Source organism: Camellia sinensis, chromosome 4 (assembly GCF_055761805.1).
Source record: "Camellia sinensis isolate YWXY chromosome 4, ASM5576180v1, whole genome shotgun sequence".
NCBI lineage: Eukaryota > Viridiplantae > Streptophyta > Magnoliopsida > Ericales > Theaceae > Camellia > Camellia sinensis.
This window is the reverse complement of record NC_138964.1, coordinates 163,281,863-163,426,041: the sequence shown is the minus strand read 5'-3', so window position 1 is coordinate 163,426,041 and position 144,179 is coordinate 163,281,863. Positions and strand designations below refer to the sequence as shown.

Here is a 144,179-nt window from a genome sequence, read left to right as displayed (position 1 = left end):
TATATTTTAAAATTGCAAAGAAACACCTTTAGTCAATTTTTTTCTATAGCAAATAAGCTAAATAAAGTGCTACCAAACGGGGCCTTAGTCATAGACCTTTGTGCTATTTTTGTATTTGTATTATTTGATTACTGTGTTTATCTTCTGCACTTTTACTGTCTCCCTGGGTTTCTAAGAGGAATAAGATCACAGTGACTCATGTCAGTACTTCTCTCATGCAAAAGCTCCAATCTTTCTGAGCTTAGCAGCCCACAGAAATCAGTTTAATTTCATCAATAACCAATCAGGGATTACTAGGTCCAAAATAATGTGCGAACCCACGCAACACAACAAAGAAATTAGTTAACTACTTATGCCGAAGGTCTGTTCTTTTATTTTCTTTTAGTTAAGTCGTTTCTGTTAGTGTTGATACCCCATTATCAATGTATACTCTGATGTATCTTATGCTTATTGTCCTGTTCTTTTCTCAACCTGCATCTATTTACTGCCATATCAATGTTGGTGTTCTGTTTGTTTAACTCTGGACCACAATTTCTTGCACTGGACTAGAGCTTCCATTGCATGAGAAATTCATGTCCCTCTGTTCTTCCATACCAAATTTTAGTCATGGCATTGGTGCTTCAAATGTTGTTACAATTTCACATTTTGGTTGCTTCCACTGCTTTCACTGATATATATAAATTCAGTTTGCCTATTTTTATTGAACTTCGTTTATCTAAAAGGGCAAACTTCACTTTATCCCTTGTGGTTTGGGCCGGGTGTGGTTTACCCCCCTGACGGTTGGAAATAACCACATAACCCCTTTGTGGTTTCTGGACCAAAATGCATGCTAACTTCTATTAATAGAATATGTAAATAAGCCTTTGTCTTCTTCCTCTTCTGGATTTTGAATTGAACCTGCAAATATATATATACACACTGCATCCCAATCACCCTTACAGCCCACACCCCCTCTGATCATCTTCTACTTGAGACAATCCGTCCGCATGTCACTCCTCACGGCGTGATTGTTCTCTTGTTGTTTCTTTGCGTTGCCATCTCCGGCGTTGGCGAAACTTTGCCGGTTTTGAAGTTTGGCCCATCAGCACTAGAGCTTGCCCCCCTTCTCTGGCGTCTTCGTATCCACGATTCTTCGATGTTTATGCACCTGTGGCAGGCCTGACTTGCTGCCGCTGCCGTGTGCCTCCGCCATGCTTGCTTTCGTTCTTGCTGTTCATCCGCCTTTGTTACTGACGTTTATGCACCTGTGGCAGGCCTGACTTGCCGCCGCTGCCGTGTGCCTCCGCCATTCTTGCTTTCGTTCTTGCTGTTCATCCGCCTTTGTTACTGTCGGTTTGCTTTGCCGGAAAAGGTCTGATCTGATGAGGGTTGCTGCCTCTTCTTCCTTCCTATAGCACCCCCTACCACCTCCTTCCCGAGCAGTAGAAAACCCAATCTGTTCAATCCCATTGATAACAATCAAACTATGGAAACTAGGAAACAAAATTATGTTCAGATATGTTTATACATGGACAACCCAGAAACAATCTCATTGATGGTCCTATCTATTACGTATATGTTTATATATTTTTTTAATCCCCACCATTTGTTCGAGTGTGATATATAACATGTATATATGTATGGATACTGTAAATATATATGTATAATTAGAAATGAAATTAAACAAGTAACAATGTTAAATACATTAGATTATAAATTAGGGATATTTGAATTAATATGTAATTTAATTAGTTAAAATGAGATTATGTTAAAAAATTATGTGAAAATAAAAATACAGATTATATATATATATGCATTTACAGGTTTAGCCCAAGAATATATATATACTGATTGTATATATACGTTACTCTTGATGGAAAGTTTGTGTGGATCAGTGGTTTGGGATGGGGAGGTGGGTTTGGCAAGGTAAGAGGAAGAGGAAAGGGACGTTGGTATGGGGAAGGCAAGGGGGGGTGAATAGAGAGAGAAACGGTAGAGAAAAAATGAAGAAGAATGGTATTTTTTGTAAATTTGAAGATGAATGAGGGGTAATTTAGTCTTAAAAATTCACTTACTCTCCTTCTAGACGCGTGAGCCTCACATTCCGTTAATTTAGATAGAAAAGTTGATGGTGCGCTTTGGTCCAGAAATCACAGGAGGGTAAAGGGAAGTTTTCCCTATCTAAAATTTGCTGAGTTCTTACCCATCTTAATTGGTATGTCCTTCCAGTGGCGTTGATCGATTCAAGAGACAGTTTGCCCATCTCGAGGAGCATTATGGTAAAGGTGAAAGGAGTTCTCCTCTCCAAAGGCAGCATGCTTCATTGCCTAGGTAATGTGTCGAACATAAATGTGCAATTTTCTTACAAGTATTGTTAGTTGGCTGTTTGGTAGTTTACAAAATTGGTTCCACTGGTCCAAATATTTGTTGCCATTTGACTATAATCCAGCTCTCTCTCTCTCTGTCATATAAGTTTGTTTTTTTCAATGATTTTCCAGACAACCCATAAGATTTGTGTTTGCTGAACCCGATTTATGCAATTCTGATTACTATTAAGCTAGCCTGCATATTTGGCTTGAGGTGTAAGATTCTGCTTTCCTGTCTTCAGAGAACGTGTTTGTGTTCCCAAGGATGAAGCTACTTCCCAAAATAATGATTTTGAAGTGCGAACTACGGCATCTGTTGCTACCACTCTTAAGAGTCCTCCATCAGAAAATGCAAATACAGATGCTCAAAATGGACCAAGCAAGCCAAACTACAGCGCTCGTAGCCTATTAAAGAGTGCTAGTATCAGTGCTTCCAAGTGTATAGGTGCCAAAGGGAGAAAAGATTCAGAGGTATGCAGTTGCATCAAATGTTTGCTGTTGTTTGTTCATTTTGCAATCATCATTCATTGAAATTGATGTTTTGATGTTCACTGATAAAATACACTTCCTCACAAGGAAAATCAGAATGTTTGTAGAAATTGACCCCGTTACCATCTTTTTGTTTATAAAATTTTTATTTACTTATTAAAAGAAAATAAATGAAAATTGTAACGACACTAACAGAGTAATAGAAGAGAAAATTGGTGAATTCAGGATTAGCAGAGTAATAAAAGAGAAAATTCAGGATTAAGTTGTCTTTTTTGTAATTGCATGTAGCTGTGCAAGTGCAATTATCTTTTGTTTTTAGCAACTTTTGATATTTTGATCTACAATTTATTTTATTTTACCATTTTTTTTCCTTCAAATTATGTATCTATTTATTTTTCATTACAGGGAGAACAAATTGCTGAGCAAAACGAGGAGGTTGATGCCTCGTCGCAAAAAGTAGCAGCTCTCTGTGCCTGATTTCAAACTTCACTTTTATAACTTGAATAGGATCAGTTGGATCAATGTTGTGCACGACTCCAAGTTTTCCTGTTATGTTCATTCATCGAAGATTCATGATGACCCACCATCAAATTTCTTTTCTTTGTTTCAGGTAGAAGCCAACAGTAGGACCCTTATTGTTGTTACCATTTGTTTGTGTTATATTTATAACAATACTAGGAAGAAGAAATGCTCTCCAATTAGCCCTCTATTTATGGTTTGGAGATGCAAAATTATTGTATTTTTATTCAAAATGATGGTGATGACCAAATTGATATGGTGAGAAAGAATGGCCAAATCTATACCTTTTACCCACATATACAAGATTTTAAAGGTCTGGTAAAACCCATTTCATGTTTTGATTGATGTATGATGCTGATCTGGTTATCTTTGTGATGACATACACCCCTTTGCTTCCAAAAGAATTACTTTCATTTACTTTGCACTTCAGAATGCGTAACGGCGGTAATGAAATCATCTCTCTGATTTCTTGTTTGGTAACATTTTCATTTCTTCTTTTCATTTCTTTGGAAACCGGTTACAAAATTTGTGCAGTGTATTTTTTTGTTTAGGGAAAATTAGAATTTGGTTAAAATTTTTCCAAAATTTTTGGAATGGAAAGTGTGTACCAAATAAGTTTTTTTGTTTTTTTTAATATATTTTTTATTTTTTGCCCCACAAAACAATGTTTCTTGATAAATTAAAATTGGCAACCCAAATAATTTAAGAAACAAATTTAGTTTCCAAATGGAAATTTGATCTCTAATTTGTTAGAAATGAAGTAGAAGTTTATTAATATATATTTTTTTATCCTCTTCTTTCATTTTTCATTTATTTTCACAAATTCCTCTATAAATTGAAGTTCCAAATAAATGGACCTGTTTCGAATGTTCTATATAACAATTGTAAACAATATGAAAAATTAAGAATTACAAGGTTCAATATCCAAATATGAAAGCAAAAATTCAAGATTTGGTTCTTCCCAGTGGCCATAACCACCTCACTTCACTTTTCTCTAAATTCAATTGGAAACTCCAAATATAACTAAAGTGCAACTCAATTCATAACCGCAGCAACTGCAGAGGAATTTGAAGTAATAAATTGGTAATTATAAATGAAATACAGTTAACAGTACTATCAAAATTATTTTTTACACGAAAAATAAAATTCCAAGAATCAGCTTATAGCTTATAGGTAGAACTTGATTGTGCTTCCAAGTGCCAGGTCTCAAAAGGAGCATAGAATTGCTGCAACACCAAAAATGTACATCGTTATAGAATGAAAGACATAAACCCAAACATGTTAGGTGAGAAGTTGTCCCCAAAATGTGATATAATCAGACCCACCATCAATTGCTGGCAGACTGGCCTTTAGATCTTCCAAAATATTACAGAGTGCGAGACACTGAGACAGAGAATCCAAAAAATTTGAGAGATGGCACCACTATAAAACAGGCCACTGAACAAGCCGAGTCAATCCCAAAACATCAAATCAACAACTCTCTTAGGTGACAATCGAGAACAGAAATGGCTGTTAATTGATGAAGAGAAGATTGGAATAAACACCGTTGCTTCAACTGGATTTACAAAGGATTTCAAGACCTCTGCACCTCTTTCTAATCAACTGAATTTTTTTCCACCCTTCTCTTTTTTACAACAAATTCATGATTGAAGTTTCCCCGAGTCACATCCTGGAAGAGGAATCTTCATAAAATGGTTCCTAACCACAGCTTGGATAACTAGTCAAAGAGTAGTCTCACTTGAATGCATTTCATTAGATGATAGTTAAATTTTGATCATCTCATTTATCTATTTGCTCTCACCAGTAATCCCCACAAGAACACACTCCACCATTGAAGTGGTGAAAGCGGTTGGAATCTCTTAAGATTATCAGCCTTCCCACAATCTTAGATATGTGTTTGATTGCAGTGTGGCAGTCTGCACACACCCGCAAGTTTTTTATAACACGGATTGGTCGCCCAGCTGGTATATTCAAGATCCCAAAAGCAACAGCTAATTTTTCACTATGATATTTGAGCATATGCTCCTTTTCCTCCTCATCCACATCATGTAAAACAAATTTTGTAGAACAAACATAGCCATCCTGCTTCATCCGTAAATCCAACTCCTCTAAGTAGGCATATATTCTACCTTTGTCTGGGTGGGTCGAATCCCCAACAGAAAATGTATGAATCTTGTTTTGCACTTCAACCCAACTATACCCCGGCACTTTCCTTACACCTGTGTCCCTCATTTTCACTCTCATCTTACCAACGTCGCCCCATCTACCTGAAGCTGCATATAAATTTGAGAGAAGAACATACATACCAGCATTATCAGGCTCCATCCTGAAAATTATTTCTGCAGCCTTTTCTCCCAATTCAGTATTGCCATGAATCCTGCTTGCACCGAGGAGAGCACCCCATGTTGCAGCATCTGGTTCAAAAGGCATGCTATTCATTAGGTTTTGGGCGTCATCTAGGCGCCCAGCTCGACCAAGTAGATCTATCATGCATGTATAGTGCTTTGAGTTTGCAGTAATGCCATAATCCTGATACATTGAATAGAAATATTCTGTCCCTCTGTCCACTAAGCCGGTATGACTACATGCGGACAACACACCAACCTAAAATAAACACAAACATAATTGAAAGTGGAAAACTAAAAACCATTAGCTGAAGAGAAGATATGCACATATAAAGTAAAAATTAATAACAAAATAACAACTTATCAACCCTCAAATGGAAGAGAGAGAGAGAGTGTATTGTCCTATGTTATTATCACCCACTGAATCTACATCTGATGAAGTAATATAAAAAAATAAATCTTAGAGTAACTATACTTGGGAAATCTTATCAAATGGTTCCTCAGTTTATTGATCTATTTTGTCCACCGATGCTGCAACCTACCAAACCAAACCAAGCCTTGTGTTCCAATCAAGTGAGTTCGGTTACATGGGTCTTTTTTTGCCATTGTTCTCTACAAAGGGCTATATGCTCAGTTAAATTAATTAAATTCACATCTTTTGTCACTGCAGCATCGCAGCTTGATGGGATAAAGTAGGATCCTATGTTCTTATATAATGCCTAATATCATATAAAACGAAACCCACGAAAATAAATAGATAATTGCAAATTACCATTGTGACATCATCAGGTCTGATACCCACTTTCTTCATTGACTCAAAAACCATTAGAGCCTCTTTGCCAAATCCATGCCTTGCATAACCAGCAATCATTGTGTTCCATGAAACAACATCCTTCTCTGCAATATCCTCAAATACTTCGTATGCTTCATCTATGCTTCCACACTTGCAATACATTGCAAGAAGTGCATTCCCCACAAAGCACCCGCTCTCATAACCTGTCTTAACAAGCCGCCCATGCACTTGCATCCCGAACTCTAAAGCAGCAATATCAGCACATGTGCTCAAAACACAGGTAAAGGTTGACCTATTCAACTTTTCCCCATCTCTCTTCATCTCTACAAATAGGTGCAAAGCCTCTTCACTGAGACCAGTATGAGCATACCCTGCAATTATTGCTGCCCAAGAAATGCAATCACGTTGCGGCATTCTATCAAATAAATTCCTAGCGTGAGCCATTTCGCCATTTTGAGCATAGCCAGTAATCATTGTATTCCAAGAACTAACATTCCGACGAGGCATTGCCTCAAAAAGTTCTCTTGCCATATTCATTCTCTTGCACTGTGAATATCCTGCAATCATTGCATTCCATGAAACAGAATTCTTTTCTGGCATTTCATTGAAAAAATTTCTAGCTTCATCCAGCATACCATTTTGCACGTACCCAGAGACCATTGCAGTCCATGTAAACACATCCCGAATTGGAGACTCATCAAACAATCTCTGCGCTTCGGACAATTCGCCATTCTGGGCATAGCCAGAAATCATGGTGTTCCATGAAACTTCATCTCTAACGGGCATTCTATCAAAAACCCGCCTCCCATCGACTAACCTCTTCTTCCTCACATATCCACCCATCAAACAATTCCAAGAAACCACCTCCCAATCTGACTTCGATTCAAACAACCGATGAGCATCTTCTATTCGCCCATTCTGCACATATGCAGCTAGTATCCCATTCCACGAGATTGAATTCTTGTTGGGCATCTTGTCGAAAATCATCCTCGCCTCGTCAACATACCCATTCTGTGCATAACCCGACAACATAGCATTCCATGAAACAACATCCTTTTCGGGCATTTGATCAAATAACAACCGGGCAGCCCCAAGATTCCTATTCCGAACACAGCCGCTGATCATCACGTTCCAAGAAACCAAGTCCCTTACGGGCATTTTCTCAAACACCTCTCGAGCAAGATCAAACTGGCCATTTGATAAGTACCCAGATATCATCGCGTTCCAAGAAACAGAACTCCGGCGAGGCATGGTGTTGAAGACGCGGAGAGCGGATTCGCATTGGCCATTGCGCATGTGGTTGGTGATCGCGATGTTCCATTTCACTATGTCCGACTCTGTAATGGAAGATGATGAGGATGATGATGATTGATTGGGTGGTTGTTTGGAAGATAGTTTTGCTGAAGGAGATGGGTTGGAGGTTCTAGTTTCGGTAACGGTGGGTTGAGTTTGCCGGGAGGACAAGCAGGTGCTGTGGAACAGCCTGAGGCGCTGTGCAAGGCGCATGGCATAAATCACATCAGTCGGACAACATTTCTAACGGTTCAAACGAACAGTTGGGTTTTGGCGGGGAGGGTCTAAAGAAAGAGCAAGGATCCTCGTAAGCGATTTTTTTCTAAAGTTTATTAAAGTGTTACATTGTATGGTTGAGATTTAATGGCAAGTCATATCAATTTTTTTGATGTGACTTGCCAGTAAATTTCAACCACACAATGTAGCACTCTAGAAAATTTTAGGAAAATTTCACTCTAGAGGATCCTTGGTGCTAAAGAAATTCAATACATCGATACCACGTCCTCATTCAGTACGTCTGATGATAATCAATAACGTTTTTATTTAATATTATTAAAAAGTCATTAATTATTAATTTCAGTGATAGTTTAAAAATTTTGTTATAAAAAATGTTACTGGTTATAAATTTTAATAATAGTTTAAAAAAATGCCACAAAAAGTTACTAATTTTTAGGAGTGTAAATCTGGCCCAGCCTGGCCCATGTTGGGCCTCACGGGCTCCCGCTAAAATTCGAGCCAGATCGGGTCAAAAAAGTAGGCCCAGGCCCAACTCCAAGGGTATTCGGGTCTTGAGCAGGGCCGATCTGATGGGCATGGGCCTGGTCTCGAGCTTGGGCCGGGCTTGACCAATTTTTTTTTACTAAAATTTTATTATTTTTCACTAAAAAGCACTGGGTCTTGAGTGGGTCGGGCCTTTAAGCGGGCTGATGGGTTAGCCTAGGCCCAAGTTTAGGGACTCAGACGGGGCCCAAATCGGGCTGTGGGTGGGATTCGGACCGCAGGCTATTTTTACACTCCTACTAATTTTCAACTTTCAGATAGTTTGAAAATTTTGTCACAGAAAAACGTCACTAATTGTAAGTTTTAGAGATAATTTATAAAAATCATGATAAAAAAATTACAAATTGTCAATTTTTAGTGACGTGTAAAAAATTGTTATAAAAAATTATTTTGGCAACTATTTTACTACGACTTATTTTCAATAGGATTTGATGAGAATTAAGTTTAATAATTAGGACATATTGGTAATTATATATATATATACAAGTTTTTGTAAGAAGCAGAAATAAAATAAAAATGCATATAAATTGTGTGGGTGTTGATTTTTGACAACACAACCAAACAGGAAAACTCAGCAAGAAAACACCGGTAGAATAGATTAAGCATGAACAACCTGTTTACAGAAAGATAAGAATCCGGCAGTGGTTCGTTCACTCGGGGGCACTTCGACGATCAAGTTAGTAATTATCTCTCAAAGATAACCAATAGTGCTTAACTCACTAGACAGAGCATAAAAAGCATACTTTAGACCCACGAGTTTGTCTTACTTTTATAGCCAGCACTAACTTGATCCCTGTAAAAACCTAACTTTAATGAACTTTGGCTCAATGCTTATCGTGGATTCCCAATTAGATAGATATAAACTCCCTAAGAGCTTTATCTTTATCCAAACTGAGATCCTCCCCTGTTCTAGGACTCTTGTCCCTTATTTGCTTACCCCGGATTCCGGCATCTCTGTAGGTAACCTCGGCGTGGCCGAGATCACCTCGGCGTCAGGACCATGCTACGTGGCACCTCGGCTGACACTTCAGTGTCACCTTGGCCATATGCTGTCATTTACAAAATATGCCTCCGCAACTGCCCCCTAGGTTTTATTACCTCGGTAACCTGAGGTGATGGAACCTACACTGCTATTCATACATTATGTCGGCCAAAATTCATTCTTTCCTTCGATTGAGATAATTACTCATCGACTTTAAGTACCTAGTACTTAACTATCTATTTTTATCAAGGATCAAGAACCAAGAACCTAGAACCAAGTTCTTTAAGTATCTTATCAAGGATCAAGAACCAAGAACCTAGAACCAAGTTCTTTAAGTATCTTAACTGAGATCGTTCCTCTGGCTGATATTTCTGCTTCATTAAATCAAGATCTCCAAGAGTTTTATTTGCTCATGAGCTGTCACGCACAATTTTCCTAACAGTTTCCGCCATGCGTCCTTCTCTCATTAGTTTGTACCTGACACGCGCTATCAAGACACGTCGCTTCTACGCACGCCGCCTGGCAGACACATCGTCCAAGACATATTATTATGGTTTGCCGCCTTTTCGGGATTTTGACAAAACTTCTCTCTCTCTCCGTCTCTTCACTTTTGCAAAAAACAATCTCCCTTGTTTCGCAAATTTTCTTTCTCTAAAGCAAAAGAAAAACTCCCAAACCACCATTGCCGCTTCTCTGAACTTTCTGCAACTGCCCCGATCGTCTCCTCCGACACTCTTTTCATTGTTTCGCTCCAGCATTTTCTGTCATCTTACTCCAGCGGTCATTACTCCGGCCACGGTTCCTCGGTTTTATTTGGTAAGTTCTTAACTTTTGTCTTTTCAAATTTCAGCCTCTCATTCTTGATTTTGCTTTAAAGCTGCCATTTGTGCATATTATTTGTTGTTATTCTATCTCTATCTCCATGTTTTGACCTTCGTGAATCGCATCACAACTTGTTCCTGATTTCAAATGTGTGCATATTGCTTCTGGTCTTTGCATTTCACACACACTTTACTTAGTGTTCTGCAAATTGGTGACTTTCCTTATTCTTGAATCTTGGCCGCTTTCTTGATTTTTGAATTATGTTCTTTTTTCTGTTTTTCTTGTTGTATTTCCAGATTTTTGCCCTTACACCTTTGTTTTCGTGCTTAGCTTGTAGGTTTGGGATTTGCCTTGAAAGCAAACACTTAGAAGAAACTGAAACAAACTCCCCTTAGATCTGAGAAAACCATAGCTCCAGTGCAAATTTAGGCTTTAGCTGAGGTGTTCAAACCTATAACCATTACCCTATCAATCAAACCCTTTACCCCGAGATAATGGGTATGTTCAGATGAAGGGTTGACAACCCAGAAAAACTCGAATATTTTAAGAGAGAGTTTTCTACCCCGCCGACGTCCAGATTAGGTTAGCCGGGAAGGAGGACTCCATCATGCCAGATGGAGTGTTCAAACCTATAACCATTACCCTATCGATCAAACCCTTTACCCCGAGATAATGGGTATGTTCAGATGGAGGGTTGACAACCCAGAAAAACTCGAATATTTTAAGAGAGAGTTTTCTATCCCCGCCGACGTCTAGATTAGGTTAGCCGGGAAGGAGGACTCAATCATGCCAGATGGAGACTTCATGCCCTTCCCCGTTGTGGCCTTCATAGAATGCAGACTTTGGCTTCCCTTAGATATTCTCTTCAAGGAAATCCTTCATTACTATAAACTCAACCCGATACAGCTAGCCATCAGTTCCTACAAGGTTATTAATGGTATAATTGCCCTAGCTCGCCGAGAAAACGCTAGGATAACATTAGCCGACATTCAGTATTGTTACACCATGTGTGGCCTAAAGTCTCATCATCTCGGGCAACTTAGAGTTTGCTCCTGATGATGATCTTCATCTCTTCCCTCTACGCCGAACGGTGTTTAAAGAGGCTGATGGTAAGAACTGAGTCATTCTTTTAATCACATTTATGTTAGGACTTGTCAACTTATATATCTTCGTCTGAATACTTTTGCCTTTTTTGTTCTTTTTTGCAGCTCTTCTTCAGCTAGCGAAGGACTTCTGGCAAACTTTTTTCCCAGTAAGGACTTGAAAATGCTTCTTGGTCTGCCCATCAACAAGTGCAAAGCCCCTTTACTACTCAATTACATCCCAATGTACAAGTCAGCTTTGCCCGACATCGCTTGCAGATGTCTAACTCGCAGATGTTTAACTCCACCATCTGCCTCAACCGCTCCAGTCACTTCCTCACCAAGAATTGATCAGGCTCCCTCTTCTGATCTTGTTGAGCTGTCATCAATCTCTGCCCCCCAACTCATCCCGATATCACAATGCTAACGCCGACACCGACGTCGAGCTCTACCAAATGTCCCTGCTGGCAGAACCCAAAGCCGCATATGACGAGATTCTGAAGAATCAGCACTTGACCCAGCAAACCCACAAATTGCTCTACCAGTAATTCATTTTGGTACCAAAATTACCATTGTCGCAATCGCTGAAGAAATGGGCCATAGCAAAGTCGTTGTGGAGGATCTCTTGGCCGATCTTCCAGGAGTTGTTTCCGTTCAGTCTTCTCTATTAGAATCCCAGTCTAAGCAAAAACCAAAAAAGGTAAAAAGGGCTAAGTCAAAGGCCCCAGTTACCCAAGTTGATATTGATGATACAGTGTCAATCTCAAAATTGGCCGAGGTTGAAAAAGTGCCTCTAACGGCAAGAAGAGGCCTGCTAAGGACCAGCCAACCAACACCTCGCGATCGAAGAAGCCTGTGATAACCCTGTTCGGTATCATGCTAATGGGTCCTTATTATGAGTTTGATTATATGTTTAATATGATTTTGTGTGCCATTATGTAAAAATGAGAGATTTTGAATTTCTATCTGTTCACCGTAGGAATATCTGTTTGCTTATCTGCTTTGGGAATTAAATTGACGGCCTTATCGGCCACAAAACCCGAAATTGATTACGCCATTGTGATTAGCTTAATTTTTAGAGCTTGCGGTGAACTTTAATTAGAAATTGATTTGGATCAAATTAATCAGATTGAATTTGATGAATTAGTGCTCAATTACTTTATATTAAAATAATGTAACCAAGGGAGCTCTTCTTAAGACCATTACACTCTCATTTTGTTTCCTTTTGAGACCAACGTCTGCCATTATGCTCTAAAGAGAGGGAGGGGCCGAATTTTAGTGAGAGAAGAGGCTCAAGGTAGAGATTTGCTAAGGAAGTTGGTAATTTTGAAGCTACACTCAAGAATTAAGCATAAGCTTAGAAGATAAAGCTCCTGGGTGAGTAAATTCATGAGTTTGAACTTGTGATTTTGTGAATTAAAGATTAATTGGTGATCAAGAACAAGAGTTGTGCTATAATTGATGAATTTGAAGTTAATGTGCACATGCATGTATAGGATCACCATGATTTTTACATAACCAAGCATGTATTAAGTTGAATATGGAAATATGAGTGTTGAATCATACATGCAAGCATAGTTTTGTTGAGTTTCATGGTTATAAGCACCATTTGTACCATTTGAAATAGAAATGGAGTCAAGAATTGACATGCATGCATGATTGATGAGAATATGAAGCTTAAATGCATGAATTTAATGTATTGGAAGTAAGTTTGGTATAATTTGGGTTTGCATGTGATTGATTCATGGGAATTGAGCTTCAATATGTTGTAATATAATGTGTTTATATGTTTTTGGGACTGAAATCATGAGATGAGACCCTTGAACATCAAAATTGAACTCCAAGAACAGTTCTGGAATTTCCAGAAAGTTTGATGTCTGCTCGAGCAGGGAAACCGCCGCTCGAGTGTGAATTTCGTGCTCCTAGTATTTTCTACAGACCATGATATCCGCTCGAGCGGGGAGCTATGTAAGATGGACTTCCGCTCGAGCGTCCAAGTTCCACGCTCGAGTGTAAAAATAACATAACCAGTACTTTTGCAAACCTCATGGGTCCGCTCGAGCGGGGACCCTGCTTCTGAAAATTCTGTGTGATCGTTCTGTGTTTCGTTTTCCGTTCTCTTTCACTTGCAAGCACTCTTAGGCATGCATTAAGCATTGTAATTGAGTTAAAGAGATAAGAATGAAGCCTAAAGAGGAATATGTGAATTAAAGAACGGATTGAATCGTTTGTGACCCATATATGTTATATGATGTGTAGGGTCAAGCTCCAGGGCAAATCCACGAGCCGATCACTGTGAGTAATATCTTAACAAAGATATCTGAATTATGTTGTTGTCCAAATTGCTTACTTTTATGTAAGTCTTATAAGTTCATTGATTCGTTTGGTGGACAATGATTGTTAGAATAAATGAATGGGCCAAAGGCCGTTTTGATAAGAATAAATGTATAGGCCAGAGGCCGTTTTGATAAGAATAAATGCATGGGCCAGAGGCCGTTTTGATAAGAATGAATGAATGGGCCGAAGGCTGTTTTGACATTAATGAATGGGCCAAAGGTCGTTTTGACATGAATGAATGGGCCGAAGGCCGTTTTGACAAGAATAAATGATTGGGCCGAAGGCCGATTAACATGAATGATTGGGTCGAAGGCCGATTGATATGAATGATTGGGCCGGAGGCTGATTGATATGAATGATTGGGCCGGAGGCCGATTGACATAAATGGTTGGGCCAAAGGCCGTTTTGACACAAATGAAAATTTGACATGCATGAATGGGCCAAAGGCCAGTTTGACATGCATGAATGGGCCAGAGGCCAGATTGACATAAATGAAAGTTTGTATGCCTAAAGGCCAGTTTGAGATGGAAGTTTGAAAAGGCCAAAGGCCAGTTTGACACGAATAACAATTTGACACGAATAACCGTTTAACACTAATGAATTGGGCCCAAGGCCATATGATGTGTTTGGAATCGCAGTTACTTAACTTACATATGTCTGTGTATGTATGTATTAGTAGAAATATAAATTGGGCCCAAGGCCGTTTGATGTATATTGTTCCAATGTGTATTCTTTATTTGATATTATTCACTGGGCTTTCGCTCACGCTCATTCATGTGTTTGTAGGTGAGCCAAGAGAAGTCCAAACCCAGCCCCAGTGAAGTCTGTGTGGAACAACTAAGGTTTTGAAGAGTCAGCCCTTGCGTCTCACGCACGAGACACGTCTTCGCCCTTCTGCTATTCTATGTTATTTTGTCATGTTGGCGAGGACTTTGGTGTACGTCTGTATATAGCTTTGTTTTGGCTGACTTAGATTTGAATGATCCTGTCTGTATAATGTTACTATACTTTCTGTTGTGAGTTATTAACATATGTATGTATGGAATGTTATGATGTGCATATAAGCACGGCTCTATGGACAAAGTTTTAAATTTGTTTCCGTTTGGCCCCTTCACTCTGGTGAGTTTTGTTTTATTTGGTTTGAGGCCGTAGGTAATCTCGTGATTACTGGCCGGTTATGGCCTTAACCATAGAGGCGGGTTTGGGTCGTGACAAAGTTGAAGTCCCAGTCGGCCGCAAGCCCAAGTGCCTTTAAAATCGATGATCCTTGGGCTCCTGACATCACGATTGGGGACCAACCAGTCAAGGCTGGTGACAGTGCTATTGATAATATTGACGTCGGCGTCGCTCTTTCCACCGTCGTTCTTCTCCCAACTGATCTAAATCATATGGCTGAGATCTCGGGGTACGAAAAACTTTGCTTTGATAATGCAACACTCTGTCCTGTTAAGTTCTCAACACTTGAAACTCTTAGTTGTTTACTTCAAGTTTTGTTCTATACTTCAAAGGTCTACTAAATTGTTCATTCATTTTCTTCTCAAGTGATCTAGCACGCTGTAGACACCGCATTTTTGACCGCCCTTAAGAGTTGGACGTGACTAATGGTTTACATGGTGGAGAAAGGTGTGTAGAGGAAAGGTTCAGTTTCTTCGGTAAGGAGAGAGTCAATCTCAACTTCATACCCTTTTTTGGACCAAAACAATCTTGATCAAAATATTTTAGACCTTAAAATCCTCTCTTTCAAAACGTTTTTGAAATAAAATTTTTACGATGTTCCGAGGCTCGCATTTTGTCAAATGTTGCGCTTTTCAATAAACCGAGCAAGGACAAAGTAGAAATGAATGAAAGAGAGATGAAATCTTTGAAAAATATTTCAAAACACTTTGCTTAGGGGTTTGGAGTTGAAGAAAAGAGGAAAGGAGATAAGAAAACTAGTTTAAAAGAAAGTTCGGCATGAATCTGGTTGAACCGAATCTGCGCGGCTTCACCAAAAAAGGCATAACTTTTTGCACAAGATGAATTTTGATGCAAGGTTGGCGCCATTGGAAAGATAACTTCCAGGGCTTCAATTTGGACATAATAATGACCTAAAAAGGAGTTCATAAGGAGGATTTATAGCTATTTGAAGTTGGACCTGGAAAGCAGAATTTTTCTAAAGTAGCAGGCCGACCAGAAAAGGTGGCTGGCCGACCACCCTCTCCTGAAAAAGTGGTCGGCCGACCAGGAAAAGTAGCAGGCCAACCAGGAAAGGCGGCCGGCCGACCACTTATGCCCAGAAAGCTCAAAATTGATAGATATTTTCCCTCCAGCTGTCTTCCACACCCTCCAGCTGTCCTATAATCAGATATTTTCGAGCCAACTCTCCTTTTTGCTATATATGATGTTATATCTCCCATTTTTCAAAAAAGGAACTTCTTGGAGAAGCTTGGGAGCTTCTCACTCTAAAAAAAGTCTCTCTCTCTCTACAACTTCTAGACCTAAAACCTCTGCCTCTCTCTCATTCTCTTGCCCTTGTGTGCATAGCAAGAGCTATACTTGGAGATATACCTCTCCTTTGCCTAAGCACCCTTGATCAAACTCAACTACCATTGGGATGAGGTTCGTTGAGGATCATTTTGAGCTCCAAAATCTGGTTTTAGCTCAGAGTTTGGACCCCTTTTGCTGCTGGAGTTCTTGGCTACAAGGGTAACATACTCTTTCCCTCTTTTGGTCTTCATTTTGCTCCTTATTTTTGCCATACTTGAAAGCATTTCTGGACTTTGTCATAAATTGAAAAGTGTCATATTTTGAGCTCCTATTGAAGATTGTATAAGGACACTTTTCTGTTTGAGGCCTCCTATACCCTTGCATGCTTTACCCCTCTTTGTAGGCCTATTTTGCATCATATCTTAGTCCTACTTGTGAGCACTTTCAAGATTTTCTATAAACTTTAAAGTGACTTATTTTGAGCCCCTCTTCAACTTTGTTTAAGGGTACTTTACTGTTTGAAGTCATTTACTTCCTTGTTTGTTCAATCTCTCTTTTAGGACTATTTTTGCATCCTATTTTAGCCTTACTTGTGAGCATTTTCGAGATTTTCTATAAATTGGAAAAAGTCTTTTTTTGACATCCTATTCAAGTTTGGTTAAGGTCCCATTTCTTTTTGGGGTCATCTTCCCCCTATGCATGCTTCATCTCTTCATGATTAAGGCTATGCATTAGAGCACTTGCATTGGCCATGGTTTGGCCTCTTAGCCACTGAAATCCAGTGGATTTTTAGTGGCTTAGATGTATTTTTTAGGGCCAAAATTAGAGGGGGGTGACCCCCTCTCTCCTTGTCTTGTTTGGTGGTCTTTTGGGCCTTCCAAAGGGACCCTATTTTGCATGCATCAAAGTCTTGTTTCAGGCCTCATTCTATGAGTTTTGGGGTCTGCCTTGGCTCTGTCCAAGGCCCTTTTGGCCATATTTTATACCTACAATGTATGTGTAGAGCAATCCCATCCAAGGCTCTTCAAAGGAGCCTTTCTTTGTATGTTTCCTAAACTGATTTCAGGGCCTATTTGGTGAGTTTTAGGGCTGTCATAATCTATTTCCAGAGTTGGTTTTTCCATGCTAAGTGTCTCTCTTGTATGTGCTTAACAACCCCTTGCAAGGCCGTCCAAAGAAGCCCATCATTTTTGCATGCATTGGCTGCATTTCAGTGATTATTTGGGCATATTTTAAGATGTTTTATTCACTATTTTTGGCTGGTTTGATGAGTTCTCATTTGCTTCATATACATGCCATGTAAACCATGTTTGCTAGCCAATGTTGCATGCTATTTTAGTCCATCATGTTAGCATCTTTTGGCCATGCTCTAAACTAGAAATGTGCATGTTTTGAGACTGCCTTGGCTCTGTCTTTTGACTTCATGATCAAATAATGCTTGCTTTGTATACTTGTGGTTCAATACATGTACCTAGTTTTGAGTTTCGGGGCTTATTCCATGCATCAGGTGCCATATTTCCATGTTTTGGGACCATTTAGCATATGTTTTAGTGCTGGAAATTACATGTTCATAGGCCATCTTTCATCCCTTTCCATACTTTGGTAGAGTGGCATTTGATGTCTTAGGTTTGGTCCTCGGTATGCGTACATACATTTCGATCGTCTCATTTTCATCAAATGGCCACTGATGTGAGTGTGGCTGAGGTCCACTCATGTTGGTGTAAGTCCATCATGCATTGTGTATGCCATTTCAATCCATAACATTGCGTATGCTAGGTTGCATCTTAGAGTATTGTGTATGCCATGTTACATCACGCGCATTGTGTATGTCATTTTAGTACAGAGCATTGCGTATGCTAGGTTGCATGTTAGTTGCATTGTGCATGCCATTCCATTTGCATGGTGCTTGGAATAGGGTTTAGTTCAAGCACGGGAAGCGAGGGGCGTTTCGTACTCCAAGTGACGAAACGTGTCTCGATTCCCGGTCTCCGACGTTCTTGATTATCTATGATAGAATTATTGGCTTCATATGTTCATACCCGCATTCATGTCATATTAAAACGTGCAATTTTGTCTCTCGACCATCATGTATCGAGATGCGTGATTGGTGGCTCGAGAATCAAGGGCCACACTCCCTAGAGCTTGTGCAAGGACGGGGAGGAGTGGTCGCGCACACATATGTTGAAAATACATTGTTTTCTCTCTTTCTTGCCTTTGTTGCAGAAAAACCAGAGTCCAGGGGCAAAAAGTGGTCGGCCGACCAGGTTTTCTGGTAGGCCGACCACCTTTTTTGGTTTTCACCATGAGGGGTGGTTAGCAGGTGTTTCCCAAGCCAAGAGCTGGTCGGCAGCCTTCCCCAGGTGGAGTTTCAGCCTCCTGGAGCTTTGTGTAAGTTTCTGAAATCAGCTGCAAACAATGGCATGACAAGGCATCGCGATGGAATTTACCGACAAAGCGCATCGAGCATGCATGCATTCATTGTCATCCAAAACAGAGCCGGGGCAGTCCATTTGCATGCCAGTTTATAGCTTACTTAGCTAATTTGTTAGTTAGTTAGTGGATGTGTAATAATTAGCTATAATTCATTATTCATTTCGGACTGTATTATTTATTCGGACCCTCCGAGCGAGGGCACAACTGTAATAAGTGTGTGTGTGGGTGATGTATGTCTTCCAACCCCACGTCTTTCTCCCTTTTATTTACCTGCTTATGATGGTTAGATTAGGGCATGTTTCAATTAGCATACTTATGCTTGCATGTTTGCATCATTCATCTGTCTTGCATGCACCGGGCTCGGCGAATCATACTAACTGCATTTGTATTTCAATTCCAAGTTGAATACTTGTTAGTTGTAGCATTTCACATGCCATTCTTAGAATAGCTGAGCCTACTATAGTTGCATTTCGCATGTGTTGCATTAAGCATTTCTGTATATCGAGGATCATGCAGGATTTCTAACATAGTTTTTGTTTTGGCTTGGAGTACTCGGTAAGTTTTATGCTTTAGCATCCTTACATGCATGTGAGTGACTGCCATGATTGCATGCTTACCATGAGGCTATGTGCTTATGTGATATAACTGCCTGAATGCCTGTAGGTGAAGGTTGGGTTATTTGGATTGAAACAATTCATCAATTGTGAGTTTTAAGCCCACTAGATAGTGACAAATCACCTTGTTTTCTAAGCCCACCTGAGGGTGGCAAATTCACATTTTAGCCTACTTGCAAGTAGCAAACTGCTTTAAAAAATAAACATGAGATGTTTCATTCCGATTCAGGCGATCCAGTCTATACTTGTATGCTGTGCGCATCACATAGTAAATCTAGGCTAATAACCGGAATAAGAACGCATAATGTTCTCAAAACCAGATATCATGGTTAGTAGAGGCTGATCTTTGATCGGGCGAGCAGGGGTGCTCACGAAGTGACCTTCCCCAATCATACCCAAGTTCCCGAGCCGAGGTAACTTTGGTGATGACGGACACGTGGCCTTAGGCAACGAGTCAAGGTTTCCTAAATTTTTCAAAATAAAATATTTAGGTGGCGACTCTGTATCTAGCAAAGCAGTCCATGCTTGGTACTTCTTTCAAAATATCTATTTTCAAAAATGATTTGCCGGATTTGGACTCTTTGATGATTCATCGGTCTTGCATTGCACTCTGCGAGATTAGATACAGGACCGTGACTTCGAGTCCTGAACTGTAGTGAGCCCAATGAACAAAACGGGGGGGATTTCCTCCCGGGACGTTCGAGGACATTTACACACGCTCATTCCTTTACAGTGAAAGCCGAGGACATGAAGAAAGAATTGGTCCGCAAGACTAAAGAGGCTGCTAGCTTCCTCGCCTCCCTTAATAACACTAAGGCAAAAATGAAGATGTTGCTGGATCAAGCCAAGGTTGCCAGACAGACTCAAGATCAAGCCGAGGAGAATGCGGAGGCTGCCGAGGCCATGGTTGAGGTTCTCAAAGCCTAGGCCAAGGAGGCTGAAGCAAAAATCGCCAAAGCCAAATCAGAGCTTCAGGATGCCTTGGCCACGAAGGAGGCCGAAATCAAAGCCGCCGATGAGAAGGCTTTCTTGGAGGGGTAGGCTGCTGTTCGTGATGCATACAAGGCCCAAGTTACCCAAGCCTGTAACCGAGGCTTTCTTCTCGGCTGGTCAGCGGCCCTAGACAAACTGTCTGTCCCTGTGGACTCTCCTTTCCGTGATACTAATCAACTCAAGCTGCCGTTCCCTCAAACTCCCAAGGATTCAGAGGATAAGGCCGACGATGAGTAATTCGAGGCTAATGATGCTGACAATGAGGAAATTGCTACTGGGGTCAAGTCCTCAACTTTAAACGATCAAGTCATAGACTTGATTCATGATGAAGAGGAGGAGTTGGTTTCCAAGGCACCCTCCCCCAAACAAACAACTTCTGAGGCCAAGGTCCAAGCGGCCGAGAAGAGCTTGGACCAGACCTTGCTGGAAAATGATGTCGAGATAACGGTTGAGAAGGAAGAGGTTGAGCAATCAGAAACCAGTGCCCATGTCTCCAATACTTAGAATTTTCTTTTTCTTTTCATCTGAACTTTTTTTCTTTTAATTGTACTTTTTGTCTGAACAATTGTAAGTTTCAATTTGGCTGATGTGTCTTCTTTTGTATCCGAACAAGTAGTCTTTTTGCCAGGCTGAAGTGCCTTTTTGCCTGTGAACAAGTTCCATCTTCTGAATGCAAGTCTTTCTTCCAAGTGTTGAATATATGCCTTCCTTTCTTCTATGCGTGTTTACTGCTTCCATACTTAGAATATTTTTTCATTTCTTCAAAGTATACCTTAGCTGTATAATAACTCCGAGGTATAATACCTCGAATACAATCCTTGACTGTTTGCCTTAGCCAATAATTGGAATGCCTTGGATAGCATTTAAAAACATAAAAATATTTTTACAAGTGTTATTCAGTCAAGCACTGTTTGTTTACTTCCATATGCTGTCTTCTATTAAGACTTCACCCTTTCCGAGCTTTGATAACCCGGTTGATTACCTTGGGTAATACGTATCTTGAATACTCCATTCATAATTACCTCGGCCAACTCCAACTTGTAATTTTTTTTGAAACTTCAACAAGTGTTAAGCCCATTCTAAAAATTCCAACAAGTGCCAAGCTCTCAGGTTTATTTATCATTCCTACTCCCTGCCCCCTAATGTGAACCTAAGTTCCACTTAAGTTCACATTAAGCATGTGTCTATGGTCTTTTGTCGGAGTCAAATTCAAACAAAGATTTCCTGAGGTGTTTCAACCTTGGTTTCTCTGTTAATAAACTTAGTTCTCTTTTGAGTTTGACTTTGCCGATATGGCAAGTCCAGGTTAATTTCAACTTAGTTCAACGCCATTATATGCAAGTATAATTCAACTCTGCCATGTAATGAGTCTAAGTTATTCTTAATGTTTCATTCAGAAACATTGCCAACTTAGTTCAATTCTATTATATGCAAGTATAATTCAACTCTGACATATAATAAGTCTAAGTTATTCGTCATGTTTCACTCATAAACATCGCTAACTTAGTTTAACTCTATTATATGCAAGTATAATTCAACTCTGCCATATAATAAGTCTAAGTTATTCGTCATGTTTCACTTAGAAACATCGTCAACTTAGTTCAACTCTATTACATGCAAGTATAATTCAACTCTGCCAGATAATAAGTCTAAGTTATTCGTCATGTTTCACTTAGAAACATCGCCAACTTAGTTCAACTCTATTATATGCAAGTATAATTCAACTCTGTCATATAATAAGTCTAAGTTATTCGTCATGTTTCATTTAGAAACATCGCCATGAGGTCGGTTAGTCCTTTCACACAAATTTCAAATTCATCAAACTAAAATTTTGTTACTACCTCGGCTGATAAAATTATGACATAAACTTTGAAAAAACAAAAATCTAATGATAGAAAAACCTCAAGTTGCAAGTGTTCTAGGGTCTTGGCAACTTTTTGCCATCACTGTCCTCAAGCCGATATTCCCCATTGTCGGCGACTGAGATGATTCTATAAGGCCCCTCCCAATTTGGGCTTAACTTACCCTCCCTAGAATCCTTCTTGTTGTCGATCACTTTCCTCAGCACAAGGTCCCCCACTTTGAACTCTTTTAGGTTGACTTTCTTGTTGTAAGCATTTGCAAGTTGTTGCTGGTATGCCCCAAGCCGAATTGCTGCTTTCTTTTTCTTTTCCTCTAATAGATCTCAGGCTAGAAATGCCTCATTAGTACCATTTTCCACTCCATGGGTTCTGATCCCTGTAATGCCGACTTCTAGTGAGATAACCGCTTCAGTGTCACAAGCCATGGCAAACCGAGATTCCCCAATTGATCTTCTTGGCGTAGTCTGATATGTCCAGAGTACATTGGGCAACTCCTCCACTCATTTTTTCTTTGCTACTTTCAGTCTCTTTTTGATCCCATCCAAGATAGTCTTATTGGATGCTTCTGCCTGACCATTACTTTGAGGGAAACTTGGAGTAAAGTAGTAGTTCTTAATTTTGTACTTTGCACAGAAACTTTTGATTAGTTTACTGTCAAATTGTGTACCATTGTCTGCTATTATTGCTCTTGGGATCCCAAACTTGGTAATGATGTTCTTCCATATAAAGTTCTTTACATCAATAGCTTGAATCTTCGTAAGGGGTTCAACTTCTACCCACTTTGTGAAATAATCAGTTGCTACCAGCAGAAACTTTCTTTGCCCAGTTGCTTAAGGCAATTATCCAACAAGATCCATGCTTCACTGGGCAAATGGGCAAGAGCTGGACACTGGGTTCAAATCTGCTACTGGTTGATGTATCAAAGGTGCAAACTTCTGACACTTTTCGCACTTTTTGACGTAGGCTTCAGCATCCTTCTGCATGTAGGGCTACCAGTACCCCTAAGTAATGGCCCTATGAGCAAGTGATCCACTCTCAGCATGGCAGCCACATACCCCTTCATGTATTTCATACAAGAAGTCTTCAACCTGGGAGGGGTGCACACACCTCAAAAGGGGGCCAGTAAAAGACATTCTGTAGAGATGTCCTTCTACTGTTAAGCTAAACCTTGCCGACTTCAGTCTGATCTTGTGCGCCTCTTTGCAATTATTCGATAACTTGCCGTCCCTAAGGAATATCACTATTGCATCCATCCAACTTGGACTCATCTCCACACACATTGCTTCATACTCTATGATTAGTGATTCCACCCTTGGCCTGACAAATAATCAACCATTATTGTCCTTACCTCTCCTGATTTCATGGCACTAGCCAAGTTAGCCAAGGCGTCGGCATGGTTGTTGTCATCTCGACTGACCTACTGTAGTCGGCAATTCTGAAACAAGGCTAGCAGCCTAACAACTTCTTTTGACATAGGCTATCATTCTTTTATCTCGGGCTACATATTCGTCTGTTGCCTAGTTCACAATAAGTTAGGAGTCACAAAAGACTACCACTTCGTCAGCTTCCATTACTGCTGCTAACTTCAACCTTGCGATTAGTACCTCATATTCTGCTTCATTGTTTGAGGCCTTGAACCCCAAATGAATAGACTGTTCTAACATTTGCTCATCTGGTGATACCAACACCACTTCTGTCCCCGCTCCTTTGACGATTTGAACTTCCATCAACAAACAGGCAGAAGGAGTTGCCGATGTAAATATCACAGGGCTTGGGTTTTTCTTCTTTCTTTTGCTCTATTGTGGGATTTTTCATTCCTAGCTAGGTCTCTTCTTGTTCCACTGGACATCCTAAGCAGCGGCTCACCGGAGCTCGACGTGGGATGGCACCGAGTGTGAACTCGGCCACAAAGTTGGCTAGAACCTGGCCTTTGATTGCGTTCTGGATTTAAACTCTAAATCATATTGGCCCAACACTACTACCCATCTGGCTACCCTGCTTGTCAGATCTCCTTGTTGCAGCAGGGACTTCAAGGGGTGCTCAGTCAATTCCACAATCTTGTGGGCTTGGAAGTAATGATTCAGTTTTTTTAAAGCCATCACCAAGGCTAGTGTTAAATTTTCTAAGGATAAGTACTTGGCCTCTGCACTTGCTAAGGTTTTACTTACATAGTACACTGCCCTTTGATCTCCTTTCTCTTCTTTGATTATCACTGCACTTACTACATGCTCTAAAACGACCAAGTATAAAAATAACTCCTTTCTAGGTACTGGATTTGACAGAACTGGAGCTGTAGTCAGGTATTTCTTCAAGTCGGCCAAGGCGACTTCGCATTTCTCTGTCTATAAAAAATCTGTGGCCTTCTTCAATAAACTGAAAAATAGTTTACATTTATCTGAGCTTCTGCTTATAAACCCATTCAGGGTTATGGCCCTTCTTGTTAACATCTGCACTTGTTTTGCCGACGTTGGGCTTTTCAAGTCCAGGATAGCCTTGATTTGATCTGGGTTTGCTTCAATGCCCCTTCTGGTAATCAAGTATCCCAAGAACTTACTCTAGACCCAACTCCAAATACGCATTTCGAAGCATTGAGTCGGAGCTGATATGTTCTAAGGATATCAAACGCTGTTTTTAAGTTGGCCAGGTGATTATCAGGTTCTTTGGTTTTCACGACCATGTCATCAATGTACACTTCTACTATTTTGCCAATCAGGTGTCTGAACATCTTGGTTACCAACCTCTGGTAGGTTGCTCCTGCATTTTTCAACCCGAAATGCATCATTCTGTAGTAATACAACCCTTTTGGAGTGATAAATGCAGTCTTCTACTCATTAGGGGGGTACATTGCTATCTGATGGTATCCCTTGTAAGCGTCCAGAAAGCTCATCCTTCCATGCCCTGAAGTGGCATCCACTAATTGACCGATCTTGGGAAGTGGGAAATTGTCTTTGGGACAAGCCTTATTCAGGCTGGTGAAGTCCACGCAGACCCTCTACTTCTCATTTTTCTTTTTTACAACAACTGTGTTTGAAAACCAAGTTGGGTAGTTTACCTCCCGAATGGCTCTGGCCTCCAATAATTTGTTCATTTCCTCCTCTGTTGTCTTCACATGAACCAACGTTAGCCTCATTGCTCACTGAATGACAGGTTTAGTCGACCTGTCTACTTTTAGTTTATGCAAGTGACCTTGGGATCAATGCCAAGCATCTCGTATGGCGTCCAGGCAAACAGTTCTATATTTGCTCGCAAGAATGAATCTAACTCATTCTTCTCTTCCTCGGCCAAGCCTGAGCCAAGAAGGAAGAAACGCTCTTCATCCCTTGTTGGACCAGGATCTTCTTTAAGGCTTCCTCGCTTTTGTCGGTCGACTCTTTGCCGACGTCATCCAGGATCTCTATGTCCTCATCCTCAATCTCTACTGTTTCTGCTTGTCGCACGTTGCAGGTGGATTTCATTGCTGCCATGAAGCAATTCTTTGCCTACACTTGATCCCCTCTGATCTCTTCAATTTCATGCTCTGTTGGGAACTGCAACAGCTGGTGCAGGTTGAGGGAACAGCCTTTACTGCGTGCAAGCATGGCCTCTCTAAGATAACATTGTAAGGGGAGATGGTGTCAATTACTGTGAGCTCTGTGCTTACCTTCTTGGTGCCTACCTACACCTTCAAATTTATTACTCTCAGGGGCCATGTCGGCGTTCCATTGAACCCGACCATCGGGGTGTCGAACTGCTCCAAATCATCTCAGTGGAGGCCGAGCTCCTTGTAACATCTGACATACATGATGTCACAAGAGCTTCCTTGGTCAATTAGAATGCGTCTTACCTGGCATTCTCCAATCTTAAGGGTTACTACCAGAGTATCGTTGTGTGGATACTGCACCATGTCTAGGTCTGCTTCAATAAAGGATACCATTAGTCCTTGGTACTCGTCTGTTTTAGGCCTCTTTTATTAGACCTGATACACATGTTGTAAGTGTTTCACCCTCTGAGTCTCTCCATGCACCTCCTTCTCATTGACCCTTGAGTGAATCATATTGATCACTCAAGGTCCATCTGCTTATGGTTGTGGTGCTGGTGGAGGTGGTGCTGCCAGTGTTTGGGGCGGCCTTGCCTGCTCTTCCCTCGTTCTGACCTCATCTACTAGGTCCCTTAAGTAACCTTGTCTAACCAGATCTTCCGAATACGTCTTCAGGGCTCTGCACCCCTGAGTCAGGTGCCCATCCTCATTGTGGTAGGCATAGTGCTTCCCAAGGCTTCTTCCCATAAATTCGCGAGGAATCTTCTCTAGTGCTCTATAATACGGTTTGTTCCTAATCCTTTCTAGAAATTTATAAATCGAGATCCGAAACACAATGGTGATTGCCTGTGCAGCCTTCAGTCATGTTTCTTGTCTAGTAAAATTTATATTACCTCGGCCTTGATCCTTGCCATGAGCTCCTTCATACTCTTTGGTAAAGTCTTTGCCAGTGACTTTCGCAGCATGCAGTCATCCTCCAGGCCGTTCTTAATAGACACGACCGCTAACTCTTGGTTGCATCCTGGTATTCGGTTGAATACCTCGTAATACCTCTTAGCATAAGCCTTGAGGCTTTCACGCTCGCCAATTTTCAGAGCCATTAGGGAGTCCACCCTCAACGACTGCAATTTATTTGTAACAAACCGGACCACAAACATCTCGGCCAGGCCTTCCCAACTCTTCACAGTTTTTTTCGACCACTTGTAAAACCAATCCGATGCAATTTCTCTAAAGGATGAGAGGTACACCTTGCAGAGCAACGGTTCGTTTTCGGTATACAGTGCCATCGAATTCAAATATAAGCCGAAGTGAAAGTTTAGGTCAGACTTACCATCGTATATCTGGAACCTCGACATATGGAACCTTTTTAGGGCCTCAAATTTATCCAACTCCATCGAGAATGGTGTTCTTGACTGAAGATGTGACCCCGGCATTCTGCCACTTCTTCTGGGGGTAGTCCTTCAAATCCTCCTTGGTCTGACCAGGAGCTCGACTATCAATGGATTTCAGCCTTTTTGGTGCGCTGCTCCCGACGTTGTTATGAATCCTCTTGGACTTCTCTTTATTAGCCATGTCAAAACAAAGTTTATTTCCCTGAACATGCCGATGTTCCCTGACATAGGTTCCTTTTGTACGAGGTGTCTTCTGAGACTCTTCTCTTACTGACTTTCCTCGCCCGACTTCCCTGGAAGGTCAATGTGAATGCTCCTTTGTCTTGTCATGCTGAGGGGCCGCTGGGACTGCTCTCTGCCCCCCTTTCTAGGCGTCGTTCTTGGCTGCTAGAATCGGCGTGTCCTTCAATGGAAATGGTGGTTGCATGACGTTGTTCTGCATTATGAAGTTGACAACCGATTGTAGGTCTGCCAACTTGTTTTCCATTCCTTTTATCTCGCCGTCCCTCCTCAAACATCTATCTTTCCATACCTGGAGGTCGTTTTTGTTATAGTACTCGTCTCGGCCTTCTTTCTTTGGTAGGTCTCCCTCTTGGCTGACGTTTTTCTCCTCAAGATTCTGATTTCACGTTCCTTCATTATGGTTTTCTTCCTCCATGTTTAGATCGTCATGCTTACCACTCCCACTAGGGATGTTGATCTTTTCTTTCTGCCCGTCGTTGGCTATCTATTCTCCTTACATTCCCACAGACGGCGCCAAATTATAGGTGTTGATTTTTGACCACACAACTAAACAGGGAAACTCAACAGAAGAACACTGGCAGAATAAATTAAGCCTGAACAACCTGTTTACAGAAAGATAAGAATCCGGCGGTGGTTCGTCTACACGGAGGCACTTCGACGATCAAGTCAGTAATTATCTCTCAAAGATAGCCAATAGTGCTTAACTCACTAGACAGAGTATAAAAAGCATACCTTAAACCCACAAGGGTGCGTTATTTTTATAGCCAGCACTAATCTGATCCTTGTAGAAACCTAGTTTTAATGGACTTTGACTTAATGCTCATCTTGGATTCCCAACTAGATAGAGATAAATTTCCTAAGAGTTTTATCTTTATCAGACTGAGATCCTCTCCTGTTCTAGGACTCTTGTCCCTTATTTGCTTACTCCGGATTCCGACATCTCCGCAGATAACCTCGGCGTCAGGACCATGCCACGTGGCACCTCGGCTAACACTTCAGCATCATTTTGGTCACATGCTGTCATTCACAAAATAGGCCCACACAAATAGCATATTTTTTGTATCGACATTTAGTTAAAAAGGATAACAATTATAGAATAATTTATATATTAAAGTAAGATATCTTGAGTTATTTTTTTTGATACTTTTTTATGTCATTAAAAATGTCTATGATGAAATTGATATTAAAATATTGTACAATATTTTTTTCAACGAACATATCAAATAACTAGCTGATATTTTATTCAATTCATTAAAAATTAGAGTTTGTAATTAACACTAATTATGTAAATTACATTTTACCCCCTCTTACTTTGACTAAAAAACACAATGGCCCCTTAGACTTTCATTTGTGACATTAAACCCCCCACGATTAATACCAAAATGAAAAAGTGATGTTTTCAGTCAAAATTAACGGTGCGTACATGACATGTATAAAAAATCATTTTTTTAATTAAAAATTAAATTATTAAAATTTTAAAATGATTTTAATACTCTTAATAGATATTTGGGATAACCTATAAAAGTTTAAAAGTTTAAAAATTATTAAAAAAAAAAAATTCATATTATTTGGAAGAAGTTTGTGAGAGAAGCTTAGAGGGCAAAATAGAATTCAAATACCCAAAAGTCAAAAAGTTAAAAATCAAAAAGTCAGTAAGGATAGAATGATCACTTTGATTTTACTATAATATTTTATTACACATCTTTGCGTAAAAAGTTAAAAAATTATCCTAAACATATATTTTTTCTCCACTTTTTTAATTAAAAAGTACACTTATATAGATTATCTCAAACTACCCCTTAATTTTATGTTTCTTATTTATTATTTCTTCTTTCCTCTTGGACTAACAATGGTGGAGAAAAATAGGGAGGAATAAAGGTGTTCTGTGGTGGTCTTAGGTAGAGAAGAAAGGACGACGACGGTGTTAGAGTGGCTTAGATTGAACTGAGGGCGGTGCCTCGAGCCTGAGCTCTTTTGCAATCACGATCCTTGTAGTTATAGCGTTAAACCCATATCAAATTGAAACATCTACACTATTATATATGTGAACAACTCACTTTAATCTTTTAAAACCTACTCTCTTCTTTTGTCAAGTAGATTTTTTTTATATCAAAAAAGAAAAAAAAAATTATAAAGTGAAGTGCTTAAGATTTGAACCTAAGATCTTGAGTTTGAAGGATAACATCCTTACCACTTGATCAACAAACACTAAATATATTTCTAACTCAAAATCAAATTTTATATTTTATAAATTTAATAGCACATCCATCGTGTGGGCTTACACCCTAGTATATACATATACATGCACATATTTATATACAATCAAAATTGAGAATTGAAAATCGATTTGATGAATTAGAATGTGAAACGAATAAAGAATTTGAATCGGAAAAATAAAAAAATTGTCCATCAGAAACGGAATTTGAAGAAAAAAATTTACTGAATTTGAGTAGAAAGAGAAGGTTTAAAGGATATGAGTCATCATGAAGTAGCGGATTAAGGCGGAGGGGGAGGTGAAGAAAAGAAACGGGGGCTGTGACGGGAGGCGGAGGAGAATGGCGGAGAGACGAAATGATGGAGCCTGGAGGGTTTGCAATCTCCCATTACTCTCAAGATATGGAACTTGCTCTAGTCAATATGATTTGCAGAAACATCATGGCATCATTTTGCATTGGGTGTGTATATAATTGCAGAAACATCATTTCTCTCTCTCTCTCTCTCTCTCTATATATATATATATATATATCACTTCTTTTTTTTTTAAAATTAAATATTTATATGATTCACTAAATTGGATTTATTTGAATTTATTAATTGTTTTTGTCTTTGAGATTGATCGTTGTAGACACCCCATTTTTGACCGACCTTAAGACTCAGACGTTACCGATTGAGCGCTTGGTGATGTTGCATATCGTGCTCGTTCAGAGGTTTCAGAGTCTCGGCTGCGAGCCTTGCCTCCGGACTTCCGGACTCTTTCATGCTTTGCTTCGGCTTGCGAACCAGGCTCTGTTGTCTCTGTTTTCTCTTCGCGAAGGGAGGGAGAGGTCCCGTGGATCATCTCTCAGTGGCCGTAGGCTACGTTTTGTGGTCGTAGGCCATTTTTGCCCGTTTGGAGTTCGGTTCCCGGTTTTTCGGAATCGTTGGCCGTGTGCCTCGGTTCGGGACCGCTTAACCACCTCCATTTGCTCTGGTTTTTGGCATACTTCTTATTTGCTCCCTTTTGAGGGACACTGTGGTCTGAAAGACCGACTTCGTGGTCGAACACCATTCCCGGTGCTTTACAGCCCGTTTTCGGGGCCCCGAACTACGCGTTTCGGCCCCCGAACCTTCATTCTGCATTGGTTTTGGTTTATTTTTGGCAGGGACCTCTGTTTTATTGGTAAGAAGGCCGTAGAAGGGTGGGAGGCCAGTAATTTTTCTGTCAGCCAACTTTATCCCTTCATCGCCCTCCGTCGCCCGATTTTCCTCACTTCAAAGCCAATGTTGAATACCCTTGGGCCATTTTCTTGAACCCTAAACCACATATTTGTGATGTACACACCTGGGAGGCCACCAATATTTGGTGGCCGGCCAGTAATTGTTGTTGACCCTTTTGAACCCCTTTGAAAAGTGGGTTGTTCTCTCTCTTGGTTCACTTTTTCCAGTGTTCAACCACAGGATTGTGTTGTGCACACATCAGAGGCTCTCTTTTTGGGGTGGCCGACCATTGATCTCACTTGAACCTTTTGACCCCTAGCCGGCCGGCCATGGGAAGTAGCCGGCCGGCCACCTGCAACCTGGATAACTGGCCGGCCAGTTTCCTCACATCATCTACAGTGCAGAAATGCATTCATTTTCCCCCCAAATTCTGTATCCGGAGGGCTGCTTTTTGGGGGAAAACTTGATGGTTTTCCCGCCATTTTTTCCCCCCATTTTCCCCCCCTTTTTGCCTATATATCAAAGGCTCCAGCTCTGATATTAGGGTTACAAAATTTCCCTCTAAGGCCCTTGCATTATATCACTCTCCCTCTATATTTTCCAAGCTAAAACACCCTTAGCCCTACACCATTTCTTCACCAACCCATAGCCCTACCCTTCCATCCTCCATTCCAGTAGTTTGAGGGTGTTCTCCAGAGCTTAGGAGTGCTGCATTTTGGTCCAAGAAGTTACCAAAGATTGGTCTTCAAGGGTGAGTACCATTCCCACTCTTTTGAGCTTATTCTTGTATCATTTCTTAGCCATACATGCTTAGTGTTTTGAGCTCCGTCCCTAACTGAAAGTGGCATTTTTTTGAGCTCCTTTTCACTTTTGTTTAAGGGCCTCTCACTGTTTGAGGCCTCCTTGTTTCACTTGCTTAATTACCCCTCTTGTATGCCATTATCTTGTGTAGTATTTTTGGCTTATGTATAATCTGTTTTGAGGCATGTCATAAACTGAAGAGTTTCTTATTTTGAGCCCTTCTTCAACATTGTTGAAGGGCTCATTACTGTTTGGGGCCTCCATTCATCACTTGCCTTTATATCTCTATTTTGGCTCCATTTTTGCATGATTCATTAGACTCTTGAGCTTCTGTTTTTCGGCTCTGGTTCGAACTTAAAACAGCCTTATTTTGACCCCATCTACATGTTTCATTAAGAGTATTTCATGGTTTGAGGCATCTTTTATATACTTTGTGTTATATCTCTCTTTTTGGCCTCATTTTGCATAACATTTTGAACATATTTGCATACTGTTTTGGGTCCGGCCATCAACTGTAAAAGAATTATTTTTGGCCCCTCTTCAACATTGATGAAGGGGCCCTTTGTGTTTAAGGCCAGCAACCACTACTTGCTTCTTTGTCCATCTTTTGGTCCATTTCTTGCATGAGGGTTTAGCCATACCTGTGTTGGTTTTTGTGGTTTGTCATAAACTGTAAAACATCATATTTTGGGCCCCTCTCCAACATTGTTGAAGGGCCCTAATCTGTTTGGAGTCAGCAGCTGTGAGTTGCTTCTTTATCTCACATTTAGGGCCATTTTTGCATGCTAGTTTTGCCCTATTTGTGTTTGCTGTTTAGCCTTGCTTAAAACTGTAAACATGCTTATTTTGGGACTTCCTTGAATCTTTCTTCACATGTCATCATCAAATAATGCATGCTTGAGGTAGCTACAAGTCATTTCATGTGCTTAATCTTGCATTTCGGTTTCATTTCATGCATCGGGAGCCATGCTTTTATGATTCGGGGCTGTTTTGGGGCATATTTTAGCGCTGAAATTTGCATGTTTGCATATCATATTTCATGCCTTGCCATGTCTTGTTAGAGTGGCATTTGGTGCCTTAGGGTCGGTCCTCGGTTTGCGTGCATGCGTGCACGCATCTCGAGTGTCTCATTTTCATCTCATGGCCTCTTATGCGAGTGTGGCTGAGGTCCACTTGTGTTGGTGTAAGTCCATTGTGCATTGTGTATGCCATTTCATTTCATAGCATTGCGTATGCTAGGCCGTGTGTTAGCGCATTGTGTATGCCATGTTACCTCGTGCATCGTGTATGCCATTTCATAGCATTGTGTATGCTAGGTTGTATCTTAGTTTCATTTCATGCATATCATGCATATTGCTTTGTGCTTGGGATAGGAGTTAGCCCGAGCACGGGAAACGAGGTACGTTTCGTACTCCGAGTGACGGAACGTGTCCTAATTCCCCAGTCACCGACACTCCGGACTATCCATGATGGAGTTAGGTCTTGTTGTGTTTATCTGTGCATTCATTCTACATTGAGTTGCACAATTCGACTCTTCAGCCATCATGCATCGAGATGCGTGATTGGTGGCACGAAGATCGAGGCATGCATACATTTTTGAAAATACATTGCTATGCCCCTTTCCTGCTCTCTGTTGCAGCAAATCAAGAATTAGCAACCTTCCGGAGCTTGGCGCGCTTTTCAAGAATAATTGTAAAACAGAGGCTAATTGGGGCATCCCAGTGGATTTCCGGGCAAGGCAGCCCAGACATGCATCATCCATCATCTGAAGAAGAGTCAAGGCAGTCCCTGGCTTGCATGCCAGTTTATTATTTTTCTTAGTTAATTTGTAAATTAATTAGAAATTTGTATATATTTGGACTGTATTATTTGGACTGTACTATTTATTCGGACCCTCTGTGCGAGGGCACAACTGTAATAAGTGTGCGTGTGTGTGTTGTATGTCTTCCAACCCCGCGTCTTTCTCCCTTTTATTTACCTGCTTATGATGGTTAGATTAGGGCATATTTCAATTAGCATACAGTGTGACAGCATGTTTGCATCATTCATCTGTTTTGCATGCACCGGGCTCGGCGCATCATACTAACTGTATTTGTATTTCAATTTCCAAGTTGAGTACTTGTTAGCTGTTGCATCTCATATGCCATGTTTAGAATAGTCGAGCCTGCTATAATTGCATTTCTGCATGTGTTGCATTAGGCATTTCTGTATAATTAGGATCATGCATGGATTTCTAATTAGCTTCTTTTTTGGCTTGGAGTACTCGGTAAGTTTTATGCTTTAGCATCCTTGCATGCGTGTGAGTGACTGCCATGAATAGTATGCTTACCATGAGGCTATTTGCTTATGTGATATAACTGCCTGAATGCCTGTGGGTGAAGGTTGGGTTATTTGGATTGGAACAAATCATCAACTATGAGTTTTAAGCCCACTAGATAGTGGCAAAACTTCTTTTCTAAGCCCACCCGAGGGTGGCAAATCCACGTCTTAGCCTACTTGCGAGTAGCACCATCAAACCATTTTCAAACAAACAAACATGAAATGTTTTGTTCCAATTCAGGCGATCCAGTCTATACTTGTATACTGTGCGCATCACATAGTAAACCTAGGCTAATAACCGGAATAAGAACACACAATGTTTTCAAAACTAGATATCATGGTTAGTAGAGGCCGATCTTTGATCGGGCGAGCGGGGGTGCTCACGAAGTGACCTTCCCCAATCGTACCCAAGTTCCCGAGCCGAGGCAACTTTGGTGATGACGGACACGTGGCCTTAGGCAAACGAGTCAGGGTTTCCTAAATTTCCCTCAAAATAAAATAGTTAGGTGGCGACTCTGTATCTGGCAAAACAGTCCATGTTTGGCACTTCTTTCAAAAATCTGTTTTCTCAAAACGATTTGCCGGATTTGGACTCTTTGGTTTAGATTAAGAACCGTGACAATTTGAGAGTCCTGAGCTGTAGTGACCCCAAATGAACAGAACGGGAGCTCATCCCTCCCGGGGCGTTCGGGGACGTCTACAGTTTCTGGCGACTCTGCTGGGGATTTAGAGAACTTGACTCGAACTCATGATATCTGTTTTTGACTACACTTGTGTGTTTCTTTGCATTGCATTTGCATTGGTGCGCCTAGGACACCGTGTTTGCTCTCTGCTATTCCTGAACGGTTTGCCGGAGGCTTGTCTTGTCAAGGCATGACCATAAGGCTGACCGGTTGTGGGCTCTGCCAGTATGGGAACACAAACCCCGGTTTTACCGGGGCACCCTTTTTGACCATTCGACCTAGTGCATATTCGGATCCATAGTGACCATTCCAAACTAGGACAGGTTGCTTACCTGTTTATAGGTTGTTTGAAACCGCTGCGTGCGTAGTGAAACCCTAGCTCCTGACAAAATAGGACAGGGAAACCCTACCCCAACATAGGGGTGTTTTGGCTCTCACTTACTTGTTATGTGCTTTTGGGGTGCGTCTCCATACGAATGCATGTATCAGTTTACCGGGTTTGGGCATCAGGCCTGCGGGCGTCAGTTCAGTATTGTGGGTATCAGGCCTGCGGGCATCAGTCAGTATTTGAGAATCAGTTATCTGCGGCTATCAGATTCAGTCTTTGGGGACAGTGATTCGGGGATAATAATCAGTGATTGAGGACAGTGTGTATTCAGCTTGTCGACCGTGTGTTGTTATGCTCGGCTGTGTGTCATGCATTTATTTTAAGCTGTTATGCTGTCCGTTTATCTGTTTATTTATTTCCTTATTACTTTATTTATCTTTTTACTAGGGGCAGTTCTAGCACAATTGCTTCCAACCCAGTAGATATTCCCCAAGCACTTTGGGCCCGAGGTCGCCGACTCAATCGATCCAAGGATCTAATCGACGGACAGCCAGTGTTTCATTCTCTACCCCCCGTTGTCAGAAGAAAGCCGAGAAAGCGCAGTGTGTCAGAACAGAGGTTGTCAGAACAGTGGGTTACTCCATCAAAGGACAATAGGGCTGAGGTCTCGATTGTTGCTATAGAAATAGACATACCAGTTAGTCGGATGGATCAGCAAAATACATCAGGGATAGAAGCCCTAATGCGCCAGATGCAGGAGAGCATGAGACAAATGCAAGAGAATGCCGCCCGTCAAGCAGAAATCTCCAAACAGCAGGCTGCGATCATGGCCCAACAGGCCGAACTGATTACCAGACTGCAACAGCAGAATGCGGCATTTGCTTCACATCAGGTTCCTCCTCCGCCAGGGGCTCCATTACCCGAGCAGGCACCTACCGTCCAGAACGCTCTGCCAAACACCCAGAACACTGTGCCAAATATCCAGAACCTACAAGAGCACACGAACCTTCCAACGGGGCCAGCTCCGCCCCCGCTTCCGCCTCAACTGTCCAAGACCCATACACCCAACCACCCGGACTCTCCCTTCGAGTTCGAGATTGACCATACAGCTCTGAAACTGAGCAAGCTTGAAAAGCTCTTCAAGAAATCGCAAGGGGTAAAGGCTATTCCGGATATCGAGGACGGATATACCGATGTGGCCGTGACATTGCCTGATAGGTTCAAGATGCCGCAAATTGACTGTTTCGACGGGTCCGGCGACCCCATGGTCCATCTTCGGCTATTCTCAGACATCCTGCGGCCAATGGGCCTAACCCGACCACAAAAACTTTCACTGTTCGGTCGAACCATGTCGGGTGTGGCCGCCATCTGGTACACGAAGTTAGAGGATGAGGTAAAAAGAAACTGGGATGAAATGGCTGAGGCCTTTGTCGCACAGTATTCGTACAACACCCAGATCGAGATTACAACTCGTGATCTCGAAACGACAAGGCAGGAGCCCAAGGAAACTTTCTCAGATTTTGTAACCCGGTGGAGGGCGAAGGCGTCAATGATGACTTTGAGGCCCACTGATAAGGACCAAATCTGGATAATTGTGCGCAATCTCCAACCAAAGTTGATGCAGAAAATGATTGTACTCCCCTTTCCCACTTTCTCATATTTACACGAGATGGGGGTACAAATCGAAGACGCGATGAAACAAGGTATGATTGACCAGGATAGGGAGCCACCAAGGAGGACTTTCAACCGTAACAACAATGCAGGCCCGAGTGGCGCTGCAACTGCAAGAGCTTCGGAGGTCAGTATGGTCACCACCATTCCCCCTCCCCTTCCAAGGCCCATGGCAGCTACACCCTTCTCCGGTGCATCCGGAAGCAATACTCAAACCTCCAAATACCCCCCCAGAGGCCAAAGAACCTTCACCCCACTATACATGCCTTTGTCTAAGGCTCTGGGGGTCTTGATCAGAAAGGGGCATCTGAAACCCCTAGAGCCGAGGTCATTGCCGAATCCACTCCCTCCCTCTCACAACCCAGCCAAGTACTGTGCATATCACCAGCATCATGGTCATGATACCGACCAATGTTTCAGGCTGCGTCACGAGATTCAAGACCTCGTCGACAAAAATGTGATTTTGCCACCAGAAAAACCCAACGTCACAACCAACCCCCTCCCTACACACAACCAAACTCCACCTCCCAAAAGAGTCAACCTTATCCAGACTGGGGTCGTGTCTTACGATCCTAGCATCTATATTACTCCTACCCATCTACCCAAGCCGGAGGTGTTCCTCCCCGACTGCACTGACTTCTTGTGCATGTTGGACATCTCCACAACCCAACCAGAGCCGACCGTGGTGACCATCGAAGATGGGGAAGGGTAGACTTCAGGAGAGAATGGGATTGTTGAGTCTGGAATTGAACAGAGTTTTGCTGGGGGAGCCTATGATCCAAGTGAGTACATCTTATCAACAAGCCAGATTGGGCTGGGTATAGAATTACCAGAGACAGGAGAGCTGTGTGTGATCCGGGGGGATGGATTTGGGCAAGGGGTAGATGATCTGACAGCTGTGGAGGAGGACTTTGCCAACCTGCAATTTTTCGATGACCAAGAATCAGGAGACGCAGTAATCAACTGGTTCGACTATGAGGAATCGGCAGAGGCCACTGGATGGCTCGATGATCAACCAGATGTAGTGGGAGAATCCCAACCAGAACAGGGCCCGGCAGGGGCGAGAGTATCAGCTGTGGCCGGAAGGGCCGGAAGTCAAGTTATATTGCCGGAGAGCGCCGGTACGAAGAATTTCGCTCAGGACACAAGCATTGTGAAGGTTGAACAACAAACTGCACCGACGCAGATGGAACAACAGGGTTCTGAGAGAACCGGAAAAGCCAAGATCCATGAAGGGATCGAAAGTGCTGCGGGCACAAGGACAGAGGATGCTGTGGGCATGCAGACTGAAAGTGCTGTGAGCACAAACATGCCCGAACCAGACGGGTGCCTTTTGAATGCCAGCGGAATGTGGTGGGAAGACGATGACTTATGTCTTGCCCACACAGACGAAGACTGGGGAAACAATCAACCGGATGACACTTGGTACCTCGATGAGGTTGATCACATGACAAGAAGCGGGCGGTACTTCAAGCCCCCGCACCTAGACCAACCCGAGGCATCCGGGAAGGATAAAGAAGCGGAGAAACAGAAGGAGAAGCAGATTGAAGAGGAAGTTGTGCTGAAATAGCTAAAGAAGATACAAGCAGACATCTCCATCTGGGGACTGCTTATGGCATCGCGAGTGCATAGACAAGCTGTCTTATCTGCCATGGACAAGTCCAAACTCTCTATAGATACTACACCAGAGCAGCTGGTTGGGCTGGTTTTTCCGGGAGGAGGTTCCCCGGCATTAACCTTTTCAGACAAAGAACTACCGCCTGAGGGCACAAATCACAACAAACCCCTCTACATTTCCGTGGAATGTAGAGACAAGTGGATACCGGTGGTACTTATTGATACCGGGTCTGCTATCAATGTCTGCCCGACCAGAACAGCGTATGCAATCGGGTTGAAGCCTGCGGACTTCGTGCCGACTACTCAAGTGATCAGAGCATACGACAACACTAGCAGGGAAGTGATGGGGACTGTCAAAATTTAGACCCAGGTTGGTCCAGGACAACACAACATTGAATTCCATGTCTTGGACGTTCCCGCAACCTTCAACCTACTCTTGGGGCGACCGTGGTTGCACCAGGTCAGGGCAGTCTCTTCCACTCTACATCAAATGTTGAAGTACCCTCACGGGAAGGGGGTAGCAATTGTTTTTGGGAATTCATCAATCCATCCGCCGCCGGAAGTGTCCACACTTGTCTTGGGAATCGAGCATGGCACTGAGGATGTGTTCTTATCAGGGTTCACTTTGGCTGAGGCTCAAGTGGTACAGAATGTTATGGCTGTGAATGAGGGGGTGTACGTTAGTGCTCAATCCGTCTACCTCATGAACAAATTACAACACATCCCCGGAATGGGATTGGGAAGAAGCGGCCGGAAAGGCGTCGCGGCATTGGCCGAAGTGTCACACAACCCTCACACCTTTGGATTGGGTTGTCTACCCACCAAAGAGGACTGGGTGAGGAAGGGTAAAGAGATGGCCGGAAGAGCCAGAGCAAAGAAGGCTGGGAAGCCTTTTGAATTAATGCATCGACCCATTCAGGGTACCCTAAACGGACGCTTCATCCGGGAGGGGGAAGACTTTCCATTTTGCGGCTTCCCAGAGCCATGGCTGAACGCGGAGAAGAAGCGCGTGCCTGGTTTCGAGATCTTCTTCGACTGGCAACTACTCGGGGATGACGTTGCCGAAGAGCAGACAGACCCATCAGTTGAGGTTGAGCAGTGTAAGACAGTGGATTCTGAGAGCACCGAACTTGAGATGAGGGTAGCGCTGGCATGTCTACTTTCAGATCCTTCGATCGATCAAAAGTGCTTGGGGGATAACTCCTCGGTTTCCATGATTGGAGATGAAACAGCTGCGGGCCTTCCAGCGACTATCTTGGATGCATCTATCGCACCCTCTCTCACTTGGCAGTACGAGGAGGGATTTTTGTCCAGCAACACCGGGTCAGGTAGTGAGTCGGAATCTGATCCCACCGAGTCCTGTGAGTCAGAATCAGGTTCCAGCTCGACTGAGTCGGAGTCTGGTAATCCTGGGGATAATAACCCGGATGCCACAGTTATGTCCAGGTCGTCTTTTTCTTTCTCATTTGAGTCTGTTGTAACCGAAAACTCGGACGATTTGGATGAGCTTAATGAGAATCAAGTAACTGTGGTTTCTGAGTACTTTTCTGTGCCCTTAATTTATTGCATAAACTCAGACTTTCAAAATTTTGATGAAAACGACGATGACGAAATTCCTCCGGTTTTGCAACGTTTAATTGAGCAGGAGCAGGAGAGATTTGTCAAACCCTTAACGGATGAAATCATTACCGTGAACATTGGTACTAAAGAGGACCCGCGGCTGGTCCAGGTCGGGTCCACGCTGTCTTCGGAGGAACGCGAGCGCTTAGTCGCTTTATTAAAAGATTTCAAAGATGTTTTCGCGTGGTCCTACGAAGACATGCCTGGGATCGATCCTGAGATTGTACAGCACCGGATCCCCCTTGACCCCAAGGCCCGACCTGTCAAGCAGAAACTCAGAAGGATCCGCCCGGACTGGGCTCTCAAGATTAAGGAAGATGTCACCAAGCAGATCGACGCAGGCTTCCTGTTGGTATCCGAATACCCGACTTGGTTGGCCAACATCGTTCCAGTACCAAAGAAGGATGGCAGGATCCGGGTATGCGTAGATTTCAGGGATTTGAACAGAGCTAGTCCGAAGGACGACTTTCCCTTACCGCATATTGATGAGTTGGTGGACTTCACAGCAGGGCATGCTTTGCTCTCATTCATGGATGGCTTCTCAGGGTACAATCAGATAGTAATGGCACTAGAAAACAGAGAAAAGACTGCATTCGCCACCCCGTGGGGAACATACTGCTATAGAGTAATGCCATTTGGATTGAAGAATGCCGGAGCTACTTATCAACGGGCCGCGACCACAATATTGCACGACATGATCCACAAAGAGGTTGAGGTGTACGTCGACGACATGATTGTCAAGTCCAAGGAAAGAGAAGGCCACTACACCGCCTTGCAAAAGTTCTTTCAAAGGATCAGGGAATTCCGGTTGCGGCTAAATCCTCAGAAGTGTACGTTTGGTGTTACAACGGGAAAAATGCTGGGGTTTCTGATTACACAAAGGGGCATCGAGGTCGACCCTTCAAAAATCAAGGCCATCTTAGAAATACCACCACCAAGGACTGAAAAGGAGGTGCGAGGCTTTCTGGGTAAAGTGCAATTCATAAGACGGTTTATCTCAAAACTAACCTTGACTTGTGAACCACTTTTTGGTCTCCTGAAGAAAGGCAAGAAGTTCCAATGGGACGGCCGATGCCAAGCTACTTTTGAACAGATCAAAGAATATCTACAGAACCCGCCCGTGTTGTCGCCACCAGAGCCGGGGAAACCGTTGATTTTGTACCTTTCGGTGATTGAGACTACGATGGGCTGCATGCTCGCACAAGAATCGGAGGATAAGGTGGAGAGGGCCATCTACTATCTGAGCAAAAAGATGTTGGACTACGAGACCCGCTACACTCCGCTCGAGAAGGCTTGCTTAGCTTTGGTATGGGCTACCAGGAAGCTGCGGCACTACTTGTTAGCTCACTCCGTAATGTTGGTTTCGCGACTAGATCCCATCAAATACCTTTTCGAGAAACCAGCACTTACGGGTAGGCTAGCTCGTTGGCTGCTGTTGCTCTCCGAATTCGATCTGAAATATGTGACACGCAAGTCAGTCAAAGGAAGAGCGGTGGCAGAGTTCTTGGCCGATCATCTAGTCGAAGAAGGTGAAGCAGTGGAGTACTCATTCCCAGATGAAGCCATTTTGCACATCGACGATGAATATTGGACGATGTACTTTGACGGAGCATCAAATCAATACGGGTATGGGATAGGGGTGTTGCTAATAGCACCCGACAATTCCCGTATCCCTCTAGCCTTCAAACTCCGGTTCAAAGTCTCAAACAACGAAGCAGAATATGAGGCGTGCATTGCCGGCCTAGAAGCGGCCTTGGAACTAGGGGCAAGACGTTTGGGCGTCATCGAGGATTCGAACCTTGTTGTTTCTCAAACAAACGGAGACTGGAAAGTCAAAGAAGAAAAGATGATGATGTACCATCAGACCTTGGACTTGCTAATCCCTCGGTTTGAAAAGCTAAACTTTGCTCATCTTCTAAGAGAAAGCAACAGGTTCGCAGATTCGTTAGCAACTCTATCTTCCATGATAGACATCCCATTTGGAATCCGGATGCGTCCAGTCGTCATTGGCCAGAAATTTGCGCCAACATATGAGTCGATTGCTGCTATAGATGAGGTTCAGGATGAAAACCCCTGGTATTTTGACATTTGGAATTTCTTGGAAAAGGAAGCATACCCGCCAGGGGTAAATGCCAAGGATAAGAGGGCAATCAGAAGAATGGCCGTCCAGTTCATCATCTGTGGGGGTAAACTGTATAAAAGAGGTCATCTGGGAATGCACAAGCTGTGTGTTGAAGCCGAAGAGTCAAAGCGCCTGATGGAGGCCATCCATGGAGGAGAATGCGGTGCGCATATGAACGGAGTAATGCTAGCACGAAAGATCCTCAGACAGGGTTATTACTGGTCCACCATGGTAGAGGATTGTATTAGTTTTGTTCGGCGGTGCCACAAGTGTCAGATTCATGCGAACCGCATGAACATCCCGCCGTCGAAGCTGTACAACATGACTTCGCCATGGCCATTTTCAGTTTGGGGAATCGATGTGATCGGGGCTGTCACTCCGAAGGGGTCGAATGGGCATGAGTTCATCCTGGTTGCGATAGATTATTTCACGAAGTGGGTTGAGGCCCAATCGTATGCGGTGTTGAAGGCGTCACACGTTGCAAAGTTTATCAGAAACAACATCATTTGTCGCTATGGGGTCCCGAACGAGATAATTTCAGATCATGGTTCCCACTTCAAGAAGGAAGTGATAGACTTGTTGGAGAAATACAACGTGGCTTTCCATAAGTCATCTACATACCGGCCGTAAACCAACGGAGCAGTCGAGGCCGCCAACAAGAATATCAAACACATACTGCAGAAGATGGTGGAAACCTACCGGGATTGGCCAGATAAGCTGTCGTTTGCTCTGTGGGGCTACAGGACTTCAATCAGAACTTCTACCAGAGCGACTTCGTATTCATTGGTTTATGGGATGGAGGCCGTTCTACCTATCGAGATTGAGGTTCCGTCATTACGAGTATTAGCCGAGTGTCAAATAGCCGAGGCAGATTGGCAGCAGAGCAGATTTAAGGAACTCATGCTTTTTGACGAGAGAAGACTGAAAGCACTGTACCATATTCAAGGCTATCAGCGCAGAATTGCCCGGGCTTTCAACAAGAAGGTTAAGTCCAGGAATCTAAAGGAAGGAGATTTGGTGCTCAAGGACAACCGAGCTCCCATCCATGACCCAAGGGGCAAGTTCAAACCCAATTGGACTGGTCCTTACATCATCAAAGCTATCTGGTCAGGTGGAGTTGTGGTTCTGATGGATCTAGATGGCCTAGAGTTCTCCCAACCGATCAATATGGACAAGTTGAAGAAATATTACCCTTGAGAGGCTTGCTAGGCCGAAAACCCGAAAGGGCGACCTAGGCAAAAGTTAGAGCACAAAAAATTAGAAAATATAAAAACTGAGCTCGCAAGGTTGAAAACCCGCAAAGGGCGGCCTTGGTAAAAGTTAGGGCGTAAAAGGAGAGTGAAAATACCCGAGTGAACCTAAGCCTAAACTACGTAAGGCTTGATTCCCATCTTGGGATACGTAGGCAACTTCACCTTGAAGTTCAGCCATAAACTTTTTCCCGATCAACTTTGTCCATTTTGACCATCTCGGTCATCTTTATCCATCAATATTTATTGCGATCTCCGGTACAGTGCTATTCAGACTAGGGGCAACTTTCCATTGCCACGACGGTGCAGCGCTATTCAAACTAGGGACAACTTTTCGTTGCCATGCAGTGCCACGGTACTCTTCAAACTAGGGGCAACTTTCCAGTTGCAGGGATCTGGGGTTGTGTATCTCAGTGACAGATCTTAGGCGTGTCCAGTTCTGATCCATATCGAAAATGGTTTTGAAAAGTTTTAATAAAAGTTGACTTTGTTCAAGTTAATCTCTTTACAACTAAGATCATTTTTGGACCAAAGCGGAAAATTTTCGGTACCACAACCTTCAATTTCATTGATTTCAAAGCAGAGTTCTCCTACTCTTGCATATAATCGAAGTTGTTTTTTATTACATTCATAAAGAAAACTTGAAAGTACTAATAAAGCAATAAATTCGGGGCATAGTCAAGTCAAGTATCCCTGCGCCCCCTCCCAGAGCTGGTCGAAGCCTCTGACGCCAAACTAGGCCCAACCTATGCCTCCTCGTTGAGCCAATCCAAGCACTTGTCAGACAGAGTGCAACTGAAAGTGGGAGCAGGAGCCAGGAGCTCTCTAGTCCTCCATGCTGTGGCATATCGGGCAAGCTGTGCACCTCGGACCGGGAAAGCAGCCGGGTACTCAATCCCCTCTGGTGGGCAAATCTGATCATGACTGAACTGGCACAGGAATTGGAACGGAAAGTAGAATACACAGTGGGTTAGACCAATCAACTGGATCTCGATCAGCCAGGAGATTGAGCCAAGGACAACGCCAAGCAATGCGATCTGCGGACAAATTGCACATCCAGTCAAACCACCATCTTTCATCAGGGGCATTGACTAGGCGCTGTCGAAAGAAATAGCCTCGAGCTGAGTAGGCCGGGCAAGAGTCCACAACCTGCAATTTGTCCATTAACCATACCTAGGGAGGGATGAAAAATGAGAGAATAAAGAATAGAGAGATGTACGGTGAGAGAAAAGTGAGAAAAGGGTTTTGTGAGAAAAACCGAGCCTGAGGGCCGAGTGATGTGAGCAAATACATATATAAGATTGGGTGGGAAACATTACCTGCTGCAGCAGTGGACTCCCAGCAAATCTAGTCGTCTCCCGGCGATACACAGAATCCAAGCCCATCAGCGTCTCGGCCAAGGTCATGGCGATGCAGCTCTTTCCTTCTCTCAAGCCTTGAGCAACTTCAATCAGACGAATGCTAGCTCCGCCGAAGCCCGGGGAAAGCAGAAAGTGAAACAACAGGCACAAGCAAAGGGTGTGTTGCCGGAAACCTTGCCAATAATGGTCACTGCGGTCACTGGCGTCAGAAAAGCGATGAATCAAACCAAGGATGTCCAGTTCCCCATTACAGATCAGAGACCGAGCATCACGCGCGGTGAGTCCACACATCCGCCCTAAAGCCTGGGCATGGCCAAAGTAGAGCTGGGGCAAGATCTCTTCATGACATTCAGACTCCATCAAAACCTGAAAATCTTCAAAAGTTGGACATACCTCTTGACCGCCGAAGCTAAAGACGTGCGTCACCAGGTTCCAAAACCTCGCCGCGGCATGAAGGAAAGGGAGATGTAGCGGAGTGCGGCTCAGTGTGAATAGTGCATTCAAGCCGAAACCCCGGAAGTTCAACTTTTCCAAGCCATCTAGAGAAGCAACCCAAGCTGTAAGATTTTCAACGAGAAACGCCTCCATTTTTGTGCAAAACTAAGATGAATTGAATCAAAACACGGAGCTAAGGCTTTTAAAGAGGAAAAAACACTATTCAGGGGGACAAGTGTCAAAAATTGGGCGGCTGCAGGGTTAAGTGGCCGGCCGGCCACTTTTTCTGGCAGGCCGGCCACTTCTTGTTACAAAAATGGCCGGTGGCCCCCTCTCTGCAAAAAAACTGGCCGGCCGGCTCCCAAAAGTGGCCGACCATGCTCCAATGTATGCCTTTGGCCCTGTTTTACCCTCCGAGGGAAAGTTTCAAGCATTTCCATGCAACAGATGTGCCGAAGGCCTCTATTTCCCTCTGTTTTGGATGCGTTCCGTTGCCCAGATCGTCCGAAGTACACTTCGTTTTGTTAAGTCTTGTTTATCGAGTTGTTGTTTTGCTTATCGAGTTGTTGTTTTGTTTATCGAGTTGTCGTTTTGCTTATCGAGTTGTTTGTCGAGCTGTCGTATTTCGTGTTTTCAAGTTGTTACTCTATGTTTAAGCTTTTTTTGTTTAAATCTTGTTTATCGAATTGTCAACATTATTGCATTTTGTTTATCGAGTTGCAAACTTGCTAAGGTTTTGTTATATCTTTGAAAGTTAAGTTGTTGCGTCGGTTCACTACCTGACTAGGCAAAATGCACAACACACATTTCCATCCAATCTCATGCAGAATGATGCGATATGATGCTAAGTGTTTTAAATACAATACTTTTTTCAAAAGCTGTTTCATCCCATCATGTCTCGCTTGTTACAACATTTTACAGACTAAGGCACAAGTTTTACAGAAAATAAAACTGCCCGATAATGTACAATGTGCTACAACTACTAGCAAAAAAGATAAGTAAAACAGGAAACAGCTGCATCTGTGCTCTCAAGAGCAGTGATAAGAGGCCCTCTTCGTCTTCTTCTGCGGAATAGACTCTCCGCCACCATCGCCATCGCCATCATTTGAATCGGAGCCGTCATCCTTGGGATCCCCCTCAGCCTCGCCTCCACTCCCGGAACCAAGGCCGGAGCCATCATCTCCATCAGCAGATGTCTCCGACTGACGGTCTGCAACCTCCTCCTTCTCCACAACATGTGCTCTACGTCTGCGAGATGACCCCTCCCCTCGAGAAAGCCTGGATGGCCCAGCTCCTCGGGAAGGCTTGGATGGCCCAGCTCCGTGAAAAGGCCCAGATGGCCCAGCTCCCCGAGAAGGCCCAGGTGGCCCGGCCTGCGACTGAGCATATACCGGAGGCATCTGAGAACAAAGAGTTCAAATTAAGTACATCAGTCCAAACATGTACGTCAGATGCAGATGCAAGTAAAAACTACATGAAGTGGGTGCATGAAAACACAGTGTACAAGCGGGGTGTGTGTTAGATGTGCTCTACACAAATAGCCTATCAATGCAGTAGAAATTAGCATGTCATCAGAAGTATGATAAATGCCAGAAAACTAAAGGGTACCTGGAAGCCCATGATAGACAACTGTGCCTCCCTCCGCAAGACCATGCCCTCGAGTGAGGCCACCATCCGATCACCTCCTCCATGTACTCTCTGGGTGGCTGCAAATACAAGCTCAAATCATCAACGAATAAAGGAGTGTCTAAGAATTTGAATGATAGATGAAAAGCAGTAGAACGTACCGGCGGTGAGTCTGGATCAATGACATATCGATGACCGGGCATCGGAGGCTCTATCGGGATAGGAATCGGAGAGGTAGTCCCAAACTGCCACCCCATCAGCTCAGTCGGCGTATCCGGCCACCCAGGATAAGGAAGAGTTGGAGGAATCGGGGGAACTGATCTACCCCCACCTCTAGATGTACCAGCCCTGCTGGTGGAAGGGCCGTCTGCAGCCCGAGCCTGGGCCTGGCTCGAGGATGGCATACCAGCAGACCTCCTCATTGGAGTGCGAACTCCCGTCAATGGAGGCATCAGGTATGTATGACGGTAAGTGGCGTAGTCCCCCTCCTCAATATATAGCAAAGCACCAGTGCCCAGCATAGCATTGACGATATCCCGGGAAATGAGTATATCAGCAATCCGCATGTCAGCTGGAGGTGCTGAGGGAGGATCCTGAGAAGTGTACCCCTAGACCTGACGCAAGAACCGCTCCCCCAGAAAAAAGGCCCTACCAACCGGCCTTTCGAATAGGAGCCTGTACCGGGAGGCACCCCACCCTCCGGCAAACTGGAAGCGGAGACCCTCACCTAAGGGCGCCCAGGGCTGCCATGTAATCTGCAGATAACAGGTGCATAAACCAAGCAGGAATTGGAGATGTACAGGATAAATCAAAGATGAAAACAGAAAGAACTGAGAGTTCTGAAGTACCTCCGATGGGCGCACTGTGTCAAAATACTGTCGCAGGTAAAGGAGAGACTCCCGAGGTCTTGGCCGGTGCCGGCCTTCGAACACAAGTGAGTACGGGGTCATGAGAGGTCCCGCTACCATCATCTCTGGGGCCAATGTTGGGAAATATACGTAGACCCACAACTGTAGAAAACAAAGCAGGATGTGAAATGCTAAGGGCAAAATGCATGATACAGAGTATAAAGTGCGCTGTGTGTGCAATGTGCAAGTAATGAGGAACAGAAATGTAAATTAAAAGGGCAGAAAGTACCTCCCAGGCTCTCCAGTAGCCGCCGAGTAAGTCCCCCCGTCCGCTGGAAGTCGCGCTCATATAGCAGTAAAGGGTGGCCAAGCCGGCACCACCCCAGTCGTATCGCCTGACCTGTGATAGGGCCACCAAGGCGCTCAGCAGATAGAGCCCAATGGTGTTCCCTCTATCAGCAAACAAGGTGGTCCCGAAGAGGAACATCAAAAAGCCGCGAACATACTATGCCGCCTCATTAGGAGTCGCGGGCTCCATCTCCACCCGTCGGAAATGGGAAGAGAACCAGGTATATCGGACTCTCCCCGAAGCTCTGTCAACAGGTGGGCGAGTCCCTAGCAGATATATCCAAGCGGCCTCCCACTCGCCCATGTCCTCATCATATGGGATCGCCCAGCCTCCCACATCAAGGCCGGTCAACACAGCAAAGTCAAAGGGGGTCATAGTCATATCCCCAGTGGCAGAGAAATGGAAAGAGTTGGTGGTGTCCTACCATCTCTCCACCAGGGCGGCCATCAGCGTCCTCCTGGCAGGACAACGGGACAGTCCAGCACAGAAGGGCCCAAACCCTGTCAAGTCGACCAAATCCCGAACGGCCTCCGGGAGCTCGGCATACCAGTCTCTAGCCGCGGTGGAGCCATACCCTCGCACGTTGCGAGAAGTCACCTGCATTCAGAATGAACACATGTTTCAGCATGAAATGAATAAAGCTGCGTGCGAATAAAATGAATAGGCTGCGTGCAAAGCAAAGTAAGTGGGCTGTGTGTTCACCATCAGTTGGGCTGTGAGCTCATAATATCAGTGTTTTGGGCTGTGTGTTCAAATCTCAATCAATTTGAGCTGTGTGTTCAGAAAATCAATTTGAACTGTGTGTTCAGAAAATCAGACTGGGCTGTGTGTTCAGAAAATCAGACTGGGCTGTGTGTTCAGAAAATCAATTTGAACTATGTGTTCAGAAAATCAGACTGGGCTGTGTGTTCAGAAAATCAATTTGAGCTGTGTGTTCAGAAAATCAGACTGGGCTGTATGTTCAGAAAATCAATTTGAGCTGTGTGTTCAGAAAATCAACTGGGCTGTGTGTTCAGAAAATCAATTTGAGCTGTGTGTTCAGAAAATCGGTCTGGGCTGTGTGTTCAGAAAATCAATTTGAGCTGTGTGTTCAGAAAATCAACTGGGTTGTGTGTTCAGAATATCAATTTGAGCTGTGTGTTCACCTTCAATCTGGGTTGTGTGTTCAGAATATCAATTTGAGCTGTGTGTTCAGAAAATCAGACTGGGCTGTGTATTCAGAAAATCAATTTGAGCTGTGTGTTCAGAAAATCAAACTGGGCTGTGTGTTCAGAAAATCAATTTGAGCTGTGTGTTCATTTTCAATCTGGGCTGTGTGTTCAGAATATCAATTTGAGCTGCGTGTTCAGAAAATTAGTCTGGGTTGTGTGTTCAGAAAATCAATTTGAGCTGTGTGTTCAGAAAATCAATCTGGGCTGTGTGTCCAGAAAATCAATTTGAGCTGTGTGTTCAGAAAATCAACTTGAGCTGTGTGCTTTAAAAATCAGTGTGGGCTGCGTGTTCACCTTCAATTTGGGCTGTGTGTCCTAAAAAAATCAGTGTTTGGGCTGCGTGATCAACTCTCGATCGGTGTGTACTGCGTGTTCACCTTTAATTTGGGCTGTGTGTCCTAAAAAATCAATGTTTGGGCTGCGTGTTCAATCAATCTGGGCTGTGTGTTCAGAAAATCAATTTGGACTGTGTGTCCTAAGAAATCAGTGTTTGGGCTGCGTGTTCAACTCTCAATCAGTGTGTGCTGCGTGTTCACCGTCAATTTGGGCTGTGTGTCCTAAAAAATCAGTGTTTGGGCTGCGTGTTCAACTCTCAACCGATGTGTGCCATGTGTTCACAATCAATTTATAGGCTGAGTGCTCAGGAATTCTAGTGATAAGACCGTGTGTTCAAAACGCAAGCAGAATGCAAGAAAAATTCGTAATACGTTACGGAAAAGGTAGGAATGAAGTAAATACCTCTCGTGCCTCATGGGAGAGATGATACTCAGGCTCCCGTAGGAGGAGATCCCCGGGTGCTCGCCTGTCGAACTCGGTGAAATGATAAAAAACAGCCGCGGGAGAACATGTACTGGTGGATCATACCTCTCGGGGATGAAGGGGCGGACCCTCGGAGGCAGAGACATGATGTCAGGCTCGCCTTCGGCACCTGGAGAACCTCCGTCGTGGGAAAATTGGCCCGTCATTTCAACAAATCTGCAAAAAGGGGCAAAAATGAGCCAAAATTGGAAAAAGTCAACAAAAGTCAACTCTCGGGAAATGAAAAAAGTCAACAAAAGTCAACTCCCGTGAAAATCTTCCAAATATTGAGACAAACTCACCTCAAGTGGCGAAAATGAGAAAAGAAGCCCCGAAACCAAAATTTAATCGGTTCAAAGTGTTTGAAACTGAAAGATTTCGCGAAAACAACTTGCGTAGGGCGTTGGAAAACGCGTATAGAGCCCGGATCTGAGGGAGAAAATGGTTTGGGAAGGTAGAGAGGAGGATTTCGGAGCTGCAAAAGTGAGCTCAAAGTGTTTGGGTGGATGTATTTAAAGAAAAGAGGCCGAAAAGACAAAACTGCCCCCGGATTAGGCAAAGTGGCCGGCCGGCCACTTTTTCTAGCAGGCCGGCCATTTACTTTTCAAAAAATGGCCGGTGGCCTCCCTCTCCCAATAAAACTAGCCGGCCATGTTCCCCACATGCCCCCCAAGGTCCCTGCAAATTTTGAGGAAGATTGGAGTCCCCGAGACCTGGAAAAGTACAAGAGAAGTGCACTTTCTGGCGCGAAATCGCCCCGCCGGAACTTCAGCTTCAACTTCCGATGCATGTCTCATCGTTTACTCATCGAAGGTGAGGTATTTCCTTTTGAACATGTTGTAACCTCTCCGGGAGGTGGACCGGAGGCTGCTATCAAGTCACCCTCACCGAAACGCGCGTTCTTCCCGCATTGCGATGCACTTTTCTGTCAACACCGCAATTGTCTGCATTCGATATCACATTAAACGCATGCTGTTAGATATGTTGTGCTTGTTGAGTTTCTTTATTTTGCAGGCACGATATTGTATGTACGGTTCATTTGAGGCTGGTGCGACCAGACGAATCGCGCAGGTATCGTATCTTCTCCGTGTGAGACGCGACGAGAATTGAATAATTCTCTGCATTCTTAACTGCATGAAATGTAGTCGTTACTTTGCATTCTTGCTTAAAACTGTTGCATCTATTTGCGAATACTTGCTTCATTACAGCTTGCTGCACTTGCACGTTCATCAAGTTACTTTCGTCTTCTTGCATTGTCAGTTGCATTTTACCCCTGCCTGCGGGCATGCCTGCGGGCACATCTCTGTTTATCACGCCTGTTTGTCTAAGTCTTCGGCCTTGTCAAAAATGGGTCGTCTCTGGGCTTTGACATTCACTCCCGTCACTTATGACTTTCGAGTTCTGTCAAAGAGGGGCAACTGTAGACACCCCATTTTTGACCGACCATAAGACTCAGATGTCACCGATTGAGCTCTTGGTGATGTTGCATATCATGCTCGTTCAGAGGTTTCAGAGTCTCGGCTGCGAGCCTTGCCTCCGGACTTCCAGACTCTTTCATGCTTTGCCTCGGTTTGCGAACCAGGCTCTGTTGTCTCTGTTTTCTCTTCGCGAAGGGAGGGAGAGGTCCCGTGGATCATCTCTCAGTGGCCGTAGGCTACGTTTTGTGGTCGTAGGCCATTTTTGCCCGTTTGGAGTCTGGTTCTCAGTTTTTCAGAATTGTTGGCCGTGTGCCTCGGTTTGGGACCGCTTAACCACCTCCATTTGCTCTGGTTTTTGGCATACTTCTTATTTGCTCCCTTTTGAGGGACACTGTGGTCCGAGAGACCGACTTCGTGGTCGAACACCACTCCCGGTGCTTAACAGCCCGTTTTCGGGGCCCCGAACTGCGTGTTTCGGCCCCCGAACCTTCATTCTGCATTGGTTTTGGTTTATTTTTGGCAGGGACCTCTGTTTTATTGGTAAGAAGGCCGCAGAAGGGTGGGAGGCCAGTAATTGTTCTGTCAGCCAACTTTATCCCTTCATCGCCCTCCGTCGTCCGATTTTCCTCACTTCAAAGCCAATGTTGAACACCCTTGGGCTATTTTCTTGAACCCTAAACCACATATTTGTGATGTACACACCTGGGAGGCCACCAATATTTGGTGGCCGGCCAGTAATTGTTGTTGACCCTTTTGAACCCCTTTGAAAAGTGGGTTGTTCTCTCTCCTGGTTCACTTTTTCCAGTGTTCAACCACAGGATTGTGTTGTGCACACATCAGAGGCTCTCTTTTTGGGGTGGCCGGCCATTAATCTCACTTGAACCTTTTGACCCCTAGCCGGCCGGCCATGGGAAGTAGCCGGCCGGCCACCTGCAACCTGGATAACTGGCCGGCCAGTTTCCTCACATCATCTACAGTGCAGAAATGCATTCATTTTCCCCCCAGATTCTGTATCCGGGGGGCTGCTTTTTGGGGGAAAACTTGATGGTTTTCCCTCCATTTTTCCCCCCTTTCCCCCCCCCTTTTTCCCCCCTTTTTGCCTATATATCAGAGGCTCCAACTCTGATATTAGGGTTACAAAATTTCCCTCTAAGGCCCTTGCATTATATCTCTCTCCTTCTATATTTTCCAAGCTAAAACACCCTTAGCCCTACACCATTTCTTCACCAACCCAAAGCCCTACCCTTCCATCCTCCATTCCAGCAGTTTGAGGGTGTTCTCCAGAGCTTAGGAGTGCTGCATTTTGGTCCAAGAAGCTACCAAAGTTTGGTCTTCAAGGGTGAGTACCATTCTCACTCTTTTGAGCTTATTCTTGTATCATTTCTTAGCCATACATGCTTAGTGTTTTGAGCTCCGGCCCTAACTGAAAGTGGCATTTTTTTGAGCTTCTTTTCACTTTTGTTTTAGGGCCTCTCACTGTTTGAGGCCTCCTTGTTGCACTTGCTTCATTACCCCTCTTGTATGCCATTATCTTGTGTAGTATTTTTGGCTTATGTATAATCTGTTTTGAGGCATGTCATAAACTAAAGAGTTGCTTATTTTGAGCCCTTCTTCAACATTGTTGAAGGGCTCATTGCTTTTTGGGGCCTCCATTCATCACTTGCCTTTATATCTCTATTTTGGCTCCATTTTTGCATGATTCATTAGCCTCTTGAGCTTCTGTTTTTCGGCTCTGGTTCGAACTTAAAACAGCCTTATTTTGACCCCATATACATGTTTCATTAAGGGTCTTTCATGGTTTGAGGCATCTTTTATATACTTTGTGTTATATCTCTCTTTTTGGCCTCATTTTGCATAACATTTTGAACATATTTTCATACTGTTTTGGGTCCGGCCATCAACTGTAAAATACATTATTTTTGGCCCCTCTTCAACATTGATGAAGGGCCCCTTTGTGTTTAAGGCCATCAACCACTACTTGCTTCTTTGTCCATCTTTTGGTCCATTTCTTGCATGAGGGTTTAGCTATACCTGTGTTGGTTTTTGTGGTTTGTCATAAACTGTAAAACATCATATTTTGGGCCCCTATCCAACATTGTTGAAGGGCCATAATCTGTTTGGGGTCAGCAGCTGTGAGTTGCTTCTTTATCTCACATTTAGGGCCATTTTTGCATGCTAGTTTTGCCCTATTTGTGTTTTCTGTTTAGCCTTGATTAAAACTGTAAACATGCTTATTTTGGGACTGCCTTGAATCTTTCTTCAGATGTCATCATCAAATAATGCATGCTTGAGGTAGCTACAAGTCATTTCATGTGCTTAATCTTGCATTTCAGTTTCATTTCATGCATCGGGAGCCATGCTTTTATGATTCGGGGCTGTTTTGGGGCATATTTTAGCGCTGAAATTTGCATGTTTTCATATCATATTTCATGCCTTGCCATGTCTTGTTAGAGTGGCATTTGGTGCCTTAGGGTCGGTCCTCGGTTTGCGTGCATGCGTGCACGCATCTCAAGTGTCTCATTTTCATCTCATGGCCTCTTATGCGAGTGTGGCTGAGGTCCACTTGTGTTGGTGTAAGTCCATTGTGCATTGTGTATGCCATTTCATTTCATAGCATTGCGTATGCTAGGCCGTGTGTTAGCGCATTGTGTATGCCATGTTACCTCGTGCATCGTGTATGCCATTTCATAGCATTGTGTATGCTAGGTTGTATCTTAGTTGCATTTCATGCATATCATGCATATTGCATTGTGCTTGGGATAGGAGTTAGCCCGAGCACGGGAAACGAGGTACGTTTCGTACTCCGAGTGACGGAACGTATCCTAATTCCCCAGTCACCGACACTCCGGACTATCCATGATGGAGTTAGGTCTTGTTGTGTTTATCTGTGCATTCATTCTACATTAAGTTGCACAATTCGACTCTTCGGCCATCATGCATCGAGATGCGTGATTGGTGGCACGAAGATCGAGGCATGCATACATTTGTGAAAATACATTGCTATGTCCCTTTCCTGCTCTCTGTTGCGGCAAATCAAGAATTAGCAACCTTCCGGAGCTTGGCTCGCTTTTCAAGAATAATTGTAAAACAGAGGCTAATTGGGGCATCCCAGTGGATTTCCGCGCAAGGCAGCCCAGACATGCATCATCCATCATCTGAAGAAGAGTCAAGGCAGTCCCTGGCTTGCATGCTAGTTTATTATTTTTCTTAGTTAATTTGTAAATTAATTAGAAATTTGTATATATTTGGACTGTATTATTTGGACTGTACTATTTATTCGGACCCTCTGTGCGAGGGCACAACTGTAATAAGTGTGCGTGTGTGTGTTGTATGTCTTCCAACCCCGCGTCTTTCTCCCTTTTATTTACCTGCTTATGATGGTTAGATTAGGGCATATTTCAATTAGCATACAGTGTGACAGCATGTTTGCATCATTCATCTGTTTTGCATGCACCAGGCTCGGCGCATCATACTAACTGTATTTGTATTTCAATTTCCAAGTTGAGTACTTGTTAGCTGTTGCATCTCATATGCCATGTTTAGAATAGCCGAGCCTGCTATAATTGCATTTCTGCATGTGTTGCATTAGGCATTTCTGTATAATTAGGATCATGCATGGATTTCTAATTAGCTTCTTTTTTGGCTTGGAGTACTCGGTAAGTTTTATGCTTTAGCATCCTTGCATGCGTGTGAGTGACTGCCATGAATAGCATGCTTACCATGAGGCTATTTGCTTATGTGATATAACTGCCTGAATGCCTGTGGGTGAAGGTTGGGTTATTTGGATTGGAACAAATCATCAACTATGAGTTTTAAGCCCACTAGATAGTGGCAAAACTTCTTTTCTAAGCCCACCCGAGGGTGGCAAATCCACGTCTTAGCCTACTTGCGAGTAGCACCATCAAACCATTTTCAAACAAACAAACATGAAATGTTTTGTTCCAATTCAGGCGATCTAGTCTATACTTGTATACTGTGCGCATCACATAGTAAACCTAGGCTAATAACCGGAATAAGAACACACAATGTTTTCAAAACTAGATATCATGGTTAGTAGAGGCCGATCTTTGATCGGGCGAGCGGGGGTGCTCACGAAGTGACCTTCCCCAATCGTACCCAAGTTCCCGAGCCGAGGCAACTTTGGTGATGACGGACACGTGGCCTTAGGCAAACGAGTCAGGGTTTCCTAAATTTCCCCCAAAATAAAATATTTAGATGGCGACTTTGTATCTGGCAAAGCAGTCCATGTTTGGCACTTTTTTCAAAAATCTGTTTTCTCAAAACGATTTGCCGGATTTGGACTTTTTGGTTCAGATTAAGAATCGTGACAATTTGAGAGTCCTGAGCTGTAGTGACCCCAAATGAACAGAACGGGAGCTCATCCCTCCCGGCGTTCGAGGACGTCTACAATCGTCTGCTATGTTTTGTTGGCACCATGAAAAGGGTAATGGGTGGTGTTAGTGTAGATGGAGCAGTGGAGGGTGTAATGGGGACGAAGAGAGAGACAAAGAGGAAATATAATAGGGTTATTTTTGTCTTTTTATATTTTCGTTACTTCTATCCAATTTTGCATTTTAGTGTTTTTACTATACGGAGGTGAAGGGTTACAAATTGAATTTTAGGGAGGTAGGGTATTTTTTGACCAAACTACAAGGAGTTAAAGTGTAATGAACCCTAATTTCTTTTAGTATATTTTGTCTTTTTTTTTTAATGTTATATTTTGATGTCTATTTTATAAATATAGAGTGACAACCCCTTAAAATTTTTAAAAGAAAAATTTAGAGGGGGGAGAATCTTTATAATATGTAGATGATTGTAATTAATACTATTATAAAAATAAAAATAAATTTTTTTTTGAAGTCGTAAAGGTTCGATTGTCCCCCTCTAGGTCCATCATTGTACATACGTGATATCACAAACTTATAAGATCTTATCATTTGCAAATTATGTATAAATCTTAACCCCATCGTGATAACATGAAAATTATATAGAAGTTATGAAAATGACATAAGTGGATAGTTACATTTAAAAGGTGGTGTTCATTGTTAAATATCAAAGCTTTGATACTTAACCCTTTTTTCATGTACCAAAAACAAATACACCAATGTTTTACTTGGACACACAACCTCTATTGAATCCCTATCTTTTAAAAGTGCTACACCATATTCTCAACTTTATCCTTTTTCTTTGCACTATCATGCAACCCCTTTTCCTTACCATTTTTTCACTTTGACCACCACTGTCATAACAACCATCACCTATGATCGTGTCACCACTAACCCCAATCCACCCGCCTAAGTCCTAGTTATCCACTACCCTTGAGAATTATTTGGAGTGAGGGTGGATTATTGACTTCTTGATTATTAAGGTCTCATTTGAAAATATATTATTTTAATAATTTTTGATTTTTTAATTAAAATATGAGATAAAAAAATTAGTATATTTGAGATATTTTTTAATTTTTTATTAAAAGATGTGCAAAAAATAGAGAGAAAATAGAACTTTTGACATTTTTTGTATAATTTGTTAAATTTTTTATTTTTTAAATAATTTTTTGACTTTTAAGCTAAAATGTGACATTGTCAAACGAGATTTAAGTCAAAAAAAATTAAATAATTGATTGGGGTTTATTTTTTTTTTATTTTTTTTAAACTTTTTTAATAGTTAAAAATTTGATTTATTATGTTTGGTTTGAATTTTCAAAAATAATTTTTTTTTTTAAATTTTGAGTTCATATTTTTTTAATTTTTAGTGAACCTTTGGAATATTTTAATTAATTTTCTTTACTTTTCAGGTTCACTTAATCTATATATACTAAAAAAGTACAGTATTCATTTTTTTTTTTGATCAGCAAAGAAAGGATTTTATTGATAATAAGAGAGAAAATAAGGACTTGACTAATTGCATCATAGCTCAAGAATACATCCCAACTAGGTTGGCATCTATAATTGAGCCCAATCATATGCATGCCAAGGCCGATACAAAAGGTTGATGAGACCTCAACCAAATCTGGAAATGAAGAAAACAAAAACAAGAGAGGTCGACATCCAGCTGGGATCTACAATTTATGGTCCTTGAATCCATCCAAACAGTGCATGAAATCATGGATTGTGTAATTAGGCAAATGACTAGAAAACTTCACCCATGTGGCCACTTTGATCTTGATGCTATCCACAACATTTCCCCAAACAAGAACTTTAGAGTTGAATACCATGTTGTTTCTTGCAGTCCATAAACTCCAAAGCACGGCGAATGGAATTGCTTCCCAGATGAGTTTACCCAGGTTTTTTAATTTTTGACCATACCACCATAAGAGCAGGTCTTGTAAGGAGCTAGGGGAGACCCATTGGGAGCCCCACCAACAAATAATTTCAGCCAAACCTTCTAAGCAAAATTACAATGCAAGAGCAAGTGTAATGCAGATTTGTTATTAATACCGCAGAATGCACAATGATTGATTGTAGGGATAATGAACCTACGAGCAAGGAGATCCGAAGAGGCAATCTGATTCCACCAAACAAGCCAACTAAAGGCTTTAACTTTGAGAGTTGTTACTGATTTCCACATCTTCATAATTGGAAAATGGGTTAAACGGAGAGAATTTTCAAATATTTCATAAAGAGATTTAACTATAAAGGAGCCGGATGGGATAGGAGCCCATAGCAGATGATCCACACAATTATTATTAACGTTGAGAGGTTGCGACAATCTACTGATCAGCTCAAGATGCAAATCATCTTCCCATGCTCTCAAAGTTCTCCTGTATATGATATTCCAATGAGTTTGATTATCCACAGTCTGATACAAATATTGATGGACAAATGAATCTTTGCTTGTTGCTAGAGAGTAAAGTCTAGGATAAAGGTTGGACAAAGGAATACATGAGACCCATGCATCCAATCAAAATTTAATTCTTTTACCATCGCCTAGCTTGAACTGAATGTTTTCTAAAAATAATGCAATTGCTCTAGATCCATACCTTTCCATAAATGAGATACTTTTCCACACTGCAGATGAATATCTGAAGCTTGAGCCATTTAGTAACCAACAATCTTCATTCACATTATTTTTGGCACATAGAACTTTCCTCCACAAGGAATTTTGTTCGGTGGCAAATCTCCACTACCATTTGCATAGTAGAGTATCATTACCTTCCTTAGTCTTTCTGAAGCCCAAACCTCCAAAGTGTTTGCTAACTGAACATGCCTCACAATTGAGAAGATGCAATTTCCTTTTATCATCACTATTCCCCTATAAAAAGGATCTCTGATATTTATCAATTAAGTTTGCCACTTGGGTAGGAGTTTTGAAAAGGGACATATAATAGCTTGGAAGAGAAGAAAGTACAGATTTAATCAAAGTAATTCATCCTCCAAGAGAAAGATACCTCCTCTTCCATGAGGCTAGTCTTTTCTTCACTTTGTTTATGATAGGTGTAGACACCCCATTTTTGACCGTCCTCAAGACTTGGACGTCACCGTTTGAACACTCGGTGATTATCCATGTTTGTGTTCGTTTGGAGTTCCCGGAGGCCTCGGCTCGCATGCCTTGCCTCAGGATCTCCGAACTCGACCGTTTAGTGTCTGGTTTTGCACCAAACACTTATGTTTTGCCTTGGAAGGGCAGGGTAGGGCTTGTGGACCATCCCCACCCATCACCGGCAGTGGCTAGAGGCCACCGGCTGGTTTTTGCTGCCACCGGCAATGTATATTGCCGGCCGGCACTATTTGTTGCCGGTCAGCACTTTTTAGTGCCGGCCGGCACTCTTTTTGGCCAAGATGGCATTTTTGGCCGGCCGATTACTGTGCATCTGCTTTTTCAGATATTTTAAGACAGCTGTCTTGCTTTTGCTCCCCTCCATACACGTGTATGGAGGGATCTCCCTCTTATGAAGCTTGTCTTGTAAGCTTTACAAGACAAGAAGTGCCATATATAGAGAGAGAGGTCTCTTGGCTGGAGGGGGTGAGACATTTTGAGATATTTTGAGAGCTTAGACAGCCATTGTTAGGGTTTGAGACCTAGGGTTAGGGTTTGTTACACCTTATCTCTCTCTTTTTCCCTCTTGTGTGTGTTTTAGTGTGTTTAGTCCATACTATTGCACACAAACACATAGTGTTTCACCTTCCTTTGGCTCTTGAGGTTCTAAGGGACTGGTTTTGAAGTTTGGGTGTTGGATTCAAGCTAAAGAAGGCCATTGGAGCACCATTTGTGAAGGGATCATCAAGGGTAAGAAACTTACACCTTTATTCTCCATTTTTGCATTGATTTTCTACCTGTCTTAGAGCTGTTTTTGTGCTTATTGTATAACATAAAAAAGTTCTGTTTTTAGACCCTCTTTATTGTTTATTAAGAGTGTTTTATTGTTTGAGGGTGGTTGACCCCCCTTAGGCCTTGAAAGGCCTCATTTTGTGCCCTTTTGTGCTAGCTCCGGGATTTTGGTGTTGGGGTCTCTTCACCACTGAAATCTTGAGGGATTTCAGTGGTGAAGATGATGCCTTGAAGTCCCAAGAAGGAGAGAGCCACCCCCTCTCCTTGTTGTCCTTGAAAAGGGCATGTTTTGGCCTCTTAAGAGAGCCTATGCTTGAGTGTGTGTTGAGCATGTTTAGGCTGTTTTTCATGCTTATATATCCATAATATAACATGATTTTAAATTGGTTTTGGTACTCCATGCATGCTTAGCATAGTTGCCTTGTAATGCCTTGTTATGCCTTAACATGTCTTAGGTTGTTAGCCTTTGTTGGAGCATGTTTTAGGCTTAGTCTTGTGAAGATTTTGTGCATGTTTTGCCATGTTCTAGGTCTATCCTAGGTTGTTTGGGTCGAATTTGGTATACATCATATAGCTCCTTTGTATTTAGGCTTGTTGGCCTTGAGCATATGAATGTATAGCATGGCATCTTTGCATTGTTTTGGTGATTTGGGGCCACCCTACAAGCTATTTCAGTCCCATTTTCATGCTTGCTTGATTGCCTTGCATGCCCTTTTGATGCTTTGGAAGCATGTGTAGTGATGCTCCATGTTTTGACCATTTGTGCATGCCTTTGTTTTGAGCCATTTAGATGCCATCTAAGTGGTCTTTTGGGCCTTATGTTATGCGCTAAAACTCTGTTTTTAGTCATTTAGTCCATGCCATGTTTGGTCTTACTAAGTGTAGTTCAATGCCCCATTGGTTTGTTTTGAACACTTGGACTATTTGTTGCATGTTTGGCTTGATTTTGTTGCTTGGTTTGGCACCATCCTAACATGCATTTTTAGAGCTCATGTTGCATGCTAATTAGTCCATGTTCCCCTTTTTCAAATGTGTTTGAGGGTTGTTCAACTTGTGCCCAAGTGTTGGCCTTTCAACATGTGTATGTGTGCATATGTATTTGGCCCCTCATTTTAGCATTATGGCTACTGTTTTAGGCCTATTTAGAGTTGCCTAATTCATGTTTAAGTCCATCTTTGCATCCATTTGCATTGCCATATGTATGCTTGTATGCTTGCATAAGTTAGTTGCCATGCCATGTTGCATCCTTAGCTTGTATGCTTAGGTTGCATTGCATTTTGCATGCATTCCTTGCCCCTTGATTTGGTGATAGGGATTAGGACTTTGGTTTGATTTGGTTTGCATTTCATTTGAAATCAAAGTTGCATACTTGGTTCTTTGGACCATCATGCATGGAAATGCGTGATTGGTGGTCCGAGAATCGAGGCACATGCCCCTTTGAGTCATTATCATGATAAGGGACATGGTTGGTGCATATATGCCTTGAATTGTGCTGCCATGCTTTGCCTTGCCCTCTGTTGTTGTCATTTGCAGATTCTGCAGGAACACTCTGCCGACCGGCAGTGTAAGGTGCCGACCGGCAATAATTCCTCTGCCGACAGCTTCATTTTGTGCCGATGGCCACACACCACTGCCGGTGGTAATTCCACTCAGCCGGTGGCACTCCCTAGTGTCCAGGGATGCAGTCCTGAGGTTTTGACAGCCTCCAGAGGAGTGAAGGAAGGAAAACAGAGGCAGCCTATGCATGGCGGCGCGTTTCCCGAGGCGGTTTATCTGTTTTCTTAGCTTAATTTAATTTGTTAATTAAATTAATTAATTTGTAATATTTAATTAGCTTGCGTAGTTAATTAATTTGTAATATTTATTTGGTCCCTCCGAGTCAGGGCAAATCTGTAATAAGCGTGCGTGAGTGTGTGTATGTCTTCCAACCTCACGTCTTTCTTCTCTTTTATTTACCTGCTTACGATGGTAGATTAGGGCACGTTTAAATTAGCATACCTTATGCTATGCATGTGTGCATCCATTTGTATTGCATGCATTAGGCTCGGTACATCATGCTAACTGCATTTGTACTTCAATTCAAAAATTGAATATGTGATAGTTGATCGCATTTCATATGCCATGCTTAGATTAGCCGAGCCTATCTAATTGCATCCTGTATGTGTTGCATTAGGCAATTTAGCGTGAACTAGGACACGCATGTTTTGCTAACTAGTTTACTGTTTTGGCACGGAGTACGATGTAAGTATTTATGCTTTAGCATCTCGCATGTGTGTGAATGTTAACATGACAGTATGCTAGCCATGCGGCTAAATGCTTATGTGTTAAACTGTTTGAATGTCTGTGGGTGAAGGTTGGATTGTTTGAGTTGGAAAAACTCATTGAAATCTGTGTTTTAGCCTACTTGCGAGTAGCAAATTCCAAAGCATTTTCAAAACGAACGGATATGCAATGTTTCTTTCCAAATTAGGCAATCTAGTCTATACTTGTTTGCTGCGCGCATAACATAGTAATTCTAGGCTAATAAATGGAATAAGAACACATAACGTTTTCAAAATCAGATATCATGGTTAGTAGAGGCTGGTCTTCGGACCGGGCGAAAGGGGGTGCTCATAGCTGACCTTCCCCGATCGTATCCAAGTTCCCGAGCCGAGACAACTCCGGTGATGACGGACATGTGGCCTTCGGCACCGAGTCAGGGTTTCCTAAATTTTCCCATTTTAAAAATATTTAGGTGGCGACTCTGTATCTGGCAAAGCAGTCCATTTTTGGCACAACTTTTCAAAAATCTATTTCTCAAAACGATTTGCCGGATTTGGACTCTTTGGTTCCGATTAAGAACCGTGACAATTTGAGAGTCCGAGCTGTAGTGACCCCACAAATGAACAGAACGGGACTCACCCTCACGGGGCGTTCGGGGACGTCTACAATAGGCTCCCAAGTAGACACTCTTTTTGGGTTGGCCCCAAGAGGCATTCCAAGATAATTGATTGGTAGCGAACTCACCCTGCAGTTGAAGAATTCAGCTACTTGTGAGGTGAAATCCCTGTTTATCCCAACTCCACAAATTATAGACTTTTGGTAATTAGTCTTCAGTCCGGAAATTAACTCAAAGCAACTGAGAATTCTTTTCAGATTTATTATCTCATCCCAATCTGGATTGCAAAACATAAGGGTATTATCTGCGAATTACAGATGCGATAGGTTCAACACTGAGCCACCAATATCTACTCCCTTGATAAGATTGAGGTTTTTGGCCCTTTGGATGAGAATATTTAGCCCTTCAACAACAAGATTAAAGAGAAAGGAGGAGAGAGGGTCACCTTGCCTTAAACCTCCGGAGGAAATTCTTGAGAAGGGGATCCATTCACCAATACAGAAATATGAGGGGAAGAAACACAATCCTTAATCCATGAGATCCATTTTTCACCAAAACTGAATTTTTGAAGAATATGAAAAAGAAAGTTCCAATTGACACTGTCGAAGGCCTTCTGAAAATCCAATTTAAGAATAAGTCCTTCTGAAGAATTGCGCTTCCACAAATCAAGAACTTCATTGGCAATGAGAATACCATCCAATATTTGCCTCCCTTTTACAAAAGCTGATTGAGTTTCATCTATCAATTTTTGCATAACAGATTTCAATCTTCTTGATAAAACCTTAGCTAGAACCTTATAAATATAGCCTATCAAACTGATGGGTCTGTAGTCAAATAAAGAAGATGGGTTTGGAATTTTTGGAACAAGGGTTAAGAAGGTAGAATTCAGGCCTTTCTTGATCCCGCTATTTAGATGGAATTCATTGAGAAAGAGACAAATATCTGCTTTTATGAAGACCCAACATTTTTTGGTGAATTTCATATTGAAGCCTTCAGGACCAGGAGACAAATATTTGCTTTTATGAATTTCATAAATAAAAGTACAATGTTTATGAAAAAATTCAAAAAATATATAAAAATATACTAATTTTTTATAATATTTTTGAATTTAGTGAAATTTGCAAAGAATTTTTTTTATTATTTGTTTTTGCCATAATGTAAACTAGAGGGTGTACGGTACGATTTGAACAGTTTGAGAATAAAATTATAAACCAAATGATAAATGACGTATTGACAAATAATCAAATCGTGAATTGGATAGTTTGAGATAGTTTCAATTTGTTAGTTGATAAAAGAATATTCTTAAACAATTATTAAGTATTTATATAATGTATAACACTAATTTACACAATATTATATATATATATATAAAACACAAACTAATTTTACATAATATTTTTCATATATATAACTATTAAAAGATTGTTTGGGTTACTTATTTAGTATACTTTTTAAATTTTTATGAAAATATGTACAGGAAAGTAAAAAAGTGATTTAACCCAAATAAGTGCGTGCACTTATCAAATAATTGTATTTATTTAGATCATTCACAAACAATTCCTAATTTGCAAAAAAAAATTCACATTTTAAATGTTTCTCACACACATTTTTATTGTAATATTTTATTAAAAATTTTAAAAAATATATCTATTAACTATAATAAAACAAAGTAATTTTGAAAATGAATTATAAATTTTAAAATTTTTTAATCTACTATTTACAAATGAATCGATCCGAATCAAAACAAATGAAATAATTTAAAACATCCACATCAAACTTGTCACGATAGTTTTTGAGTTATATTAATAAGAAAAGATTCAAAATCATACATCCATTACCCTCGTTATACCAAAATTAAATTTGAAATTAATATAATAAATTGCTACATAGAGTAATATTTATTAGTGATTAGACATTTTGTTGACTATCCGATTAGACATTCTGTGAAACGACTAACTGCTAACAATTAAATTTCTTTTAAGAATATGAAATAGGATATTTTATTATTTACTACCGGACATCTAAGCCGGACACCGGCTGTGCATCAAATTTTTATTTATTTATTTTTTTTTTTGAGGAATATTGTAACAAATTTTCCTAGAAGTTTGTAGAAGATGTTTGGGTTTCTTATTTGTATTATAAAAAATAAATATTTTATAAAAATAAATTTTAAAATAAAGAATCTAATGGAAGTAGGGGTGTGAGAGATGCGATTTAAGTGGTTTAAAAATAAAATTATAAATTGAATGGTGAATTAACATATTCATAAATTATGATTTGAGCGATTTGGGATGGATTAAATAATTTTTTAACCAATTATCAAACCTTTGCATAATATATAATACTAATATGTATAATATTTTTCAAATATATAACAGAAACTAATTTTACATAATATTTTTCATATATATAACTACTAATTTGTAAAAAAATTTATATAATCTCTCTCACACTCATTTTTACTTTAATATTTTATTATATGTTAAAAAATATATATGTATAAACTATAGGGGAGTGAAGTGATTTCGAAGGTAGATTATAAATTTTAACGTTTAAACCGCGATTAATGAATAGAACAGTGCAGATTAATGCGAATTGATACAGTTTTAGCTAATTGTGCTATATTTTACACAACACTAAATAGAAGTGTATATATAAAAGTATTAGATAAAATAAAAAAAATAATTTTTTAATGAGTTAGTTACCTAAAAATTCTTATATTTACAAATGTTATAGGAGTTCAGGTTCTATCTAAGATTTTTTGAACCAATAAATCATATTTAATAAAACTGAGAATATTATCAGTTTTTCTCATTTTTTAAAATTAAGAATATTATCAATTTTGCATTACATATAATTGTTTCACTAACTGATAAAAAAAAAAGAAAATAGGATTAAACATTTTTGCCCTTCAACTTATTAGTTTAATTCAACTATCTAATAAAACCGAGAATATTATCAATTTTTTTCAATTTTAAAACTGAGAGCATTAGTAATTTTTTCATTTAAATTTTTTTTTACCAGTTTTGCACATTAATATTCCATCATCATACTCTTTTATATACACAAAATTTTTAGTTTTGCACAACAAAATAATTTAATTTTTTTAATTTTTTCAAAAAAATAAACATTTAGTATGTTTAGTTTTAGTTTTCTGAATTCAGTTTTTTGAAAAATTGATTTTTTATTTTTCGCATTTTTTTTATTTTTAATGAATATTTTAAAAATTTTAAGGAATTTTTTTTTTTTTACTTTTTTAGATGCACCTTACTTAAATGTATCTAAATAGTAAAATATTTGTGAAAAACATTTTAAAAAATTAATAAGTACACAAAAATACTAAAAATGTATTGAATTTTCGTATTTTTTTTATATTTTTGGTATTTAGTGATTTTTTTTTAAAAATTCACAAATATTATACTTTCTATATGTATTTATGTTAGGTGAGTCTAAAAATTAAAAAAAATTGATTAAAATATTAAAAAATTCATTGAAAACAAAAAAATACAAAAAATAAAAAAAATAAAATTTCCTGAAAAGTGTTTTCTGGAGACCAAAACCAAACAAGCCGACTAGTTTTTTTTTTTGCATAATTTTTTTAAAATTTTTTCAATTTGAAAGTTGATATTTTAAAATTTTGAAAATCAAAATAAATGTCAAATTATCATGTTTCTTTATAGATAATCATAATGATGAACAATTATTATTTGAAAAGAAATTTCAATTATTAAAAATTTAATTGTACTTAAACATCTAAATAAATTTAATTAAGATTTAATGGAATATAAAAATTTAATTAAGATTTAATGGAATATAAAAATTAAAATTTATGTATAAATATTTTTTTAAATTATAATTTAACTTAAAAATTGTTAAATTTGATGTGGATGCTCTCTCAAACAAAGTCCACGGAGGGAGATAGATGGTCATCCCGAAGAAAAAAACGCCTTTTTCCATCATCACAATCAATTACCGTGGTGGGGATTTGGAGGTAAGGGACGCTATCTCTTCAGCCACGTGTCAAAATGAATTAGCAAGTGGGGGGTATAGATTCAGGGGGTGAGGTCGCACGTGGTGCACACTGTCCTCCCTGATCTCTACGTTTTTTATTGCCTTATGCATGCTGGGCACCTTACCCTCCCTCCCTCGCTATTTTTATTTTTATTTTTATTTTTATTTTTATTTTTTTTAAAATAAATTAGACACTTATAAAACACCATCTATTTAGAATAATAATATGCAATATATATATATATATATATATTATATTTATGCAAGAAAAATGTTGGATTAATTATATCTTTAATCTCCAAAATATTACTGTTGTGTGTTTTGATCTTTAATATATAGTGTATCAATTTAATTTTCAATATATAAAAATATTTTAATTTCAACCCAAATGTTTAAATTGTATCAGTTTAGTTTCTAATATACAAAGAGTGTTTCAATTTAATCCTCCAATAACTCTATTAATGGACACAACTGGATAATTAAATTGAATACTTTTTATAGAATACAGACTATTGACACAATTTAAACATTAAGGATCAAACTAAACCACTAAAACACTTTTATTAATTAGAGACTAAATTGGTACAATTTAAATATTAAAAATTAAAATGACATAAATGAACTAAATATTTGAGACCAAAAATGTATAAGCCAAATTTTTATAAGTGATAGTGACATTACTATAATTAGTTATCATTTAAATGGATGTTTAAAATTTAATGCAATTACATTATTTTGAATTTAAATTATTGCTATTTATTTATTTTATAAAGCATACACCTTGTCACATTTGTTTTCCTTTCACTAATGTCCTCATACTATATCAATATTTGGGAAAATATATGAAATTTTGAAATCAATTCTCTCTCTCTCTCCATACACTTCTCTCCCTCATATGCCCCTTTTTCAGCGTACGTTACTGTTCATACACTTCTCTCTCATATGCCCCATTTTCAGCATGCGTCACTGTTCATACACTTCTAATATATATATATATATATATATATATAGGACTGTGCAAAATATCGCTCAATCCGCTAAAACTGCACCGATCTGCATCAATTCACACCGTTTTAATTGCTAGCCGCAGTTTAAACTTTAAAATTTATAATCCGTCAACTGAACCGCTCCGCTCCGCTAAAGTTAATACATATAAATTTTTTAAATTTTAATAAAATATCAATGTAAAAATGAGTGTGAAAAAGATTTAAAATATGAAATTTATTACAAATTAGTGATTATATATATAAAACATATTATGTAAAATTACTTTGTGTTATATATCTAAAAAATATTATATAAATTAGTGTTATATATTATGCAAATGTATGATAATTAATTAGAATATTCTTCAATCCGCCAATCTGCCAAAAACCGCCCAAATCGCAATTTGTCAATTCGCCAATCCGCTAACCCGCCTTTCGGTTTATAATTTTACTCTCAAAACCGTCTGAACCGCACCGCGCACACTCTTATATATATATATATACATATATATGTGCACGCAAAATCATTTTACCCTTGGTTTGAGATCGAAGCACTTCACTTCCTTTTAGTCAAATATAATTAAAAAGTATTAATATGATTTTGAATTAAAATCTTATTGTTAGTTTGGAAAAGTATATCACGCTCCCATCATTTTTTAGAGTGAACTTGATTTTTTCTAAAAATAAAGGCAAATTAACATAACAAAAAGATAATTTTATTCCCAACTTTTCCAAACCTAAAATTAAATGGGAAAATTACAAGTGGATAGTCAGAAAAATAACTACAAAATTATTGAAAAACTCACAATTTTAATTATTAATATTGATAAAGTTTTTCATTAATCTATAATTATTTTTATAAAAATAGCCTGATGTGTAATTTCCCCAAATTAAATTAAGATATTAATTAAAATATAATTAAGAAGTGATTTAAAATATAAAATAATTAAGAATTAAGAATTTATCTAAAATATAATTATATTAAAATTATATTAAGATGTTAAGAATTACAATAAATAATTAAAATTTTATGATTAATTATGATATAAAATATAATAGATTAAAAAGTTGATAATTGGAAGAAATAATTAAAGATTTAGGATTAATTATAATTTAAATATAATTAAATTGAAATTAGATTAAAATTTTAGTTATTATAAAATTTATGATTAATTGTGATTTTTTTTATTGGCAAAAAAAACTTTATTAATGAAAATAAGAGTACAAAATGACTGATACAAGCATCAATAAAGAGGCAAGTACATGTCACGACCCGCTCCCCGTACCCAAGGGTTAGGCATCGTGATGGCCAGTAACCGAGGTTACCTCCGGCCAAATCCTTAAACAATTTAATAAACGCAAGCGGAAGAAATATTTAAATAAGGGTACTAAAATAATCATTGGAGCATCTATTTTTATTACAAAAGGTATTGACCAAAAAGGCCGATTTATACATACAAAAAAATACATCAATAGAAGTGCTTTGTGCCTACTCCACACGCTGGCCCCGACATGTCACCTGAAAATGGTAAAAAACTATAAGCTCATGGCAGAGTGAGAAATATTATACTAAGAGTATAAGGCATAAAATTCTCCATGGATAATTAGTTAGGCCAAAAGAGCTTGATACATATAATACGAAAATCATTTGATATATACTTCAGATCATATAATATGAAAATCACTATACAACCATAACCACGGTACATCACTAAGTGCCAAGCACCACACTGGTCAATGGATCCACGACAAACACTGGACCACAAAGTGGTCAATCACTAAGCCCATGGTTATTTCAGTCCCCCAAGGCATAGGACTCACTAAGCCAATGGTTATTTCAGTCCCCCAAGACATGGGACTCACTAAGCCAATGGTTATTTAAGTCCCCCAAGGCATGGGACTCCCGTGGTGGTACTTACAAAACGTATTTTCATATAAGGCCATAGCTAAATATTCTTTAAAATATAAACAGACATATCCATGAGTTTCCTTTTAAACAAATAGGGTTCAGAAATAAAACCACGTGACTGAAACCTTTATAAAACATAACTTTTATAAATATACTAATAAAACATAACTTTTATAAAATAGATTTTGGTAAGTCAAAATATAAGTAAAATACATTTTAGTAACTCAAGGTATAATATAACTCACCTTAACTTTAATACCTTACTCTTTCTTTTCACCATCAAAGACCCTTTTAGTTTCTACTATTCTTTCCTTTCCTTTCCTTTCTCTCATTTCCTTCTCTCTTTCTTCTTTCTTTTCTTTCCTTTCTTCGCGTCCGGATCCTCTAGAGTAACTCTCTAGAGTGATCCTCTAGAGTGGATGATCCGACGGTTCAGAATCGTCCTCACCAAAACGATGTCGTTTTGGTGAGGACAAAAAAAAAAAAAAAAAAAAAAAACTTTTTGCCCGATTTCAAAACAACGAACGAGGGTTCCTGTTGAATGCAAATCTGAAATTAGAGAGAGAGAGAGAGAAGGGCACCGTCGCCGCTGCCGCTCGCCACACCGCTGGGTCACCATACTCAACAGATTGAAAGAAAAAACCACAGGTTCGTTTCATCCTCTAAACTTCAAAAAATTTAGGGCTTTGATTCAAAAAATTAGGGAAAAAATCAAAAAATATGATCTTACGGTTTTGATTTGAGACCTTTTTACATGATTTATTTCAGATCTATGCTTAGAGGAACCGAACTGTAGATGATTGGAATCATCAAAGAAATTTATGAATATATTTATATATATATATATATATATATGCATCTGTGTGTAATGGGCCTGAAATGGACATTTAATCTGTGTGTAATTTAAATTAACGACACAAAGCTGTAGTATTTAAATTCCAAACATGGGCATCTGTATGTAATTTAAAATGACCCTCTATTTGTATAATTTAATCTGTGTGTAATTTAAATATAGTATTTCTCTGGTTGATCATAAAATAGGCATTCTGAGTTTGGAAGACAGAGGAATGTAAGAGAATGTAAGAGTTTGGAAGACAGTATTTCTCTGGTTACTCAATATTTTTTTTTTAAAAAAATGAAAGGTTTATCAAAATAGGACTTGAAATATGTCTCACAAGCTACACAACAATTACTATTTTGCACAATGTACAGTAGTGACCCCAAGTCTTTATATTAGAAGGTAAATTACATTGATCTTCTTTAAGGTTTGGAAAAAAAAAAATATAACAAGTCTAAATTTGTAGACATTGAATTCTCTTTTAATAAAGTCAAATGGATCATATGTAATGCAAATATTGTGAAAATATAAGGATAATAAGATAAAGTATACATTTCAATATAAAAAAGATAATAATATCAATTTTTTCATTCGCATAACTAGTGAATGATCGATGAAAAGAGGTCTAAGTATTATGTAATTTAAAACATTGAAGAACTCCATTCGTTAGATTTTTTCTTACCCATTTAGTTTCTTGTAAACAAATAATATTAGTTCTCTTTTTAAAGTGTGGGAACCCTTGCTTATTTTTCACCACATCTGAGCAGTGATGTAACTAGTGACTTGGAAGAACTCCCTTGCTGATCTGTGATGCACGATCCACATTAGGACTGAAATAGGGTTTTAGCTTATGTCACATGGGAAAGGTTAGATGTCACTTCAACTGTTCTGGTTGGTTGGTTGGGATGTTGCAGAGTTGTGTGATTGTGTTTTGAATATGTCATGTATACTCGAGCTTTTTAATTCATAGTTTACTTGTCATTCAATTCATAGGGTTGCTTTAAAGTTGGTAGTGGGAAGTTCCACCTTAATATAATCTTCATTGATAATATCTGACATTATTAGTTCTGTGAACTGTCTTGTTGACTTGGGCTTGCGAATTAATAGTTCTCTTTTCATTTCAACTTGGCTTGAATGCACCAGCAACTGAAGTTGGACACTCCTAATCAGTATGTGTTTTTCAACACTATAATTACTTGATTTGTCGGAAGTATATGCTTCACATCAATATCTGTTACACTACATATTTCCACACCCAAACATAAAATAAAATTAAAGATGAATCTGTTGGTATTTTTTATGCAGATAAACAAATGACTTCATCTTCTACTAATAATACGAACTTGACATTAAAGCCAAGGTTTTGTAATTGTGGAAGAATAGCTTCCGTGCGTATTGTGCGAACCAATGCAAATGGAAATAAAGGACGTGTCTATTTTGTTTGCCCAAGAAAATATGTAAGTACCTGTTTTATAAATGAATTTGTTAGTTTTACAAATTTCGTTTGTCCTTTATTGATTAACTAATTATTGTCCATTGTAGTCTACGAACAACCACTGCAATTACTTCAGGTGGTTCGCAGACGACGACGACAACGACGACGACGACATTACCGCATCAACTTCAACCAATGCTGGACCTCGGTCAACAACAGAAGAAATTAATGATCTGAGGACAACGCTTGGTGAGCATGATAGAAGGCTTGAAAGGATGGAGAAGATGTTCAAGGCAATGACTTATGTCATTGTATTTTGTGTATTTTTGTACTTTATCTTGTAAATGACTCAATGTAAGCTACTTTGTGTATTTTGTGTATTCAAGAACAATGTACTTTTGTATTTTAGGTTTTCGAACATGCTATGAATGTAATGTACTTTTGTTCTTGTTTTGTAATATTTTTTTGGTGCTTAAAAATCTTATGGCTTGCAAAAACAAGTGTATAACAGGTTTGTTTGAGATGAAATCTGTTGAATTATTGGTTTGTGAAATCTGTATGCTAAAGTTGAAATGTATGCTGCCAAACAGGTGGAAATGTATAACAGGTTGAACGTTTGAGATGAAATCTGTTGAATTATTGGTTTGTGAAATCTATTGAGTGTATAACAGATTTGTTTGAGTTGAACATGTTGAATTGAATAACATGTTCAATGAAACAGATTTGAACTGATTGTTCAATAACATGTTTGAGTTGAACAGATTTGTTTTAACCAAACTGATTGTTTTTGTAATTTACCATTGAATGGTATTTTCACTAAATTTGGATACTATGTTTATTTCATTGGAATGATTGGTTCATTCTATCAAAGATGTCTACTCTAACATTTGATTCAGTAAAAAAAAAAAATTTATTAAAAAAAATGCATTATCAAAATGAAAATCCCAAACACTACCTAAGAGTTTTCACAAGCATAACTATGCCAGTAAAAGAGGCTCACAAGTTGGCAAATAGCAAGGCTAGGCTTTTTAGTGAAGCAATACTACAGAATCTGTTTTTTACATCAATTAACAAATTTAAAAAGTAATAACACCTCAATACAGAAGAAAAGCCTAAGCTGTTGTATCACCTTTAGAAATGGAAGAAGCTTTAAAATAGATTAATAAATACATCCCCAAATCCAGCTGCGACATATATTTATATATTTATAAAATACAAATGGCAGCAATTCCACAAATGGATAACATTGAGTCAATATTTGATCAGCCTTCCTCTCCAAACTCTCTTGTGAATCTCTCATGCACGTGAAGGTCACCTTTGCTCACAGTTGGCCTCTGTCGGGCAACAACCTTATCAAAATCGGTTTTTGAGATGGGTGGCGGAGTGATCTGCACAGCCATTCATCAATAGAAATTAACAGTTTGGTGGGGGGGGGGAGGAGAACCATTATATCAGATCCAGATGAAAGCTCGTGAATACTTGTGGAATATGAATTTTTTGAGTGAAGCCCATTATCATCCAACTCAAGACAATCGACAACAAATACTAGGGGATATCATCTAACAACCATAAGCATTACATGCAAGCACAATACAGATGCAAGTCAAATGAGCAGAACCAACATTTGAGAATCCAATAAGATATACTAAGACATTTAAGATAACCGCTAAAACCAAATACTACAAGAAAATACTACATAATTTCACATGCATCCTTTATGTAGTCGCTAGTCTAGGCTCTAGTTCAAACTGTAGAGAGACATCACAAACAGCTGGACATTTACCACAAATGATTGAAATAAGCCAAGTTTGTCAACAAGGTAGTTGGAGGTATCATTTAACAAAGAAAAAATAAAAAACATTTTCTTAAAAGCAAACTTTCCCTTCTAAACTTTCGAATTATGATGAATAAGCATTTATAAAAATTGATTTGATTCATGGGGGAAAGAAACAATATTTTTTCCCTAATATACAGAAAAAAAAAAAAATTGGCCCAATAATATACATACAGACTCGTACCTCAGAAGAGAGGAATTTGAGGATGTGATGAAAGAGTTTAGGAGGGATCTTGCTGAAGAACCCAGTCTCCATCCTCCTCGGCGTCGCTCTGATGCTGAATCTATTAATTACATTGACACGTGTGATGTCATGCAATCATATCTGAGCTCTAAAGAAGATTGCTATCAGATTGAATGATAGTGATGCAGCTGGTTACATTAGAATCTAGCAATGTTGAGACTTGTTTATGGAAAACTAGAAATCAAACTAAGCTAATTTTGCAAAAAACTAATAAATACAATACTTTACCATTTCAAATCTGGCATTACGTGCAGAACCATGCCAAGTGTTGGGATTTGAACTTGGGAAAATCCAATGGGAAGTGGTGTTCATGTCATCAACCTGCATACCATTTTTAACAGAATTAATAGAAGAAGTAAAGAAAATAATTACAAAAAGAAATTTATAACTTGAAATTTATGCTCTGCCTCATTAGCAAAAAAGGATACTAGTGCATCATGAGCATCACTAGACTGCACGAGCACAATGAATGCAGGAAGACAGACCCGACTGTACAACCTGCATACTCTAGGAGAACGAAAGGCATGAGCATATCTGATTCTGGTTAGCAAGGAGAACCTGTGCTCAGGAGGTACATTGTAGCTCAGGAGGTACATTGTAGTCCTCAACACAGTGCTTCAAAAGCAACAGATCATCCTCCTTCCGGAAATGGCAGGTATAACAGCTAATTCATGGTGTGATGCGGATGAACCAAAAGCATAATCTGGATGAATTGTTACAAGCGCAATCTCTCCCTTCTTCATTGTTTTGACAGATTTATCAAGTCCATCAATAACTTGTTCTGTTCAAAATTCAATCCCAAGTCAAGCTTAGAATGATTTAGAAAACAAGAAACTCAAAAATCTTCAAAAAAATGATAATATAGCCAAGATTATGCTAATTACCTTCATCTATTTTGAATTCAAATGGCTCCTCATCATGTCCCTTCTTCAGAAAGACAGTCCCGTCTTGCAGCTTCCCAATCAATTTTACTGTCCCACAACAGAAAGGTAGAATATAAAATTATAGGACTGCCCAATCTCTAACATGAAGTAAATAATAAATTATTTTATTATGTTTTTTGTCCACATAAATTAGTTACCTTGAACAACTGCTCCATCATTTGGACGCTCATATCCCTCTCCTTCCTTCAATATTTTCTTTAAAACCTTCTTATCATTGGTAATTTCTGAAACAACTTTCCATGAAACCAATTCAAGATTTATCTGAAGAGTGGCATTTGGTGGCACGGCACATTCCTCACCAGTTGCTGGTCTGCCCTTCTCCCCAAATGCATCTGTGGCAAATTACAAAGATTAATGAAAATTTAACACCATATTACTTATCATAGCAGAGGTTCAAGCGATATGTTAAGTGAACTTACATTGTGGCTTCACTGTCAGATGGACCTTTTCACCCTTTTTCATTGTTTTCACAGCTTTTGACAAGGCAGGACAGAAATACCCTGCACAAAGGATCACCATGTCAAGAAATACTTGAAAATAACCTATAAACCAAGAAGATAAAAGAAAAACGATATTAAAACTAATTTCAACAATACAAACCATTTCCAACAGTGAATTCCACCCCATCAGATTTTGACACAAGTGTTCCATCCTCAAGCCGAGCTTCATACTTAACTGCAAGAATGAACATGAGGTTGCACAAGATGTCAATAATTCAATGTAGTCCTCAACACAGTGCTTCAAAAGCAACAGATCATCCTCCTTCCGGAAATGGAGATATGGGATGTGAATAACACACCCATGTGAACCTATGCTGCTGTTGTGCCCTTACACCAGCAGCTGCATCTGTTGTGGCCTTACACCAGCAGCTGCATCTGTTGTGGCCTTACACCAGGAACAACCTTACACCAGTGGCTGTTGAATCCATGCTGTTTGTATGCTTCATATATATGCATAACTAAGATATATGCATAACTAAGAGATATGCTTCAACAGATTACATATGCTGCTGCCCAACACAGTACCAGCAACATTATCTTACTAATGCATATATATGAAGCTTATTCGCCTAATTCCTAATCTCTAACACAGTACGACCATCCTTATCGTAGTTATGTATGAAGCTCATTCTCCAAAGTTTCAGCAACATTTGCACAGAAAATTCAACAAAAATGAAGCAAAAACTAATCAAAAGTTCATCAACATTTCAGGTTTTGAATATTACATATCCAACAAAATGCCCTTCACAAAAATTCTGAAAACAAAATAACACTAAGATGTTCGCTTGTGATCGACATCCCCATGCCCACGGACACAGCCACGACCACGACCACGACCGTATAGTACCTACAAAAAAGAAGATATTAATATTACAGAAGAGGAACCATAAATTAAAATGGAACTTTAAATGAATTAATGACAAAATCAATGAGGAAAGGTGAAAACTAAATTACTTCACTACAGGCGGGACTATTTGAAGCTTGCGAGTGATAACTACTTGCATTGTTAAGCAATGCTTGATAGGTTCCATGGACGGAATACATCGATGGCATTGAAAAATGCATATTGTGATGAAGAAAACTTGGCTGCAACAATAGCAAACACATATCAATCTAAAATGATAATAGTCACCTACAAATCCGTACTAACACTTTTTATTAAACTAACTTACATCATAGGCGGGATACATAAATTGAGATGGAGAAGCTCTAACTTGAGGAACACTCGGCGAGAATGGAGGAAGTTGAGGAACACTTGAAAATAAAGGAGCCGACTGAGGAATTAAGGGAGGTGCTTCAGGAGCACTTGCCGGAAATAAGGGAGGACTTTGAGGAGTAACAGACATGGAAGTTTGAGAAGCATTATGTGAACTTGTTTTATTTTTCTTTGCCAAAGCAAGCTCCAAACCACCTTTTGTCCGCCTCCGTCCCTTGCTAGTGCACTCTTTTCTCTTGAGTCCTTTTGCTTGGACTACATTTTTATCCGCTACACCATCCACTTCAAAGCTTTCGGGGCATGTGTTGGGGGGGCTTTCTTCTTGAATAGTATCTGAACAAGGCATATTGAATTTTGCGGTTAACATGGTTTCAATGTCTGCAATTAATTCATCCGCTTTCTCTACCGTCAAATTATATGTTTCCTCACTTTCAGAAGCTCTACACGCTACTGATCTGAATATTGCCATCAATGACCTATAACGTGAAGTTTGATGCAACCTTACATCAACCTGAATATCATGCCCACACCTATCTTTCACATTTTCAGATCTTGCTTTTTTAGTCCATCTCTTCAGAATATATTGTGAATGAATCTCTTTCAAATTGAGTCTTTCTCTAAGGATCTTCAAACAATGACTACACAAAATGCCCTTCATTTCAAACTTCCTACAATTGCAAGTGACCGAATCATCACACTCCTGCCTCACCTTCCTCACCTTTATACCATCACTATCAAGAACCGTATAAACGGTACTCTCACCATGGTGTTCAATTTCTTCAATGTTGACTTCAAGGGACTTGACATACTCATCCTGAAATTCTTCAAAAATTTTATTTGTGTAAACAGCTGCAGCTTGCTCCATAATCTTCACTTTAATATTCACCCTGGGCAACTTTTGGCATAGAGCATATTCAGCTTGTAACTCTTTGTACCTTTTCTCAGATAGAACTCGATCAAAATGCATGAAAAATTGCATTAAGTTATGATCAGACCGAATGAAATCCTTCAAGAAAGCATTAAAGGATTCACTAAGTTGGGTGCTACTCATGCCCGCACCCCATGCATTTCTAACATATGGCCAACCCCATTTTTCCTTGACCCCAAATGTTAACTTCAACCAATGATTATCTGTTACTTCATACTTGTCAAGCATTTCCTCCCATTTTAACATAAACTCTTCCTCATCCTCAATGTCGTACATAAACGTGTATAAAACACTCTTCATCCCCTTATCCTTCATCGCCTTATCCTTGAAGATAGAATTTGCATGCCTTAATGCATTTTGCATCAAATGCCAAGTGCAAAGGCGGTGGGTTGTGTTAGGCATGACAATAGGTATGGCCTTAGCCATTGCAGCATCCTGATCCGTAAAAATTGTTTTTGGAGCCTTACTTGACATTGCCTCCAAGAATCTTCTAAACAGCCATACGAAAGAATCGGCGGTCTCATCATACATCAAAGCTGCACCAAATACCACAGTTTCCCTATGATGGTTTAATCCAACAAAAGACGCAAATGGTCTATGTGCACTATTTAACTTGTAAGTAGTGTCGAAAGTGACAACATCACCAAATTGCCCATAATCCATGATCATCTGAGCATCGGCCCAAAATATGTTCGTAATCTGCTCCTCGTTATCTAATTGGACCGAGTAAAAAAAAGATGGATTCTCCAATGATTTGTCACGAAAATATTGCAAAATGCTACCTGCCTCCCCATATGCTAAACTGTTTTGCCTCTTCGTTCTCAAATAATTTTTTTGGTCAAGTTTTGTAAACCCAAGCGACTCCCTTCCACCAACTTCATTACCCATGAGCTCAAATGCAGCATTAAGACGGATTCCAGATCTTTCGGCTAAATCTATTTCGGTTGCCTGTGATGCAGATATCTTCCTTTGGGATGGTAACATATGCGTACATTCTGCTGGTACGAAGATATGATTATGTTGTTCAACAAAATCACTAACAAAAAATTTCTGAATATTCCTATCCCACTTAATGACAACTCGGGCTTGACAACCAGTCCTCACTTCCTGCCTAGGATTTTTTGTTAATGAATCTCGCTTGTCGACAACCCGAAATCCTTCCTTATTACAAACAAATTGCCTTGAAGTGATTTGCCCGTCTTTGCTCTTGTTTACATAACCCCTTCTAATACTAAAGCCCAACCTTCCTCCATAAGTATTATAGAAATCATATGCTTCTTGTTCTGTATCAAACGTCATGCGAACTCTAGGCTTCCAATCACACTCACCCCCGTCATTCTCATGATTGTTAGGTTCCATTTGAATGTGCCAAGTCACTTAAAAAATTAAGAAGTGCTCCATATTAGCATAAAAACTGTATACAAACTGAATAAGATAATCAACGAATAACAAATGTACCACTTGAATATATATAAAGAAACAAGGAACATTATAGATCAAGAAATGGTTTAGAAAATGCAATTAACAGTGCATGGAAAAAAAATGAGAGAGGGCATGTCTCATGTTATTCATTTTTATTGTTGATTGGATTACAAAGTTCAAAGAGAGCAGTCTCTGCAACATACTGAACACACTGAAAGAGAATCAAATTCAAATATATATATATATATCTAAACTATTGTTCCAAATATATAATTAAAAATATGTTACCTAAACTATTTATGTTGCTTCAGTCAATAAACAGTGCTGCATACTCCTGGTGGATTCAATTTTGACTTAAAGTTTAAATTCTACTAGTACATAAGCCACTGCAAACTGTTTGGCCATGCCTCCTTTAAGGATCAATGTATTTCTTTTGTAGTTTTGTTCCCTTTTTTTTTTTTTTTTTATAACTACTTCACTAATACTTTCAATAAAATTCTGAGTGTGCCTCTTATTAAAATCAGTTTGAGAGTTCAGTTGTGTTTCTTTTGGGCTTCAAAGTTTAAGTTCCATATACTAATGATTCTTTCAGGGTTCAATTATCAAACATGGAATTGATTGTTAAATTTACAGACATGAATTCTAGCCTAAGAGAAACTTCGATTCACACAATCCCTTCTAAAAAAACAATCATTGTTCAGATACTAAAATTGATGTCTGAATCTGTAAAGAGCATCAATTCGTTCGTGTACAGCTTCATACATGATTCACTACCTATACTACTTAGGCCCAACAGGTGGTTCACCTCCTAACAGATGATTCACTACCTATAATTATATTCCTACAATCCTTGTTCAGACACTAAAATTGATGTCTGACATGAATCTGTGGGTTTGGTCTCTTCTAAAACATGAATCTGTAAATTTAAAAACAATGAATCTGTAAATTTAAACAATCCTTAAAACAGATTCATGTTTTTAAAACATGAATCTCTTCTAAAACATGAATCTGTAAATTTAAAAAAAGGATTGTTTAGAACAAAATCGAACCCACAGACCAAACCCACAAATTTAAAAAAAAAAACAGACCAAACCCACAAAACCAGACCAAACCCACAGACCAAACCCACAAATTTAAAAAAAAAACAAAATCGAACTATACCTATATGCGTTTCAATCGGTTGGAGCAGAGCAGGGAGCAGGGGCGATGGCACGGCGGCACGACGGCGGGGCAACGGGGATGCAGGTATCGGCCTCAAACAAACTCTTCTTCACTCTCTTGTTTCGCTCGCTTCTTCCCGCCGTCTGTCTGTATAGTTCTTCAATATGTGGGGGGAAGTTTGAAATCCCCGAATCTGTGTTTTTTTTTTTTTTTTTTTTTTTTTTTTTGAAAGTCCTCACCAAAACGACGTCGTTTTGGTGAGGCTTAACCACAGCCGTCGGATCATCCACTCTAGAGGATCACTCTAGAGAGTTACCCTAGAGGATCCTTTCGCCCTTTCTTCTTTCGTTACTGCAGATCACCTCTCTCTCTCTTATAGAGAGGTGAACGCGTTATTCGGCCAACGCGTGTCCCTCATCTCAGATTCGATAATTAATTATATAGATTCGTTCTTATCCTTAATAGATATTTAAGATAATTACTCTTTGACCCAATATTTTAATATAATTATATAAATAATTTAATTTTTTAATTAAATTACACTTTATTATTTATCAACATAAAATTAATTATTTATTTTACTTCCACACCCATTATTATTATTATTTATATTATCTATGTTATTATTATTTATATTTTGACCCCTAAACTTTTAATAATTATATTATTTTATAAAATTACACATAATAATATACAATAAATTATATATTTTCCGAACTGAGATTAAATAATATTAGTATAAATTCTACATAACAATTAAAAATCTGGGTTGTTACAATCTTCCCCTCTTTTAAAATTTCGTCCTCGAAATTTGTCACAGGTGTAAGTTATCCGCTGCGCACTCTGATATATATGTATATATATTAGATGATTAATCTGATAGAAAATAGTACCTCAAAAAAAAATTTTACCAAAAATAACTCACTGTCTAGTTGTCAAAAATTGGTTTGGGCAAAAATGAGAAATAATAGGCGACGTTAAAAACTTTTCATTCGTATTGTTTATGATAAAAATAGATAAAAATGAGAACACAATGACAGAATGATATGCAAGATTTGAAAAATTTGAGATGAACTTTTCATTGATGGGCAATAATTTTAAAACTAGTATCTTTAAAATTTGAATCCACTTTAAAAAAACATCAAAATAAATTTTTTTTTTTTGAATACTGAACTGAAAATTATATATATTTAATTATATTATAATTTTAGTGGTGCTTAAGCCTGACATCCTTCTTTTCTTGTCCTTCTTTTACTATCACAAATATAAATTATGTCTAATATCCTTCACAAATTAGGCACACAAAAAAAAAAAATTATTATATACATATAATCATATAAAATTATAATATAATTAAATTGACGAACAAAATATAATAATTCGGTACTAATTACCCGTTATCCCACTTCTTAAACGTGCGTGTGTCCTATGCTCCAATGATGATTTTTTTTTTTTTTTTTAAACCATTGCTCTGATACCATTTGTCACGACCCGCTCCCCGTACCCAAGGGTTAGGCATCGTGATGGCCAGTAACCGAGGTTACCTCCGGCCAAATCCTTAAACAATTTAATAAACGCAAGCGGAAGAAATATTTAAATAAGGGTACTAAAATAATCATTGGAGCGTCTATTTTTATTACAAAAGGTATTGACCAAAAAGGCCGATTTTTACATACAAAAAAATACATCAATAGAAGTGCTTTGTGCCTACTCCACACGCTGGCCCCGACATGTCACCTGAAAATGGTAAAAAACTATAAGCTCATGGCAGAGTGAGAAATATTATACTAAGAATATAAGGCATAAAATTCTCCATGGATAATTAGTTAGGCCAAAAGAGCTTGATACATATAATACGAAAATCATTTGATATATACTTCAGATCATATAATATGAAAATCACTATACAACCATAACCACGGTACATCACTAAGTGCCAAGCACCACACTGGTCAATGGATCCACGACAAACACTGGCCCACAAAGTGGTCAATCACTAAGCCTATGGTTATTTCAGTCCGCCAAGGCATAGGACTCACTAAGCCAATGGTTATTTCAGTCCCCCAAGGCATAGGACTCACTAAGCCAATGGTTATTTAAGTCCCCCAAGGCATGGGACTCCCGTGGTGGTACTTACAAAACGTATTTTCATATAAGGTCATAGCTAAATATTCTTTAAAATATAAACAGACATATCCATGAGTTTCCTTTTAAACAAATAGGGTTCAGAAATAAAACCACGTGACTGAAACCTTTATAAAACATAACTTTTATAAATATACTAATAAAACATAACTTTTATAAAATAGATTTTGGTAAGTCAAAATATAAGTAAAATACATTTTGGTAACTCAAGGTATAATATAACTCACCTTAACTTTAATACCTTACTCTTTCTTTTCACCATCAAAGACCCTTTTAGCTTCTACTATTCTTTCCTTTCCTTTCTCTCATTTCCTTCTCTCTTTCTTCTTTCTTTTCTTTCCTTTCTTCTTTCGTTACTGCAGATCACCTCTCTCTCTTTATAGAGAGGTGAACGCGTTATTCGGCCAACGCGTGTCCCTCATCTCAGATTCGATAATTAATTATATAGATTCGTTCTTATCCTTAATAGATATTTAAGATAATTACTCTTTGACCTAATATTTTAATATAATTATATAAATAATTTAATTTTTTAATTAAATTACACTTTATTATTTATCAACATAAAATTAATTATTTATTTTACTTCCACACCCATTATTATTATTATTTATATTATCTATATTATTATTATTTATATTTTGACCCCTAAACTTTTAATAATTATATTATTTTATAAAATTACACATAATAATATACAATAAATTATATATTTTCCGAACTGAGATTAAATAATATTAGTATAAATTCTACATAACAATTAAAAATCTGGGTTGTTACAGTACAGAGAGCATCAAAGCAAGACTTAACAATCCGAACTAGGTTGCATCGAAGAAACTTTATTGATGAGAATATGATTAATTGTGATTTAATTGAATTAATATTAGAAATTAAAAATTATGTATATAAAAAAAAAGATATAAAATTTAAGGATATTATAATATTTAACAGGTTAACGATTACATTTTAAGCCATAAAGAGGTAAAAAAAAATGTTTCGATCTCAAACAACAAAGTTAAAGTAAATTTTGCCCCATATATAAACTATAGCTACTAGCTAGTACATTTTTAGGATACAAACCACATTGACATTGGTGTCATGGTTTGAGAAAAGCTATACATTTCATCAATCCTCCATATATCTATATATATATATATATAGATATAGATATAAAAGTGAGTTTTGTTGATCAGAGATCATGGCGGCCTCAATTGATCCATTGGCGGTAGGGAGAGTAATAGGGGATGTGGTAGACATGTTTGTACCAAGTGTCACTATGAATGTCTACTTTGGTTCCAAACATGTCACTAATGGTTGTGACATCAAGCCTTCTATTGCCTCTAATCCTCCTAGAGTCACCATCTCTGGTCAACCCCATCAACTCTACACTCTGGTTTGTTTTCCATTCTCCCCCCCCCCCCCCTCCTCTCTCATCTAGTTTCTTATTTTGGTTTCAAGTGTTTCAGTCTTCATTAATTCATTTCTAATTTTATTTTTTTGACAAACTAATCAAGTTTGATCATGCATGCAGGTGATGACTGATCCTGATTCACCAAGTCCCAGTGAACCCTCCATGCGTGAATGGGTGCATTGGTTAGTGCTTTTTTCTTTTTTGGGAATAATATTGTTATGAACAAATTAAATTTTATACTATCATTTTGACTTGTCATTACTGTATTAATATAATAGGTCTCACTCCCATAATGTTGAGACATAAACTTCCATGTCATAATGAGCAAACTTCGATCAATTTTTTTATTTTATTTATTTTTATTTTTATTTTTATCGGCATGAATAAAATATGAACATGCATACAAACCTATATCAATAAAAAGGAGTGGATGCAAGAGGTATTATAGCAACGTTAAGCCATTCCAACTAGGTTGGCATTGCGAAACATGCCCAAACTTTGATCATCCTAATATTAAATAATTAAATTTTTCTTTTTAGTTTCTCCCCATGAATTAGTTATTTTGTTTGATTTATATGGCTAATGTAGATGGATTCATTATTAATTTGTGTAGAATTTTGTAAATTTATCAGGATTGTGACAGATATTCCTGGTGGTACCGGTCCTACTCAAGGTAATCTAAGTTGCTTCTTCCTCATCATATGAATTAGAAAGAAAAAAAAAAGTTATATATATATATATATATGTATATACATATATTTTTTTTTGATTAGGTATCTATATACATGTATATTCCAGTACATTTTTTTTGTTGGGTAATATGCTATATATCTGTTCTATTTGCTGCCTTGATTTTTTTGAAACAGCAAAAGAAACCACTTTATTAATAATAATCAAGTAATAATAATAGAGGTAGGAAGTAGGTGCAAAGAGCATTATAGCCAAACAAATTCAACCTTGATTAGGTTGACACTGAGGAGCCAGCTCAACCATCTGCTGCTATTTGCTGCCTTGATAATTGTAATTATTGTTTATAAATCCAAATCCAAATATATGAGTTCTCATTATTTTGTGGAAAAATAACCTATTAGTGTTGCCTTCAAAACTTAACAACAAAATCATAGAAAAGATTATAATTTTACATATTAATGTTTATAAAAAAATTTATTTTTGAAAATATTCATTACGAGGCAGGTGGTGATGCATGTAGAAATTATGTGCATGGCGATTCTTTAAAATTTTGCAAAATGATATATAAATATAAAAAATTATATAGAGTAATTGTTTTTAATAATCGGATATTTGGACCAATTTAATATTATGATATATTATTTTAAAATAAAATGTCACTAAAATTACATCAGAATTTTTATATACAAAAGTTGCATAATACCCAAATGAGTAAGCAATAATTATTCAATAGTCATGAAGAATTATATAACAATTTTTTTTTATAAGATATTATATTTAGTGTGTCTTGTATTTCTACAAGTACTATTTTCCATGCAATAATTCCGAACAAGAACACAAACATAGAAAAAGTACATAGGCAAATTATCAGATTCAGATTCATTCAAAATATAATTTTTATTATATAATAATTAAATTTATATTACGTATTATTTTTCTTCATATTTTATGTGTATGGTTTCTTGATATGAAATAGGGTCAATTATAAATACATCCTTAAAATTTGTTTAAAATATGATTTATTTCATGTGATTATGGAAATTACATTTGTTCATCAAAATTTATAATTTCGTAACAAATGATCCTTTTATCAATAAATTACCAAGTTAATAAACAGTTTTTAATGATGTTAGAAATTTATTTCAATTAATAGTTTAAGCAATTTTATTATTGTATAGGAGAGTAATTAAAATTTTTATTTTTTTAGTTAATTCTCTTAAATAAAAAAAAATTATGTGATTTTTCAAATTACAGGGGACAATCTCTATTTTAAATAAATCTGTGTTTGCAATTTAGCTTATGAAATATTACAGTTTGTTTGGTTTTGGTTTCTAGAAAACACTTTTCAGAAAAGTTTATTTTTTTATTTTTCGTATTTTTTTGTTTTCAATGATTTTTTTTAATATTTTAAGCATGTTTTTTTAAAAAAATTTTAGACACACCTAACATAAAATACACTTAAAAAGTATAATATTTGTGAATTTCTTTTAAAAAAATTCACTAAATACTAAAAAGATATATATAAAAAAATATACTTCGTTTTTTTTATTTATTTTTTTGTATATTTATTAATTTTTTAAAATATTTTTTTTATAAATATTTTACTACTTAAATACATCTAAGTAAGGTGTATTTAAAAAAGTAAAAAAAAAATTATTTAAAATTTTAAAAATATTCATTAAAAATAAATAAAAATATGAAAAATAAAAAATTCAATTTAAAAAAAAATTGAATTCATATAATTGAAATCAAACTCTGATATTTGCTGAGTTAGACCTCATACTAAACCCAATAGTAATTTGACACGTGTGCGCAGCTTAAAAATCTTATCATAGGACATAAATGACCTCGGTACAAAAAAAAAAAAAAGGACATAAATGACCCTTCCCTTGATTGGGACAGGGCACGTGTCAAGCATGTAGGGAATTCATATCGTCATGCATATATAACGTCACATATATATGGACTCACATACACGTGTATGTGGCACTGTTACTTCTTCATGCATGGATTTAGATGACACCTGATTTATCCTGGCATCGAGTATATACTGTATAGTGACACGTCCTCGCCACTTGGCTTGGTCTCCCACTTCCCAAAGCATAGTAGCTCTTAGAGCTCTTTGTTAACACACATGGCACGCTAATGTTGCCCCATGTGGCTCTATTCTGTATCACAACAAGTCACTGCTAAAATGAAAAGTTATTTCAGGTATATTCTACTCAGAAACTGAGTGAGAGAATCAGAATGAAGAGAATAGAGAGACAGAAACTAAGATTTTTTTAAATTTTTATTTTTATTTTTATTTTTACGATTAAACACAAAAGTATGAGTTTTACATGAGTTTATTAATGTGAATTTTACTATTAATGTGTTTAAATATATTATTATTATTATTATTATAACTATTGCAAATAAAAGTTATAATGATTATATAAATTGGGATAGAAAAGGAGAGAAAATATACAGAGACTTATGACTGTTTGATCGAGGATATAATATAAGTAATAAAATTTTATTTCTTTCTGACAGCTTATTCCTTTAATTGAACGGGTAGTTGACAATTCAACATACTATCTCGTGTTATAAAGTAGCTTAATGTTTTGGTGATAACCAATTCAAAAGTTATCTCACGATTATCCATCCATTCATAGAATGAGAAAATGAACAGTCCAATCCAGGACTTGTATTGTAGACCCACTGGAAGGCCTATTTTTTTGAGGAGTTATTTTGTTTAATTTTTAAGTCAGTGTATAAGATAAAATAAAAAAAAATTAATTAAATAATTATGCTTATTTGATTTGATCATATAGTGTGCCCGAATTGTGTACCATTAAGCATTGTTGAAAATTAATGCAATATTTTAGATTCCTTATGTAGGATTTTGATTATTGAAGCAAGCATATAATGTTGTTAATATATAATACTCAGTTACTCAACTTGACATGAATGAATATTTGGTTTGGAGGAGGATGCAGGGAAAGAAGTGGTGGCATATATGGGGCCGCTGCCATCGGTGGGGTACATCCTAGTACTTTTCCAACAAAAGGTAGGTTTTCTGGGACAAGTAGAGCAACCCATGGCCAGGGCTAACTTCAACACCCGCGCTTTCGCTCATCACCTCGACTTGGGCATGCCTGTTGCCACCGTCTATTTCAACGCCCACAAGGAACCCGCAAATCGTAGGCGTTCAAATTAATTTAATTGTAGTAGTAGGAGAGTTCTCTGTGGTTTAATTTAACTGTACTTTTTTTTTAATTTAAGGACTGTTTTGGGTAGGGTGTGTTAAGACTCCAACACCCTTCACTGTTGCTTTTAATTTTCATGGTTTTGGGGCTTTTGTAGGTTTATATATAGTCCAGTAGCTCTAAATAAAACTTGGTTTTGGTGTCTTTATATATATTTAAACTTGGTTTTGGGTCTCCTTAAAAAAAGAAAAAAGAAAAAAGAAAAAAAGGAAAAAAGAAAAGCTTTTTCTATGAATTTGGCTGTTAGTCTGTGCGATCATTATAATCACGCTACAACAAAACTAACTATTTATGGCTTCAATTTTACGGTATACATCAAATGCATGTTGTAATTAGTACATTCTATAATATTTTTTTTTTACAAGCCGTTAATGATTTTTCAATAACGACATACATGCCATGCAAGTCGTTAATTCATATATTTGTGGCATACAAAAGTATGCCGTAAAAAATGTATATTTTCACGACTTAAAAAATATGTCGTAAAATATTTGTCTTTAAGACGACATACATTTTATGTTGTAAAATATTATAACTTTATACGACATGCATTAACATGTCGTGAAAACTTCTACAAAAAAAAAAAAAAAAAAAAAAAATTCAATCTGATTTTTTTATGACATGCAAAAGCATGTCGTAAAAATGCATATTTTTACAGCATACAGAAATATGTCGTAAAATATTTACACTTAAGACGACATACATTTCATGTCGTAAAATTTTATAACTTTACGCGGCATGCATTAGCATGTCGTGAAAACTTTTATTAAAAAAAATTTCAATCCATTTTTTTTTGGGATTTAAAATAACTAACAATTTCTAACTAAGCTTTTCACTTTAAATTTTCCTAAGACAACATGAAAAATAATTCATACATGTTTTCTTTTAAGGGATAATTGCACCTAGTGAAATTTTGGAAAAAAAATTACATATTCATAAAAAAAATTTATAATTTTAATTATTAATATTTATATTGCTTCTCACTAATTTGTAATTATTGTTTTTTAAATTACCTTGATTTGATATTTTCTCTTTTTTTAATAATTTATTTATATTTTACTTTTTAAATGTACCTAATCTGGATATAGTTAAAAAGTAAAATATTTATAAAAAAATATAATACATAAGAAATGTATTAAATTTTATATTTTTTTGAATTTAGTATTTTTTTAGAAAATTAAAAAATATTTTTCTTCTAAGTATATGTAAATTTTTTGAATTTAAAATGTAAAAAAAAAAATTATTTAAAATATTTAAAAACTTACAATTACTATAAAAGGAAAAAACTCAAAAATATTATTTTAAGGCCCCTTCATCACTCTTCCTCTCATTCTATGATTCTATGTATACAAGTTCCCCCCCCCCCCCCCCCCCCCCCCCCCACCCCAATTTTGTTATAATTTTTTTAGACTTATTTAGGTATATTTATAATTTTATAAAAAAAAAATCAACTTTAAAACTGGTCTAAAATATATTACTAAAAAATTACACGCAAATACGAACTATTTTTTGCGGCATTAATTTTATTTAAAAAAAATTATTTTTAATTAATAAATTTTAACATTAACTTTATCTCACATGTTTGTTTGTTTGTTTGTTTTTTTTTTTCTCACATAATTTTTTTTTTCTAGTAAATTACTATCTACTACTGACTCAACAACACAAATATCATTGGTGGATCTCTCTCCATCATCATTTTCATCTTGGATCAACCTAGGGTTCCTTTCTCTCTCTACATACGTCTCGATCCCTCCTCCTCCTTCGATCTGATCATCTCTCTCTCTCTCTCTCTCTCTCTCTCATCGAGTTCTTTGATTCATCGAGTCAATGGATGCGATCGACGAATTGGCTCAGCTCGCCGATTCGATGCGCCAAGCATCTGCTTTGCTTGCCGACGAAGATGTCGACGAAAACTCATCGTCCTTGCACCGCCCTTCCACTTTCCTCAATGTCGTTGCTCTCGGCAATACTGTGAGTTGATTGATTTCAGAATCAATGATATATTGTATCGCTGTTGAAATTTGATGCTTTTGTTTATTGATTAGATCTCTGGATGTAGCTGCAATTTTGGTCTTGATTTTGATTTGAATAGGTGCATCTGTGTCAGATGTAGAGAGAATTGTGTATCGATTTTTGGTGAACAAGTAGTTAGGAGAGAATCAAGTCAAATAAGGCATTTTTTTGTTGTGTTGATTGTGTGTTTGCTTATTGAATATATTATGATCTTTGGTTATTATTGCTTTCTCAGCATTTGGGAGTCAGTGGTGCAGCCATTGCACACATTCTTTCAGTAGGTTATAGTCAAAGACTTTCCACCAGATAGTGCATATTTAAATGTAGTTTTCCAATTTTAATGTCTTGATCTTCCAAAGGATCTCTCTGACTATTTATACTTGTAATTTTTTTTGCAGATATTTAAATTCATTGATCCTCTTGTGTAAATTGATGACAAAAGTTGATCTCTTACCTCCAAGTGTCAAAGATTTGCAGTTCAATCGGTTTTTTAAAAACGGTAAGGAGTTTAATGCATCCACTGTCAGAAGTTCTTTGTTGTTAATTGCAGCCTAGATGGAATAAATACACCATCATATTAAGGAACAAGTCTCAAAAGGTTCATTGATGAAATATTCAGAACTCCATAGCCTTCTATGTTGTCTATGGCATTCAGTTTACAAATTCAATTTTCCTACTTTTCCAATTGTCTCCAAAAATGGCACCTTTTGCATGTGATCGCTAATTAAAAAGATTAAGCAGTGATATACTTCTTATGAGCAAAAATATCATCTCAACTATTAAATACTGTAAGTGAGAAAATGTCATAAAATTTACGAATGGCTTCTTATCCAAATTTATTTTTCTAAAATGAACATGTCACTTTATAATAAGGATCCAACCTCCCTATTGACTCTGTTTCTTATTCTTTACTTGATGAATAATAATTCCTATAAGCTTCAAGTTTAGTTGTCTTTTAACTTTGTCTTCATTTTTTTTATTTTTTTATTTTTTTATTTTTTTATTTTTTTGTGCTTGTGCACAGGTTTTCTATTAATGGCAAGGGTAATAGCTGTGACATTCTGTGTAACCTTAGCAACATCATTGGCTGCAAGACTCGGTGCAATACCTATGGCTGCATTTCCGATTTGCTTACAGGTCTGGATGACCTCATCGCTTCTTTCTGATGGTATGGCTATTGCTGGACAGGTATGTCCACGTGCTGTTCTTTTTAATTTTTCCCCTTTCGAATATTTGGGAGAAATTCTTCTATTTAATCAGGGAAGACAATGTGAGAAACTCTTTTTTGTGTGTGTCTCTCTCTCTCCAATTTCTGAGAACCAAAGAGAGCCTAACCAAATAACAACGAAACTTCCTATTTTTGTTTTTTTTCCAATTGTAACATAAATTGATCAATCAATTATTTTTTTTCTCTATCTCATTCGTCCAGGCTACCATTGCTTGTGCATTTGCTGAGAAGGATTATGAGAAAGCAAAAGTTGTTGCAGCCCGAGTGTTGCAGGTAAACCATTTTCCAATTCTTAGTGTACAAATCGTTCTCCCAACAAACGCAATTGTTTTGATACCCTCTTCAATTTTCATTATACAAAGCCTAAATATGTTTGAGAGGTTTTATTTTGCAGATGGCATTTGGGTCTGAGGCTCGCTGTAGTTGTTGGACTCCGTTTGCAATTTGGATCTGGAATATTTACAAAGGACAAAAATGTTGTTCACCTCATTAGTATAGGCATTCCGGTAATTCCATCTATTGGCAAAATGACTTCTTTTTTTTTTTTTTTTTGCTAAAAAAAAATTAAGCAAAAAAATATTTGTTTTCATATGTCAGTATTTTTACTTATTTCGTGAGTCTAAACTGAAATTTATGATATACTCCCATTAGTTTGTAGCAGCTACGCAACCAATCAATTCATTGGCCTTTGTTTTTGATGGTGTAAACTTTGGAGCATCAGATTTTATTTATTTTGCATACTCCATGGTAAGTATACTAGTGTTTCCTCTAGACAAAGAACAAAAACATTTTTTATTTTTATATTGTCTATATAAACTCCTTTTTAACTAATAATTTTATTGTATCATCAGGTTCTGGTATCTGTAGTGAGAATTGCGTCTTCATTCCTTCTCTGGAAAAGCCACGGTTTTGTTGGAATATGGTTTGGTTTAACCATTTTTATGGGTCTGCGTGCATTTTCTGGGATTTTGAGGTAATTTCATTTTGTTAATTCTGTGAATAAATAGTCATTTTCAAGCAATTTCCCAGTTCAAAACTGATCAAATTTCAGAAGGAAACTATAAATTGGACCACTTTTCGTATTGGCACATTTATACTCAAACCCGCCACTTTTCCTATTCTTGTGTCGTAATCATCTATTATGCTTATTTTCCATTAAGTTAGTGTTGTTGTCCCCAATTTTTGCCGAGTATAACTCAAAGCTGTTGCAGTCTACCAATTACATTACCAAGCGACAAGCTGTCAAGTTAGGATGAAAGTTTGAGATTTTATTCAAAAATATGTAAATTATTAAAAAAAATAATAATTAGACATCTCAATATTATCTTAGGGAATGCAATTTTGTCTCCAAAATTGTACCCTTCATGGATGATAGGGATTTGAATAGCTTGATGATGTATCACTTTCTTGGTTTGTATGTTTGAGGGTGTTATTAGCTTGTTTAAAGTTGTATTTTAGAGATTAGTGAATCTTATGATTTGGATACTTTTCTTGGTTTGTATGTTTGAGTTTGTTATCAGTTTGATATGATAGAAGTTGAGGATGGAAGTTAGTATGCAAGTTATTTGATGTATGGATATTAGATTTTTTTACTTATTTCATAGTTGTTGCTTCTGTTTGGTTTGTTCACAGGTTGTATTTTTTAAGCTACTGCTTGCATACTATTAGGCAAGGTTATATTCATATATATACTAGCATATCACCCGTGCTATGCACGGATTGTGTTTACAATTATCTATATATTTGAATTGTGATTTTTAAATATATATTTTTTTAAAATGTCTTTTTTTTTTCCTTTTTTATATTATATTAAAGTTTAATATTTTGATAATAATCATATGTGTTGGATTTTTTAAGGAATTAAATGTCTTTTTTTTTTATTATATTATATTAAAGTTTAATATTTTGATAATAATCATATGTGTTAGACTTTTCAAGAATTTTTTTTTATACTTGTTCTTAATGCAGTAAAGTGTTATTATGAGAGATAATAATCATATGTGTTGAGACTTTTCAAGAAATTCATATGTGTTGGATTTTAAAGAAATTTTTTTTATGCTTGTTGTTAATGCATTAAAGTGTTATTATGAGGGTAAGATTTGAGAGTTGAGAGAAGTTAATAAATGTTAATTTTTTTTAAAAAAATCAAAAAATTTAGATTGAGAGATTGGAGCTCCCACAAGACATTATGTCATAAAAAGTGTAATGATTTATGACATGCAAGAAAATACCGTAAAAGATTATGTACGGCGTACAAAAGTATGTCATAAATATATTAAAAATGACCTTCTACGTCATACAAAATTATGTCATAAAAAGTGTGATGATTTATAACATACAAGAAAATGTCGTAAAATATTATATATGGCATACAAAGTATGTCATAAATATATTCAAAATAACCTTCTACGGCATGCAAAATTATGTCATGAAAAATATAATAATTTATGGCATAAAAAAAATGTCGTAAAAAATTATATACGACATACAGAGTATGTCATTAATGTTTAATTTATTACTTTTTACAACTTTACCTGTATGCCGTAAATAACACTCAACTTTCCGCGACATGTCATATAACAACATTTGTATGCATGCCGTAAAAGAGCTTTTACCACATGCATTGCGAGTCGTAAAAATTCAATTTTGTTGTAGTGTTAGTACATCATGTGTCTTCTCCACTGGCTTTGTGCGTCTTTAATAAATTCATATATGTAAAAGTCATCCTATGAAAAACTGATGTTAAAATGACTTTTGAGGGGAACAGTAGTGCAAATTTGATTGCAGCAGAAGAACTTTAAGACATCAGAAACCAATATATATGTTGTTAGACAAAATGAGTTCACCTAAACTTTAGTGACAACTACTACCAACTCTTATTGAATGGTAGATACACTGCTATATATGCTCCCTCCCTGCACACCCTCCTCTTCCACTATCCATCCTCTCTCTCTTTCTCTAGGTGTCTTCATGGTTTTAAATGCAAAATATTTGGAAAATCTCAATGATATGGAATTAGTCGATTTTTGATTTGTTATACACTTAAATATATAAACCCAACTTCTTTATCAAATCATTGTAAATGAATTTGTCATTTCTTTTTAAATAAAGGTATCGAGATATATATCAATATCTATGATCGAATATCAAATAATATCAGCTAAATATATTGATGAATAACAGTATCAAAAGTGTAATTGAACTTTTAATGATGAATTATTATCCTTTTGAGATTAAATTTTTTGACAGGTTTAGCCAACCAACGTCGGCCTCCTTGCTCACTAAATGACAGGTTTAGCCGACCTGTTTACATTTAGTTTATGGCAAGTGACTTCGTGATCAATGTCAAGCATCTTGTATGGTGTCCAAGCAAACACTTCTATGTTTGCTCGCAAGAATGAATCTAACTCCTTCTCCTCTTCCTCGGCCAAGCCTGAGCCAAGAAGGATGAAACGCTCTTTATTCCCTTGTTGGACCAGGATCTTCTTTAAGGCTTTCTCGCTTTTGTCGGCCAGCTCCTTGTCGACGTCATCTAGAACCTCCATGTCCTCATCCTCAATCTCTACTGTTGCTGCTTCTTGCACGTTGCAGGTGGATTTCATTGTTGCCATGGAGCAATTCTTTGCCTACATTTGATCCCCTTTGATCTCTTCAATTCCATGCTCTGTTGGGAACTGTAACAGCTGGTGCAGTGTTGAGGGAACAACCCTTATTGCGTGCAAGCATGGCCTCTCCAAGATAACATTATAAGGGGAGAGGGTGTCAATTACCGTGAGCTCTGTGCTTACCTTCTTGGTGCCTACTTACACCTCTAAATTTATTGCTCTCAGGGGCCATGTCGGCGTTTCATTGAATCCGACCATCAGGCTGTCGGATTGCTCTAAATCATCTCAGTGGAGGCCGAGTTCCTTGTAACATCTGACATACATGATGTCACAAGAGCTTCCTTGGTCAATTAGAATAAGGCTTACCTGGCATGCTCCAATCTTGAGGGTCACTACCAGAGTATCGTTGTGTGGATACTGCACCATGTCTAGGTCTGCTTCAGTAAAGGATACCATTGGTCCTTGGTACTCGTCTGTTTTAGGCCTCTTTTACTGGACCTGATACACATGTTGCAAGTGTTTCACCCTCTGAGTCTCTCCATGCACCTCGTTCTCATTGACCCTTAAGTGAATCACATTCATCACTTGAGGTCCATCTGCTTATGGTTGTGGTGCTGGTGGAGGTGGTGCTGCCAGTGCCTAGGGCGGCCTTGTCTGCTCTTCCCTCGTTCTGACCTCATTTACTAGGTCCCTTAAGTAACCTTGTCTAACCAGATCTTCCAAATGCGTCTTCAGGACTCTGCACCCCTGAGTCAGGTGCCCATCCTCATTGTGGTAGGCACAGTGCTTCCCAAGGCTTCTTCCCATAAATTTGCTAGGAATCTTCTCTGGTGCTCTATAATACGGCTTGTTCTTGATCCTTTCCAGAACTTTATAAATCGACATCCGGAACACAATGGTGATTTCTTGTGCAGCCTTCAGTCCTGTTTCTTGTCTAGTAAAATTTATATAACCTCGGCCTCGATCCTTGCCATGAGTTCCTTCATACTCTTTGGCAGAGTCTTTGCCAGTGACTTTCGCAGCATGCAGTCATCCTCCAGGCCGTTCTTAAAAGACACGACCGCTAACTCTTGGTTGCATCCTGGTATTCGGTTGAATACCTTGTAATACCTCTTAGCATAAGCCTTGAGGCTTTCACGCTCACCAATTTTTAGAGCCATTAGGGAGTCCACCCTCAACGACTGCAATTTGTTTGTAACAAACCTGACCACAAACATCTTGGCCAGGCCTTCCCAACTCTTCGTAGTTTTTTTCGACCACTTGTGAATCCAATCCGATGCAATTTTCCCAAAAGATGAGAGGAACACCTTGCAGAGCAACGGTTCGTTCCCAGTATACAGTGCCATCGAATTCAAATACAAGCCGAAGTGAAAGTTTGGATCGGACTTACCATCGTATATCTGGAATCTCGACATATGGAACCTTTTCAGGGCCTCAAATTTATCCAACTCCATCGAGAATGGTGTTCTCGGCTTGACCAGAGATGTGACCTCGGCATTCTGCCACTTCCTCTGGAGGTAGTCCCTCAAATCCTCCTTGGTCTGACCAGGAGCTTGGCTATCAACGAATTTCAGCCGTTTTAGTGCGTTGCTCCCGGCGTCGTTATCAATCTTCTTGGACTTCTCTTTATTAGCCATGTCAAAACAAAGTTCCTTTCCCTAAACATGCCGATGTTTCCTAACATAGGTTCCTTTTGTACGAGGTGTCTTCTGAGACTCTCCTCTTACTGACTCTCCTCGCCTGACTTCCCTGGAAGGTCGATGTGAATGCTCCTTCGTTTTGTCATGTTGAGGGGCCGCTGGGACTGCTCTCTGCCCCCCTTTCTAGGCGTCGTTTTTGGCCGCTGGAATCAGCGTGCCCTTCAAGTTGACAACCGATTGTAGGTCTGCCAACTTGTTTTCCATTCCTTTCATCTCGCCGTCCCTCCTCAGATATCTATCTTTCCATACCTGGAGGTCGCTTTTGTTATTGTACTCGTCTCGGCCTGCTTTCTTTGGTGGGTCTCCCTCTTGGCTGACGTCTTTCTCCTCGAGATTCTGATTTCGCATTCCTTCGTTATGGTTTTCTTATTTCATGTTTGGATTGGCATGCTTACCACTCCCACTAGGGATGTTGTTCCCGATCTTTTCTTTCTACCGTCGTTGGCTATCTATTCTCCTTACGTTCCCACAGACGGCGCCAAATTATAGGTGCTGATTTTTGACCACATAACCAAACAGGGAAACTCAGCAGAAGAGCACCGGCAGAATAAATTAAGCTCGGACAACCTGTTTACAGAAAGATAAGAATCCGGCGGTGGCTTGTCTACACGGAGGCACTCCGACGATCAGGTCAGTGATTATCTCTCAAAGATAGCCAACAGTACTTAACTCACTAGACAGAGTATAAAAAGCATACCTTAAACCCACAAGGGTGCCTTACTTTTATAGCCAGCACTAATCTGATCCTTGTAGAAACTTAGTTTCAATGGACTTTGGCTCAATGCTCATCTTGGATTCTCAACTAGATAGAGATAAATTTCTTAAGAGTTTTATCTTTATCCAGACTGAGATCCTCCCTTGTTCTAGGACTCTTGTCCCTTATCTGCTTACTCCGGATTCCAGCATCTCCGCAGATAACCTTGGCGTCAAGACCATGCCGCGTGGCACCTCGGCTGACACTTCAGTGTCATTTTGGCCACATACTGTCATTCACAAAATATGCCCTCATAAATAGCATATTTTTTGTATCGACATTTAGTTAAAAAGGATAACAATTATAGAATAATTTATATATTAAAATAAGATATCTTGAGTTATTGTTTTTGATACTTTTTTATGTCATTAAAAATGTCTATGGTGAATTTGATATTAAAATATTGTACAATATTTTTTTCAATGAACATATCAAATAACTAGTTGATATTTTATTCAATTCATTAAAAATTAGAGTTTGTAATTAACACTAATTATAAGAAATTAAATTCTTGGGTAAATTACATTTTACCCCCTCATTCTTTGACTAAAAAACACAATGACCCCTTAGACTTTAATTTGTGACATTAAACCCCCCCCTCCCCCCACACGATTAATACCAAAATGAAAAAGTGATGTTTTCAGTCAAAATTTACGGCGCGTACATGACATGTATAAAAAATCATTTTTTTAATTAAAAATTAAATTATTAAAATTTTAAAATGATTTTAATACTCTTAATAGATATTTAACCTATAAAAGTTAAAAAGTTTAAAAATTGTTTAAAAAGTTAAAAAAATTCATACTATTTGAGAGAAGTTTGTGAGAGAAGCTTAGAGGGCAAAATTTAAATTCAAATACCAAAAAGTCAAAAAGTCAACAAGGATAGAATGGTCACTTTGATTTTACTATAATATTTTATTACACATCTTTTCGTAAAAAGTTAAAAAATTATCCTAAACATATATTTTTTCTCCACTTTTTTAATTAAAAAGTTAAAAAGTACATTTATATAGATTATTTCAAACAACCCCTTAATTTTATGTTTCTTATTTATTATTTCTTATTTCCTCTTGGACTAACAATGGTGGAGAAAAATAGGGAGGAATAAAGGTGTTCTGTGGTGGTGTTAGGTAGAGAAGAAAGGACGATGGCGGTGTTGGAGTGGCTTAGATTGAACTGAGGGCGGTGCCTCGAGCTTGAGCTCTTTTGCAATCACGATCCTTATAGTTATCGTGTTAAACCCATATCAAATCGAAACATCTACACTATTATATATGCGAACAACTCACTTTAATCTTTTAAAACCTACTCTCTTCTTTTGTTAAGTGGATATTTTTTATATCAAAAAAGAAAAAAAAAAATTATAAAGTAAAGTGTATAAGATTTGAACCTAAGATCGTGAGTTTGAAGGATAACATCCTTACCACTTGATCAACAAACACTACATATATTTCTAACTCAATCAAATTTTATATTTTATAAATTTAATAGCACATCCATCGGGTGGGCTTACACCCTAGTATATACATACACATGCACATTCTTGTATACAATCAAAATTGAGAATTGAAAATCGATTTGATGAATTAGAATGTGAAACGAATAAAGAATTTGAATCGGAAAAATAAAAAAATTGTCCATCAGAAACGGAATTTGAAGAAAAAAAATTGCTGAAATTGAGTAGAAAGAGAAGGTTTAAAGGATATGAGTCATCATGAAGTAGCGGATTAAGGCGGAGGAGGAGGTGAAGAAAAGAAACAGGGGCTGTGACAGGAGGTGGAGGAGAATGGCGGAGAGACGAAATGATGGAGCCTAGAGGGTTTGCGATCTCCCATTACTCTCAAGATATGGAACTTGCTCTAGTCAATATGATTTGCAGAAACATCATGGCATCGTTTTGCACTGGGTGTGTATATAATTGCAGAAACATCATTTCTCTCTCTCTTTCTCTATATATATATCACTTTTTTTTTAAAAATTAAATATTTATATGATTCACTAAATTGGATTTGTTTGAATTTATTAATTGTTTTTGTCTTTGAGATTGATCGTCTGCTATGTTTTGTTGGCTCCATGAAAAGGGTAATGGGTGGTGTTAGTGTAGATGGAGCAGTGGAGGGTGTAATGGGAACGAAGAGAGAGACAAAAGGGAAATATAATAGGGTTATTTTTGTCATTTTATATTTTCCGTTACTTCTATCCAATTTTGCATTTTAGTATTTTTACTATAGGGAGGTGAAGGGTTACAAATTGAATTTCAGGGAGGTAGGGTATTTTTTGACCAAACTACAAGGAGTTAAAGTGTAATGAACCCTAATTTCTTTTATTATATTTTGTCTTTTTTTTTTAATGTTATATTTTGATGTATATTTTATAAATATAGAGTGACAAGCACTTAAAATTTTTAAAAGAAAAATTTAGAGGGGGGAGAATCTTTATAATATGTAGATGATTGTAATTAATACTATTATAAAAATAAAAATAATTTTTTTTTTTGAAGTCATAGAGGGTCAATTTCCCCCTCTAAGTCCATCATTGTACATACGTGATATCACAAACTTATAAGATCTTATCATTTGCTCATTATGTATAAATCTTAACCCCACCGTGATAACATGAAAATTATATAGAAGTTATGAAAATGACATAAGTGGATAGTTACATTTAAAAGGTGGTGTTCATTGTTAAATATCAAAGCTTTGATACTTAACCCTTTTTCATGTACCAAAAACAAATACACCAATCTTTTACTTGGACACACAACCTCTTTTTAATCCTTACCTTTTAAAAGTGCTGCACCATATTCTCAACTTTATCCTTTTTCTTTGCACTATCATGCAACCCTTTTTCCTTACCATTTTTTCACTTTGACCACCACTGTCACAACAACCATCACCTATGATCGTGTCACCACTAACCCCAATCCACCCGTCCAAGTCCCAGCTATCCACCATCCTTGAGAATTATTTGGAGTGAGGGTGGATTATTGACTTCTTGATTATTAAGGTCTTATATCAAAATATATTATTTTAATAATTTTTAAATTTTTAATTAAAATATGAGATAAAAAAAATTAGTATATTTGAGATATTTTTTAATTTTTTATTAAAAGATGTGCAAAAAATAGAGAGAAAATAGAATTTTCGACATTTTTTGTATAATTTGTTAAATTTTTTATTTTTTTAATAATTTTTTGACTTTTAAGCTAAAATGTGACATTGTCAAACGAGGTTTAAGTCAAAAAAACTAAATAATTGATTGGGGTTTAATTTTTTTATTTTTTTAAACTTTTTTAATAGTTAAAAATTTGATTTATTATGTTTGGTTTGAATTTTCAAAAATAATTTTTTTTTTAATTTTGAGTTTGTATTTTTTTAATTTTTAGTGAACCTTTGGAATATTTTGATTAATTTTCTTTACTTTTCAGGTTCACTTAATCTATATATACTAAAAAAAGTATAATATTCATTTTTTTTTTTGATCAGCAAAGAAAGAATTTTATTGATAATAAGAGAGAAATAAGGACTTGACTGAATTGCATCATAGCTCAAGAATACATCCCAACTAGGTTGGCATCTATAATTGAGCCCAATCATATGCATGCCAAGACCGATACAAAAGGTTGATGAGACCTCAACCAAATCTGGAAATGAAGAAAACAAAAACAAGAGAGGTCGACATCTAGCTGGATCTACAATTTATGGCCCTTTAATCCATCCAAACAGTGCATGAAATCATGGATTGTGTAATTAGGCAAATGACTAGAAAACTTCACCCATGTGGCCACTTTGATCTTGATGCTACCCACAACATTTCCCCAAACAGGAACTTTAGAGTTGAATACCATGTTGTTTCTTGTAATCCATAAAACTCCAAAGCACAGCCAATGGAATTGCTTCCCAGATGAGTTTACCCAGGTTTTTTAATTTTTGACCATTAAGAGCAGGTCTTGTAAGGAGCTAGGGGAGACCCATTGGGAGCCCCACCAACAAATAATTTCAGCCCAAACCTTCTAAGCAAAATTACAATGCAAGAGCAAGTGTAATGCAAATTCGTTATCAATACCGCAGAATGCACAATGATTGATTGTAGGGATAATGAACCTGCGAGCAAGGAGATCCGAAGAGGCAATCTGATTCCACTAAACAAGCCAACCAAAGACTTTAGTTTTGGGAAGTGCTACTGATTTCCACATCTTCATAATTGGAAAAGGGGTTAAATTGAGAGAATTTTCAAATATTTCATAGAGAGATTTAATTGTAAATGAGTCGGATGGGATAGGAGCCCATAGCAGATGATCTACACAATTATTATTAACGCTGAGAGGTTGCGGCAATCTGCTGATCAGCTCAAGATGCAAATCATCTTCCTATGCTCTCAAAGTTCTCCTGTATATGATATTCCAATGAGTTTGATTATCCACAGTCTGACATAAATACTGATGGACAAATGAATCTTTGCTTGTTGCTAGAGAGTAACGTCTAGGATAACGGTTGGACAAAGGAGTACATGAGACCCATGCATCCAACCAAAATTTAATTCTTTTACTATCGCCTAGCTTGAACTGAATGTTTTCCAAAAATAATGCAATTGCTCTAGATCCATACCTTTCCATAAATGAGATACTTTTCCACACTACAGATGAATATCTGAAGCTTGAGCCATTTAGTAACCAACAATCTTCATTCACATTATTTTTGGCACATAGAACTTTCCTATGCAAGGAACTTTGCTCGGTGGCAAATCTCCACTACCATTTGCATAGTAGAGTATCATTACCTTCCTGTGTGAGCGATTTTCCGACCACACTGCCAACTCAGTATTCAGCTAGAGAGCATTGGCAGAATAGATGGCACATGGCTGACCTGCAACAGAAAGAGTAGATTCCGGCGGTGGTTCGTCCACCCGGGGGCACTTCGACGATCAAGTTAGTATATTTCTCAAAGATAATCAATAGTGCTAAACTCATTGTTCAGAATATAAATTGCGTACCTTAGACCCATCGGGGGTGCCTTTCTTTTATAGTTAACTTAATCCTAGTCCCCATAGAAGCCTAGCTTCAATAGACTTCTGCTCAATGCTTATCTTGGATTCTCCAAGAGATAGAGATAAACTCTCTAATAGTGTTATCCTTATCCATGCTAAAGTCTGTCCTCATTCTAGGACTCTTGTGCCTTATCCGTTTATCTCGAATTCCGATATCTTCGGAGATAACCTCGGCCTTGCTGAAATAACCTCGGCGTCATGACCAGGACACGTGGCACCTCGGCTGACACGTCGGCGTCACTTTGGCCACGTGTTGGTACTCAGAAAATATATCCCCATAACTGTCTCCTAGGTTCTATTACCTCGGCATTCTGAGGTGATGGAACCTATATCGGTACTTCCTGTCAATACATTGGTTTAAAGTCTCTCAGTTGAGATCATCATATAGGCCGACATGTCTCTTTAAGGTTTAAAGTTTCCAAGATCTCCTTTACGCGTATGAGCTGTCATGCAAAATAACTCAACTGTTTTAGCCACGCGTCTCCCTTTTACTAGATCGTGCTCCGTACGCGTTTACAAGTCGTCTTGCGCCTACATGCGCTGTCTGACGCATTCGTTGTTCCAGGCGCATTAATTGCCCTTTTTGCCACCGTTTCAAGTTTTGACAAAACTTGTTTCTTTCCCCCATCTTTCTATTTTACATCGTTTCAGAAGCTCTCTCTCTCTCTAGCTTTTTCAAATCTTCCATTGGATAGTTTGAGATAGTTTCAAATTGTTAGTTGATAAAAGAATATTCTTAAACAATTATTAAGTATTTACATAATGTATAACACTAATTTACACAATATTATATATATATATATATATATATATATATATATATATAACACAAACTAATTTTACATAATATTTTTCATATATATAACTACTAAGAGATTGTTTGGGTTACTTATTTAGTACACTTTTTAAATTTTTACGAAAATATGTGTAGAAAAGTAAAAAAGTGATTTAATCCAAATAAGTGCACTTATCAAATAATTACATTTATTTAGATCATTCACAAACAATTCCTAATTTGCAAAAAAAAAATTCACATTTTAAATGTTTCTCACACACATTTTTAATTTAATATTTTATTAACAATTTTAAAAAATATATCTATTAACTATAATAAAACAAAGTGATTTCGAAAATGAATTATAGATTTTAAAATTTTTTAATCTACTATTTGCAAATAAATCGATCCAAATCAATACAAATGAAATAATTTAAAGCATTCACATCAAACTTGTTATAATAGTTTTTGAGTTATATTAATAAGGAAAGATTCAAAATCACACCTCTATCAATCTTGCTATACCAAAATTAAATTTGAAATTGATATAATAAATTGCTACATATAGCAATATTTATTAGTGACTAGACATTTTGTCGGTCATCCGATTGGACATTCTGTCAAACGACTAACTAATACACAATTAAATTTCTTTTAAGAATATGAAATAGAATATTTTATTATTTACCACCGGACATCTAAGCCGGACACCGGCTGTGCACCAAATTTTTTTTTTTTTTTTGAGGAATGCAGTAACAAATTTTCCTAGAAGCTTGTAGAAGATGTTTGGGTTTCTTATTTGTATTATAAAAAATAAATATTTTATAAAAATAAATTTTAAAATAAAGAATCTAGTGGAAGTAAGGGTGCGAGAGATGCAATTCGAGTGGTTTAAAAATAAAATTATAAATTAAATGGTAGGTTAATGAATTGACAAATTATGACTTGAGTGATTTGAGACGGATTAAATAATTTTTTAACCAATTATCAAGTCTTTGCATAATATATAACACTAATATGTATAATATTTTTTAAATATATAACACAAACTAATTTTACATAATATTTTTCAAATATATAACTACTAATTTGAAAAAAAATTTATATAATCTCTCTCACACTCATTTTTACTTTAATGTTTTATTATATGTTAAAAAATATATATGTATAAACTATAGCAGAACGGCGTGATTTCGAAGGTAGATTATAAATTTTAAAGTTTAAACCGCGATTAATGAATAGAGCAGTGCAGATTGATGCGAATCGATACAGTTTTAACTAATTGTGCTATATTTTACACAGCACTAAATAGAAGTGTATATATAAAAGTATTAGATAAAATAAAAATAAAAAATAATTTTTTAATACGTTAGTTACCTAAAAATTCTTATATTTACAAATGTTATAGTAGTTCAGGTTCAATCTAAGATTTTTTGAACCAATAAATCATATTTAATAAAATTGAGAATATTATCAGTTTTTCTCATTTTTTAAAATTAAGAATATTATCAATTTTGCATAATAATATTACAAATAATTGTTTCACTAACTGATAAAAAAAAAAGAAAATGGGATTAAACATTTTTGCCCTTCAACTTATTAATTTGATTCAACTATCTAATAAAATCGAGAATGCTATCAATTTTTTCAATTTTAAAACTAAGAACATTAGTAATTTTTTCATTTTAAATTTTTTTTTACCAGTTTTGCACATCAATATTCTATCATCATACTCTTTAATTTTTAGCTTTGCACAACAAGATAATTTAATTTTTTTAATTTTTTCAAAAAAATAATCATTCAGTATGTTTAGTTTTAGTTTTCTGAATTCAGTTTTTTGAAAAATTGAGTTTTTTATTTTTCGCATTTTTTTTTATTTCTAATGAATATTTTAAAAATTTTAAGGAATTTTTTTTTTACTTTTTTAGATGCACTTTACTTAAATGTATCTAAATAGTAAAATATTTGTGAAAAATATTTTAAAAAATTAATAAGTAGACAAAAATACTAAAAATGTATTAAATTTTCGTATATTTTTTTGTATTTTTGGTATTTAGTGATTTTTTTTTTAAAATTCACAAATATTATACTTTTTAAATGTATTTATGTTAGGTGGGTCTAAAAATTAAAAAAATTGATTAAAATATTAAAAAATTCATTGAAAATAAAAAAATACAAAAAATAAAAAAATAGAGAATTTCCCGAAAAGTGTTTTCTAGAGACTAAAACCAAACAAGCCGACTAGTTTTTTTTTTTACATAATTTTTTTAAAAAATTTTCAAATTGAAAGTTGATATTTTAAAATTTTAAAAATCAAAATAAATGTCAAATCATCGTGTTTCTTTATAGATAATAATAAATGATGAACAATTATTATTTGAAAAGAAATTTCAATTATTAAAAATTTAATAGAACTTAAAAATCTAAATAAATTTAATTAGGATTTAATAGAATATAAAAATTAAAATTTATATATAAATATTTTTTAAAATTATAATTTAACTTAAAAATTGTTAAATTTGATGTGGATGCTCTCTTAAACAAAGTCCACGGAGGGAGATGGTCATCCCAAAGAAAAGACAATAATGATACACCCCCTTAATTTAGGAGTATTAATAGACCACTAATGAGGTGGAAATTCAAAAAATAAAAGAAAAAAAAATTTTAAGATCAAAATATCACATCAGTCAATGAAATCCACTTTCTAAATTTCCTTTAGTGCTCCAAATTTAAAGTTTCCAAACATTTTTCAAGAAAAGAAACGTCTTTTTCCATCATCACAATCAATTACCGTGGTGGGGATTTGGAGGTAAGGGACGCTATCTCTTCAGCCACGTGTCAAAATGAATTAGCAAGTGGGGGGTATAGATTCAGGGGTGAGGTCGCACGTGGTGCACACTGTCCTCCCTGATCTCTACGTTTTTGATTGCCCTATGCATGCTCGGCACCTTACCCTCCCTCCCTCGCTATTTTTATTTTTATTTTTTTAAAAATAAATTAGACACTTATAAAACATCATCTATTTAGAATAATAATATGCAATATATATATATATATATATACATTATATTTATACAAAAATAATATTTATGCTAGAAAAATGTTGGATTAATTATATCTTTAATCTCCAAAATATTACTGTTGTGTGTTTTGATCTTTAATATATAGTGTATCAATTTAATTTGCAAAGAATTTTTTTTATTATTTATTTTTGCCATAATGTAAACTAGAGGGTGTAGGGTACGATTTGAACAGTTTGAGAATAAAATTATAAGCCAAAGATAAATGACGTATTGACAAATAATCAAATCGTGAATTGGATAGTTTGAGATAGTTTCAATTTGTTAGTTGATAAAAGAATATTCTTAAACAATTATTAAGTATTTATATAATATATAACACTAATTTACACAATATTATATATATATATATATATATAAAACACAAACTAATTTTACATAATATTTTTCATATATATAACTACTAAGAGATTGTTTGGGTTACTTATTTAGTACACTTTTTTAATTTTTATTAAAATATGTGCAGAAAAGTAAAAAAGTGATTTAACCCAAATAAGTGCGTGCACTTATCAAATAATTGCATTTATTTAGATCATTCACAAACAATCCCTAATTTGCAAAAAAAAATTCACATTTTAAATGTTTCTCACACACATTTTTATTTTAATATTTTATTAAAAATTTTAAAAAATATATCTATTAACTATAATAAAACAAAGTGATTTTGAAAATAAATTATAGATTTTAAAATTTTTTAATCTACTATTTGCAAATGAATCGATCCAAATCAATACAAATGAAATAATTTAAAACATTCACATCAAACTTGTCATAATAGTTTTTGAGTTATATTAATAAGGAAATATTCAAAATCACACCTCCATTAACCTCGTTATATCAAAATTAAATTTGAAATTGATATAGTAAATTGCTACCTATAGTGATATTTATTAGTGATTAGGCATTTTGTTGGCTATCCGATTAGACATTCTGTCAAACGACTAACTGCTAACAATTAAATTTCTTTTAAGAATATGAAATAAGATATTTTATTATTTACTACCGGACATCTAAGCCGGACACCGGCTGTGCACCAAATTTTTATTTATTTCTTTTTTTTTTTTGAGGAATATTGTAACAAATTTTCCTAGAAGCTTGTAGAAGATGTTTGGGTTTTTTATTTGTATTATAAAAAATAAATATTTTATAAAAATAAATTTTAAAATAAAGAATCTAATGGAAGTAGGGGTGTGAGAGATGCGATTTGAGTGGTTTAAAAATAAAATTATAAATTGAATGGTGAATTAACGGATTGATAAATTACGATTTGAACGGTTTGGGATAGATTAAATAATTTTTTAACCAATTATCAAACCTTTACATAATATATAATATTAATATGTATAATATTTTTCAAATATATAACAGAAACTAATTTTACATAATATTTTTCATATATATAACTACTAATTTGTAAAAAAATTTATATAATCTCTCTCACACTCATTTTTACTTTAATATTTTATTATATGTTAAAAAATATATATGTATAAACTATAGGGGAGTGAAGTGATTTCGAAGGTAGATTATAAATTTTAACGTTTAAACCGCGATTAATGAATAGAGCAGTGCAGATTAATGCGAATTGATACAGTTTTAGCTAATTGTGCTATATTTTACACAGCACTAAATAGAAGTGTATATATAAAAGTATTAGATAAAATAAAAAAAATAATTTTTTAATGAGTTAGTTACCTAAAAATTCTTATATTTACAAATGGTATAGTAGTTCAGGTTCTATCTAAGATTTTTTGAACCAATAAATCATATTTAATAAAACTGAGAATATTATCAGTTTTTCTCATTTTTTAAAATTAAGAATATTATCAATTTTGCATTACAGATAATTGTTTCACTAACTGATAAAAAAAAAAGAAAATAGGATTAAACATTTTTGCCCTTCAACTTATTAGTTTGATTCAACTATCTAATAAAATCGAGAATATTATCAATTTTTTTTCAATTTTAAAACTGAGAACATTAGTAATTTTTTCATTTAAATTTTTTTTACCAGTTTTGCACATCAACATTCCATCATTATACTCTTTTATATACACAAAATTTTTAGTTTTGCACAACAAAATAATTTAATTTTTTTAATTTTTTTAATTTTTTTTTAAAAATAAACATTTACTATGTTTAGTTTTAGTTTTCTGAATTCAATTTTTTGAAAAATTGAGTTTTTTATTTTTAGCATTTTTTTTTATTTTTAATGAATATTTTAAAAATTTTAAGGATTTTTTTTTTTACTTTTTTAGATGTACCTTACTTGAATGTATCTAAATAATAAAATATTTGTGAAAAAAATTTTAAAAAATTATTAAGTACACAAAAATATTAAAAATGTATTAAATTTTCGTATTTTTTTTTATATTTTTGGTATTTAGTGATTTTTTTTTTAAATTCACAAATATTATGCTTTTTATATGTATTTATGTTAGGTGGGTCTAAAAATTAAAAAAATTGATTAAAATATTAAAAAATTCATTGAAAACAAAAAAAATATGAAAAATAAAAAAAATAGAATTTCTCGAAAAGTGTTTTCTGGAGACCATAACCAAACAAGCCGGCTAGTTTTTTTTTTTACATAAATTTTTTAAATTTTTTGCAATTTGAAAGTTGATATTTTAAAATTTTGAAAATCAAAATAAATGTCAAATTATCATGTTTCTTTATAGATAATCATAAATGATGAACAATTATTATTTGAAAAGAAATTTCAATTATTAAAAATTTAATAGTATTTAAAAATCTAAATAAATTTAATTAAGATTTAATAGAATATAAAAATTAAAATTTATATATAAATATTTTTTAAAATTATAATTTAACTTAAAAATTGTTAAATTTGATATGGATGCTCTCTTAAACAAAGTCCACGGAGGGAGATGGTCATCCCAAAGAAAATAAACGCCTTTTTCCATCACAATCAAGGTAATGATACATCCCACTATTTATTAATGAGTTGACAAGCATTTAAAAAGAAAAAAAATAAATAAAATAAGACACAAGGAGTGGACCTCGTCTATCTATTGCCACATGACTAATGAGTTTGCAAGCATTTAAAAGAAAAAAAAAAAAAAACAAGACACAAGCAGTGATCTCGTACATTATCACATGACTAATGGTGCTTTTAGAGCACCACTTTTAGTGGTCTCAAGCATTATTGCACAATCAATTACCGTGGTGGAGATTTGGAGGTAACGGACGCTATCTCTTCAGCCACGTGCCAAAATGAATTAGCAAGTGGGCGGTATAGATTCAGGGGGTGAGGTCGCACGTGGTGCACACTGTCCTCCCTGATCTCTACGTTTTTGATTGCCCTATGCATGTTCGGCACCTTACCCTCCCTCCCTCTCTATTTTTATTTTTATTTTTTTAAAAATAAATTAGACACTTATAAAACATCATCTATTTAGAATAATAATATGCAATACATATATGTGTATATATATATATATATATATTACATTTATACAAAAATAATATTTATGCAAGAAAAATGCTGGATTAATTATATCTTTAATCTCCAAAATATTACTGTTGTGTGTTTTGATTTTTAATATATAGTGTATCAGTTTAATTTTCAATATATAAAAATATTTTAATTTCATTGCTATATATTGCTATTTATTTATTTTATAAAGCATACACCTTGTCACATTTGTTTTCCTTTCACTAATGTCCTCATACTATATCAATATTTGGGAAAGTATATGAAATTTTGAAATCAATTCCCTTTCTCTCTCTCTCCATACACTTCTCTCCCTCATATGCCCCATTTTCAGCATACGTTACTGTTCATACACTTCTCTCTCATATGCCCCATTTTCAGCATACGTTACTGTTCAAAAACTTCTAATTAATATATATATATATATATATATGCGTGCAAAATCATTTTACCCTTGGTTTGAGATCGAAGCACTTTACTTCCTTTTAGTCAAATATAATCAAAAAGTATTAATATGATTTTGAATTAAAATGTTATTGTTAGTTTGGAAAGGTATATCACACACACATCATTTTTTAGAGTGGACTTGATTTTTTCTAAAAATAAAGGCAAATTAACATAACAAAAAGATAATTTTATTCCCAACTTTTCCAAACCTAAAATTAAATGGGAAAATTACAAGTGGATTGTCAGAAAAATAACTACAAAATTATTGAAAAACTCACAATTTTAATTATTAATATTGATAAAGTTTTTCATTAATCTATAATTATTTTTATAAAAATAGCCTGATATGTAATTTCCCCAAATTAAATTAAGATATTAATTAAAATATAGGGGAATTGACCATTAAATCCCATATTGTGGACTTGTAATCCATAAGGTCCTGAATGTTTTCTTAGTGACTGGGTGGTCTCTTAATTTATTTGTTGACAGTTTTGCCACTGCTAGTATTATTGATTGACATTTGGTGTGGGTTTGTATGAGATAAGGTGAATGGGTGTTTGTATGTCACGCTGATTGAAAAAGCACACTAATACTTTTTTTAATTTAGTAAGTGTGTAACACTCAAAACATGAGACGTGGATTGTGACGTGAACACAAGCATTTTGACACATTTTATGTTTTTTTTTTTTTTTTGTGACGTGGGTTGTGACGTGAACACAAGTAATTTTACACAAATTTTTTTTTTTTTGACGTGGATTGTGTCACGTTTTGGCTTTCTCACAGTTTGACCCTTTGTTTTTCAATTGCCATTTGTGACGTTTCGACGTGAACCTTACCATTGGTTGATAATTTCCCCTAAAAAAAATAATAAAAACAAATCCTTGATAATATAAGAAACAAAACAAGATGGCCCACGCTTATCCAGATCCAAATCATCATCTTCAGCTTGAGCGGCGTCTTCTCTTGTTGCTATCACTAGGACAAGCTCCGATCTCTCCGTCAATCTTCCCACGCTCATCCAGATCCAGATGTCGAAGCTTATCATCATCCCGATGCCTCTCCCTCCAACCCTAATTCTACTCACATCGTAATCTTTTTCTTCATCATCATCTTCTTCTTCTTTGTTATTTTATTGTTGGATAAATGAGATCATGACAATTATGCTATGCTCTGGATCACTAATATGGTAGTTTTGTTTTGTGTTTTTTTGAAACAGAGTTTGAAGCAGAACCAAAGCGAAAGCTTGCCGGTATTAATGCCTATCCAGATCTTCCGAAAATCGAAGAAATCGCCGATGTCTTGGATACATTTGGGGTCTTAGCGAAGCTTCCATCGGATTGCTTTGGAGCTTATATCATCTCAATGGCCACTTCACCGTCCGATGTACTTATGGTTCACGGAAATTGTTGATTTGTTAGGTTCACATTTGTTGGTCCACGCAGTGTTGTGTGACTCCATAACCCAAAAACATGGATCCGAATTACCAAACGTGGATCAGAAACGTATCCCACAAAATCTGCATTCAATCCCAATATACATCAGTAAAGAAAAAACAAAAGAGGGTCAAACCCGTCCACACACACATCACATAAATTTAAAACGGGACCTGATTGTCCACAAAACATACCAAACAGGACTTGTCAATCCAAGAGAATGAATGTGGGACTAGATGGAGTAATAGATTGGTAAATAGGACTTTCTGATAATTTTCTCTAAAATATAATTAAGAAGTGATTTAAAATATAAAATAATTAAGAATTAAGAATTTATCTAAAATATAATTATATTAAGATGTTAAGAATTACAATAAATAATTAAAATTTTATGATTAATTATGATATAAAATATAATAGATTAAAAAGTTGATAATTGGAAGAAATAATTAAAGATTTAGGATTAATTATAATTTAAATATAATTAAATTGAAATTAGGTTAAAATTTTAGTTATTATAAAATTTATGATTAATTGTGATTTTTTTTATTGGCAAAAAGAACTTTATTAATGAAAATAAGAGTACAAAATGACTGATACAAACATCAATAAAGAGGCAAGGACAGAGAGCATCAAAGCAAGACTTAACAATCTGAACTAGGTTGCATTGAAGAAACTTTATTGATGAGAATATGATTAATTGTGATTTAATTGAATTAATATTAGAAATTAAAAATTATGTATATAAAAAAAAGATATAAAATTTAAGGATATTATAATATTTAACAGGGTTAATGATTACATTTTAAACCATAAAGAGGTAAAAAAAAATGTTTCGATCTCAAACAACAAAGTTAAAGTAAATTTTGCCCCATATATAAACTATAGCTACTAGCTAGTACATTTTTTGGATACAAACCACATTGACATTGGTGTCATGGTTTGAGAAAAGCTATACATTTCATCAATCCTCCATATATCTATATATATACATATATAGATATAAAAGTGAGTTTTGTTGATCAGAGATCATGGCGGCCTCAATTGATCCATTGGTGGTAGGGAGAGTAATAGGGGATGTGGTAGACATGTATGTACCAAGTGTCACTATGAATGTCTACTTTGGTTCCAAACATGTCACTAATGGTTGTGACATCAAGCCTTCTATTGCCTCTAATCCTCCTAGAGTCACCATCTCTGGTCATCCTCATCAACTCTACACTCTGGTTTGTTTTCCATTCTCTCCGCCCACCCCCCCCCCCCCCCCTTCTCTCTCATCTAGTTTCTTATTTTGGTTTCAAGTGTTTCAGTCTTCATTAATTCATTTCTAATTTTATTTTTTTGACAAACTAATCAAGTTTGATCATGCATGCAGGTGATGACTGATCCTGATGCACCAAGTCCCAGTGAACCCTCCATGCGGGAATGGGTGCATTTGTTAGTGCTTTTTTTTTTTTTTTTTTTGGAATAATATTGTTATGAACAAATTAAATTTTATATTATCATTTTGACTTGTCATTACTGTATTAATATAATAGGTCTCACTCCCATAATGTTGAGACATAAACTTCCACGTCATAATGAGCAAACTTCGATATATATATATTTTTTTTATCGGCATGAATAAAATATGAACATGCATATAAACCTATATCAATAAAAGGGAGTGGATGCAAGAGGTATTATAGCAACGTTAAACCATTCCAACTAGGTTGGCATTGCGAAACATGCCCAAACTTTGATCATCCTAATATTAAATAATTAACTTTTTCTTTTTAGTTTCTCCCCATGAATTAGTTATTTTGTTTGATTTATATGGCTAATGTAGATGGATTCATTATTAATTTGTGTAGAATTTTGTAAATTTATCAGGATTGTGACAGATATTCCTGGTGGTACCGGTCCTACTCAAGGTAAGCTGAGTTGCTTCTTCCTCATCATATGAAATAGAAAAAAAAAAAGTTATATATATATATATATATGTATATACATATATTTTTTTTTGATTAGGTATCTATAGACATGTATATTCCAGTACATTTTTTGTTGTTGGGTAATATGCTATATATTTGTTCTATTTGCTGCCTTGATTTTTTTGAAACAGCAAAAGAAACCACTTTATTAATAATAATCAAGTAATAATAATAGAGGAAGGAAGTAGGTGCAAAGAGCATTATAGCCAAACAAATTCAATCTCGATTAGGTTGACACTGTGGAGCCAGCTCAACCATCTGCTACTATTTGCTGCCTTGATAATTGTAATTATTGTTTATAAATCCAAATCCAAATATATGAGTTCTCATTATTTTTTGGAAAAATAACCTATTAGTGTTGCCTTCAAAACTTAACAGCAAAATCATAGAAAAGATTATAATTTTACATATTAATGTTTATAAAAAAATTTATTTTTGAAAATATTCATTACGAGGCAGGTGGTGATGCATGTAGAAATTATGTGCATGGCGATTCTTTAAAATTTTGCAAAATGATATACAAATATAAAAAATTATATAGAGTAATTGCTTTAATAATCTGATATTTGGACCAATTTAATATTATGATATATTATTTTAAAATAAAATGTCACTAAAATTACATCAGAATTTTTATATACAAAAGTTGCACAATAGCCAAATGAGTACGCAATAATTATTCAATAGTCATGAAGAATTATATAACAAATTTTTTTATAAGATATTATATTTAGTGTGTCTTGTATTTCTACAAGTACTATTTTCCATGCAATAATTCCGAACAAGAATAGAAAAAGTACATAGGCAAATTATCAGATTCAGATTCATTCAAAATATAATTTTTATTATTATTATAACTATTGCAAATAAAAGTTATAATGATTTTATAAATTGGGATAGAAAAGGAGAGAAAATATACAGAGACTTATGACTGTTTGATCGAGGATATAATATAAGTAATAAAATTTTATTTCTTTCTGACAGTTTATTCCTTTAATTGAATGGGTAGTTGACAATTCAACATACTATCTCGTGTTATAAAGTAGCTTAATGTTTTGGTGATAACCAATTCAAAAGTTATCTCACGATTATCCATCCATTCATAGAATGAGAAAATGAATAGTCCAATCCAGGACTTGTATTGTAGACCCACTGGAAGGCCTATTTTTTTTAGGAGTTATTTTGTTTAATTTTTAAGTCAGTGCATAAGATAAAATAAAAAAATTAATTAAATAATTATGCTTATATGATTTGATCATATAGTGTGCCCGAATTGTGTACCATTAAACATTGTTGAAAATTAATGCAATATTTTAGATTCCTTATGTAGGATTTTGATTATTGAAGCAAGCATATAATGTTGTTAATATATAATACTCAGTTACTCAACTTGACATGAATGAATATTTGGTTTGGAGGAGGATGCAGGGAAGGAAGTGGTGGCATATATGGGGCCGCTGCCATCGGTGGGAATACACCGGTACATCCTAGTACTTTTTCAACAAAAGGTAAGTTTTCAGGGACAAGTAGAGCAACCCATGGCCAGGGCTAACTTCAATACCCGCGCTTTCGCTCGTCACCTCGACTTGGGCATGCCTGTTGCCACCGTCTATTTCAACGCCCACAAGGAACCCGCAAATCGTAGGCGTTCAAATTAATTTAATTGTAGTAGTAGGAGAGTTCTCTATGGTTTAATTTAACTGTACTTGTTTTTTTAATTTAAGGACTGTTTTGGGTAGGGTGTGTTAAGACTCCAACACCCTTCATTGTTGCTTTTAATTTTCATGATTTTGGGGCTTTGGTAGGTTTATATATAGTCCAGTAGCTCTAAATAAAACTTGGTTTTGGTGTCTTTATATATATTTAAACTTGGTTTTGGGTCTCCTTAAAAAAAAAAAAAAAAAAAAAAAAAAAAAAAAAAAAAAAATGCTTTTTCTATGAATTTGGCTGTTAGTCTGTGCGATCATTATAATCACACTACAACAAAACTAATTATTTACGGCTTTAATTTTACGGCATACATCAAATGCATGTCGTAATTAGTACATTTTACAATATTTTTTTTTTTTGCAAGCCGTTAATGGTTTTTCAATAACGACAAACATACTATGCAAGTCGTTAATTCATATATTTGTGGCATACAAAAGTACGCCGTAAAAAATGTATATTTTCACGACTTAAAAAATATGTCGCAAAATATTTGTCCTTAAGACGACATACATTTTATGTTGTAAAATATTATAACTTTACACGGCATGCATTAACATGTCGTGAAAACTTCTACAAAAAAAAAAAAAAAATTTAATCTGATTTTTTTATGGCATGCAAAAGCATGTCGTAAAAACGCATATTTTTACAGCATACAGAAATATGTCGTAAAATATTTACACTTAAGACGACATACATTTCATGTCGTAAAATTTTATAACTTTACAAGGCATGCATTAGCATGTCGTGAAAACTTTTATTAAAAAAAATTTCAATCCATTTTTTTTTTGATTTAAAATAACTAACAATTTCTAACTAAGCTCCTCACTTTAAATTTTTCTAATTGAGGACAACACGAAAAATAATTTATACATGTCTTCTTTTAAGGGATAATTGCACCTAGTGAAATTTTGGAAAAAAAATTACATATTCATAAAAAAGTTTATAATTTTAATTATTAATATTTATATTGCTTCTCACTAATTTGTAATTATTGTTTTTTAAATTACCTTGATTTGATATTTTCCCTTCTTTTAATAATTTATTTATATTCTACTTTTTAAATGTACTTAATCTGGATATAGTTAAAAAGTAAAATATTTTAAAAAAAATATAATACATATGAAATGTTTTAAATTTTATATTTTTTGAATTTAATATTTTTTTTAAAAAATTAAAAAATATTTTCCTTCTAAGTATATATAAATTTTTTAAATTTAAAATGTAAAAAAAAAATTATTTAAAATATTTAAAAACTTACAATTACTATAAAAGGAAAAAAACTCAAAAATATTATTTTAAGGCCCCGTCCATCACTCTCCCTCTCATTCTATGTATACATGTTTTGTCTCAAAACCCTCTCTCTCTCTCTCTCTCTCTCTAATTTTATAAAAAAAAAACCAACTTTAAAACTAGTCTAAAATATTACTAAAAAACTACACACAAATACGAACTATTTTTTGCAGTATTAATTTTAGGGAAAATTGGTCTAGGGTCCCTCTCCCACTTTTCGTAATAAAAGAGATCCACAAAATTATTTTTTGATGTCTAAGGTCCCTAAGCATATATCAGAGAAATTTGACTCTTTGTCTCTACTCTTCTTTCTCTCTCTCTCTCTCTCTCTCTCTCTCCCTTTCTCTCTCTTCTCTCACCCACTGTCTTCCAGATCCAAGGCAACCGGCAAACAACAATTGTTTGTGCAATTAATTATCAATCTCGAGGAGATCGAGATCAATCTGGTCTGGTGGAGCTATTTGTTTTGAGTCTAATAGTGGTAGTGATACGTAGATCGGAAAATGAAGGTGATAGAGAAGATCAGAGAGGCAGAAAGAGGAGATAGAGTAGTGTTCTCGTTCGAGTTCTTTCCTCCGAAGACGGAAGATGGAGTGAACACTCTGTTCGAGAGGATGGAGAGAATGGTGATTCATAACCCATCTTTCTGCGACATCACATGGGGAGCTAGTGGATCCACTGCAGATCTCACTCTCGAGATATCCAACAGAATGCAGAACATGGTGTGTGTGGAGACCATGATGCATCTCACCTGTACCAACATGCTTTGTTTTGTGGAGAGAATGCAAACTCGTGTCCAGTGGGAGTGCCCCGATTGCTTCGTCGTCGCTGATCCTAATCTCATTGACAAGCCAGGCGCTGGATTTGAATCCTCCGGGGATTTGATCGCGACGATTGAATTTCTCAAATTTCTCTGGATTTAATCCAGAGAAATTTGAATTTTCTCTGGATTCAACCTAGAGAAAATTCAAATTTCTCTGAGTTCTCCAGAGACCCAAAGCTTGAGAGTTTGGTTTGATAAACGGGGAAAAAATATTGCTTCTCAATCCATCTCTAGAGACATGCCTGGAGGACCAAAGAATGAGATTTGTAAAACTGTGTCTCAGATCAAGGACGAAGGCTTGGGAAGATCAGATAAGCCAGACTGGGTTACAGTGAAGGCATCCATATCATTCATCAAGACAGATACGTTCTGCTACACAGCTTGCCCACTGATGATTGGAGATAGACAGTGTAATAAAAAAGTGACAAGGTCAGGAAATTGAAGATAACAATGTGACCGGTGCAATTAGGAATTCAAGGAATAGATACACAAATTTTCTCACCATAATTTTCTCAGAATTTCTTTAGTACTCACAGAAATTTTAATTTTCTTTGGTTTGAATCCAGAGAATTTATCTGGAGAGAAGTTCAATTTTCTCTGGAGAGAATTTCTCTGGGACTGAAATTTCTCTGGATTGATGTTGAGGGACCTTAGACATCATGAAAATATTTGATGTCCTTTATACTATAAAATCATAATATCAGGGATCTTAAAAAAAATACCCCTTAATTTTATTTAAAAAAATATTTTTAATTAATAAATCTTAACATTAACTTTATCTCATATGTTTGTTTGTTTTTTTTTTTCTCACACAATTTTTTTTTCTAGTAAATTACTATCTACTGCTTACTCAACAACACAAATATCATTGGTGGATCTCTCTCCATCATTTTCATCTTGGATCAACCTAGGGTTCCTTTCTCTCTCTACATCCGTCTCGATCCCTCCTCCTCCTTCGGTCTGATCATCTCTCTCTCTCTCTCTCTCTCTCTCTCTCTCCAATCGAGTTCTTTGATTCATCGAGTCAATGGATGCGATCGACGAATTGGCTCAGCTCGCCGATTCGATGCGCCAAGCATCTGCTTTGCTTGCCGACGAAGATGTCGACGAAAACTCATCGTCCTTGCACCGCCCTTCCACTTTCCTCAATGTCGTTGCTCTCGGCAATACTGTGAGTTGATTGATTTCAGAATCAATGATATATTGTATCGATGTTGAAATTTGATGCTTTTGTTTATTGATTAGATCTCTGGATGTAGCTGCAATTTTGGTCTTGATTTTGATTTGAATAGGTGCATCTGTGTCAGATGTAGAGAGAATTGTGTATCGATTTTTGGTGAACAAGTAGTTAGGAGAGAATCAAGTCAAATAAGGCATTTTTTTGTTGTGTTGATTGTGTGTTTGCTTATTGAATATATTATGATCTTTGGTTATTATTGCTCTCTCAGCATTTGGGAGTCAGTGGTGCAGCCATTGCACACATTCTTTCAGTAGGTTATAGTCAAAGACTTTCCACCAGATAGTGCATATTTAAATGTAGTTTTCCAATTTTAATGTCTTGATCTTCCAAAGGATCTCTCTGACTATTTATACTTGTAATTTTTTTGGCAGATATTTAAATTCATTGATCCTCTTGTGTAAATTGATGACAAAAGTTGATCTCTTACCTCCAAGTGTCAAAGATTTGCAGTTCAATCGGTTTTTTAAAAACGGTAAGGAGTTTAATGCATCCACTGTCAGAAGTTCTTTGTTGTTAATTGCAGCCTAGATGGAATAAATACACCATCATATTAAGGAACAAGTCTCAAAAGGTTCATTGATGAAATATTCAGAACTCCATAGCCTTCTATGTTGTCTATGGCATTCAGTTTACAAATTCAATTTTCTTCTTACTTTTCCAATTGTCTCCAAAAATGGCACCTTTTGCATGTGATCGCTAATTAAAAAGATTAAGCAGTGATATACTTCTTATGAGCAAAAATATCATCTCAACTATTGAATACTATAAGTGAGAAAATGTCATAAAATTTACGGATGGCTTCTTATCCAAATTTATCTTTCTAAAATGAACATGTCAGTTTATAATAAGGATCCAACCTCCCTATTGACTCTGTTTCTTATTCTTTACTTGATGAATAATAATTCCTATAAGCTTCAAGTTTAGTTGTCTTTTAACTTTGTCTTCATTTTTTTTATTTTTTTATTTTTTTATTTTTTTATTTTTTTATTTTTTTGTGCTTGTACACAGGTTTTCTATTATTGGCAAGGGTAATAGCTGTGACATTCTGTGTAACCTTAGCAGCATCATTGGCTGCAAGACTCGGTGCAACACCTATGGCTGCATTTCAGATTTGCTTACAGGTCTGGATGACCTCGTCGCTTCTTTCTGATGGTATGGCTATTGCTGGACAGGTATGGCCACGTGCTATTCTTTTTAATTTTTCCCCTTTCGAATATTTGGGAGAAATTCTTCTATTTAATCAGGGAAGACAATGTGAGAAACTCTTTTTTGTGTGTCTCTCTCTCTCCAATTTCTTAGAACCAAAGAGAGCCTAACCAAATAACAACGAAACTTCCTATTTTTGTTTTTTTCCAATTGTAACATAAATTGATCAATCAATTATTTTTTTTCTCTATCTCATTCTTCCAGGCTATCATTGCTTGTGCGTTTGCTGAGAAGGATTATGAGAAAGCAAAAGTTGTTGCAGCCTGAGTGTTGCAGGTAAACCATTTTCCAATTCTTAGTGTACAAATCGTTCTCTCAACAAACGCAATTGTTTTGATACCCTCTTCAATTTTCATTATACAAGGCCTAAATATGTTTGAGAGGTTTTATTTTGCAGATGGCATTTGGGTCTGAGGCTCGCTGTAGTTGTTGGACTCCGTTTGCAATTTGGATCTGGAATATTTACAAAGGACAAAAATGTTGTTCACCTCATTAGTATAGGCATTCCGGTAATTCCATCTATTGGCAAAATGACTTTTTTTTTTTGTGCTAAAAAAAAATTAAGCAAAAAAATATTTGTTTTCATATGTCAGTATTTTTACTTATTTCGTGAGTCTAAACTGAAATTTATGATATACTCCCATTAGTTTGTAGCAGCTACGCAACCAATCAATTCATTGGCCTTTGTTTTTGATGGTGTAAACTTTGGAGCATCAGATTTTATTTATTTTGCATACTCCATGGCAAGTATACTAGTGTTTCCTCTAGACAAAGAACAAAAACATTTTTTATTTTTATATTGTCTATATAAACTCCTTTTTAACTAATAATTTTATTGTATCATCAGGTTCTGGTATCTGTAGTGAGCATTGCGTCTTTATTCCTTCTCAGGAAAAGCCACGGTTTTGTTGGAATATCGTTTGGTTTAACCATTTTTATGGGTCTACGTGCATTTTCTGGGATTTTGAGGTAATTTCATTTTGTTAATTCTGTGAATAAATACTCCTTTTCAAGCAATTTCCCAGTTCAAAACTGATCAAATTTCAGAAGGAAACTATAAATTAGGCCACTTTTCGTATTGGCACATTTATACTCAATCTTGCCACTTTTCCTATTCTTGTTTCGTAATCATCTATTATGCTTATTTTCCATTAAGTTAGTGTTGTCGTCCCCAATTTTTGCAGAGTATAACTCAAAGCTGTTGCAGTCTACCAATTACATTACCAAGCGACAAGCTGTCAAGTTAGGATGAAAGCTTGAGATTTTATTCGAAAATATGTAAATAATTAAAAAAAATAATAATTAGACATCTCAATATTATCCTAGGGAATGCAATTTTGTCTCCAAAATTGTACCCTTCATGGATGATAGGGATTTGAATAGCTTGATGATGTATCACTTTCTTGGTTTGTATGTTTGAGGGTGTTATTAGCTTGTTTAAAGTTGTATTTTAGAGATCAGTGAATCTTATGATTTGGATACTTTTCTTGGTTTGTATGTTTGAGTTTGTTATTAGTTTGATATGTTAGAAGTTGAGGATGGAAGTTTGTATGCAAGTTATTTGATGTATGGATATTAGATTTTTTTACTTATTTCATAGTTGTTGCTTCTGTTTGGTTTGTTCACAGGTTGTATTTTTTAAGCTACTGTTTGCATACATTAGGCAAGGTTATATTCATATATATATATATATATATATATACTAGCATATCACCCGTGCTATGCACGGATTGTGTTTATAATTATCTATATATGTGAATTTTGATTTTTAAATATATATATTTTTTAAATGCTTTTTTTTTTTCCCTTTTTTATATTATATTAAAGTTTAATATTTTGATAATAATCATATCTGTTGGACTTTTTAAGAAATTAAATGTCTTTTTTTTATTATATTATATTAAAGTTTAATATTTTGATAATAATCATATGTGTTGGACTTTTCAAGAATTTTTTTTGTGCTTATTCTTAATGTATTAAAGTGTTATTATGAGGGATAATAATCATATGTGTTGGGACTTTTCAAAAAATTCATGTGTTGGATTTCAAAGAATTTTTTTTTATACTTGTTGTTAAAGCATTACAGTGTTATTATGAGGGTAAGACTTGAGAGTTGAGAGAAGTTAATAAATGCTAAATTTTTTTTTTTAAATCAAAAAATCAAGAAATTTAGATTGGGAGATTGGAGCTCCCACAAGACTTGGGGTTAAAAATTCTCTTTTGCTTAATATATAGCAAGTACTAGCATATCACACATGCTATGCACGAGATTAAATTAAAAAAAAAAACTATTTATATTATGTCAAACATATTTATAAATTGTTGGTATAAAATATATGTAATTTTAAAAGAAAATGTTGACATTGCATAATTAAAGTAATAAAAATAAGAATTTATTACATTTGTTTGAAATTCACTGAATAAGTAAAACAAAAAAATAACTAAAATCTAAATTGTTGTGAGCATTCTATCAGCATTCCTGCATTGTCAACATGATAGTTAGGTGGTGTTTGGTCATCATATTTGGCTAAATAATCACAAAAAGAGAAAAACAAATTCAAAAAATCACAGAAAGCCAAAAATCACAAAAAGACAAAAAAAAATCCACTATTCTAAAGCTAAAAAGCCAAAAATCCAATCAAGAATACCAAATGAACAAAAAAATCTCAGGTTAAAAAGTCAAAAAGGCCAAAAAGCCAACTAAAAATCTCATTGCCAAACAAAGGCTTTTAGTATTATAATTAATGAACAATACATATATTATGTATTTATAAAATGTAATAAAGTAAAAATGTTATACTTACATATATTTTTTTTAACCTTCTGAAATGTATAGATATTCTTCTGACCAATCTACATTTAAAAAAAATAACCGTTGAACTAACTACAATCACATTTTTCTCTTTGTGAGTGTTTATATTTATCTAACTTCAATCATATTAAAAAATCAAATTATAATTTTTTTTTGGCTAGACCAAATACAAATAAAAAAAAAATGAGATAATTTCAATCATACAAATCACAAATATTTTTATGCTATCTAACTACAATCATATTTTTTCATAATAAAAAAATAATTATAAAGAAGAACACTTAAAGCAGTAAATAAGACGATTAAATCATGTTAAAAAAAAAATCATTGAACAAACTACAATCACATCACATTTTTCTCATAATAAAATAAATAAATAAAAAAAAAGAACCATTGAACAAACTACAATCATATCACATTTTTTCCATAATAAAAAAAATAAATGAAAAAAAAGAACCATTAAACTAATTACAATACAATCACATTAAAAAAAAAAGAACCATTGAACTAACTATAATCACATTAAAAAAAAGAACCGTTGAACGAACTATAATCACATTTTTCTCTTTGTGAGTGTTTATATTTATCTAACTTCAATCATATTAAAAAATCAAATTAGAATTTTTTTTTTTAGCTAGACCAAATACAAATAAAAAAAGGAGATAACTTCAATCATACAAATCACAAATATTTTTATGCTATTTAACTACAATCATATTTTTTTTCATAATAAAAAAAAATAATTGTAAAGAAGAACCGTCAAAACAGTAAACAAAACAATTAAAACACATTAAAAAAAAATCATTGAACAAACTACAATCACATCACATTTTTCTCATAATAAAAAAAAAAGTAAATGAAAAAAAAAAGAACTATTGAACTAACTATAATACAATCACATTAAAAAATAGAACCATTGAACAAACTACAATTACATCACATTTTTCTCATAATAAAAAAAATGAGAAAAAAGAACCATTAAACTAATTACAGTACAATCTCATTAAAAAAAAAGAATCATTGAACTAACTACAATCACATTAAAAAAAAAAAAACTGTTGAATTAATTACAATCACATTTTTCTCTTTGTGAGTATTTATATTTATCTAACTTCAATCATATTAAAAAATCAAATTATAATTTTTTTTTTACAAATCACAAAAGGAGATAACTTCAATCAAAAGAACCATTAAAAGAACTATTAAAATAATACACAAAAGAAGAAATTGCTAAACCAAATACAAATTATAAATTTTTTTTGGCTAGACCAAATACATCAAAAAAGGAGATAACTTCAATCATACAAATCGCAAATATTTTTATGCTATTTAATTACAATCATATTTTTTTCATAATTAAAAAAATAATTGTAAAGAAGAACAATTAAAATAGTAAATAAAACGATTAAATAATTATGAGGGAGTTTTAACCAAATCTCTCAAAAGGTATGGGGATTGAGAGAAATTAATAAATACTGAGTGTTTTTTTTTTTAAATCAAAAAATTAAAAAATTAGGATTGAGATATTGAAACTCCCACAAGACTTGTGGGTTAAAAATCCCATTTTGCTTAATATATACTATAGATAGATAGATAGATAGATAGATAGATAGATAGATAGATATAGATATAGATAATATAATATAGATAGATGGATGTGTTGAAATTTTCAAAGAATTTTGTTTATGCTGGTCTTTAATGTATTAAAGTTTAATTATGAGGGAGTTTTGACCAAATCTCCCAAAAGACATAGGGATTGGAAGAAATTAATAAATACTGAGGTTTATTTTTTTTTTAAATCAAAAAATTAAAAAATTAGGATTGGGATATTGGAGCTCCCACAAAGCTTGTGGGTTAAATAGATAGATATATAGATATAGATAATATAATATACATAGATAGATGTGTTGAAATTTTCAAGAAATTTTGTTTATGCTGGTCTTTAATTCATTAATGTTTAATTATGAGGGAGTTTTGACCAAATCTTCCAAAAGACATAGGGATTGGAAGAAATTAATAAATACTGAGGTTTTTTTTTTAAAATCAAAAAATTAGAAAATTAGGATTGGGATATTGAAGCTCCCACAAAACTTGTGGGTTAAAAACCCCATTTTGCTTAATATATAGTATATATATATATGTATATATTATATTTTAAAAATAACCTTTTACGGCATATAAAATTATGTCATAAAAAGTATAATGATTTATGACATGTAAGAAAATGCCGTACGTAAAAGATTATATACGACGTACAAACTATGTCATAAATATATTAAAAATGACCTTCTACGGCATACAAAATTATGTCGTAAAAAGTGTGATGATTTATGACATACAAGAAAATGTCGTAAAATATTATATATGGCATACAAAGTATGTCATAAATATATTCAAAATAACCTTCTACGGCATGCAAAATTATGCCATGAAAAATATAATAATTTATAGCATAAAAAAAATGTCGTAAAAAATTATATACGACATACAAAGTATGTCATTAATGTTTAATTTATTACTTTTTACAACTTTACCTGTATGCCGTAAATAACGCTCAACTATCCACGGCATGTCATATAACCGCATTTATGTACATGTCATGAAAAAGTTTTTACGGCATGCATTGCGAACCATAAAAATTCAATTTTGTTGTAGTGTCAGTACTTCATGTGTCTCCTCCACTGGCTTTGTGCGTCTTTAATAAGTTCATTCATATATGTAAAAGTCATCTTATGGAAAACTGATGTTAAAATGACTTTTGAAGGGAACAGTAGTGCAAATTTGATTGCAGCAGAAGAACTTTAAGACATCAGAAACCAATATATATGTTGTTAGGCAAAATGAGTTCACCTAAACTTTAGTGACAACTACTACCAACTCTTATTGAATGGTAGATACATTGCTATATATGCTCCCTCCCTACACACCCTCCTCTTCCACTATCCATCCTCTCTCTGTCTAGGTGTCTTCATGGTTTTAAATGCAAAATATTTGGAAAATCTCAATGATATCGAATTAGTCAATTTTTGATTTGTTATACACTTAAATATATAAACCCAACTTCCTTATCAAATCATTGTAAATGAATTTTTCATTTCTTTTTAAATAAAGGTATCGAGATATATATCAATATCTATGATCGAATATCAAATAATATCAGCTAAATATATTGATGAATAACAGTATCAGAAGTGCAATTGAACTTTTAATGATGAATTATTATCCTTTTGAGATTAAATTTTTTGACAGGTTTAGCCAACCAACGTCGGCCTCCTTGCTCACTGAATAACAGGTTTAGCCGACTTGTCTACATTTAGTTTATGGCAAGTGACTTCGGGATCAATGCCAAGCATCTTGTATGGTGTCCAAGCAAACACTTTTAGGTTTTCTCGCAAGAATGAATCTAACTCCTTCTCCTCTTCCTCGGCCAAGCCTGAGCCAAGAAGGAAGAAACGCTCTTTATTCCCTTGTTGGACCAGGATCTTCTTTAAGGCTTCCTCGCTTTTGTCGGCCGGCTCTTTGCCGACGTCATCCAGAACCTCCATGTCCTCATCCTCAACCTCTACTGTTGCTGCTTCTCGCACGTTGCAGGTGGATTTCATTGTTGCCATGGAGCAATTCTTTGCCTACACTTGATCTCCTTTGATCTCCTCAGTTCCATGCTCTATTGGGAACTGCAACAGCTGGTGCAGTGTTGAGGGAACAACCTTTACTGCGTGCAATCATGGCCTCTCCAAGATAACATTGTAAGAGGAGAGGGTGTCAATTACCGTGAGCTCTGTGCTTACCTTCTTGGTGCCTACCTGCACCTTCAAATTTATTGCTCTCAGGGGCCATGTCGGCGTTCCATTGAACCCGACCATCGGGCTGTCGGACTGCTCCAAATCATCTCAGTGGAGGCCGAGCTCCTTGTAACATCTGACATACATGACGTCATAAGAGCTTCCTTGGTCAATTAGAATGCGCCTTACCTGGCATTCTCCAATCTTAAGGGTCACTACCAGAGTATCGTTGTGTGGATGCTGCACCATGTCTAGGTCTGCTTCAGTAAAGGATACCATTGGTCCTTGGTACTCGTCTGTTCTAGGCCTCTTTTACTGGACCTGATACACATGTTGTAAGTGTTTCACCCTCTGAGTCTCTCCACGCACCTCCTTCTCATTGACCCTCGAGTGAATCACATTGATCACTCAAGGTCCATCTGCTTATGGTTGTGGTGCTGGTGGAGGTGGTGCTGCCAGTGCCTGGGGCGGCCTTGCCTGCTCTTCCCTCGTTCTGACCTCATCTACTAGGTCCCTTAAGTAACCTTGTCTAACCAGATCTTCCAAATGCGTCTTCAGGGCTCTGTACCTCTGAGTCAGGTGTCCATCCTCATTGTGGAAGGCACAGTGCTTCCCAAGGCTTCTTCCCATAAATTCGCCAGGAATCTTCTCTGGTGCTCTATAATACGGCTTGTTCCTGATCCTTTCCAGAACTTTATAAATCAACATCCGGAACACAGTGGTGATTGCTTGTGCAGCCTTCAGTCCTGTTTCTTGTCTAGTAAAATTTATATTACCTCGGCCTCGATCCTTGTCATGAGTTCCTTCATACTCTTTGGCAGAGTCTTTGCCAGTGACTTTCGCAGCATGCAGTCATCCTCCAGGCCGTTCTTAAAAGAAACGACCGCTAACTCTTGGTTGCATCCTGATATTCGGTTGAATACCTCGTAATACCTCCTAGCATAAGCCTTGAGGCTTTCACGCTCACCAATTTTCAGAGCCATTAGGGAGTCCACCCTCAACGACTGCAATTTGTTTGTAACAAACCTGACCACAAACATCTCGGCCAGGCCTTCCCAACTCTTCACAGTTTTTTTCGGCCACTTGTGAATCCAATCCGATTCAATTTTCCCAAAGGATGAGAGGAACACCTTGCAGAGCAACGGTTCGTTCCCAGTATACAGTGCCATCGAATTCAAATATAAGCCGAAGTGAAAGTTTGGATTGGACTTACCATCGTATATCTGGAACCTCGACACATGGAACCTTTTCAGGGCCTCAAATTTATCTAACTCCATCGAGAATGGTGTTCTCGGCTTGACCGGAGATGTAACCTCGGCATTCTGCCACTTCCTCTGGAGGTAGTCCCTCAAATCCTCCTTGTTCCGACCAGGAGCTCGGCTATCAACAGATTTTAGCCGTTTTAGTGCGCTGCTCTCGGTGTCGTTATGAATCTTCTTGAACTTCTCTTTATTAGCCATCTCAAAACAAAGTTCCTTTCCCTGAACATGTCGATGTTCCCTGACATAGGTTCCTTTTGTACGAGGTGTCTTCTGAGACTCTTCTCTTACTGACTCTCCTCGCCTGACTTCCCTGGAAGGTCGATGTGAATGCTCCTTCGTCTTGTCATGCTGAGGGGCCGTTGGGACCTGCTCTCTGCCCCCCTTTCTAGGCGTTGTTCTTGGCCGCTAGAATCGGTGTGTCCTCCAATGGAAATGGTGGTTGCATGACGTTGTTCTGCATTATGAAGTTGACAACCGATTGTAGGTCTGCCAACTTGTTTTCCATTCCTTTCATCTCGCTGTCCCTCCTCAGGCATCTATCTTTCCATACCTGGAGGTCGCTTTTGTTATAGTACTCGTCTCGGCCTGCTTTCTTTGGTGGGTCTCCCTCTTGGCTGACGTTTTTCTTCTCGAGATTCTGATATCGCGTTCCTTCGTTATGGTTTTCTTCCTTCATGTTTGGATCGGCATGCTTACCACTCCCACTAGGGATGTTGTTCCCGATCTTTTCTTTCTGCCGTCGTTGGCTATCTATTCTCTTTACGTTCCCACAGACGGCCCCAAATTATAGGTGTTGATTTTTGACCACACAACCAAACAGAGAAACTCAGCAGAAGAGCACCGGCAGAATAAATTAAGCTCGGACAACCTGTTTACAGAAAGATAAGAATCCGGCGGTGGTTTGCCTACACGGAGGCACTCCGACGATCAAGTCAGTAATTATCTCTCAAAGATAGCCAATAGTACTTAACTCACTAGACAGAGTATAAAAAGCATACCTTTAACCCACAATGGTGCCTTACTTTTATAGCCAGCACTAATCTGATCCTTGTAGAAACTTAGTTTCAATGGACTTTGGCTCAATGCTCATCTTGGATTCTTAACTAGATAGAGATAAATTTCCTAAGAGTTTTATCTTTATCCAGACAGAGATCATCCCCTGTTCTAGGACTCTTGTCCCTTATCTGCTTACTCCGGATTTCGGCATCTCCGCAGATAACCTCGGCGTCAGGACCATGCCACGTGGCACCTTGGCTGACACTTCAACGTCATTTTGGCCACATGCTGTCATTCACAAAATATGCCCCCATAAATAACATATTTTTTGTATCGACATTTAGTTAAAAAGGATAACAATTATAGAATAATTTATATATTAAAGTAAGATATCTTCAGTTATTGTTTTTGATACTTTTTTATGTCATTAAAAATGTCTATGATGAAATTGATATTAAAATATTGTACAATATTTTTTTCAACGAACATATCAAATATCTAGTTGATAGTTTATTCAATTCATTAAAAATTAGAGTTTGTAATTAACACTAATTATAAGAAATTAAATTCTTGGATAAATTACATTTTAACCCCTCATACTTTGATTAAAAAACACAATGGCCCCTTAGACTTTAATTTGTGACATTAAACCCCCCCACGATTAATACCAAAATGAAAAAGTGATGTTTTCAGTCAAAATTAACGGCGTGTACATGACATGTATAAAAATCATTTTTTTAATTAAAAATTAAATTATTAAAATTTTAATATGATTTTAATACTCTTAATAGATATTTGGGATAACCTATAAAAGTTAAAAAGTTTAAAAATTGTTAAAAAAATTAAAAAAATTCATACTATTTGAGAGAAGTTTGTGAGAGAAGCTTAGAGGGCAAAATATTGAAATACCCAAAAGTCAAAAAGTTAAAAATCAAATAGTCAACAAGGATAGAATGGTCACTTTGATTTTACTATAATATTTTATTACACATCTTTTCGTAAAAAGTTAAAAAATTATCCTAAACATATATTTTTTCTCCACTTTTTTAATTAAAAAGTTAAAAAGTACACTTATATAGATTATCTTAAACTACCCCTTAATTTTATGTTTCTTATTTATTATTTCTTCTTTCCTCTTGGACTAACAATGGTGGAGAAAAATAGGGAGGAATAAAGGTGTTCTGTGGTGGTCTTAGGTAGAGAAGAAAGGACGACGGCGGTGTTGGAGTGGCTTAGATTGAACTGAGGGCGGTGCCTCGAGCTTGAGCTCTTTTACAATCACAATCCTTGTAGTTATCGCGTTAAACCCATATCAAATGGAAACATCTACACTATTATATATGTGAACAACTCACTTTAATCTTTTAAAACCTACTCTCTTCTTTTGTCAAGTAGATTTTTTTTATATCAAAAAAGAAAAAAAAAATTATAAAGTGAAGTGCATAAGATTTGAACCTAAGATCTTGAGTTTGAAGGATAACATCCTTACCACTTGATCAACAAACACTACATATATTTCTAACTCAAAATCAAATTTTATATTTTATAAATTTAATAGCACATCCATCGGGTGGGCTTACACCCTAGTATATACATACACATGCACATACTTATATACAATCAAAATTGAGAATTGAAAATTGATTTGATGAATTAGAATGTGAAACGAATAAAGAATTTGAATTGGAAAAATAAAAAAATTGTCCATCAGAAACGGAATTTGAAGAAAAAAAATTACTGAAATTGAGTAGAAAGAGAAGGTTTAAAGGATATAAGTCATCATGAAGTAGCGGATTAAGGCGGAGGAGGAGGTGAAGAAAAGAAACGGGGGCTATGATGGGAGGCGAAGGAGAATGGCGGAGAGCCAAAATGATGGAGCCTGGAGGGTTTGCAATCTCCCATTACTCTCAAGATATGGAACTTGCTCTAGTCAATATGATTTGCAGAAACATCATGGCATCATTTTGCACTGGGTGTGTATATAATTGCAGAAACATCATTTCTCTCTCTCTCTCTCTCTCTCTCTCTCTATATATATATATATATATATATATATCACTTTTTTTTTAAAATTAAATATTTATATGATTCACTAAATTGGATTTATTTGAATTTATTAATTGTTTTTGTCTTTGAGATTGATTGTCTGCTATGTTTTGTTGGCTCCATGAAAAGGGTAATGGGTGGTGTTAGTGTAGATGGAGCAGTGGAGGGTGTAATGGGAACGAAGAGAGAGACAAAGGAGAAATATAATAGGGTTATTTTTGTCATTTTATATTTTCCGTTACTTCTATCCAATTTTGCATTTTAGTATTTTTACTATAGGGAGGTGAAGGGTTACAAATTGAATTTCAGGGAGGTAGGGTATTTTTTGACCAAACTACAAGGAGTTAAAGTGTAATGAACCCTAATTTCTTTTATTATATTTTGTCTTTTTTTTTAATGTTATATTTTGATGTATATTTTATAAATATAGAGTGACAAGCACTTAAAATTTTTAAAAGAAAAATTTAGAGGGGGGAGAATCTTTATAATATGTAGATGATTGTAATTAATACTATTATAAAAATAAAAATAAAAATAATTTTTTTTTTGAAGTCATAGAGGGTCGATTGTCCCCCTCTAAGTCCATCATTGTACATACGTGATATCACAAACTTGTAAGATCTTATCATTTGCTCATTATGTATAAATCTTAACCCCACCGTGATAACATGAAAATTATATAGAAGTTATGAAAATGACAAAAGTGCATAGTTACATTTAAAAGGTGGTGTTCATTGTTAAATATCAAAGCTTTGATACTTAACCCTTTTTTCATGTACCAAAAACAAATACACCAATCTTTTACTTGGACACACAACCTCTTTTGAATCCCAACCTTTTAAAAGTGCTGCACCATATTCTCAACTTTATCCTTTTTCTTTGCACTATCATGCAGCCCCTTTTCCTTATCATTTTTTCACTTTGACCACCACTGTCACAACAACCATCACCTACGATCGTGTCACCACTAACCCCAATCCATCCGCCCAAGTCCCAGCTATCCACCACCCTTGAGAATTATTTGGAGTGAGGGTGGATTATTGACTTCTTGATTATTAAGGTCTCATTTGAAAATATATTATTTTAATAATTTTTAATTTTTTAATTAAAATATGAGATAAAAAAATTAGTATATTTGAGATATTTTTTAATTTTTTATTAAAAGATGTGCAAAAAATAGAAAGAAAATAGAACTTTTGACATTTTTTGTATAATTTGTTAAATTTTTTATTTTTTTAATAATTTTTTGACTTTTAAGTTAAAATGTGACATTGTCAAACGAGGTTTCAGTCAAAAAAATTAAATAATTGATTGGGGTTTAATTTTTTTTTATTTTTTAAACTTTTTTAATAGTTAAAAATTTGATTTATTATGTTTGGTTTGAATTTTCAAAAATAATTTTTTTAAATTTTGAGTTTGTATTTTTTTAATTTTTAGTGAACCTTTGGGATATTTTAATTAATTTTCTTTACTTTTCAGGTTCACTTAATCTATATACACTAAAAAAGAATAATATTCATATTTTTTTTTTGATCAGCAAAGAAAGAATTTTATTGATAATAAGAGAGAAATAAGGACTTGACTGAATTGCATCATAACTCAAGAATACACCCCAACTAGGTTGGCATCTATAATTGAGCCCAATCATATGCATGCCAAGGCCGATGCAAAAGGTTGATGAGACTTGAACCAAATCTGGAAATGAAGAAAACAAAAACAAGAGAGGTCGACATCCAGCTGGGATCTACAATTTATGGCCCTTTAATCCATTCAAACAGTGCATGAAATCATGGATTGTGTAATTAGTCAAATGACTAGAAAACTTCACCCATGTGGCCACTTTGATCTTGATGCTACCCACAACATTTTCCCAAACAGGAACTTTAGAGTTGAATACCATGTTGTATCTTGCAATCCATAAAACTCCAAAGCACAGCCAATGGAATTGCTTCCCAGATGAGTTTACCCAGGTTTTTTAATTTTTGATCATACCACCATAAGAGCAGGTCTTGTAAGGAGCTAGGGGAGACCCATTGGGAGCCCCACCAACAAATAGTTTCAGCCCAAACCTTCTAAGCAAAATTACAATGCAAGAGCAAGTGTAATGCAGATTCGTTATGAATACCGCAGAATGCACAATGATTGATTGTAGGGATAATGAACCTGCGAGCAAGGAGATCCGAAGAGGCAATCTGATTCCACCAAACAAGCCAACCAAAGACTTTAGTTTTGGGAAGTACTACTAATTTCCACATCTTCATAATTGGAAAAGGGGTTAAATGGAGAGAATTTTCAAATATTTCATAAAAAGATTTAATTGTAAAGGAGCCAGATGGGATAGGAGCCCATAGCAAATGATCCACACAATTATTATTAACGCTGAGAGGTTGTGGCAATCTATTGATCAGCTCAAGATGCAAATCATCTTCCCATGCTCTCAAAGTTCTCTTGTATATGATATTCCAATGAGTTTGATTATCCACAGTCTGATACAAATACTGATGGACAAATGAATCTTTACTTGTTGCTAGAGAGTAACGTCTAGGATAAAGGTTGGACAAAGGAGTACATGATACCCATGCATCCAACCAAAATTTAATTCTTTTACCATTTGTAGACACCCTATTTTTGACCGGCCTCAAGACTTGGACGTCACCGTTGGAACACTCGGTGATCATCCATGATTGTGTTCGTCTTGAGTTCCCGGAGGTCTCGGTTGCGCGCCTTGCCTCAGGATCTCTCGACTCGACTGTTTTGTGTCTGGTTTTGCACCAAACACTTGTGTTTTGCCTTGGAGGGGCAGGGAATGCCTTGTGAGGCATCCCCACACATCACCGACCATGGCTCGAGACCACCGGCCAGTGATTTTATGCCATCGGCAATATCTATTGCCGGTCGGCATTCATTGTTGCCGATCGGCCATTTATTTTGCCAAAATGGCAATTTTGGATGGCCGATCACTGTTCATCTACTTTTAGTAGATATTTTGTGCCAGTTGTGATAGCTGGCACCCACTCTGTTCCCCTCCATGCACGTGTATGGAAGGATTTCCCTCTTGGATGGCTTGTTTTGGAAGCCTTACAAGAGGGAGTTGCCTATAAGAAGAGGCTTCCTCTCTTGGCATTAGGGTTAGAAAAAATTGTTAGAGAAGCTCTGGTTCTAGGTTTAGGGTTTTATATCTATCCTATATCTATATCTCTCATTCTCTTGTATTTGTGTGTGTTTTAGGCCTTAGTATTGCACACAAACACCTACTACTACACCTTTCTCTTGGAACTGAGGTTCTAGAGGGTTGTTTTTGAAGTTTTGAAGCTGGTTTGGACCTAAGGAGACTACTGGTCCACCATTTGTGAAGAGGGTCTACAAGGGTAAGACTTTTGTCCCTTTTTACCCCATTTTTGCATAGCTTTTTAGCCTATCTTGCATCTGTTTTTGAGCTTAGTGTATAACATAAAAAATTTCTTTTTTTAGGCCCTCTAAATAGTTGTTTAAGGTTGCTTCAAGCTTTGGGGTTGTTTGACCCCTCTTAAGCCTTGTAAGGCTCCATTTTGTGCCATTTTGAGTGAGCTCCGAGACCTTGGTGTTTGGGCCTCCTCACCACTGAAATCTTGAGGGATTTCAGAGGTGAGGATGGTGCCTTGAGGTCCCAAGAAGGAGAGGGCCACCCCCTCTCCTTATTGTCCTTAAAAAGGGCCATTTTTAGCCTCTTGAGGGAGCATATAGTTTGAGTATGTATTGACCATGCCTTGACTGATTTTATGCTTATTATGCCATGATATAGCATTGTTTTAAGTTGGTTTTGGTACATCGTGCTTCCTTAGCATACATGCCTTGTAATGCCATTTTGTTGCCTTAACATGCCTTAGGTTGTAAACCATTGTTCTAGCATGCTTTAGGCTTAGTTTTGTGAAGCTTCCATGTTTATTTTGCCATGTTTAAGGTCTGTCCTTAGTTGTTTGGGTCGACTTTAGCATGCATTGCATAGTCCCTTTGCATTTTAGCTTGTAGGCTTCAAGTATGTGAGTGTATAGCATGCATTACTTGTTTTGATTTAGTGAGTTGGGACTATTTTCCATGTCATTTCAGTCCAGTTAGCATGCTTGTATACTTGCATTTCATGGCTCTTTGATGTTTCAAGAGTTTGTGTTTCATGCTCCTTGAAAGTGCATTTGTGCATGCTTCCATGTGTAAGTCATTTAGATGTCATCTAAGTGGTTTTTGGGGTTCATTTTGACATGCTAAAACCCTGATTTTAGTTGCTTAAATCATGCCATGTTTGGTCTTGATAAGTGTAGTCCAATGCCTCTTTGGTGAGCCTTAGGTGCTGGGCTTGGTTGCATGATATGCTTGCTTTGTTTAGTTGGTTTGGCACCTCCTATAGCATGATTTTCAGAGCTTCATTTGCATGTTAATTGTCCATGCTATGCCTCTTTTAAAGTGCGCTTAAAAGTTGCCTTTATGTGCTTAAATGTTGGTCCATGTCGTCAAGTATGCTTGCATGTGCATTTGGCCTCATTTCCTTGGTTGATGGCCACTGTTTTGGGCTTCCTTAAGGACTGCCCAAACGATCTTAAGTCCATCCTTTGCTTGTTTGCATGCTTACCTTGCATGTTTGCTTGCATACTTGCATAAATGCATTGTATGCCCATGTTGCATGCTAGCTCACATGCCTAGGTTGCACTCCATCTAGCATGCATGCCTTGTTCCTTGATTTAGTGATGGGAGTTGGGCCTTTGTTTGTTGGTTTGCATTGCATTTGAAATCAACATACATAACTTGGTCTCTTGGGTCATCACGCATTGAAATGCGCGATTGATGGTCCGAGAACTAAGGACCATGTCCCTTTGAGTCATAAACATGATAAGGGATATGGTTGGAGCATACATTGCTTGAATTACATTGCCATGCAAAGCTCTGTCCTCTGCTGCTGTCAAACGGATTCTCCAGGAAATTTTTGCCGATCGACTGCACAGAGTGCCGACCGGCAATCCATCGGTGGCCGATGGATTAATTTTTGGCCGATCGACACCAAATCACAACCGATGATGATTCCCTCTAGCCGGTGGCATTCCCCAACATCCAGTGAGCACATCCTGAGACTTTGGAAGTCTTCAGAGAAGTAGAGCAGAGAAAACAGAGGCGGCTTGTGCATGGCATTGGACTTCCGAGCAAGACCCGAGCATGCGTGCATTGGACCTTCTTCCCGAGGCTCTCCTTTTATTGCTTTTCTTAGCTTAGTTAATTTGATAATTAATTAGGTGATTTGTAATAATTAATTAGCTTGCGAGTTAGTTAATTTGTATTATTCTTTCGGTCCCTCCGAGCGAAGGTGAATTTGTAATAAGTGTGGGTGAGTGTGTGCATGTCTTCCAACCCCCACTTCTTTCTCCCTTTTACTTACCTGCTTTGATGGTTAGTATTAGGACATGTTTACTTTAGCATACCTTATGCTATGCATGCGTGCATCATACATTTGTCTTGCATGCACCGGGCTCGGCGCATCATTCTAACTGCATTTGTATTTCAATTCCAAATTGAATACGTGTTAGTTGTAGCATTTCACATGTCATTGTAGATTAACCGAGCCTATCTTAGTTGCATTTTGCATGTGTTGCATTAGCCATCTTAACATGAACTAGGATCATGCATATGATTACTAACTAGTTTTTGTTTTGGCTCGGAGTACTCGGTAAGCATTTATGCTTTAGCATACCGCATGCGTGTGAGTGTTGCCATAACAGCATGATTACCATGAGGCTAGCTGCTTATGTGATACAACTACTTGAATGCCTGTGGATAGAGGTTAAATTACCTAAATTGGGATAACGTATTAAAACTGTGAGTTTTAAGCCCACTAGTTAGTGGCAAAACCATCTTTTCTAAAAGCTCACTCGAGGGTGGCAAAACCTGCATTTTAGCCTACTTGCGAGTAGCAAACCATTTTCAAAACAAGCATGAAATGTTTTGTTCCAATTTAGGCGATTTGGTCTATACTTGTTTGCTGTGCGCATAACATAGTAATTCTAGGCTAATAACCGGAATAAGAACACACAACGTTTTTAAAAATGGATATCACGGTTAGTAGAGGCCGATCTTCGGATCGGGCGAGAGGGGGTGCTCATAGCTGACCTTCCCCAATCGTACCCAAGCTCCCGAGCCGAGGCAACTTTGGTGATGACGGACACGTGGCCTTTGGCACCGAGTCAGGGTTTCCTAAATTCTCCTATAAAAATATTTAGATGGCGACTCTGTATCTGGCAAAGCAGTCCATGTTTGGCACTTCTTTTCAAAAATCTGTTTCTCAAAACGATTTGCTGGATTTGGACTTTTTGGTTTAGATTAAGAACCGTGACACAAATTGAGTCTGAACTGTAGCGCGAGGGCCTCACGCGGGCGCGTCTACAGTTTCTGGCGACTCTGTTGGGGATTTAGAGAGCTTAACTCGAACTCATGATATCCTGTTTTGATTTCATTTATGTGTCTCTTTGCATTGCATTTGCATTGGTGCGCCTAGGACATCGTGTTTGCCATCTGCCATTCCTGAACGGTTTGCCCGAGGCTTGTCTTGTCAAGGCATGACCATAAGGTTGACCGGTTATGGGCTCTGACAGTATGGAAACACAAACCCCGGTTTTTACCGGGGCACCCTTTTCGACCATTCGACCTAGTGCATATTCGGATCCATAGTGACCATTCCAAGTTAGGACAGGTTGCTTACCCGATTATAGGTTGTTTGAAACCGCTGCGTGCGTAGTGAAACCCTAGCTCCTGACAAAATAGGACAGGGAAACCCTACCCTAACATAGGGGTGTTTTGGCTCTCAATTATCTGTTATGTGCTGTCAGAGTGTGTCTCTACAGGAATGCATGTATCAGTTTGCAAGTCTGGGTATCAGGCCTGCGGGCATCAGTATTTGGAAGAATTAGTTTTACCTGAGGGTATCAGTTTACCAGCAGAATTTTGGGCAGAATTCAGTAGAGAGCACACTCATTCAACTATGCTTGTATCTGTTCAGGTGAAATCAGGCTGAGATGCTGTCTGTTTTCTCTTTTGCCAGGGTAGTCTTGGAACCATAGCTTCAGAAGGCTCCAATATCCCCCGAGGTTCATCAGACTTGTGCTGATAGACTTTGTCAGGTCAGAGATTCAGTTCAAAGGCAATCAGGCACAGATCATCAGTTCAACAGTCTTCGGATCAGCAGTCATTATCCATCTCACCTGTGTGCGGTTGGGTTGAGATATTTGCTTTTACCACAGAGACAGATATACCGATAGATCAGTTAGATCAGGGCAATATGGCGGGAATGGAAGAGATGGTGCGCCAACTCCAAGATAGTATGAAAGCCATGCAGCAAGACGCTGTCCATCAAGCAGAATTTGCCAAGCAACAGGCTGTGGTCATAGCCCAACAGGCAGAGACAATTGCCAGGTTAGAGCAGCAAACTGGAGTATCTACTTCACACCAGGCTTCTCCCCCACCAAGAGTTCCAACACTCGGGGAGACAGCTAATGTCCAGGAAGATACGGACATTCTGACAGGGCCAGCTCCGCCCCCGGTTATACCCCAGCTATCTAAAACACCCACCAACCTACCAGACCCCCCCCTTTGATATCGAGACAAACCCCACAGCATTGAAAGTGAGCAAGCTTGAGAAATTGTTCAAGAAGTCTCAGGGGGCCCACTCCATTCCTGACATTGAAGATAGGTATACAGACTCGGCTGTGACGCTGCCAAACAGATTTAAGATGCCGCACATCGACCGCTTTGATGGATCTGGGGATCCCATGGTACATTTGCGGCTGTTTTCGGACATACTAAGGCCGATGGGCCTCACCAGATTACAGAAGCTATCATTGTTTGGCCGGACCCTGTCTGGGATAGCCGCAATCTGGTATGCAAAATTGGAGAACTATGTGAAACAACATTGGGAAGAGATGACTGAGGCCTTCAGTGATCAATACTCCTACAATGCACAGATTGAGGTCACAACTCGTGATCTTGAAGTCACCCGCCAAGAGCCAAAGGAGAGCTTCTCAAAATTCATGGCCCGCTGGAGGGCCAAGGCCTCAATGATGACCATTAGGCCAATGGATAAGGATCAAATACGGATGGTTGTGCGCAACCTCCAGCCCAAACTGATGCAGAAAATGATTGTGCTCCCCTTCCTTACCTTTTCAGATTTGCATGAGATGGGAGTACAGATCGAGGATGCCATGAAGTAGGGCCTCATTGACCAGGAGAAGGAGCAGCCTAGGAGGGCGTTCACCCGCAGTTCGAATGCGACCACCAGCGGTGATGCAGCTGCTAGGACTTCAGACGTGGGCATGGTCGCCACCACCACACCGAGAGCAGCCACCCCCTTTGTTGGTGTATCCACTTCAAACCCCCGAACTTCGGACTATCTACCCCGAGGCAAAAGGGTTTTCACCCCGCTCTTTATGCCTTTGTCTAAAGCTCTAGGGGTCCTACTCAGGAAAGGGCATCTGAAACCGTTAGAACAACGGCCCCTACCCGATCCTCTCCCTGCAAAGCATGACCCGACTAAGTACTGTGCTTTCCATCAACAAACCGGTCATGACACCGACAGATGCGTCCGTCTCCGCCACGAGATACAAAATCTGATTGACAACAAGGTCATCCCCGCACCAGGTCCTGCAAAGTCTATTGGCACTTGATCGGTGAACTTGTGGGGGATAATGTGATGTGATCGAGGGATGAACCACTTGCGGGCGGCGCTCAGTTTACTCCGGATGTGCGTATAGCACGTACTTTTTTGAGCATTTGTGAATGCTGGGTTTTGTAAGCTCTGGCTTGGGTATTGAGTCAGTTCTGTTGTTTTGTTTTGAGTCTGTCTCTTTGTTTAGAGTCAGTCTTTTCGTACTGAGTCAGTCGGGTCTGTCTTGTTATGTCGAGTCAGTCCTGTTTTGTTAGAGTCAGGTGATTTCGGGGGTGTTATCTCGGACATCACATGCTTGTTTTGTGTTTGTCTTTTTGCTTTCTTTTGAGTCTGTTTCTGCCTTGGAGCCAGTTACGCCAACAGATCTGAATGGAACATCAGTGATTTTCATACTCTTGCGTTTGCTTTTTCCGTGTGCCAGTTGTGCTAGAAATTCTAAATGAGATGGCAGTATTTGACTAGAAGCTGTGTCTTTTCTGTGCCTTGAATTCATTGCATCGACCTAAGTTTTCCAAAACTTTTTTCGAAACATTGTGAGAAAAACAGAGAGGAAGGAATTCCTCGGGTTTTGCAAAATTTGATGAATTGAGAGAAAGAGAGGCATGTTAAGCCCTTAATGATCGAGATCATGCTTGTTAGTATGAGTACTAAGAAGGATCCTGGCTTGATCCAGATTGGTCCTACACTGTCTTCAGCGCGAGCGATTTGTCGCTTTCTTAAAAGATTTCAAAAACTGTTTTGCGCGGTCCTGTGAAGACTTGTGTGGAATCGCTCTTGAGATTGTGCAGCCTAGGATCACTCTCAGCCTCAAGATTCAATCCATTTGTTTTCGAACCTTGAACCCATTCAGAACGTTCAACGGTCAACCGCCATGTGAGGCCTATATGGCCAGATTCAAAGCAGCCCTCGAACAAGAGGCAAGAAAGTCAGATCAAGAAGATCAGATTTTATCAGAGGAGGCTTGCGAAGCTAGAACAAAAGCACCCCTCGAACTAGGGGCAAAAATGTCCGATATGCTCGAAGAGCCGAAGATGGATCCTTCAGTAAATCAATGCAACGGCCACTCTCCTGGATACGGATGGCTGCAAAACCCTAAAACCATTTGGCATGGACTTGTTACACTTTTACCCTTTGAGAGGCTTGCTGGGCCGAAAACCCGGAAGGGCGACTCAGGCAAAAGTTAGAGCAAGAGAAAAGAACAAAAAAAAAAAAGGAAAAGAAAATAACAACAAGAATAAAAGAAAAAAAAGAGAAAAGAAAAAAAATGAAAAAAGAAAGAAAAAAGAAAAAAAGAATGAAAAGATACAAAAATTGAAAAAAAAAAAAAGAAGAACAAAGCTCGCAAGGTCGAAAACCCGCAACGGGCGCCTTGGCAAAAGTTAGAGCCTAAAAAGGAGAGGTTAATACCCGAGTGTGCCTTAACCCCGAACTACGTAAGGCTTGATTCCTATCCTTGGGATACATAGGCAACTTCATTCTGAAGTCCAGCCCTAAGACACTTCAAATTCGATCATGTCCATGTAATGGTTCTGATAATCTTTGCCTTCTCTGTATCCGAGAGTTCGGTTGCAATCATCGCTTCGAGGACTGATTATAATGCGCTGCGGTGCCATTCACACAAGGGGCAACTTTCCGTTGCCATTCAATGCACTACGGTGCCGTTCAAACAAGGGGCAACTTTCCGTTGCCATGCAGCTCTTTTCGAGCAAGGGGGCAATTTTCGTCCAGATCCGAGGTTGTACGTCTCAAGAGTAAGTTCCGCGCTTGTTAAGCATCGGCCGTTTGCAAAAATAGTTTTTGAGAATTTTTACTGAGGTTGACTAATTTTCTCGAAAATTGTTCCATCTTTTCCAAACACTGGACCATTTCTTGGACCCAAAAAAGGAAAATTTTCAGTGCTCATAGCCTGACTTGCATGATTTAAAATAAAAAATCGAACAAGTGTGTTAATCTAACTCTCATGTTAGTCAAAATTGTTTTAGTAGAAAACCAAAACAAAAAATGGTCAAAATAATGAACTAGGGGCACAGTTGAGTCAGGCTTCCTGTCTTTCCCCTGTTGTCAATGCATTTGCCAGAAAGGGCACTCTACTTGCCAGAAAGGGCACAACTGAAGTCAACAACAAAGGGCTGGAAGCTCTCTCATCCTCCAAGCAACGAGGTATCAAGATAAGTGCGAAGCACAAACTAGAATGGGGCGAGATATTCCACTCCCTCATCTGGACAGATCTGATCATGTCCGAACTTCCCAGCAGAGCATCATCAATTGATGTCAGCTACAGATTTGCTACATACCCAGTTGTAGCGCAACCCCTCTGTTGGAGGAATTCACTGTTGTGAACAAGAATCAAAAGCTAGTAGAATACCAGGGGTAAGGGCCCACGACTTCCTGTTTATCCATCAACCACCCAGGGGAGGGATTGAAAAAAAAAAAAAAAAAAACAAGAGATTGAAGAATAGAGAGATGTGCGATGAGAGAAAAAGTGAGAAAATGGCTTTTTCAGAAAAATAGAGCTTGAGGGCCGAGTGATGTGAGGATCACAAATGAGAAAGGGTGAGAAACAATACCCGGTGAAACAGGCTCCCTGTGCACGTCTGTGTGTCGTGTCTTTTATTCTTGCTTTGAGTCGTTCTGAGCGTGTCTCGATGTGTTTAGGTTGTTTACCTTTCGTTTTCCGTTGTTGAGTCGTAGTGCGTTGTGTTCAGTCGTAGGCTCAATACCCGGTTAAGAACTCATTTCTTAACTTCAAAAATAAAATCGCTTTGTGCTTAGAGTGCTGTGCCATTCTTCACGTTTATGCAAAACAAGATTCGTTCTTTCATAAAACTGATGGGTTCAACCCAAGTCATGTCAGAACAGTAAAACTAGGACCTATTTGAAGCTATATGGGTTCCAGACTACAAAACAAAAGCAAAAAGGAAAATATCGGGTATCTGAGTGTGCTTCAACTTCGAAAAACTCCGTGATTGTACCCCAGATGTACCTCTTCAAGCCTTGTCAGTGCTTCGAAGAATGAGTGTGCCTCTATTCCAAGCTTAAGCCTGCTTCAAGTCAGAATGGCAATTCAAGCAGCATCAGATGTTATCTCTCGCCAATGTAAACAAGGTGTCCCCTTTTCGAGCAGAGTGTGTTGTAGAGTCCTCTAAGAGGTAAATCAGAGGCACTAGAGTACATATTTAAATGCTCCTTTATTGCATAGAATGTGTACTTTCATATACACTTCTGTTACGTGTGTGCCGCACATCGTTATGATTCATGCATAGAATATGCTTTGCTTTCAATCATGCATAGAATAGGCTTTCCATGATTGCATAGAAAATGCCCCCATACTTGCATAGAAAATGCATCTTATCGCACTTCTTTTGTGCACCTCACTCGCGCTGTCTTGTGTACCTGTATTGCATTGTATGCACACTCTCTTATCCAGAAACACCGGGATACGTCCCTATGTTTCTTCTCCTTTTTTCGAAACACCGGGATACGTCCCTATGTTTCTTTCTCTTTTTTTGAAACACCGGGACACGTCCCTATGTTTCTTTCTCTTTTTTCGAAACACCGGGATACGTCCCTATGTTTCTTTCTCTTTTTTCGAAACACCGGGATACGTCCCTACGTTTCTCCCTTCTTTCTGAAACACCGGGATACGTCCCTACGTTTCTCTCTTCTTTTCGAGATACTGGGATACGTCCCTATGTTTCTTCTCCCTTCTTTTCGAAACACCGGGATACGTCCCTATGTTTCTTTTCTTTTTCCGAAACACTGGGATATGTCCTAATGTTTCTCCTTCTTTGGTTAAGAGCATTCGGTATACGTTCCAATGCTTAAACCATTCTGAAACACTGGGATATGTCCCTATGTTTCTCTCCCTTTGGTTAAGAGCATTTGGAATACGTTCCAATGCTTATACCTTTCCGAAACACCAGGATACATCCCTATGTTTCTCTACCTCTCTGAAACACCGGGATACGTCCCTATGTTTCTCCTTCCTTTCGAAACACCGGGACACGTCCCTATGTTTCTTTTTCTTTTTTCGAAACACCGGGATACGTCCCTATGTTTCTCTTTCATTCCGAAACACCAGGATACGTCCCTATGTTTCTCCCTCTTTGGTTAAGATCATTTGGAATACGTTCCAATACTTATACATTTCCGAAACACCGGGATACGTCCCTATGTTTCTTGCACGATCATAAGTTATGTTCGGCTTTGTGCATTGTCTTGCATTTTGCCCCTACCTTTGGGCGCATATCTTGCTTGTCTTGCATGTTTGTCTAAGTCTTCGGCCTTGTCAAAAATGGGCCGTCTCTGGGCTTTGACATTCACTCCCGTCATTGTTATGACTTTCGAGTTCTGTCAAAGAGGGGCAACTGTAGACACCCCATTTTTGACCGGCCTCAAGACTTGGACGTCACCGTTGGAACACTCGGTGATCATCCATGATTGTGTTCGTCTTGAGTTCCCGGAGGTCTCGGTTGCGCGCCTTGTCTCAGGATCTCTCGACTCGACTGTTTTGTGTCTGGTTTTGCACCAAACACTTGCGTTTTGCCTTGGTGGGGCAGGGAATGCCTTGTGAGGCATCCCCACACATCACCGGCCATGGCACGAAACCATCGGCTAGTGATTTTATGCCATCGACAATATATATTGCCGGTCGGCATTATTTGTTACCGATCGGCCATTTATTTTGTCAAAATGGCAATTTTGGATGGCCGATCACTGTTCATCTATTTTTAGTAGATATTTTGTGCCAACTGTGATAGCTGGCACCCACTCTGTTCCCCTCCATACACATGTATGGAGGGATTTCCCTCTTGGATGGTTTGTTTTGGAAGCCTTACAAGAGGGAGTTGCCTATAAGAAGAGGCTTCCTCTCTTGGCATTAGGGTTAGAGAAAATTGTTAGAGAAGCTCTGGTTCTAGGTTTAGGGTTTTATATCTATCCTATATTTATATCTCTCATTCTCTTGTATTTGTGTGTGTTTTAGGCCTTAGTATTGCACACAAACACCTACTACTACACCTTTCTCTTGGAACTGAGGTTCTAGAGGGTTGTTTTTGAAGTTTTGAAGCTGGTTTGGACCTAAGGAGACTGCTGGTCCACCATTTGTGAAGAGGGTCTACAAGGGTAAGACTTTTGTCCCTTTTTACCCCATTTTTGCATAGCTTTTTAGCCTATCTTGCATCTGTTTTTGAGCTTAGTGTATAACATAAAAAAGTTCTGTTTTTAGGCCCTCTAAATAGTTGTTTAAGGTTGCTTCAAGCTTTGGGGTTGTTTGACCCCTCTTAAGCCTTGCAAGGCTCCATTTTGTGCCATTTTGGGTGAGCTCCGAGACCTTGGTGTTTGGGCCTCCTCACCATTGAAATCTTGAGGGATTTCAGAGGTGAGGATGGTGCCTTGAGGTCCCAAGAAGGAGAGGGCCACCTCCTCTCCTTATTGTCCTTGAAAAGGGCCATTTTTAGCCTCTTGAGGGAGCATATAGTTTGAGTATGTATTGACCATGACTTGACTGATTTTATGCTTATTATGCCATGATATAGCATTGTTTTAAGTTGGTTTTGGTACACCGTGCTTCCTTAG

General features: G+C 37.2%; 7 protein-coding genes and 1 long non-coding RNA gene across 15 annotated transcripts in view; 5 read left to right on the top strand and 3 right to left on the bottom strand.

Moving 5' to 3' along the window:
* LOC114285074 (mitogen-activated protein kinase 9) overlaps nucleotides 1-3,649 on the top strand; it is a 17,137-nt gene extending 13,488 nt beyond the window's left edge. For both annotated transcript variants that reach the window (XM_028228068.2, XM_028228069.2), the window contains exons 9-11: nucleotides 2,209-2,310; nucleotides 2,588-2,816; nucleotides 3,240-3,649. In XM_028228068.2, the coding sequence (XP_028083869.2) occupies nucleotides 2,209-2,310; nucleotides 2,588-2,816; nucleotides 3,240-3,311 (403 nt within the window). In that variant the 3' untranslated portion in view covers nucleotides 3,312-3,649. The remainder of the gene's footprint in view (nucleotides 1-2,208; nucleotides 2,311-2,587; nucleotides 2,817-3,239) is intronic.
* A 724-nt stretch (nucleotides 3,650-4,373) lies between these two features.
* LOC114285073 (Tetratricopeptide repeat (TPR)-like superfamily protein) lies at nucleotides 4,374-8,088 on the bottom strand. 2 transcript variants are annotated; one of them, XR_003637147.2, is made up of 3 exons: nucleotides 6,471-8,079; nucleotides 4,679-5,957; nucleotides 4,374-4,579 (listed from the first exon to the last, which is right to left on the bottom strand). XR_003637147.2 is itself a non-coding variant. In XM_028228067.2 (2 exons), exons 1-2 carry the CDS (start codon nucleotides 7,995-7,997, stop codon nucleotides 5,151-5,153), a joined length of 2,334 nt encoding a protein of 777 aa, XP_028083868.2. In that variant the 5' UTR covers nucleotides 7,998-8,088; the 3' UTR covers nucleotides 4,374-5,150. The 2 variants fall into 2 exon arrangements, 1 of the variants encoding a protein (XP_028083868.2); XM_028228067.2 differs by having other exon boundaries at nucleotides 4,374-5,957; nucleotides 6,471-8,088.
* Nucleotides 8,089-69,727: 61,639 nt separating this feature from the next.
* On the top strand, nucleotides 69,728-72,002 carry LOC145823490 (uncharacterized). The gene is made up of 3 exons (XR_014365769.1): nucleotides 69,728-69,880; nucleotides 71,376-71,527; nucleotides 71,613-72,002. It is a non-coding gene; the product is annotated as an uncharacterized LOC145823490 (long non-coding RNA).
* Nucleotides 72,003-74,185: 2,183 nt separating this feature from the next.
* On the bottom strand, nucleotides 74,186-75,249 carry LOC145823489 (peptidyl-prolyl cis-trans isomerase FKBP62-like). The gene is made up of 5 exons (XM_082922996.1): nucleotides 75,128-75,249; nucleotides 74,947-75,027; nucleotides 74,665-74,859; nucleotides 74,468-74,554; nucleotides 74,186-74,364 (listed from the first exon to the last, which is right to left on the bottom strand). Exons 1-5 carry the CDS (start codon nucleotides 75,216-75,218, stop codon nucleotides 74,201-74,203), a joined length of 618 nt encoding a protein of 205 aa, XP_082779122.1. The 5' UTR covers nucleotides 75,219-75,249; the 3' UTR covers nucleotides 74,186-74,200.
* A 550-nt stretch (nucleotides 75,250-75,799) lies between these two features.
* Nucleotides 75,800-78,530, bottom strand: LOC145824185 (protein FAR1-RELATED SEQUENCE 5-like). Its single transcript, XM_082923801.1, has 3 exons — nucleotides 76,200-78,530; nucleotides 75,982-76,113; nucleotides 75,800-75,874 (listed from the first exon to the last, which is right to left on the bottom strand). Exons 1-3 carry the CDS (start codon nucleotides 78,528-78,530, stop codon nucleotides 75,800-75,802), a joined length of 2,538 nt encoding a protein of 845 aa, XP_082779927.1.
* A 492-nt stretch (nucleotides 78,531-79,022) lies between these two features.
* On the top strand, nucleotides 79,023-87,199 carry LOC114323939 (protein MOTHER of FT and TFL1-like). Its single transcript, XM_082923800.1, has 5 exons — nucleotides 79,023-79,031; nucleotides 83,095-83,292; nucleotides 83,431-83,492; nucleotides 83,943-83,983; nucleotides 86,979-87,199. Exons 2-5 carry the CDS (start codon nucleotides 83,098-83,100, stop codon nucleotides 87,197-87,199), a joined length of 519 nt encoding a protein of 172 aa, XP_082779926.1. The 5' UTR covers nucleotides 79,023-79,031; nucleotides 83,095-83,097.
* A 1,694-nt stretch (nucleotides 87,200-88,893) lies between these two features.
* Nucleotides 88,894-120,583, top strand: LOC114323957 (protein DETOXIFICATION 43-like). 6 transcript variants are annotated; one of them, XM_082866775.1, is made up of 8 exons: nucleotides 117,308-117,752; nucleotides 118,193-118,293; nucleotides 118,830-118,993; nucleotides 119,232-119,303; nucleotides 119,425-119,536; nucleotides 119,675-119,770; nucleotides 119,875-119,996; nucleotides 120,212-120,583. In XM_082866775.1, exons 3-8 carry the CDS (start codon nucleotides 118,971-118,973, stop codon nucleotides 120,216-120,218), a joined length of 432 nt encoding a protein of 143 aa, XP_082722901.1. In that variant the 5' UTR covers nucleotides 117,308-117,752; nucleotides 118,193-118,293; nucleotides 118,830-118,970; the 3' UTR covers nucleotides 120,219-120,583. The 6 variants fall into 6 exon arrangements, 5 of the variants coding, with proteins under 5 accessions (XP_082722899.1, XP_082722900.1, XP_082722901.1 ...); XR_014327791.1 differs by lacking the exons at nucleotides 117,308-117,752; nucleotides 118,193-118,293; nucleotides 118,830-118,993; ... (3 more) ...; nucleotides 119,875-119,996; nucleotides 120,212-120,583 and adding exons at nucleotides 88,894-89,219; nucleotides 89,660-89,760; nucleotides 90,286-90,449; ... (2 more) ...; nucleotides 91,141-91,236; nucleotides 91,341-92,085; XM_082866773.1 differs by lacking the exons at nucleotides 117,308-117,752; nucleotides 118,193-118,293; nucleotides 118,830-118,993; ... (2 more) ...; nucleotides 119,675-119,770; nucleotides 119,875-119,996 and adding exons at nucleotides 88,895-89,219; nucleotides 90,286-90,360; nucleotides 90,691-90,762; ... (1 more) ...; nucleotides 91,141-91,236; nucleotides 91,341-91,462.
* Nucleotides 111,817-114,416, top strand: LOC145823239 (protein MOTHER of FT and TFL1-like). The gene is made up of 4 exons (XM_082922823.1): nucleotides 111,817-112,011; nucleotides 112,161-112,222; nucleotides 112,658-112,698; nucleotides 114,187-114,416. Exons 1-4 carry the CDS (start codon nucleotides 111,817-111,819, stop codon nucleotides 114,414-114,416), a joined length of 528 nt encoding a protein of 175 aa, XP_082778949.1.
* Nucleotides 120,584-144,179: the final 23,596 nt, after the last annotated feature.

Excerpts from the sequence above, each read along its gene's own strand:
- LOC145823239 (XM_082922823.1), top strand. The coding sequence starts at position 111,817 with ATGGCGGCCTCAATTGATCCATTGGTGGTAGGGAGAGTAATAGGGGAT. Across the intron at positions 112,012-112,160 it reads CTCATCAACTCTACACTCTG|GTGATGACTGATCCTGATGC; the intron begins GTTTGTTTTCCA and ends TCATGCATGCAG. Across the intron at positions 112,223-112,657 it reads ATGCGGGAATGGGTGCATTT|GATTGTGACAGATATTCCTG; the intron begins GTTAGTGCTTTT and ends TAAATTTATCAG.
- LOC145824185 (XM_082923801.1), bottom strand. The coding sequence starts at position 78,530 with ATGGAACCTAACAATCATGAGAATGACGGGGGTGAGTGTGATTGGAAG. Across the intron at positions 76,114-76,199 it reads TTATGTATCCCGCCTATGAT|CCAAGTTTTCTTCATCACAA; the intron begins GTAAGTTAGTTT and ends CTATTGTTGCAG. Across the intron at positions 75,875-75,981 it reads ATAGTCCCGCCTGTAGTGAA|GTACTATACGGTCGTGGTCG; the intron begins GTAATTTAGTTT and ends TCTTTTTTGTAG.
- LOC145823489 (XM_082922996.1), bottom strand. The coding sequence starts at position 75,218 with ATGTTCATTCTTGCAGTTAAGTATGAAGCTCGGCTTGAGGATGGAACA. Across the intron at positions 74,860-74,946 it reads TCTGACAGTGAAGCCACAAT|ATGCATTTGGGGAGAAGGGC; the intron begins GTAAGTTCACTT and ends AATTTGCCACAG. Across the intron at positions 74,365-74,467 it reads TGAATTCAAAATAGATGAAG|AACAAGTTATTGATGGACTT; the intron begins GTAATTAGCATA and ends AATTTTGAACAG.
- LOC114323939 (XM_082923800.1), top strand. The coding sequence starts at position 83,098 with ATGGCGGCCTCAATTGATCCATTGGCGGTAGGGAGAGTAATAGGGGAT. Across the intron at positions 83,293-83,430 it reads CCCATCAACTCTACACTCTG|GTGATGACTGATCCTGATTC; the intron begins GTTTGTTTTCCA and ends TCATGCATGCAG. Across the intron at positions 83,493-83,942 it reads ATGCGTGAATGGGTGCATTG|GATTGTGACAGATATTCCTG; the intron begins GTTAGTGCTTTT and ends TAAATTTATCAG.
- LOC114285073 (XM_028228067.2), bottom strand. The coding sequence starts at position 7,997 with ATGCGCCTTGCACAGCGCCTCAGGCTGTTCCACAGCACCTGCTTGTCC. Across the intron at positions 5,958-6,470 it reads GACCTGATGATGTCACAATG|GTTGGTGTGTTGTCCGCATG; the intron begins GTAATTTGCAAT and ends TGTTTATTTTAG.
- LOC114323957 (XM_082866773.1), top strand. The coding sequence starts at position 89,080 with ATGCGATCGACGAATTGGCTCAGCTCGCCGATTCGATGCGCCAAGCAT. Across the intron at positions 89,220-90,285 it reads TCGTTGCTCTCGGCAATACT|GTTTTCTATTAATGGCAAGG; the intron begins GTGAGTTGATTG and ends GCTTGTGCACAG. Across the intron at positions 90,763-90,883 it reads TTGCAGCCCGAGTGTTGCAG|ATGGCATTTGGGTCTGAGGC; the intron begins GTAAACCATTTT and ends TTTATTTTGCAG.